Source organism: Vigna umbellata, chromosome 1 (genome assembly GCF_029865625.1).
Source record: "Vigna umbellata cultivar VRB3 chromosome 1, Vumbellata_1.0, whole genome shotgun sequence".
Classification (NCBI taxonomy): Eukaryota; Viridiplantae; Streptophyta; class Magnoliopsida; order Fabales; family Fabaceae; genus Vigna; species Vigna umbellata.
In genome coordinates this window covers 88,589,412-88,712,498 of record NC_142165.1, presented here as the reverse complement: position 1 = coordinate 88,712,498, position 123,087 = coordinate 88,589,412, and the positions used below count along the sequence as shown (strand labels likewise).

At 33.9% G+C, this 123,087-nt stretch overlaps 3 protein-coding genes, 1 long non-coding RNA gene and 1 pseudogene across 4 annotated transcripts; 3 read left to right on the top strand and 2 right to left on the bottom strand.

Moving 5' to 3' along the window:
* Positions 1-997: 997 nt before the first annotated feature.
* Positions 998-4,993, bottom strand: LOC124842824 (uncharacterized). Its single transcript, XM_047319395.2, has one exon. It carries the CDS (start codon positions 4,189-4,191, stop codon positions 1,390-1,392), a length of 2,802 nt encoding a protein of 933 aa, XP_047175351.2. The 5' UTR covers positions 4,192-4,993; the 3' UTR covers positions 998-1,389.
* Positions 4,994-27,061: 22,068 nt separating this feature from the next.
* On the top strand, positions 27,062-29,873 carry LOC124828969 (actin-85C-like). Its single transcript, XM_088104634.1, has 6 exons — positions 27,062-27,250; positions 27,539-27,932; positions 28,420-28,487; positions 28,626-28,723; positions 28,797-28,906; positions 29,024-29,873. Exons 2-4 carry the CDS (start codon positions 27,614-27,616, stop codon positions 28,638-28,640), a joined length of 402 nt encoding a protein of 133 aa, XP_087960760.1. The 5' UTR covers positions 27,062-27,250; positions 27,539-27,613; the 3' UTR covers positions 28,641-28,723; positions 28,797-28,906; positions 29,024-29,873.
* A 407-nt stretch (positions 29,874-30,280) lies between these two features.
* Positions 30,281-32,010, bottom strand: LOC148206717 (uncharacterized). Its single transcript, XR_015786339.1, has 3 exons — positions 31,206-32,010; positions 30,737-31,057; positions 30,281-30,640 (listed from the first exon to the last, which is right to left on the bottom strand). It is a non-coding gene; the product is annotated as an uncharacterized LOC148206717 (long non-coding RNA).
* A 7,352-nt stretch (positions 32,011-39,362) lies between these two features.
* Positions 39,363-113,730, top strand: LOC124821400 (uncharacterized). Its single transcript, XM_088104632.1, is given in 37 exon segments — positions 39,363-39,825; positions 39,930-40,026; positions 41,294-43,494; positions 53,699-53,813; positions 58,911-59,777; positions 59,963-60,236; positions 60,313-60,749; positions 60,910-61,036; positions 61,116-61,240; positions 64,601-65,256; positions 65,360-65,477; positions 65,566-65,682; positions 65,913-66,004; positions 69,458-69,609; positions 72,117-72,172; positions 84,430-84,643; positions 88,373-88,789; positions 88,863-89,137; positions 89,249-89,334; positions 89,424-89,510; positions 89,627-89,888; positions 89,964-90,371; positions 90,453-90,549; positions 97,491-97,810; positions 98,347-98,463; positions 98,593-98,760; positions 98,938-99,060; positions 99,149-99,238; positions 99,329-99,435; positions 99,507-99,655; positions 110,248-110,330; positions 110,423-110,521; positions 110,634-110,756; positions 112,151-112,234; positions 112,697-112,840; positions 113,287-113,485; positions 113,488-113,730. Coding segments are annotated over 37 exon segments (9,408 nt in total). The 5' UTR covers positions 39,363-39,544; the 3' UTR covers positions 113,529-113,730.
* Positions 51,265-51,402, top strand: LOC148206716 (5.8S ribosomal RNA; annotated as a pseudogene).
* Positions 113,731-123,087: the final 9,357 nt, after the last annotated feature.

Genomic DNA, 123,087 nt, shown 5'->3' with positions numbered 1-123,087 from the left:
CAAACCTGTAAGAAAAGGCCCCACTGCCAAAACCAAGGAACACCAAAACTCCACTAAGAAACAAAAAAAACAAACACTTCGCAAGCAAGCAAAACAAACCTAAGCGCAGATAAGAAAATCCCAAGAAGAATATGCTCACACCACTGAAACAAAAATGAAGCAAGAATGTGCAAAGCACAAGAAAAAACCAGAACAAAGGACAAGAAATAGGAGAAAGCAATAGAGACCACCTAATATGCTCTTAGCACAACTCCAACCGTTGAGCAAGAAGAACCAAAACCAAACAAAACTAAGTGTATTTACTAAAATGAATTATAGTAACTTACACTATAATTTGTTCCATTTATTACAATAATTCTTCCTTTCAAATGTTTATTGACATTTGTAGTTAAGTTTTATAACATTATATTCCCCTAATTCTATTGCATAATAACATATAAACCCAAAGAAAATTTTATTTGAATGAAAGTGGTGTACATAAATTTGGTGGTAACCACATTATTAATAGAAAAAAAAATTTAATAAATAGATAAATAAATAACAAATAATGTGATGTGATGGGTAACGTTGTTTAGATATAATAGAATTTTTATTGATATTATGCATTTAATACTAGATTTAATTTACATTTTTTATTTGTTTCAACATGCATTTAATGTTTTTTAACCATGTCCTAGGCAATGGTTAACAGGACCCGGTCTATATAAAGATCAAAAACCATTTTGGAAAAGGCAGAACATATTGTTCACTTTGTCGTTTCTTGTTCAACCTTTTTTCCTTAAAACCAGGTCCAATCGTTATGGACAGACTTCATCACCAGACTGTCAATTATATGCAAAAAAAAAATCGAGAAGTCCAATGTTTAGGATTGAGGTGTCTGTAAAAATCCTGTGGTAATAATAAGAGAGGAAAAAATAGCCACAGAAAAGCACATTTAGATTCCGTTCTCACCTCAAGTAAAATACTCCAAGTTTAACCAACATTTTGGAAATTGAAGTCGACAAAGAGAACACCAATTGGATGGTACGGTAAAGTATAGCATGAACATGAACATGAACACTACATTTTTACAGAAGTTGGAAATCCTTTCGTATGCAACTGAAGCTAAGTATATATCAGTAGAAGTTCTACCCATACAATCTTGCTTCAAAGTACACCATGGCTTTCCCATATGGAACAAATCTCTAAAGCCAACTCTACAAGCAGCTCGACAAACAAAATAGGAAAATTAAAAATGTAAGCAACAAGAAACATGAATTAACAAATCCACCCCGCTTGCCCTATCTTGCTTTGATGCAGAAAATAAGTTTGCGTCATTGTAGGATCTCACAAATAATCTTTCATGTTCAGTCTCCAAAATTGATTAAAGTTGCGACCAACTTTGCCATCTCATGTCTCAGAACCTTCTTCAACAGTAGGAAGACCGCCTTCTCTGATAAATGTTGGGTTGAGAAACTTAGCCACAAAAGCCCACAATTTATATACATCCTCAAAATTCGTCAGAAAGCCCAGTGAAGCCGTCACAACTTCAAGCCTAACAAAGCTACCTTTTCCATCACGCCGACCATTCTCCATTGGTCTACAAAGAGTTGTGTCTTCTAGATTAGGAGCTCCACGATGCTGTCTTGAGCTATCAAGAATCTGTATATGACTCAGAAAACCAAGACCAAGAGAAATTCCTTCTTTTTCAGCAAGCTTTTGAACAATCTCTGGATTAATTAGCCCCCTACTTCTGTCCCTCACATTGAAAGCCACAGCTGCACCTCTTTCATATTTTATTTTCGGACCGTATATGTGGACAAGACTTGCTTTTTCACCGCCATCAGAAGCAGGCAACTTCAGTTGCAGTAACGAGGTAACAAGCCAATTTATCAAAAACCGAAGTCTAAGTGTAGTTTTATTGAGACCAAGCATGTTGACATGGTCAATATGACGACACGTTATCTCTGGTTCCCTCCTGCCCCAGTCCTGTCCATCACCGTATTCTCCATCACTGGTCGCCTCTTCATCATCAAAGCTAGTTGCAGATACGTCTCCCGGTTCTAAGGTCTGGCTAAGGTACTCTTTACGATTATCTTCCATGCTAAATGACACTCTTCTTCCCCTGCTGGTCGCTTCATTCTCTTCCAAACCAAAAAACCTACCCCCGCCATAACGATTCCCTTCTCTCCTACCCAACAGCCTGAATTCACCTTCTGTTTCCCTTCTTATGGCACTCTCTTTGACATCAGCACATATTTCCGAAGTAGACCCATTCTCCAAGCTTTGATGCCGAGCAAGAGAAGTTGAATTATTCAGCCAAGATCCATTATTGACCGCTCCACTGGTTCCAGGTTCTTCCAGGATCTCATCCACATGCAGATGATCAGTACCATTACCATTTCTTGAATAATGATCAACTTCCTCCACCTGCTCTTCTTCAGGCACCTCTTTGACTCGGTCAAGTTCCTGTGACATCAGGACAGCCGCATCAAATGACAGCACACGGCGGTCCTCATGAGCACCTAGGTTTACTTCTCTGTCATCGTACATCGGGCTGCCATACATCTTGGATGCTGTTTTTGGTGAAGGCTGCTTCTGGTTCCTCCTCCCATTGAACCAGAAAGGTGGTAGTGGGGAAGCTATCTTGTGTTTATTCGATTGACCTGCACCATCAGACCCCAATGGACTCTGACCCAAATCAATCCAAAATGAATTGTCCGATGACTCGTCCTCACTGAACACAGGACTCTTTATCACGTCTCCAACAGATATGCTCTCCGTCTCCTCAAATATGGTGCTGGTTCCATCTCTTTCAGAGCTGTCTTGATCCATTTCAGTCTCGAACACATCTCTGACCTGAGCAGATGTGAATGCACCAGAAAAGGCAGGCAGCTGTGTTCCCTGACGAGTTTCAGTAGTCTTGTCCCCCAACCCACTGATTTCATCGTCTTCAATTCCAACAAATTTATCCAAGCCATCTACAGAATCACTCAAATACATTGGAAACTCCGGAGTAATCTTCACCATTCCAGACCCAGTACAACCAGACTGATTTTGAAGGCTTTGCATCACCGATTTCTTGATCAGAAGACAGCCAAAACCTGTGGGATCATATCCAAAAACCCTGTAAAATGAAGTGATTATGAAATCTGGCCGAAAGAGGGACAAGCCAAGCGAATCCATGTCCTTGGGGCCCAATGAACCGGCATCCAGTAAGACATGCCAGTTGTTCTGCTGGGCCAAGGCCATCCACTGGTACGAATACTTAGCCCCAGTCACTCTAGACTGGACTGGGAACACAAAAAGACCGGTAGCCGAGTCCTTCTTCCTCTTCTTCTTGTTGGAAATCTGTTTTCTCAAATCAGTGGAACAGAGTTTGAGGGTTGGCCATTTAAACCAAGCACTGTACACTTTAGCACCTTTCTCCCTAGCACTCTGAGCCATCCAAGCAACGGACTGGCTCTCATGGTCGAACATGGTCAACAACTTTTTGTTTGTATGGAAAGGGTATGATTCAGCAAGCAGTTTAAAAGCTGATCCTCTGCTCACAGTAAAAACAAGGCCATACTCATTCTCAGGTATATTCAAATAGTCCATGATCCTAGTCTTTATATCATGCTCCACAGTTCCTCTCTCGGCACCACCATAAAGTGCATGGTTACTCAAATTTGCAGTAATCTCAGACAAGCTAAACGTAGAAGACTCCCAGTAATGAATTGTCTGAACAAAAGAGAAGAGTCCAAAACCACAGTAATCAAGGCATACCTTGGGAGACAAATGTGAGTACTCGTCAGACCTCAACTGATCAACCTTCTCAGAGGACTGGTACTTGGGGTACATGGTGAGGAACTTGGAAAATGCTTCCTGTAGGCTGGGAATTTCCTCCTCAGACTCGAAGATGCGCTCCGCCGCAAGGGCGGTGGCTCTAAGGAACTCGCGCTGGGCGTGCAGCCTGGCAAGCGATCGGGATCTCCCAAGGCCATCATCTTGGTTGGCAGCAGAGTCCGGCTGGTCTATGTCTTGAGATTTGGAGAGTGAGCCATCTTCAGAAGCTTCCTCAAGGGCCTCCCTGAGCTTGTTCTCCTGCAGCTTCCGAAGCATTGATGGGTTTCTCTTTGTGTCAACATTGGATTCATCTTTCCTCCTGCTCTTCTTGTCCATGATCAGTGCAGCACAGTGAGAAATGGGCTTCCATAGTGACAGATGCATGCTCCTTTCTCCTCTTCTCACACAAACCAATATCAGATTCTTTCCCACACTTCAAACAACACAGAACAACCCTTGGTTTAGCCCATCACATCAATTTACAACAAATTCTGCTTCAACAGCTTCCCCAACAAAAGATAAGGAATCTGGAATCTTTAAAGACCACAGCTCCCCAACAATCTAAGCTGTGAGACATGACATTTTTTTTTTGAAAGATAAACAAACAACTCAGCTCAATATTTCACTAGAAAATCCACAAAGAAAAAGAAAATTTATATTTTGTCCACAACCCAGAATAGAATCAACACCCAGTTTCTCAGAGGAGAGAGAAGGGTAACGAACGAAAAGAAACCGAAAGAGAGAGAAAGTCAAAGCTCAAACCCTAGAACCCAGATCCCAAAATTTGCAAGGCAACTCGCAGCAACAAGAAAATTCAAAACAGAATTTTGGAGTAATAGGTTTCAAGAAGAATCAAACGACAAATGATAGAATCCATGAAGCTCAATCAGTAGCGAGACACACTTTACAAAACACCTGAGTAGCCTTCAAAGGTGAAGAAAGATCCTCCTCCTCTCTCTATTCAATTCTTGGCATAATAATTAAAGCACAGCGCCACAGCGAATTCTCTTTTTACTAAAAGAGAAGGATAACCAAAACAAACCAGTTTGGTTAGATATCTGCCATGAACGATTTTCTTCTTAAATTGAAAACCAAAAAGAAATGAAAAAGAAAAGGTAAAGAAAAGAAAAAGAAGGGAAATTTCAATTCAGTGTAACCCCGTTGTCCTCTTTCTCTCTCTGACCCAAACACCTCTTTCAACTCTTGGAAAACAACCCTTGCTTAGCATCCACTATAGGTCAAATTATCAGAATTTGCCAATTGGTGGAATTTTAGAAATGCTATCTTTTAAATGTCTTTTGCTCATTAGATAATTGTTTAATTAAAAAACTAAAAAAAAAGTGTAAACAACAAATATAGATGGATTTCTTTTAAGAGAAATAAAAAACTTATAAGTCCTGAATGTATAAACTATAAAACACAACTTGTTACTATTTTTTTTTTAATTTCGAGGTATGACTCCTAAATAAAATTCACACATCCTTGTAACTGTTTTTTTAAGATTATTTTAATGAATAATTGATACACATGTGCAAATTATGTATATCTCAATTATTATGGGTGCTTAATGTCAAAGGACATTTGTAGTGCTCTTTAACATGTAAGGGAAATTACTTATTTAAATTTTGTTTTGTCTTTGTATGGAATTGTGATATAATGCGGTGAAATTGAAGTGTTATTTAAATTGACTAATTTTAATGGTTGGATATTAAGTTGTGATGAATATTTTGTGTTACGTGAAATGAAAATGTGAAAATATGAATTATTAACATTTTAGTCTCAAAGATTGATAAATTTAACTTTTTTGATTTTAAGTGGTATATTTGACAAATTAGTTTTTTTGCTAGAACTGATGAAGAGAAAAGGAAAACACCATTTGAAATTTAAAGGAGTAGAATTGTCATTCACTTAAACTATGCTATAACTTTGATGGGTGAAATCTTATTGTTATAGTGGTTTGGTTTCAAAGATTAATAACTTTGTTTCAATTGGTATTAGAGTATATGTTTGTTCTAGTAGAAATGATGTTTGGTTGTTAATAGAAACTTCTTTAAAATATCTTTGATTGATTTGATTTGACACTTCTTGAGCTAAGACATTGATATATCAAAGCATTGTGAAGTTTATTTAGTGAAGAATAACTCAAGAAGAGTCAAATTGCTCAATTAAAACTCACAGGAATTTTTTGCTTCTAGTATATCGTTGGACATTGTTGTAGTGTTGTTAGACACCATAACTTGAATAGTGGCTATTGTCTTGAGGGTGTTGGGTGCCACTTCTAGACTATTGGGAGCTCTCAAATTAGTGAGTCTTAAGAGTTTGTAGTATTGGGCGCCAGTCACCTCGAAAAAATTAACATTATTGCCTTGTTAACCATTAGATTGAACTGAAATTTCGACCATTGGTCCTAAACATGTGATTTTTCACTTCGACCATTGGATTTTTTATTTGAGATTTATAGGTAGAGTAATGCATCTCACAATTTTGATGTATTTAAGGAAAATATGGTATTTAAATGTTACGCTAAAGTAATAGAGAATGAAGGATGAATTATTAACATGTAATTTGAAATAAACAATATGTGAGTGATTTAAGACTATGTGAAAATTTGGTAAATAAGTTATGTGTGATATGTTGCACTTTAGTTATTTTGTTATGATTGTATATGAATAGTGTGATGATTTAAGACTATATGAGAATTTGGTAAATAAGTTATATGTGATATGTTACTTTTTTGTTAGTTTCTTGTGATTGTGACTACTATCTTGGTAATGATTATTTTTGAATTAGATGTGTGTGATAGTGAATGCAATTGGAATAAGTTGAAAGTTAGAAGCATTCTACTAATGTGTTAGGTATATATGAGTAGGGACTGTGAAGGAGATTATCCAAACCCCGTTAAGTATCTCAACTCATATAGAGTAGGATATTTAGTAGTGAGAGTCGATAGAGATTTCCTATGTTAGGAAAGGATAGGAAATGACCCATTTCTGACTGACATAGACAAAATAATCCTATCGTTAGGAAGGCAAATAGAATCATGGATTTTTAGCCAAAATGTTATTAATATTATGATGATAGGGTAATATCTCTGAGTTTGACTCTATATACAAAAGTCCTCCGAAGGTAGTTATTATATTTGATTCATGACATGTCTTTTGAATGAATGGTTTGAATAAGATTTGTTTGTACCATCATTTTTTAAGATTTCACTATACTTCTTTCTTTTAAATACATTAGCTTATCCTCTCATGTATTTGTATGTTTTTCTTTCACTATAATCATTTGTGGATACACAAGAGCATAAGTACGGTAGGAGAGAAAACTAGTGTTAAAGGTGCTTTGGAATAAAGTTAGGTAGACTCCTATTGATGTAGAACTTTTTGTATTACTTTTGTTTCTTTCCTTCCTTTGACTTTAACTTTTTGTTTTGAAAAAGCTTTGATGTAGATATTTATATATACATTTTCAAATCTAGAAGTCAATCATTTTCAAATATAAACTTTTTTACAACACATTTTGCTTTGTTTTCATAGATAAACTTTGTTTTACACTTTGTGCCATCCATTTACTGTTTTATTCACAACCAAACTAGTTAGAACATTGTGTTTCCTGCCAAATTCCTGTGGATAAGACACTTGTTATACTACAAACTACCCAATATACTTGCTTGTATATTTGGTTGTTGTGTGGGCATCCCAACACAAAGCTCCATTTATCTTCATTTTTTTTTCTTCTCTTTTCTCCTATTTCTAGTCTTTAATGTCTTGTATAACCTTTTTACTCCTTGAGTAAATCAGAGCATTGATAGGCAAAACTTAAACCTTCTCTTCATGAATAACCTAATCGGTATTGGACAAGGGTTTCTCTCTACACCACCACAAGCTTCTTCCTCCACCACCACATTCCACAATTATCTCTTAGTAAAAATTAAAGTACTCTGTTAAAAAAAATTACTTCACCTAATTTTTAAATTTTTAACTACTTCAATAAATATGATCTCCGCTATACCCCCACAACCCCACAGAGAAATGCTCTTCTCATTCTCAATTCTCTTATTTTTGTTTCTCAATTGTTTCTCTTCTCTGGTTGTGTGCTTGGTGTATGGTGGTGGTGTGCTTCTATGCTGGTGAAGAAGCCTTGATTTTTAAATGTTTAAACTGTTAGCCTTGATTTTTAAATTATTTATAATATGAATTTTTTTGTTATATATTAAAACAATCACCCGATTGAATGGGATAAGAGTGATTTGTCTCTCATCTCCTTCTCTCCTTTTATGATGAAAAAAATACACAAATTTTATAACTTAAAAAGTGACATGAAAAATCATCACATTAAATATATTATAATTTTGAAGTTAACTAATTTCATAATGATTTTGTTATAATAAGACACCGTACATGGAATCTAATAAAACTTGTAAATTACTTATATAGTTGATAAACTAGTTTCTAACTTATAAACTAATTATTAGTTCTTAGCTCATCGTCTATATATCAAATAGGAAACAACTAACTAAAAGGTTAGATAATAAATGTAGAATAGAATAACAAAATATGATTACGTAAAAAGTTTTGTATTTCTTAACATAATATATGACTTTGAAATAAAAACTTGAATATTTAATATAATGTCGTAAGAACATATTGAACATAAAAGATAAGACGTGAATTAAAAAAAAAAACATTAGGAAGATGAAAATGTGCTAAAAAAAACAATGAAAATGTAGAGATTAAAGAGTGAATAAATAGCAATATAGAACAAAAGAAATGACAAAAACGAAACATATAAAGACGATAAATCAGTAGTAAGATGATATATTCCTCAACGATATCTATTTGTTGAGTAATTTCATTCTTCATGTTATTCTATTTGTTGTATTCATTCATTTTTTTTTTGTTTTAACATGTTATTCCAGAAAGGTTCGTTGTTCGTTTATCTTTTATTTTATCACGTGTCTTTGTAAAAAAACAAAAGTGAGCATTTATTACATTTGTCGTCATTGGTATATCTATTCTCAGCTCAAATTCTTCCCTTTTATTTGTGAGGTGTTAAATTATTATCATTTTCCAACAGTAGTTGTTGGTATGCTGATGAGAGTGTGAAAAAAAATAATGGTAATAACGAGTATAATTGATGCCAGATATTAAAAATAAAAAAGATGTTAAAAGAAATATATAAATGCAAGTCCTTGATCAGATATAAATAGACCTATGAATTTGGCTGGTTACATAGATCTTGTCTCTGACTCATATTTAAGGATGGATCAGAATTGACATATCCATCCTGAGTTAAAGTGAAAGCTCTATATATAAAGTATTGAAATTTATATCTTTTTCTTTTTAGAAATAAAAAAAAAAACGCAAAACGTATCTTCTTGAACTTTTTAAATTTTAATTAAAGGAGTATTTTAAATCTCAGAAATAAAATATGTTTTAAACAAAATTTAATGATTAATTTGACCGAATCTGCATACCTATTCGTTAAAATAAATCACAGTTAATTACCTAAATAGTAGTCAAAATTTAAATTACAGAAACTAAAAAAATTCATAAAGAAACGCTATCATAAAAAATAAACATAAATGTAGGTCATGATTTTTTTATATATTTTTTCTAGTTTCAACATCTGTTTTAATAAACAATTATTTGTTTTTAAATGTTTTAAAGTTAAAAAATCTTAAAAACACAGTTAAAGCAAATTAATAAAAGTTGTTGAAATAAGTAAATACAAGCAGGATTATTTCATAACTATAAATAAGTATTTTAAACTTTTTATACCAATAAACTTTTACAGATAATTTAAAAATATAATAATATTAAAAAAATTAATCCAATTTTATCAATAAATGATATTTTCAGTATGATCGTACCCTAAACTAAAATATTTTGAAAATTTATTTAATTTTGATTAACAATAAATTATTAAGTAATGTGTTTAGCTATGATAGTAGGCTAAACTAAAATATTTTATATTTTATTTAATTTTAATTAACAAAAAATTATTAAGTAATATTTTTCGTTATGAATGTGAGATTAACTAATTATACTTTTATAATTTTTTTATTAATATTTTAAAAACTATCAATTATATTTATATTTTAGTGTTGTTCGATATAAAAATAATATTACATTCATTAGCTCATCATACTTGATATTTAAAGATAGACTTATATTTATATTTCAGTGTTGTTCGATATAAATATAATATTACATTCATAAGCTCATCATACCTGATATTTAAAGACAGACTTAATACTTTTGATGGTCTTTATTTTTGTTAGGTGTGTTTGATTTGGTCTCAATTTTTTTTTCTGTTCAATGTTATCTTAAAAAATGTAATTTTTGTTCAATTTAGTCATTTTTACAAACAACATTTAAATCGTTAAATGCAGACAGTCCAGATGTGCACAAGATTAATGAGATGACATTTAACTACTCTCACGTCACCATCTTCTTCATCCTTCAATCCTTCATCCCAAACAGATATCGAAACCCTATTTTCTCTCTAGTCACCTAACCCTAGCGCCGCCACCGAACCCTAACGCCACCACTGCCACAGAGCTCGTCCAAAGTCATCATGTCGCCGTGAAGTCGCGCCTGCAAAGAACCATGGCAGCCATCACGCGCAACCTCCATGACCTCCATGGCTACAGGATTTTCTCAAGCCGCCACTGCCAGCATCTCGTACCTGCAAATCAAACACAAGCACCCAGAAATAGAGAAAGTTGAATCGCACCATCCAAACCGCTAAGTCTTCACCGTTAATAATGTCGCAAGCCACCCTAATCTCGAACTCCATTCGAATCTTCATTCTCGTGCATCAGCCATGAATCATCCAAATCGAGAGCTTCATCATCAGCGCGACAATCCTTGTTGTCGTCGCGTAGAGCTCCAGGGCCATCATCTTCTCCAACCTGTAGAGAACCACAACGAAATCTAGAAAAATCACAAATCAAAGAAACATAGAATCACGTTGCTGCTTGCCTCCACGACCACCATAAGTGCTTTTTTACACAACTAGGTTTGTCTCCTTCATGCTACCATGAGCCGCATAATTCGCGAAATCATCCTCCATTGAAGCAAAACCGCGAGTAGTGTTTTCCTTCTTCTCGCGCCCAGGCACAGGAAGGTTTTCCACAAATGCAGAACCCTAATTTTGGGGTGGTAAAGGGGCTGCCAGGAAGACTCTACTTTTAACGTGGCATTAGTTAAATGTCATCCCATTAATCTTGTGCACACCTGAACTGTCTACCGATAACGAATTAAACGCCGTTTGTAAAAATGACTAAATTGAATAAGAATTACATTCTTTAAAACAACATTGAACAGAAAAAAAAATTGAGACCAAATCAAACACATCTAATGAAAATAGGGACCATAAAAGGTATTACGAGTTTTTTTTATCAAATATTTTATTTTAAAGAAAAAAAATTATTTCCATTCTCATTTCCAAATATAATTTGACATAAAAATTTTATCTCATTTTTATCTTCATATACCTTATATACTTATATTCGTACACCATATCTTATTATTTGAATATCAATTAATTAACTTTTATAAAATCATAAAAATTACTACAAATAAAAAATAATATTATCAAATATTCAACATCTAAATAAATATTATCTATCTTTATTATCAATTATTTTAAAAATAATAATATAATTATATATTTCAAATTAGTGTATTAAATAAAATTTCATAAAAATAAAAATATTTACTAAATTTGATGAAAAAAATTGTATAAAATTTAAAAATATTTTTAAAAGTTATAAAAAGAAAACAAATATTTTTAAAAGTTATAATTAGAAAACAAATATTTTAAATTTAAAAATATTTTAAAGGTCTTTTTACTTTCATTCTTTAAATTATATTGAAATATTTTGTTATACACTAATAAAAATTATAATACAACATTTGAACTAAATTACATAACAAAAATTAAACTAATAATAATTAAAAATTAATATAAATATTTCATTTTGAACTTCAATATATATTAGCTAACTGATAATAAATAAGATTATAACAATAAAATTAAATTATTATATTAAAGTAATTTATACAGTTACATTGATAAAATGATTCTCATGATAATGAGTTAAATATAAATAATTTCATTTCTTTTTACTGATTCCAACCTACTTTTTTGTTACACCTTGAAAATAAAACATAAAAAACTAGCTAAGTTCTTTAGTTGAAGATTCTATTAATCCTAATTTATATGCATGATGTATAATAAATTTTTAAATGTAAGTTGCATCGCATAAGACTTCTTCGTTTTTAAGTTTTTTTCTATCGTAAAATAAACAAATACTTTATTATGTGAGACACAATTTTATGACTGCTATCTATTTCATTAACAATTTCAATGACAAGCACCAATTTAATATTTTAATATAAACTACCCTAACTCTTTCTAAATGAAACTACATCTATTACCAGTTTCTAGGAGAAGGACGTTGACTATTGCAAACACCAAATTTGTTATCAATATTAAAATAATATTCAATTTTGTTATTTATTTAAGAAATAAGGTTTTTAATGGTGTGACTTTCTCTATGTTGGAAATGTGGGACCCACACACTGAGTAATGGCTAAAAGTCAAATAATCAGCTGGCTTGTGAAAGTTGTTATCTGTCCAACTGAGCAAACCACAAAGTCCACACCAAAACCCCAATCCTTCTTTGCCTTTTATTTTCTAAATCTCAAATGGAATCATACACCAGTTTTTTAATTTTAGAATATCTTTTCACAACATAAAAATATGCTTAAATATAATGAAAATTCATACGATAAATATTTTAATTTATAAATTATATCTTCAACTTGCATATTCTAATTTTATCATACAGGAATAATTATTCTATACGTACCCACATAGCTTGCTTTCAACCACCATATTTTTTAAAAACTAATTATCATTTTAATGTTATATAATAAACTCAGATAAAAAGATTATAAAGTCACAAAAAATATAAAATAAAAATTATGAAAATGATTAATTCTTTGATATCTAACCAAAAAACAGTAATGTTTTTTTTTTTTGAGTAAACCCTTATAATTTGAAAAAGTTTGACAAATATGAATCATGTTGGGTGAATTTTTCGATGTGGACAAGATTTCTCACACTGTAATGTATTATTTGATATAATTGGCTTCATGGATCACTTTTGGAATTTTTATTCTTTCTGGTAAATTACTACTTTGAAAAATTAAATTAAATGAGTATGAAGGGAACCCATTTTTGTGTGCGTGGTTTGGCTTTATCAAAGGTGTTGCTTTTAAGTTTTAAATTCAATTTAGTATTGGACTTCGAAAGAATCTATTCCTTCAGCCCCTTAAGTTTAAAAGAGAGAAAAATAAAAAACGAATCTTTGACCGATGTGGTTAATTAGAAAAATATATACTCAACATTCCTAAAAGTAAATGATATAATATGTAATGAGCTTTTAGATAGTGAACACATTCAAGTAATGAATTGTGACCAATCAATGTAATTCTTCACAATTCAGTAATAATAATAATAACAACAATAATAATAATAATAATTATTATTATTATTAAAACATCCTTCCTCTCTAATATTTTTTAAAATAATCTGTGTCAGTCATTTGAATTATATATTTTATTTAAAAATATAGTTACAAAAATATCTCTTACCTTGGTTTTTTTAAAGTGGAATTTGTTTGGGAGTAGAAAAGGAAAAGAAAAAAAAACATGATTTGAATTAAGAAAATCAAAATAGAAAGTAAAAAAAAAGTGTAAATTTTAAAAGGAATTTGATTGATGTGAAAAAAATGTACTTATAAAAAATTATATTATTCGTATTTAAGAATAAGTTTGAATTTAATTTTAAGAAATATTTATATAGCTATTAATAACAATTTAGTTGAATCATTAATCTTATTATGAGTCGGATATTTACATTTATTAAACGGTTAGTTTTTATACAATCGAAATACTTGTTTGTGAAATAGTTATGAATTATCTGATATTGTCAGTATGTGTAATGTACAAAAATATGCTTTTAATAAATTAAATTCAAATTGAAATAAAATTAGAATTGAAAGATATTCTAAAATGTTATTCCCAACATTTAAATTAGTTAAAAATTAAAAATAATTGACTTATTGGTGTGAGTATCACAGTTAAGTATATAATTAAAATTACACATACAAAAGTAAAAGAAGATAGCAAACAAACAAAAGTTGGATTATAATAATTGAAATAACAAATAAAATAATAGAAATAGCATGTCAACTTATATATAGAATAATAATTTATACTATTAAAACTTTTAATTTGTTTTTATCTCTAATTTATATAACATACAAAAAAAGACTTCACATTATATCATGGTAATTGATTACATACAACAGTATTGACATTGTATCAACGGATAAGCATATGTGCTTTTAGCATCCTACACACATTCATGAACAAAAAAATATTTATGTTCTTACACATAATACATCATAATCAATTACTAACATGACTATCATCGATAATTGACATCAAAAATAGCACATTTAGTTCATCATCATAATCAAGCATTACTTCAATTTAGTTATGAACAAATAACACATTTCTATCATCCAAAAAAAATAATACCAATTAATTAGGTGTGTTTGGATTTGAAAATCAATTTGAGAAAGTGAATTTGAGGGAAAAAAATATAAAGATAGAATTGTTTGAATTAGGGAAAAAATATGAGAAATGAAGAGATTTAAAATGAAAATTTATAAAAGTTATAAATTTGATAGATAAAAAAATGTTTTAATTGATAATTATTATTTATATTATTATTATTATTATTATTATTTATATTATTATTATTATTTTAATAATAATTTATATTTTATTATTTTTATTATATTATTAAAAAATATAACAAAAAATAATTATATATATATATATATATATATATATATATATATATATAAATAAGTAAATATAATAAAATATGTATATATACATATTTTATTTTGTATTAGACTATTTCTACCCAAATCTTCACATCAATGTGAGGAAAGTTTTCAAATATATTTTATCTTGTTTTTCATATAATTTTGATTTTTTTTCACAAATCCGTCCTCACTTAATTGCGTCGTTAGAACCAAACACGACCCTAGAAAAGAAAAAGAATTATTTGGTTGAACGTTCCACAGATTAGTAGAAACAAAACTCATTATACTCTTGTATTTTGTTAACATGTATTTTAGTTTGAAAATGATCAAACTTCAGTGTATCCGCGTTTAGTGCTTGAGGATTTGGTTTATTTGAGCCAAATCAATATCATCTATTTCTTTATTTAAGTTTTTATTTTTTGGAAGAGAAAAGACAAACGAGAAATCAGAAGCATAATCTAAAAAAAGAATAGCATAAAGTTGAGTGAGTATATTGCTCAATTTTAATTTCCATTATGTACTCCAGAAACAAATTTAGTTTATTGTTTTAATATAACTGATATGTGGGTCAACCCTTGCATGCGTGTCTGTGCCTAGTCCCTACTTTATAATCATCCGTGATAAGCCATTGTTTATGACGTTTACGAGATGTTAACTACTTATTATTATAATCAGTACTGCTATATTATTATTACTGTTATTAATTGATCAAGGAATAACTTCTGACTTTTTTTTTCCATCAACTTTCCTTAATGCACGTTGAATTTTGGACTTTTTAAGTACTTTGTCTGATTAATACTAGTTGAAGTGGAGAATAATTTTATTCTATGAATTAATCTTTTTAGGTTGCGTTAGTGTAAAATTTGAATTCTACTATTGAAAGCTATGAAACAAAACTTACTCTGGATTCATAATGAATCATTGCTATATATTATACTCACACGAAGTCTGGTAACACGTACATGGTGTAAACATAAAGTTTATAGGTGGGGAACATTCATCCGATAAACTTGCATATGAAGGAAAATAGCATGTTATGTGTTCGTATTTTAATACTTATTGGTTTTAAGAGGTGTAAAAAAGCTTGAGTAGGAAAAAAATTATGACTTTAATTTTGGGGACGATGCGTGAAAATTGTCATAATAAAATCATCGTGTTGAAAGCTACTAAAGAGAAATGCACATGAAAAATCAATCATACATCATATTTGGTCCTGTCTGAATCTAGCTCCTTAAAAGATGCACGGTGACGTGTGGTGCAAGAACTGTAGTCACGTTGAGAAAAAAAAATGGAATAAGTTAGAGGTACATGGATAGGGTGTTGAAAAGAAAACTGAAATTGATGAAGAATAAAATTAAATATATAACGGAAACCATTTTGTAGATGTCGAACAACATCACAATAAAATCAAAGGAGATTTGATTAAATTGGGAAGCAAAAGTGTGGGAGGCGCACTATTAATCACATGAATAATGCAAAATAAAAAATATAAAAAATATAAAAAAAAATAGATGGTCCTAATGTATGTTGTAAGACCCATGAAAATTATTTATCTTAACAGGAACAATTTTATTACTAGTAGTAAATTTTTGTGTGAAAGGAAAATATAATTAATAAGTTTATGTAAAAATAAAATGTGGAAAGCTAAATAAGAAATTTTGGTAGCTTAAATGGTAGAAAATTTTATTCATGTCTTGAAATTATGTGTAAATACTGTTAATGAAAAACATATGTGCTTACTGTATATCTATCTATATTGAATTTCTGTGTTAATATTATATGTTGTTGTTTTGAATCTGTAAATAAGAAATTTGTTAAAACTAGTGGAGGAACACTTTAGCTAAGGAAAGACTTGTGACATACCTCTCTTTCTTGGAAGTCTACTAGACAAGTTTTTAACTTAAATCTTGTTGAACATATTATGTACTGTTAAATTATTGTGCAATATATCTTCTTGGAATGAAAATTTCTGATGAATTCATGTTATTGTGGTAGATATGGAATTATGAATTATAATTGTGATGGTAGGACAGAGGAATCTTAAAAATCGGAGTTGGTACATCCCTGATCATAAATCCAGTAAGTTGTGACTAGTTATGTGTACTAGCGTTGATGGTGAGTTTAATTCTTCTCCGGTGACCATTTATGGTGATATTTTAGTATTGTTAATTTATTTTGTGATATATTCATTTTGTATGATTTCTGTGATGATTGTAATTTATTATATTGGATTTGAATTTATGCATATGAACAACATGATATGAGTATTATGGGGAGATTTCGTAATGATATAATATGAGTTGAGGAATGTGAGCATGGTATGAGTCTCGTGGAGAGATTCTGTAATGATATGGTATTTGTGTATATGTTGATGTTGATGGTCTTGATGTTGGAGGTTATCCTGATACTCTAATAATTATCCAGTCTCAAGTAGAGAAGGATGAATTATGTGGTGAGAGGGGCAGGAGGTCCTGGTCTATGTGCCGATTTTGAACATAGTGTTGAGGACTAACCTTGTGGATGATATGGAGTATTTTGGAAGTGTATTTGTAAGAAGAAGTAGAAGTCATCACAAGTGCATAACCTCCCGTGACCGCTGATCAACGTATCATCCGAATGAGTGTCTATTGGGTATTGTGGAATGAGTGTCTATTGGGTATTGTGGAATGAGTGTCTATTGGGTATTGTGGAATGAGTGTCTATTGAGTATTGTGGGATGAGTGTTTATTAGGTATTGTGGGATGAGTGTTTATTAGCTATTGTGGGATGAGTGTCTATTAGGAATTGTGATATGATGGGATGAGTATCTATGATGCGATTGTTGTATGATGGTATAAAGGTGTCTGACATAATTATTATATGATATTTGTTGAGTGAACAAAGTAATTATGCATGTTTTATAAATGATTTGTTGCATGTTAGCTCACCCTACTTGTTTGTGTTTGTGTATCTGCGATGATCATATAATTCGTTATACGGGAGCAGATGAAGGAATGTCGTCTCATTCAGTGCCAATGAAGAAAGAGATAGAAGAATAAGTTAGAAGAATTCGAGTTATATTTATGAATTTGTAGTTGAAATATGAGTTTAAAATATATATAAATATATATCAACTATGAATTATCAAGTGTAAGATTATGGGATGTTACCTTAAATGTAATGCTACAATATATCAATCATGAATTATCAAGTATGAGATTTTGGGATGTCACATATAAGGAATTCTTGCCAGGTACTATAAATAAAACTAGATATATTTTTACTTTATTTATTTTTTAATTAGCAAGAATATAATTTTTAGGATTAGTTTATTTCATCTTTAATTAGTAATTTAAATTATTGATTTACTTTCTTTTTATATATATATATAAATATATATATATATATATATATTTAATTTAACTGAGTTTTAATATTTGTGAAATATAATTTGTTTAGTAATGTTAAATTCACATTATTGCAGTTTAAAAATTTGATTAACATTTTTTCTAACATCACATCCTACAATACAATTTTTTTTTACTGGGTGCTTATCCTTGTACTTTTTTATTTTTTTATATTTTTTTTTCACCTCCAAAATTTTAGCTGTATGCCTTTTTCATTAAGAATTAATCCGCTTTCAAAAATCGATTAAATTTTTTATAAATTTGAAAAATCATTAAAATCTTAATCGATTTTTAAATAACAATAAAAAGATCGATTAAAATTCTTTATTGTTTCTTATTTTTTTTAATTTTAGTTTACATTTTTATTTAATAATAATAATAAATTATTAATATTAATTATTAAATAAAAAACAAAAAAGTAAACTAAAACAAAAATTAAAAAATAAAAAAACTTAACGACTTTAGAATCTCTTAATCAGTTTTGAAAAACTGGTTAAACAATTTTCTTAACCAACTTTTGAATGATAAAGTTTCTTATCTTTTTCAATTTTTTATTTTAGTTTATTTTTTTTCACTTAATAATAATAATAATAATAATTATTACTATTTTAGTTTACTTTTTGTTTATTATTATTATTATCTTTTTCGAAATTCAGTTTACTTTCAAAAATTAATTAAAATTTTAAGGTTTTCAAAATTTATAAAACTCTCAATTAATTTTTAAAATTTAATTAATTCTTATTGAAAAAAAGGACAAAATTAAAATTTTGGAGGTGAAGAAAAAAAAATACAGGGAGAAACATCCGTTTTCACTTCTCTCCTTCCATTCCAGGCCCATCACCTTATTCCACATATTTTCTACTATATTTAGTTAATTGAGAAACAAAGTTAAAATTCTAAATTATCACTAACATGTGTTCACTTAGGGTGTGTTTAGTTGGAGGTAATTGGGGGAGAGTGATTGGGGGAGAGTGATTGAGTGGATTTGAGGGGATTTGAGGATGATTTTTTGTGTGTTTATTTGAGTGGATTTGAAGGTAATTGAGAGTGAATTTTGGGTTGAAGTTTGTGAGAATTAGTGTAGAATTTGATTGATGTGACGATTTTAAAAAATTAGTTTAATTGGTAGAAATTGAAGATTACCAAAATGTCCCTAGGTATTAAAGTAATATAAAATTAAATTTGTTAATGTTATATTTAATTGTAAAAATGTTTATTAAAAGTTAAAAATTTGGAATAATTATTAAAAATAATTTAAAAAATATAATTAAATTATACTTGATTGAAATTAATTTTTTATTAATATAATCGTGTTACAATTTTCTGTTTTATTTTATTTTGTTGAATATTTTAGATTATTTAAAGAATAAATGTGTACACTTTTTTATGGAAATTTTGAATCATGCAACAGTGGTTATGGAAAAATTTAAAATGTCAGGGGCACATGAGTAATTGATCTTACTATCCCTCCAAATCTTCTCAGCCGGGCGGGTGACCAAAAAGAACTCCATCCCACAAATCAGTCACGTTCCTTCCGCGCAAATACAGTTAAGTGAACACCCAATACATTGTTTTTCATCGCTTTCCAATATTAGTAAACAGTAAATACCCTCCAAGTGAACACACCCTTAGGCCTTGTTCACTTAAGTGGATTTGAGGGAGAGTAATTGAAGGGATTTGAGAGGATTTGAAAATAATTTTTTTTGTTGATTATTTGAGTGAATTTGGAGGTAAATGAGATTGGATTTGGAAGAAGTAAATTTTTTTAATCTGTCACGTCAATAAAATCCTACACTGATTCTCACAAACTTTACTTCCAACTTCATTCTCAATTACCTCCAAATTGACTCAAATAAACAACAAAAAAATTTATTTTCAAATACTCTCAAATCCCCTCAATTACTCTCCCTCAAATTCACTCAAGTGAACAAGGCCTTAGGGAAATTACTGTTTAAACAGTTTGGTGAACAATTCTTTGAAATGAATTTAATGTTCACATTCAGAGAAATGCACTAACAGATTTAAAGGGAAATGTGGGATAATGTATTTTCACTCACTCGTAATGAAATTTGTAGGGATCAATTAAAAAAGTCTGAACTAGTCCTCTATCCTTATGTTTGGTTCGAACCAATGAGACCTATGCCTAGGGAGATTGCAAAAGGCAAGGACTTTCCACAATTTTTTTTCACATAATTATTTCTACAACTTTTTTGTGTCAAAGTAAACCTAGAGAATATATTACAATATATATTTTTTTGAATAAACTTAGAAGTCAACCATTTTTAAATTACATATTTTCTGTCTCTATATATCCAACTCACTCTTTTTTTAATTGAATATTTTCCCCTCTCATTTTATCAACCTGAAAATGACAAACTATAAATTTAATGAGATTTTGAAAACTATTTTCCTTCGAATTATAACTTCCAAAGGAATTTTAAATTTATAATCAGTTTTAAAATTATAATTTTTTTACATTTTTAAAATTAATTTTAATAATTAACATTAACTTTTACTTTTTATAAACATTTTTACAATTAAATATAACATTAACAATTACCATTTATATTACTTTAATAACTATGTGCGTTTTGACAATCTTTAATTTCTACCAATTGAACAAATTTTTTTATCTGTCACATCAATCAAATTCTAGACTAATTTTTACAAACTTTACTTCAAAATTCACTCTCACTTACCTTCAAATCCACTCAAATAAACAATAAAAGATTTATCCTCAAATTCCCTCAAATTCATTCACTCATTCCCAATTCATCTCCTCCAAGTGAACAAAGCCTAAATATAGTTAAAAAGATATTGATATTTTAAAATTTGTTACTTTGTTTTGTCGTGTTATGAAGATGAAAAAATATAGAAATAGATAATGAGAGATGAAGAAAGATGGTTAGAGATGAAAAAAGAAAGGAAAAGACATTCCAACACGAAAGATAAATAAAATTTTAATATGTGATATAAAAAAGAGTATTAGCATTAATTTAAGGAAATGATCATACAACTTCATACTAAAAATCGATTTTTTTGTTCTTTCTTTTAAAAAATCAATAAAAATAAACTATTACTTGAATTAGTATATACTTGAACTTGTTTTTGGTTTTTTATAAAAAAATAGCTGTTGTTTAAAGATTTTGTTTATTTTATCTCTTAAACAAATTGAATTAATACTTAAATCAATATACACCTTTTATTTTTTTTCTATACAAAAATGAAGTTACTTTTTAAGTTAATATATGACTATTCTTATATTTTCTTACTTTTTTTATACGATTTTTTTATTTAAGGATTTATCTATATCTACATATAAGATATTTTTAATATTTTTGGTGCTATTTTCTTACTTAAAAATATCTTATACTTTATTTATAATGTATCTTGTAATAAGATTTTATACACCATTTAAACATTTCATTTATTATTTATTTTTGGATTAAATATGTTTTTAGTTCCTCAAGTATAAAGTGTTTTTGGATTTCATCCCCTTCTCAAACTTTGGTATAGTTTCATCATTCCCTTTAGAAACTTTAATTTTTAGTCTTTGAAAACCAACCGCGTTAAATTTTTAAATTTAATCTGATGTACCACGTATGATGCCAACTTACTTGCTCACTGTGTGCCACGTTTGTGTCACGTTCGTTAAGTCACTAGTTCCCACCATCATCGTTTTCATCTTCCCACTGTAAGACCTTCGTACTGTTGTGGCGAAGCAAATCTGCAAACCCAAACCACCATTGCGAAGCTAAATCGAAGTCCATAAACCTTCATCGCGCATTAGTTCATCTTCCTTCACCACCATAGAGACCCAAATTAGAACCCAGAAACACCAAAATCACATAACCATAAATCCCCAATTTTCAAAAACCTCCACAATCATCAATTTCAATTTCACAGTTGAACCTAAACAAAAGAGAATTATTGTCTAACCCTTCACCTGCCAGAAAGATTAGCAATATAGACTCTTTAACTCAATTTATTTATTGGCCAACTAAACAAAAGAGAACTAGTGTGTAAGTGTTGTCTGGTATTACTTACTTCAGGATTTCAATGCGAGACAGTCAAAGATTTTTCACTGCATCAAATATTTTCTGTAGCAAGTGTGAAGTGTGCTTTTCAATGAATTTGGATGAAGTTGAGATAGGATTTTCTCTGAATTTGTTTTCCTCTGAACTTGAACCACAATATTTCTTGAATGATGCATTTCTTACTTCCCTAAAGGTCACGATTTTCACTTCAAACAAATATCTTGACCTGTTGGATTATCAATTTCACAATTAACAGAACCACCAGACAAAACTCGTTCATCCTCATCAAGCCTAACACTCTCTTGATTGCTTGGGATGAAATGTTTTCCCCTATCATTAACAGAGGTATTAACTTTTAGTTCATGTTTCCCAACTGAGATTGAAGTGAGACAAGATACTGCCCAGTGGTTGGGCTCAAAACAAATGATGCACATACAAGGACATTCGTCTAATCCTCCATATGAATCTATATTCTTTTGAAGATCTGCCAACTTGTTCTCTACAATTTCCGACAGTTGAAAAAAATTTAGAGTGAGAGTTGAAAAAATTTATAGGTTTAATCTGAGGTTGTGATGATGGATCGTTGCGCCACGACGATGTAGTTGTGGTGGATGGTGCGTTCAAGGTGGCGGTGGCTAGGGTTTCATTATTGGGAGAATATTATGATGTCGTGACAGTTCATATGTCAAGGCTATTGATGTGATACTCTTTTATTGGTTGTGGAAAGTGAGAGTTTTTAGGCAACTTGGTACATCGTTAGCCAAACAAAATTTAGAGCAAATTATAATTTTCTTAAGGAAGATTATCAAAGTGTACTAAATTTTAAAAGAGTGACTAAATCTAAAATAGTGTGATAGTTGAGAGAATAAAAACATATCTAACCTTATATTTTCTAATAGTATTTGATTCACAATTGAAAACAAGCATAAACTATTTGGTATTTGAATCTCGATTAACGTGCCTGGAGATTATGACCGGAGATTTTGCTATTACATCCAACTATTACATTAAGAAACAAAGTATTGTAAGTAGTTTTCGATTTCTCTTTTTCTCGTTTCCATCATAGCTCAAATCTTAAATTTTATTATCTAAAATTAAAAACATAAAAAAAAGAAAATAAATAAACATCGCAACCGGGATTGCGACGGGACGACGAGTCGAAAAACAGACGGGTTTGAGAAAAAGATTTTGGGAGTCGCCACCATAATTTATTGTGGAAAAACTATGGAAAACCATAAAATAAGACATGGTCTACGAAAACTTGATTTTAGATTTGGGAATCGGTTACGCGTAAGGAAGATGTTAGCACCCTACTACGTCTGCCCAAAGACACTACCTTTGATTAAATGTATAAAGTTGACGTGGTTTTTCAAAATATTTAATTTTTCCTAAAAATAATAATATAAAGAAACTAATAAGAAACAAAAAATATTTTTTTTAGGCTTAATTACCTACTTAGTCCCCATGTTAGGAGATAATTTTCTGTTTAGTACCCAGTTTTAAAAATGTAGGCATTTGGTACCTATGTTTTGAAATTTGTATCAATTCAATCCTATCCAGTTAACGGCGTTATAATTGATGCGAGAAATTAAGGACGTTAATGAAGATGCATTCAAACATTTGATAGCTATTCCACCCAGGATAGCTATTCCACCCAGGTTATCATTAACGTCCTTAATTTCTCGCATCAATTATAACGCCGTTAACTGGATAGGATTGAATTGATACAAATTTCAAAACATAGGTACCAAATGCCTACATTTTTAAAACCGGGTACTAAACAGAAAATTACCTCCTAACATGGGGACTAAGTAGGTAATTAAGCCTTTTTTTTTATGAACTGACAAAGATTGACCTTGCTCCTACATATATCCATTTATGATGGATAATCAAGGATCGCATAGTTCTTTATCTAGAAAAAAGGTTTGTAAGTTTGTTTGAAAATTATTAGGGATTGTTTGGGATTTTCGAAAAGCGAACATCGACAAGGATGAACATTGTTTTTTTTAAAGATTTTTGTATTCTTCTATTTGAAAAAATATGGTGGGAAAAAAAGAAAAGGAAAGCGACCGACCATAAACCGACGTGTACCTATACCCTTTGTTTTATGATTTAATATTTTTTATAGAAAAATAGGTGATAAGAAATATTTTTTTTGTTTTGAAATTTTTTATTTATTATTTATTTCTTAAAAAAAAAATATCACGTGATGCAGGATATATGACCAATACCAAAAACCTGAAAAGATATTTCTTTTTTATGAAAAAAAAAACATTATTGTTGTAGAGTAAAAAAAATAAAATCTTTTAACAAAAACCTTCAAAGTACAATATATAAAAAGAGAAGGAGAATAGTGCTGAAATGACATACCTTTTTGGCTTTAAGTATTCCCAGTTCTTCCTTGCTAGTTTTTTTTTGGCAGAGTTCCTCAAGCGTGAGAACTTACTTTCCTCTATACTCTCTCTCACTCTTTCTATCTCTATTATTTGAGAGTGTATCTCTCCCCTCTTTTTTGTCTATCACAAGCTGCGTATTTATACACACACATTATAATATTATGATAATCTTGTCTTAATTGTGAATTAATTGACAATAAACAAAATAGGGAAAAAAAATGTCTTGGTTCCAATAAAAAGAAATCAAATAATATTCAAGATATTGATTATAATTATTGTCAGAAAATTTGTTCATTTAAATCTTTTATTCTTTATTTTTAATTATTTACTTACTCGGACGAAATTGGATGTTGACAATAAAATTCCTAAATATTCTAGAAAATAATAAAAATAATATATTCTACTTTAATACTCTCAAAATAAATTTCTAAATGCTTATACAATAGTATTTTTCTTTATATTAAACTGAGTTAAAATTTGAAAATAATAGCTTAAATCTCTTTAAAATGATAGTAAAAGACATCTTACATATGTCCAAGGTTTCTTGGCCGACCTGTTCCTGATCAAATAATATACATAGACCTGTTAAGTCCATATATATTTGGTTTATATATATTTGATAGGACAATATCACGTTAACAATAACTTATAATTAATTACAATAATTTAAAATTAACAAGTTATTTGGTCACATGCTTCAAGTCACGCTATGGCAATTCATACTTTACACGACTCGTCTTGCAGAGGATTCTTGGATTACATAAATTAACCATGTTCATGGAAGACTAACATTTACATATCAAGAAGTCTTAGCTTCGAAATACTTCCTAATAACTCAATATCCCTTCCAAATCAGTTATGGAACTATAATGAATCCTTTCATGTAAGAAAAAAAAAAGCTAGACAATCATGTGTTAAAATCTAATGCTGTATTAATTATCAACTCACTTTTACTGTATAAACATACTATAGAACTAATAAAAAAAACTAGGATCTCATGCACCGGCAATGTCAATATATTCACACGTTCTAAAAGTTCCAAAAGAATGATATATACTGTAAAACTAAATATTAATGGTTAATTCGATGAACAATAAATATAACAAATAATAAATATAACAAATAATAAATTTTGTTAGGATAAACTTTGATATCATATTAATAAGAAATGAACTTTAAATCTAATTTAACTTCACAAAATTAACTTGTGAAAAAGGTTTGTATCAATTTATATATTATAAATTCATTTTATTTTTAGTTAATGTGAAACTTCTAATAACATATACATGTTTATCAAACTTCTAAGAAATGAACTTTAAATCTAATTCAACTCCACAAAGTTGTTGTTTTCTGGTATGATGCTGAGGAACATGGAGTGACGTTGAGCATCATGAAGTCAGCGAGCCACTGGACTCCAGGGCACTAAGCGACTAGTTTGGACGCTAGGTGCTGAACCTTGCGAAGACAGTGAGCTCTTTGTGTCTTGGGCGCGGAGGGGACATTCTGGACTGTTGAGTGTTGTGTTCTCTGTTTGGTGGACGCTGAGCAGTAGGAAGATGCGCTACTAAAGGTCTGAGCTATTATTTCTCTTACTTCGTTTAAAAGTTTTGTACTTTCAAAAGTTTATTTGTTTAGAATATTTCATACAAATTAATAAAATAGGTGTAGAGATTGTATATGTTGATGATTGATGAATATGGTGGTGTCTATGATGTTATTTCAAATATGATGAGATAATGAATTATGGTTATTGGTATAATATCAATGTTTGGTGTAATTCCATGGATCTCGTGTGGTAAGACTTTATGGTGGCATTCAGTAGTAGTGTGTTGCATTGAGGTAGAGACTCAGTCTTGAAAGTTATCTTGACACTCAAATAATCACACAATCTCAAGTAAAGAAGGGAGTTATGTGGTGGGGAGTAGCAAGAGTATAAGTGGAAAATACACGGCATTTATGGGGCTTTATGACAATCAAGCTCATTAATTCATATTGGATATGACAATAATGTCGTATATTCATATTTGATACGACAATCAAACCATTAATATTTAATAATATACCTGCTAACTGTCCATAAATACCGTATATTTCAACATGTGTATTAATTGGTCATCAACGACATCCATCTTACTTGGCTCACAATCATTGAATTACCGGTCGGGTCCTTTCCTAAAAGGGTCGGCTATCCATTTATAATACATATGTGAACAGAGGATAAAGTTTAAGTATAGGTACTTATCGGAAAGGATACTATGTTTAGGAGATATAAAGATCATAATTATTTTTAATACTTTGTAAATATTTTTGATGGTTTAACTATTTAATTATAGGAACTCTTGTACATAATCTTTCACTGAAATTTTTTTTTCCAGTGGAGGTTATTTTGTAGAGGTTATAAAACCCTACGAGCAAATTATTTTATTTTAAGATGTGTCTAATGAATTATCTAAAAGCAGTGGGGTTTAATTTTCTTTTTTGAAGAGGTTCATGAAATTCCCAAAATAATAGATTAAACTTTTCACTTTCCCACGACTCTCATTTTATTTTCAAACTTTCCTTCTTGCCTCGCTCTCTTAACGTTTTTTTTCCTCTTCTTCGTTCCTTCTCACCTAATGCGTTCATCAAACCTAAACATAAGTAGTTCGACGGATCTCATAGAGGAGGTTGCCTTTGAACTGAAAGAGGGAGTCGCAGACCTGCTATGAGGTGATTCTGCTGTGACACGTGTAATAATAACCCAGATCTTACATTGTAGCTTAGGGAGACACATGAGTCGTTTTTGTTTTTGTTTCATTGTTTTATGAGAGTTTTTATAATGTTTGGTGCATTTTGCAGTGATAATAAAAACATTGTTTCTGTTTCTGTTTCATTGTGCCTATAGTGATAATAAAAACATTGAAATGGCAATTTCAGACCTTTTCTGAAAATCTGATTAATGGGTTTTGGTTGTTAATTTTTTTCTCTTTTGGTGTTGATTTATGTTAAATTTTGCAGGCTGGATTTGCTGGAGATGATGCTCCAAGGGCTGTGTTCCCTAGCATTGTGGGTCGTCCGCGTCACACTGGTGTGATGGTTGGAATGGGACAAAAGGATGCTTATGTCGGTGATGAGGCTCAATCCAAGAGAGGTATTTTGACTCTAAAATACCCAATTGAGCATGGCATAGTTAACAACTGGGACAATATGGAAAAGATCTGGCATCACACTTTCTACAATGAGCTACGTGTGGGCCCAGAAGAGCACCCTGTTCTCCTCACAGAAGCACCACTCGATCCCAAGGCCAACCGAGAGAAAATGACACAGATTATGTTTGAGGCCTTCAACACTCCAGCTATGTATGTTGCCATCCAGACAGTGCTTTCCCTTTATGCTAGTGGTCGTACAACTGGTAAAGATTTTTCTGTATCTGATTCTCCTTTTTTTGGTTTCTGGTAATTAGGGACATGATGCATGGTATTAGAATGTTTGTGGTCGTCAAGCCACTTGTACTTATTAGAATTACATAATTATTTCAAATGAGTATAGTTTAAATGTTCACAATATACGAAGTGTGTGCACTATATACCAACAAGGTAAGATAGTATCTGTTTTATTGGGTTTATACATAAATTGAAACATTGTTTGCTTCATCCTTGATTCTTATTTCTAAGATTATTTTTGTTTACACAATTGGTCTTGTTCTGCTTCTAAATCAGTACATCTTGCTAAAATCGTTATTTATTGCTGATTAGTTATGTTAACATTGAAAAATTGAAGTTTACTGGCTAAGGTTTACTATTCCTTACTGGTCTTATAATTAAAAGTTTGAGCATCCGGTTCTGTTCTTGCGCTTTGAAATGTTTCATGATTGACTGAGGTTTACTTAGTCTACTCAGTACCTCTAACTGGAGATGTGCGAAGGCTTTGGGTGAATACTTGGCTGAAAGGAATATCATGGGAATTTGTGAGTAGTTTATGTAAAAAGATATTCTGCGAATAATGTTGTTCTCTGCAATCTACATAGCTTTAAGTCCTGGTTTCTGATTTTGATGTTGCTTTATGATGCAATAAATGATGGTGATACTCGTGCAATCACACGCAGGTTGGGGCAAGATGACAATCTTATTGGTGTTTTGAGCACGGACAATTCCAAAATAGACGAGCAACTGCTTCAGATGTCTAAGTCACGGGACATTGTTGGTAAGTATATGAGCTTGAGTTTATGTACATGTTTCTAAAATTGGAATTACATGGATGCTATTTCAATTTCCAGGTGTTGATCTAATAAGTGGAGTATCATGAAAAAGTCCACTTGAGTGGGTTGATAAAACAAAGCAACAATGGGAGTTTAGTTTCGGTAAAGTGGCAGTAGAGAATTTTCATGTACGTAATGTTGTATGCTATTAGTACTGAAAATTTTTACTATTGAGTAATTCAATTTACATTGATTGCTAATGAATGAAAACACATGTGGTTGCTTTTGATTTTGGAATCAAGCAGGAAATGAAGTGAACAAGAATGGGATGGTTGTGAATGAAGATTTAGAAAAAGTAAATCCAGAAGAACATGATGATGAAGAATCAAAATTCAAAGGATTGTTTCCTAAACCAATTTCAATTGCTAAACCTATTCTAGAGCCAGTTCCTGTCATTAAACCTATTCTAGAGCCAGTTCCTGTCATTAAACCTATTCCTATTCCATTTTATAAGAAACCTATACCAAAACCAATTCCCAATGAAGAAGCAAAATTCAAAGTCTTTTCCCAAGTCTTTTATAAATTGAACTCCATTGTTTCAAGATCATCTTCTTAATGGAATTTCCTCTGTTAAATGTTAATAAGTGCAGTATTGGTGTTACACGTGCATGCTAGATACTCAAACACCAGGGAATAATCCCTGTAATATACATCCTTCAAAGTCAAGCACTTTTATTGCATCAACAATATTAATACTGACTTTGGAAACACTGATATTTGTTTTAATTATGGTTTTGTTTTTGTGCTTACAGGGATCTCAAATTAGCATGTCTTTCAATCTTAAATATATCTTTTTATTTGAAATTGCTACCAAAATGGATGAAGGCAGAGAGCCACTATGAAGAAAGTTGCCAATTAGTCAAAGCAAGATCAGTCGTGGAATGATTCAAGTTGCCATTTTTCCCTCTTGAAGACAGAGAGAGGCCACATAATATGTTGTTGCATATTACACAATTTTTGAACTCTGAAGATTTTGTCTTAGCTTATGCTCTTATTAAGTCTAGTTGAATTTCTGGAAACATTATTTTTTTTTATATTTGTATTGTAATAGTCAATACTTTATCTTAAATCATCAATAAAAATAATTTTGATTAATTTTTTGTGTATTTTATAATTTTATATATTTTATTTATTTCTTATTATAAAAAATAGATTTTATTAAATTAAGAAATTATAAATGTAAATAGATAATTATAAATAAAAGAAATTTCAAACTTTTACAAAATAATAATAACTAATAGAAGAGGTTAAAACTCTTCCTACAAAAATCTCCACGATATAAATCTAACAACAGGAGTTGGTTAACAAAAGTCATTAAAAATCTTCGCAAGTTAATAATTATGATTCTAATCGTGAAGTTTTTGAAAAGCCTTTGAAAATTAATTTACAGAGGGTAAAAAACTCTGCAAAATGAAAAACAAACCTCTATTAAATAATAGTTTTTTTAGTGTTCTATTAAATTATAGTTTTTTTGTAATGTTTTATTAGGATTATATCGAGATTACTATAATGCTATTTGTTATATGCTTTCCTTTAAGTGAATTGTTTTTGTTTACTGGATATGTCAACTTCTATTGTAATGTTAAAACTATTAAAATGTGGGATATTACACATTCTATTATATTTAACTTTGCCTAATTTTCTGTTCATGTCCACTATTTTTAAGCCGTTTTCGTCAAATTTATGTTACTCTTCCTATATGTCAAAGACAGCAGGAAGAAGTCTTTGGCCTTTAGGAAATTACCCTATGTCCGTGAAGCACTTCTTGAGGGATTTTCCAAATCATCCAAGAGTCACAATTCCCCCACCATCTTTTGCCACGACTCAGCAGCGAGTGGTTAATCCGTGCATTATCGCAGAACCTGCATAATTCCGCGCTGGCAAATATAGTAAGCAAAGCTAGTCTAACTCAACAGTTTATATATTGAAAAAAAAAGTTCCAAGTGGTTATGTCCTACCACGTGTACTTCAAGAGAATTCAGACAAAAAGGGCAGTTACAGAATGATCGCATATGTCAGCAGGTAAGAATAAGCTCCTTTTTGACACGTTCTTTGTCAGGAATACTTCAAACTGTTTTTTTCAAGACAACGTGGTGCCTGAAAAGGGTCATGAGCAAGTGGTTTCATGTTTTAAGGGGTGCAAAAATTTTGTTTAGAATGCGTTTCAAGAAGTCGCCAAAAATTTATAAACGTCATTGCTGACCACTCCCTTCAAAGTTTCCAACCTTTCTTCAGCATAGAGACACTTGTGGATGACAAAATATTTTCCTTGAATTTACCTGACGAAAGCAAAGAGACTTGTCAGCCTAAAGCATTTGATCTTGTCTCGTACCAAACACAAATAATGTTTTACTGAAAGAATACAGGTCAAACCAAAACGCTTCTCTTAAAGCATTATTTGCAAAGAATAGGAGGTAAGATACCTACAGATACAATAAGCTTGGCCTCTGATTTAAGCTGCTGTACACTCCAAAAATAGGAATTCAATTCACCTTGCATGCCGCTATTTTCGTTTCACTGGTAAAACTTACCAAAAATACTTAAATACCATGTGATGTTCGAGAATTTCCAATGACCTATCTCACATCCGTCTTTTGCTATCTCTAGAAGAGTTTATGAAAGGGGACACACACATAAAAGCACTGAATATGGAAACACAGAATTTCTTAATGGGCACAGACTTCCCAGAAAGAATTATGCCAAGCGAATCTTACCCTTACTTGTTCAACAGATCTTTGTACTGAAAATTGTTTCATCCGATCCACCTATACAAGTCAACTAAAGGAAGGACTAACGTCTCGGAGAACTTCCATTCTCAACTTGCTCAACAATCACTTATCCATGAGCAAGTTGAAGATGGAGGTTTTCAGGAACGCAAGAAGCACATTAAATCGGAATTCCAACAAATTCAAGTTTCATCCCAAAATTCTCCGTTGCCAACAGATACACCAATAACGAAGTTGTGTGGTCTATCCCATGGTAACAACCTTTGGCTTTCTTCCTCTACTAAACCAAACAATGTACAGGTTATCATAGGTATAGAAACTGATCAGCAATGATGCATCAAATTGAGAGTTTAGAAAACAAAAAAAGAAGAAGCTATATATAACGTTACGGCAAAGATGAGACTGAAAAAGAAACAGAAAGCAAAAGAAAAATAGATACGAGAAGCTTCACAGAATCAATGATGCAATGGAGATCTTTCTCCTTCAAATTTTGAGCTGCAACGTAGGTGATTGGTTTGCAATGGAAAAGATTAATATCGTGGGAGAGCGAATCATGGTTATATAGGGCATGACTTTGACTCTATCGGTTTCCTGTCAGTTTCTAGGAACTTACTCGGTTCTAATGATTTATATATTTATTGAACGATCAAAAATTACATAGACTTTTTCAACGGGAAGAGAAATTACTACAGAAATGTCAATGTGAATACACATACATTTATACTTGTCGGAATCATATAATCATTTACTATGTAATCATTCTCAACTGAGAAACAAAGTTGTCCAAGTCTGACTTTGAACAATTTAACGTTTATTCCCTGACCCTTTCTTCACTTGAATAGATTTAGGAGATAGTAATTGAGTGAATTTGAGAAGATTTGAAGATAATTTTTTTTATTGCTTATTTGAGTGAATTTGAAAATAAGTGAGAGTGAATTTGGAATTGATTGATATGACGGATTAAAAAAATTTAATTGATATGATAGATTAAAAGAATTTACTTCCAAATTCATTATTATCTACTTCCAAACCCACTCAAATAAACAACAAAAAAATTTATTTTCAAATCCTCTCAAATTCATTTAATCACTCTTCCTCAAATGCGGTGTTTATGAGGTGGAAAGAGGGTTCCGAAAGGCGCACACTTTTTTGTTGTTGGACATGTGTAATAGTATATTTTCAGGTAGTTTGATTGGGGTATTTATTCACGTATTATAATTTTTTCTATTGATTTTGAAAAACATCGCGTTGATAGATGTGTCGAAAGAAAAGTTTCTATAAAAATATATAAGTTATTTATAATGAGTAAGACCTTTAAGATTTAGCATTTGACTCTCAATCTCTTTTGTTAAGGTTGAGAGGTTGTGTAGTCTTAAGAATTTAATGATCCAATATTTAAGTTTATTTGTACTTGCGAAATGTACAGGTATTGCGACATGTATAATATATTTACAATAGATTATTTAAGAAAACATGATTTTAAGGTTCATTTGTCGAAGTTTTTTATTTAACGATTAAAGGCAGATCTTTCTATTTCAAATTTCACATATTTAAACATGTCAACACATTTTAGTTAGTACGTATAATTTTTTTTTTAATGTAATGATGCAGGTCTACACCTCACTAAGAGAGGCCCAAATTTGAAATTGTTTTTATTTTTACATGTAGACTTAGAATCTTATAAAGTAATATTTTCCTTCTTTGTCTTGACATAGAAGATGGGTGAGTTCTCAACCACTCTCGCTGGGCATATGACGGTTGTTATAATGGTAGGAGATGTTTGAAGGAAATTTTGTGATAAAAGTTGAAAAGTTTGTCCAAATGATTTGATAATATAAATATTACGTTATTGACGGAGATATTAGATATTCATGGATTAAGTGCGAAATATTCTAAAATTTTGAAAAATGAGGTCATTAAAATTCACCTATAAAAAAATTATTCATGCAAAATTATTGGATTTGGACATTTTATAGTAAAGAAATGCTTATGTTTGTTTATTCGACTGAACATTACATGACATAAAAATACATCCATAAGTAAATTACATTATTGTCTTATCGATGGATTAATTGTTCGTCAATAATTATTCTAAGTATATGTTTTTCCATCTGATTTGTATGTCTGTAATTCTAACAGACCTTTAATTCGTCGGTAAAATTTACACACTAAATATTGACTAATTTTTACCCATTAGAAATATGTAAAAACATGCGATTATCCACGAATTTTCGTAGTTACCAATAGATAACGACCATCGATAATAAACGATTCTTTTAGTGATTAAACTAAGTGCTAAAAGCACACATCGCCAACCATTGAGGGATATAGAATAAGCATTAGAGCAATAATTTTCAATTTTTTTTAGTTGAGGTCATGAATAAACTAACTTTGAAATACATGGTCCTTAAAATTGACTTAGTCACAATATCTCGATATTTGAGATACCACTTGAAACAAGAAGATCAAATGTTGGTCATTAAGGTGTTCAAATGGAGTTTGATATAAGATGTTTGTAGTAACTCTTATCAACACACCACATTGGATTAATTTAGTAATCTACAAAATAGATCCATCTAATCTTTTGAGGATTTCTCAAATTTGTTTGTTTCCTAAAAGATAAAAGACCCTTTCTACGTCAAACAACATGGGTTGATCCATTGAACAAATACTTGAGACACTTTTGTAGCATTATAATAAAAATCTTCACCCAAATTAAGGGTGTCCGTTAATGTTTTTTTCCGAAAGGATTCACATAAGTCCATTTAGAGATTAATTAATATAACAAAAAAGTGGAGAGGATATGAAGTTAGATTGAGTTTCCTCATATATAAAAGTTAAGGAAGTCATGGTTCAAAAGCGGGCCAAAGAAAAGTAAGAAAATATGCATATGTTTTCCTGTAAAAATTTTCACCTTAAGGACTTATGGAAAATGTCTTGTTTCAAAATAGTGATGTTTCTCACCTTAAATATAGTAACTAACATTGTTAAAAAGTGAACTTTAAGTATAACTCAAACTTACAAAATTGACTTGTAAGGTGATATTTACATCTACTTACTATAAATTGATCTTCTCTATAGTCGAAGTAGAACTTCTAACGTATTCCTTAACGTTGAGGCATATACATCTTAAGTGTGAAATTAGAAGTTAATGGATGGTCTGATAATGACCTGATAACGAGTGAAATAATAAACCTAATAAACGAAAAACTTTGCTAGGATAACTTCTAACTCATGACTTTTATATCATGTTAAAAAGTGGACTTTAAGTTTAACTATACCTTACAAAATCGACTAATAGGGCGAGAAATGCACACATTTTAATACTGTAATTTTTTTATGTATAATTAATGTGGAACTTACAACAAATATTATTAATTATATGATAAATGGCGTGATTGTTTATAGTTTGAGCTAAAACCTTTAAACATGGTAAAACAAAGTTGTAAAGAATATGAATAAAATGAAGTGGTTGTGATTTCCAATCAGATTAGATAAGTAACCAATTGATGACAATGACATATAGTGCAAGTCCCACCATATGTATAAATATGGTACAAAGAAGTGTTCACATGTTGCAGAAACAAACCTATTCTTAAAAAAAAAAAACAGGGGAATACGTCTTGGTTGTGGTCATAACCGAGACAGAAAGCCTTCTATGACATCGGTTAAGGTCACAACCGAGACAGAAAGTCTGGCGAAAAAAAAATAAATAAAAAACACTCTACTGCCTTGGTTCAGGTCCCAACCGAGGTAGTAAAGTCTGAGATACTGTCTCGGTTCGAAGAGAACCAAGGCGAAAACTCCTTTAAAAAAATAATAAAAAAAGGAAAATCTTACTGCTTCAGTTGCCTTTGAACCGAGGCAAAATACTACCCATTTTTGCCTCGGTTAAGAACCAAAGCATAAAGCCTACCCCTTTTTGTCTCGCCTGTATATGCCTCGGTTTAGGAACCGTTGCCTATGAATGAAAATAACCGCTGTCGTTTCTCCTGACTGCACTAGTGACATTAATATAATAGATTACAAAATCTCATTGAGAAAGAATACTTGACAATGTACAAGAAAAAAAAACGAGAATGACAATTAACACTATGACAAACCTCCTCCCACGGACCAATAACAAAAAAATAATAATGTGCACGTGACAAACCTCCTCTCATAAACTAATAATGATGTGCATGTAACATTGATTCTAAGTGACTTATGATTGATGTCATATAAAAAATAGAAGAAATTAATAAATGAAACATCAACTTAAAAAATAGTTGAATCTTTCTAATGTTTAAATGTTGAAATGATTTGATAAGAGACTTGAGTAAAGGATTCTAATATTGCTTGAATGTTGAATTGATTTCATAAGAACTTGAATAAAGGATTCTAATCACAAGAATAAAATATGGTTGGTATAATAAGCACAAGACTAAGAATTAAACATAAGAATAAATAACAACTTAAATACATTAAGAAGGATAAAGATTATGGGTCACGAGATCAAAAGCTATAGTCAACAATTAAGGTATAACTCTTTTTACTTAAGAGTGTATCAATCATAGTATCGCAATTTGATTGTGACTTGATCTACTTAATTTTTGTTATAGAACAATTTATGCATCCTATGACAAAGATAAGATTAATTTGAACCAAACTAATTAAGAAAATAAGACATTTGAACCAAATAATGAAAAGTAAATGATAAAAATAATAGATATAATTGAATGAGAAAAGGATAACTAATATAATGGAGGAAATGAACATAAGAGCATATAATAAGAAAAGGTAAAAATGTAGAAGATTTAGTTTAATGGAGAAGAAAAACATAACATTTGTGAAGATTTAGTTTACAATGGCATCATATAAGCTTGAACCATTTGAAGTTCGATTTCATTACAAAGTAATGATATAGTCCTCCTTTGGACATAAGTAACTGAAAGAAGACTTTGAACGAATGCAAGTTCCATTAATGTATGTTTGGCTAAGACAAAGAAATAACAAACAAGGTAAGATTGAAAAAGAAAAGTGAATTAAAGAAATGAATGGAAAAGAATACCTCACTTAGGTTTCCCAAGGATAAAAGTAAGTTGAAAAGCACTCCAACATAAGAATAAAATGAAAAAGAGTTTCATCTTCTTGAAGATAACTAACATTTTCACATATTCCAATTCATTCAATTTCAAATATGAAAGATAACTAACATTTTCACATATTCCAATTCATTCAATTTCATATATGAAGAATACACAAGGAGAAATCTTTATTTATAGATGAAAAAAAAAGGGTCAAAACCCATCTAAAAAACAAACTAAAAAATAAAATAAAATTTATCAAATATTGTATTCTAGGCCTATAGACTTTCAAATCTATAACTTGAAATTCTAGGCCTAAATATGTCACAATATCAAATATTGTATTCAATTAATCTAACTAAATGATTGAGTTCCTCTTTATCCAATTTATTTATTATTTTATAACTTTGGACCTTAGGGTTTTTGAAGTTTAACATAGAAAAAAAAACTACAAGCACTAGGGTTACATTGAAGGGCTCAAATTTTAAAAAAAAATGCGTTTAAAATATTCACTAGTGCAAAAACAACGTATAACGTCACACGTTCAACGTCTAACCACTCAATAGCCAATGTTAAAAATGACCGGTGACAATTTTGTAAATAAATGCAATTATTAAACAACGTTTAAAATTATAATTCGACGTAAAAGGATATAAAACGTTGAATGCCTCAGTGTTAGACGTCAAAAGGTTAGTGAATTCAATAAAAAATTTGAGCGGGAGATTGAAAATTCATTAACTTTATCTTAGCGCGCGAGACCCTCTTCTCTGCTCAAACTTTTCTCGAACAAAGTTTGACGACTATTACATGTAATCTTTCTTTCATTTGATACAAATGCATGTTAATTAACTACTTTAGGTATGATTTTTGTTTGTTTTCACCAATTTTTTTTGTGTTTTTGTCCTTCATAGGCGCATTCTGCTTTCTCTCTGGCAACACTTTATTCCGATGAACCCACCTTTTGAATGTTAGTTTTTGTTTTCGTTTTGAAGAACTTATTTGTTAAACTTGTTTGTTGTTGTTTTTATTGAACTTGTTTGTTGTTGTTGTTTGGTTGAACTTGTTTATTGTTGTTGTTTGATTGAACTTGTTTATTGTTTGATTAACTTGTTTGTTATTGTTATTTGTTGTTGATCTTATATTACCATTCATAGTTCTGCTTTTCAAGTCTCCTAGAGTTGTAAAAAAGAATTACAATTAATTAAAATAAAATAAAAAAATGAATTAACGTCGCATATTAATAGATGTTAAATTAACATCGTATATTGACAAAATTCGACGTCAATTTAACGTCTCCCGATATGACGTTATTCTTGAATTTAACGTGAAAGAAAAAAATATTCGATGTTGTACGCTATTTTTGTACTATCTTTTTGCATTCTATATATGTGCATTTCTTTGCACCACCCCGTATCATTTCACTCTCTTGTTGTTGGCTTTCCTTGCACCCTTGTCTATGTGTTTTGTCATCAATGAACTCAATGAGATTGCATAATCCAAAGTTAATTTTGTATGAAAAAAAGCTTTCAAAATGGTGTAATCTATAAGAAATTTTTAGATTACACAAATATTAAGTAAAAATTTATTTTCGGATTGTATAATAAGAAAACTCTTTTTTTAGTAAAAAAAATACTTTGAGATTACACAAGCTGAAAGTAAACAAGTTTTTGGATTACATAATTTGAATGTAAAATATAACTTTCAAATTGTGTAATTTAAAAACTTTTTTCATGCGAAAATAAGACTTTTAAATTGTGTAACCAGCAAGTAAAAGAGTTTTTAAATTATACAATTTAAAAGTAAAGAAAGTTTTAGATTGTACAATTTAGAAGTAAAGAAAGTTTTCAGAATTTTGGAGGTAAATAATGACTTTTAGATTACATAATTCAAAATTTATTTTTTAAAGATAAGGTAAATTTTTTTATATTTATAGAGACTCGAAAGGAAAATATAAAAATGCAAAAAATAATTTGTATACAATATATTGAAAAAAAATGAAATCAAATATGTATACTAACTCAATTTTTTGCTGTTATAAAAGAAAATTAAACTTGTAAAATAAAACATATAAAAAGCATTTTTAATGTACACTAAATAAAAGTGTGTACAGAGTATTTTAATAAAATAATATGATATAAAGTTTATAAAGGGCTCACTTCTCTAAATATAATATATATATATAAAGGGAATATAAATTTATTTCATTCAATATCGATATCACAATATTTATTTTTGAATATTTGATACATATATTTATATATAAAACATTTTAGTAAATATAATTGTCGTAAGATATAATGTGCTTGAATATAAGGAAGTCGTTTATCAATATGTCTAATCACATTCCACATATTTCACTTAAATATTATCATGATATTTTATTGGTACTAAATGTAACTTACACTCCTAATGGTTTTGATAACTTTTCATAAAATTTAATATAAAGCACTTATATATTGAAATAATATAAATGATCCATAAAAATAAAAATCTTAACTGAAATTAAAGCTTAACAGAATTCTCAAATAGTAATTTTTTTGGTTAATATGAATTTTCAAATGAACATCACTCTAATTATCATTATACTTTTAAAACATTCACATTCAAGAAAAAGATATAAAAATAAATGAGGTAGTTTCGCATTCCCGAAAAGCCCAAACTAACAAGTGTACCGGGTCGGGTGTCTAATTCCTTTTACATATTGGGAAAATTCAATTCAATGACGGTTAGAAGGAAACAAATCTTTGTGGATAAAGCAGGACGAAGACACCTAGATATCGTGTTTAACACGAAACTCAAGTGAGCGCGAGGGTTGCCAAAGACGCATCAACCATTTCCCTTTCCCGCCTAATCACAAACTACATCACTCCCAAACTGAAATTCTGGTAACCCTTCCTTCAAATTCATCTTCTCCGTCTCAACACAGCACAACGAAACCAAATAATCAATCCATGATATCACTGTCACACTGTCCATGCCCTTGAAAAGCTTTATCCGGCGGAGACTATTGTCTCTGCTTCAGCCATGGCTCCGAGAAGAGCCTCACCTCGATCTCCAATTAGGGTTCCTCCACTCTCTCGCCGTTCTCACCAACCTCAGCTTCGACGTTTCCTCTCTCAACCGCCTCTTCGACGCACCCGCGTTCCTGTTCTTCAAGGACCTCACCGTCGATCGCATCACCTTTAGATTCTCCACCTGGTTCCCTCCGGCGTTCACGATCGAACTTCACGGCGTGCGCGTCGTGCAATCTTTCGAGTAATTAAACAGTCGCAAAAAATAAAAAAACACTATCAGCTCTATTTATTTATTTATTCTTGTTCTTTGTTCCTTAACCATTGATGTAACCGTTTTGTTTGAAGGAAGCCGGAAGCTGAGGAATGCGTGGCGCGGTTGCGAAATTCGAAGTATGATCATTCGGATTATCTGAGAAAAAAACTCTCGGCTCTTGATCCTGAGGTAACGAACGCACTTCTCCGAGTCTGAATTTACTATTCACACTTAGTATGACGAGGAGTGTTGTTCTTGCCGAGGTTCTTTATTTGTCTAGTAACGAATTTACTATAATTTGATTTTTGTTGAAATAATCTGCAATTCCTTCTTGATCATTCATAAAAAAGGTGCTTATATTGGCTTCTTTAAGTTTGGAACTTGACTTTCTATATGTTGTCAACACCACCATAGGCCTTAACCAACATATCCCAAACGTGTTTTGCTGTACTGGCCTTGGATATTCCTCCAAAGATAGTTGCATTGCATCTACTCATTGATGAACAAGAATCGCTCCTCACTATCAAGTCATTTGAATTCTTAGTGATTTGTCTTTTGTTCTTTAGTGACATTTTCTCCTAATTCTTGAAATCCGACCTTCAGCACTTCTTTTGCATCTCGAAAACCAAATATGGCTGTCATCTTCAATCATCGAACATTTCCCCATCAAACACTGGTAAAGAGCAAGAAACAACATTGTATAACTAACCATTTCTCCTTATTTCAAGATTCTGCAGGTTATACAGTCCAAGAACACACTAAATCACGCCTTAACCACAATAGGATTAAAGCACATACATTTGTAGCGTACCTCACATGTTAACAGATGATGCAGGCTTTGGATACCCATTTGTTAGGGAAGAAACCACATGTGCATGGGGAAAGAAGAATAGGATTACAGAAAAATAGTACTTTGTATTAATCATTAAAAATTGTATACACACACAGTTTCATACATTTGCTCGTACTCACTCTATTCTTAGGTTCCTTTTTTATCATACTGACAAACACTGTAACACCCTTTTGAAGAACTGTTTTTTACAAGATCAATCAAAGAGGTCCCATCCCAACTTATTTTTATACTAGTGAACCTTGTCTTTTGTAGGAAGCTATTGTACAAGATATAAGTAAAATAATGGAAAAATGCAGAAATTACTTAGGTTTTTTTTAGTGTTGAAGATTGTGGCTGTCTCTATCACATGTTCGAACTTTTAACCATTTATACCTTTTTATAATGAGAGAATGCTGCTAGAATAGGGAAATTGCTTAGGGATGAGTTGGTAGATTTGTTGAAAACGAGGAAAGGTACTTTGTGATTGATATATGTTCTGATTCTTAAGAGAGACACATGCTTAAGCTGCTGATTTTTGTTTATTGCTTTCCCAGGCAGATTTATTTTGTGTAATATAATGACATTATGGTGATAACTGTTACTGGTTACCTTTTTGTATTGTAGGGCTGTTCATTGCATCACATTTTGGAGAGAATCTTATTTGATGTATCTGAGAAAAAAAATTTAACAATATCTTTTTGGAATATTATTTTGAAAAACTGTCATCTAGTGGCACATCGCATTCATGTGGAGGTTCAATTGCCAGTCTTAAATGATGAGTTTACGTGTTTTGGGGAAATAAGTGAGTTTAGTGCAAGACCTAAATGTGTGGATAGAAAATGCTTACTTAGAGGTTTTGTCCATACAATTTTTACTCCAGTGAAAGAGAACACTGTTATATTAAAAGGTGATGGATTCAGGGTCAGATTAATTGGAAAAAACTCCACAGACCATGCTTTGGTTTCTTCTGATGTACAAATTTATATTAAATTCAGAGATCTTAAGCTGATAAATTGCACTCTCTGTATTCCAGAACTGGCTTTTTCGTTATCTCCAGATGGCATTCCTGCATGTCTACTTTTTCACAAATTGCTATCTAATAAGTATAATCAATCTAGAAGTGCTGGAGAATTATGGAGAATAGCTGCCAGCAGAATTGGCCATGTGACTGTAACTTCTAGGTTGTCATTATATAGATTAGTTGGAGTTATAGGTCAATGGATACATTACGTCAATGCTTATGAGAATATCTTGCTGTTATTTGGATATTCTACTAGCTGCACATGGAAAAACTTCATTTCTAAAATGTCTTATAATAAACCGATTTTAAGTTCTGCTAGATGTCATTGGGAGTTGATCTCTGACATTGAGAAAAAGTTGCCTATTGAAGGCATATCACTGGGAAGGAGAATAGCCCGTCACAGAGCAGCATTGAAGTTTTCAATTAATCGTCATGAGGAATTTGCTACCACAAATAAAATTTTTCGTCCTATTCTTTTTATTCTGGGATTTATGTGGAAAATGATCTATGTGGCTGTCCATTGTCTAGCAAATATATTTTCTGGGAAAAGAACGGTGCAGGATTCAGATATTGATGGATGTTGTTTAGATTCGTTGGAAAGTCTTATTGAAAACTCTTGTCAAATTTATTGTCTTACTGTCAACTTTGGGAAAATCATAATGACAGTTTCCACAATCAACAATATTCATCCATCTGTATATGAAAAGTTACAGTCATCTGCTGGGATTGTTTGCTTAGATGGCCTTTCAATTTGGCTTCGTATTGATGCTTTGTTATTAGTATCTATAGAAGATCTTTTTGAACAGAAAGTCTTTCTATCATGTGGGCAAATGAAGGTTGAATCTACACCTTTGACAATGGCAGGAGATGCATGTGCAGTGAATCAACTTAGTTCAGCTAAAGGAAATGAAATGGAAGGTGAGAATCATATGGAATCTATTATGTGGGTTGCACCTGCCAAAGTATTTCTTTCAGAAATTGATGCTGGCCAAACTGAAGATGCTTGTGATGCTTATATTGAAAGCTTCATGGAAAGGTTGTCCATGAGTTGGAAAGGAGTTTGCAGAAAATTGAATGATACTGAGATTGAGTATTCTGAAAACCCATGCCTTCTCTCTAAGGTTAAGATATCTTCCACGTGCCCAGACCATAAGAATCCAAATTTTGGATTTTGTGAGTGTGGTTTAATGCTAGGGAAATTAAATTTAGTTTTGCGTCATTCTTCAGTATCGTTACTCTCTCTAGTTCTTGGTAAGATCCAACATGCTATTTACTGGGAGGACAGAAGGGAAGTGTCCATTGCTTCAGAGTTTAGGGACAAAGCTGAAATTGCTTGGATTGACAAATATGACTATTCCAAAGAATTGATTATGATCTTGCTTCAAAAGCTTCCCGAGAAACTCATTCATTTTGGAGTATTTTTTGAGGGTCTTTCTGTTAAATTTTCACACAGAAGGGAGGCCAATCAAGAAATTGACGACATTATCAGTCAGGACAATTTTGATCTCACTTTTGATTTCCGTGAGATTAAAGTGGTTTTCAGTTCATCTTCTTCATTTGATATGACACCAATGACAGGTCAATTGGGGAATGGCAATGCTAAAGCAGAGTGTGTTAAATTGGAGCCTCGGGTGATTGAAATTCCAAAACCAAGTAATGACAAATATTCAACCTCAGGAAAAGTTTCCATACGTTTCTTCCTTCTTCTAAATGGCACAAATGCTTGTTTGGAGAAACCAGAAGAAAACCTTCCGATTCAACTTTTTCTATTGAAGCCAATCACTATCAATATATTGTCCTTTAGGTAGGAGCTTTGGATACGGGCTGGTACTTTGTTTTTACTATCAACTTCCTCTATCTTGAATTATTTCTTTACTCCTTGGTTTTGCACTTCTTGACATTTTAATTTATGGTTTGAATTAAATTTTAGAAAGTGTCTAACCCTTTTTTATCATTTTCATGTGCTGTGATAAGTTGATATACGTAATTGATAGTATATTGGTCATGATGGTGACTTAATTTGTTCAGGTCTGGTTTCACACCCATAGATGGAAGCTCTATCTGATATCAACCTATCTTGAGTTTATCCTTTTCGTGTTTGGGTGCATTTTTTTAGAATTAAACCCTTACTAAGGGAAATAGTCAGTTTTTCTCAAATTTTAGGTAGCTTGGCAGATGACAGTTGTGGAATAAGTTTGGTGATGGATTACTAACTGAAATTGATGTTAAGCTTAATATGATTAAACACATAATTTTACAGAAATTACATTGGAAATGTTTTAGAAACTCCTTCAGAGAAGGAAATCTACCTAAATTGCCAAATACAGACATAATAGCGGCCTCCAAACCCCTACTTATTTAGTAAAAATCTACAACTGCTGCATAATTGTCTTGAGGATTTAAGTACATAACTACTGCATGACCATGCTTCCTTATTAAATACATTTCCATCCTTAGTGACTGCCATGCAGCAGAGTCCATATAGGTGGTTGATTAGACTCTTGAGAAACGAGTCCCACCATTTGGTTTATTGATAAACCAAAGTCTTGACAAACCCAAAGAAAAGAATATTGGATTGTGAAAGGATATTTATAGTAAAATATAGGGATGATGGGTGTTACGGTATAAGGTAGGGGACCAATTGTTACGTACCCGAGTATGGGACGTCACTAGAACGCTCACTCACACACCCTCGCAGAAAAGGAACAATGGAAAATAGCTGAAGAAACCTCTTTTATTGATAAGAATAACTGAATCAAATAGAAAACAAACAATAATTGGGAGCATAATCTCCGTCAACTATTCTGGAGCATAACCTCCTTTATAAAACTCAATAATCAAAAAGCATACTTTTAACCCTAGATTCTCCCTTTATTTATACTAATTATTTCCTAAATAAAATATTTCCCTAGAATAAAATATGAATATTGTTTTAAATAAAATATTTCCCTAGAATAAAATATTTTCCTAGAATAAAATATTTTCCTAGAATAAAATATGAATATTGTTTTAAATAAAATACTTTCCTAAGATATATTCTTATTTATTATAATTATTTCTAAATATTTTTTGCCTATCCCAACTATTGTCCCAGTTAGGATAGTCACTCTTCAACCGATCGGCTCAGGTCCTTTACTGCTTCACACCGTTCGGCCTGGTCGCTCCCTCTTGTCTACCGTTCGGCTTGCTCGCTCCCTGCCTTCCACCAATTGGTCTGCTCGCTCCTCGCCTTCCTCCGTTCGGCTTGCTTCCCCCTACCTCCTACCGTTCGGCTACCGCTCTTCACCACCTTCCACCGTTCAGCTAGACCTCTCCACGCATTCCATCATTCGGCTACTGATCGGCCTTTACGGTCAATAGCCTCACTTCCCTCCTACCTTTCTTCTCCTTCTCATATACTTTCCAAACCTTATTATTACCCCCTACCTTATACCGTAACATTACCAATTGTTACGTATCCGAGTATGGAACGCAACTAGAATATTCCCTCGCACACTCTCACAGACAAGGAACAATGGAAAGTAGCTGAATAAACCTCTTTTATTGAATTGAAATAACTGAATCCAAGAAACAAACAATAAGTGGGAGCAGGATCTCCGTCAGTTACCTGAGAGCATAGCCTTTCTTACAAAACTCACAAATCAAAAGCATACCTTTAACCCTAGGTTTCCCCTTTATTTGTACTAATTAATTCCCTCCCAAAAAGGTAATGAATAATATAAAATAATCCTATTTATTATAATTATGTTATACGAATATCTTTAGCCTTATTTACTATATTTAACTTCTGCATAATAATATACTGAGATATGGCTTTATTACTCTAATTATCCTTTGCTGAATATCTTCTCTGAATATCTCTCTTGTTACTCTAATTAGCAATAGTTAGAAACAATGGGTCTATTGAAAGGTACAAAGTGAGGTTATTTGCGAAGTGATACACTCATGCTTATGGAATAGACTATCAAGAGACTTTCACACTAGTTGCTAAAATGAATACAGGAAGGATTCTTGTCTTTAGTTGCCTACTTTGATTGGAAACTTTACCATATGATATTAAAAGGCCTTTCTCCATGCTGACCTATAAGAAGAAATCTACATGAATATTCCACACGAGTTTAAAAAAGAACAGAAAAGTTAATGTGTGTAGACTGTGACATGCTCTTTATGAATTGAAACAGTTCCGTAGAGCTTGCTTTGGGAGATTTGGCTACAAACAAAGTCAACGAGATCACACTTTGTTTACTAACCATTCAAGGAAAGAGGGGTAACATTACTTCTAGTTTATGTTGATGATATTGTAGTGACTGGAAATAATGAAAAAGAGAAGGAAGAATTGAAACAAAGACTAGTCCAAGAATTTGAACTAAAAGACCTAGGAAGATTAAAGTATTCTTTAGGGATTGAAGTAGCCTACTATAACTAGGGAATTTTCATATCTCAGCAAAATATATAATTGATTTGCTGTTAGAAACTGGGAAAATTGGGTGTAGATAGGTATCAACTCCAGTGGATCCTAATCACAAGTTATGTAAGGCTGAGGAGGAATCGCAAGTAGACAAAAGATGTATCAAAGGAATCATTAGTAGACAAAAGGTGTATCAAAGACTGATCAGAAAATTAAAATATTTGGTTCACACATGACCAAAGATTTCTCATTCAGTGAGTGCCATTAGTCAGTTTATTCATAAATTGGAGGACTATCATATTCAAACTGCGTATAGAAAATTCTTCATTACTTGAAGGGAAACCCTTGAAAGGAAATACTATTCAAAATAAATGGAAGACTAACTCTTGAAGCCTACACTAGTGCAAGTTAATTGGGTTCTTTTGTTGATATAGGATCAACAACTGAATATTGTACTTTACTAGGTGGGAGCTTATAGACACAAAGAAGCAAAAATTAGAATGTGGTGGCAAGAACATCCGCTGAATCTAAATTCAGGTCCGTTGCATGATGGTTGAATTATTATGGCTAAAATTTATCTTAGATGGCTTGTGGATTAATTTGGAGGGATCCATGAAGCTCTATTGTGATAATAAGTCAGCAATAAATATTGCACATAATCCCATTCAGGATGATAGAGCAAAACATATAGAAACAAATACACACTTCATTGAGGAAAAATTAGAAGAAGGATATTTATTCACACTTCATACACTCTGTCCAAGCAACATGTGATTGATGTGATGAGATTGGGACTCAATTCCTTAGACTTTCATAATCTCAACTCAACCGAGGTTGGAATGGAGGATATTTGTTCCTAGCTTGAGAGGGGGTGTTGAAATATGGATGTAAATATTGCACATTTAATATAGAAGAAATATAGCTTGATTGAATAATAAATATATATAGATTGAATAATGAGTTAATATAGATTTGTTTGTAAGAAATCCATAAAATTAAAGGATTGAGATTAGGAGTTTATTGTAGATTTTCTCTTGATTTGTTGGAAATCTCACATCAACTAGGAATAAGGACAAATTATTATACATAAGTGGGGTGCAATCCTCAATTTATAAGTTAGTTTTATGAGGTTGAATTTGACATAAACTCACTTACTAAGATGGTATCAACGCCTATCCTAGTCAAGTTTATTAGGGTTGTGCCACCCAATATTGGGCTCCTGCTAGATCACCCACAAATATTTAATCCCATGCTTTGAGATGTTCATTTCTCGACATAAGGGGATGTGTTGGAGATCCCATGTTCATTAGGAATAAGACCAAATTATATTATATAAACGGGATGCAATCCTCACTTTACAATCTGATTTTGTTAAGTAATGCATAAACCCAATTACTAAGATGATTTAGAGTCTTTATGTTTGTATATTTATGTCTTTACTTTAGGAGATTTGTTTCCTTTGATTAGGATTTGGTTTTTCCTCAAATCAAAGAAAGAACTAGTTTAGATTTTAACATGAGTCAATATGAAAATTTGAACTCCCAGTTTGGATAATGGTGATTATTAAGATTAATGGCAATGGTATGTTGCTGTATAGAAAAGCTTTAGCTTCTAACTGAAGTTATAGTTTGGTAATGTTTCTTTTAGTTACCGGATCATGTAATTTTGGTAGCTATAAATAGTTAGTTTTCAGTTGAAGATTTAGTTACACTCTCTTAGTTAGGAAACATGTGGCTATTTTGTTGTTGATAATCTATATGTAGTTATTAGTGAATATTCCTGTCCTTATGTCTTGGAGTAATTTATAATTGTTATAACTCTTTAAGGGAGTGTTGAATTTTGTTTTTAAGACTTTTTTAATATTTTGTAAGTATTGCCTGAAGATTGTGGGAAGTTCCACATCGACTAGAGATAAAGCCAAAATATAATATATAAGTGAGGTGCAAACCTCACCTTACAAGCCGGTCTTGTGGAGTTGAGTTAGGTTTAAAGTCCACTTCTAACATGGTATCAGAGCCATGGTTAGAGCCTATCTTCTATGTGCGCATTCTATTCTTCTATTCGACCCGCTATCGGGCCATTATCGGACCACCCAATTTTTACTATCACGCACAAGATGTCTATACCTCAGCGTGGAGGGAGTGTGTTGGAAGTTCCACATTGACTTGAGATAAAGTCAAAATATAATATATAAGTGAGGTGCAAACCTCACCTTACAGCCCTCTCATAATCTTCTATTTATAAAAATATATTGATACAAGAGTACATGATAATTAGGATAACTTTAGACACAATATAATCATGATAGGGTAACCTAGACACAATATAATCATGATAAATAGGGTAACCTAGACACAATATAATCATGATAAATAGGATAGTCCTAGACACAATATAATCATGATAAATAGGATAAATATTTTAATACTCCCCCTCAAGCTGAAGCATACAAATTGTATGTGCCAAGCTAGTTTTGTAGGGTTGAGTTAGGCTTTATTGGGAATCAAACTGATTCCTTACTGTCTAGAAGACAGTAATTCAATGTATTCTGTTTTGTCTTAAGGTTATTAGATTTTTATTAGGTTTTTCTAGTTAGTTGTACAGAGCTCTATAAATAGAGCTCTCTCTTTTTGTTTACTGTAAGAGAAGATAATATCTACAGTTTCTCAGTTTCAATACTATGCAACATAATATAACAAGGAAAGAGAACGTTTTTCTTACCTCTCGTGTTATCCTCTGCATCTTTGCCTTCTTCACCGTCGTCAACCGCCGTCTCCTCCGCCGCAGATCTGCGCTGACGCCGCTGCTGCCTCATCGCCTGGAGAAGCCCTCTATCGCTCTGTTCTCTTTCTTCTCACACTCGTTTTTACACTGCTTGCGTGGCTTTCTTGTCTGCCTTACGCTTATCCGCTATAAGCCATCATGGGCTGGGCCGCAGACTTGCGTGTACAGTGCTGGGCCAGTTTTATTAGGCTTAAAATCCACTTTCTAATATGGTATCAGAGTCATGGTTAGAGCCTATCCTAGCGAGTTCTGTGTGGGCATTCTGTTCTTCTATTCCATCCGTTATCGGGCCATTATCGGACCACCTAATTTCTACTATCACACACAAGATGTCTATACCTCGGCGTGGAGGGGTGTGTTGGAAGTTCCACATGACTAGAGATAAAGCCAAAATATAATATATAAGTGAGGTGCAAACCTCACCTTACAAGCCGGTTTTGTGGGGTTGAGTTAGGCTTAAAGTCCACTTCTAACAAAGATGATTGGTTAGACAATGCTTTATGTAAGTCGAATGATTTAACAAGTGTTTTTCACAAGCTAAGTTTTGGAGACTCCTTCTTTAAGTTATTATACTCAATATAACATGCAATATAGTAGATTAATGGAACAAGAGAGTACTTTGTGATTTTATATTGGTTTATCTGATAGCATGGACTATGTCTAGTTCTTGACTAACCCATTAAGTTCTACTAAGTAGACTATCATTCTGACGTAAAAATTAGTATTCTTTTGACTTTCAGTTACTTTTTACTATCCCATTCAAGTATTCTTTTAACTAGTCACCTTTGACTCAACCCAAGTATTTTTTCAAGAAACCGCTTTTGGCTCAACCCATTCTTTCAACAAGCCACTCTTGGCTCAAACCAAGCATCTTTAAAGAAGAAGCTATGCCTGACTTAAGACAAATACAATGTTATTGTGATTAACAAATCACTATTTTCACTCACTAGAGAGGGTAGTCTCTTTCGACATATACAAGGTTTAGGTTCTTTCTACTAGTATGCTAGAATGTACAAAAACAATTTTCTTACAAAGTTTTTAGCTTTCAAAGAAAATTTGATAGAGTTTCAACACTTGCAAACGATAGCTATTCTTCTGGTCTTCTTCAAGGAGTGTATTTAAATAGTCTCATTTTCCTTTTTTGAATGTTTGGTAGCTTTGAAGTAATTTTGAATGTCTTCTTCTTCTTTTTATAGCCATACTTATCTTCTCTTGTTTCATACTTTTTTAGTTCAAAGAGTGTTAAAAGTGCACACTGTACCGTTTATTGCGGAGGGACCCGTTGTTACCTTGGTTTTCAACCAACCATGATGAGTGTCTTGCGGGAGGCTAGCTTTTGTCCCAATGCGCGTTTTCATGCACCAAGATTTTGACAATAGTCATTTTGGGGATACAAAGAGTGCATTCTAGCCCCTAAGTCTTAAAAAGCATGACTTTGAAAATTTCTCAAATCTTGACACCAAACATCGGGTAAACAGTGGGAGTAGCTATGGCTCTCTTAAGGTAGCGAAATGCCTCGTCTTCTAATTAGTAATGCACATGAATGGATTAATGAGATTCCCACTATCCTTGTCTACTATCTAGCGAAGCCACAAACAAGGGAACATGCTTGGCGGAATCAGCGGGGAAAGAATTCCTTGGTGTCAAGATTTGAGAAATTTTCAAAGTCATGGTTTTTGAGACTTAGGGACTGGAATGCACTCTTTTTATCCCCAAATTACTACTGTCAAAATCTTGGTGCAAGAAATTTGTCTTGTTGGTTGGTTTTCAAGCTAGCGAAGTTTGGTGTTGGGAGTTGTCTAGGTTGATGTTTGGTGGCAAGATTTGGGAAATTTTCAAAGTCATGATTTTTGAGACTTAGGGGTTGAAATGCACTCTTTATATCCCCAAATGATTACTGTCAATAATTTGTCGGATTGTACGACCCTTGTACTGGTGACGCTTCATTCAAATTTATGCCCTACCAGCTTTTGAAGGTAGGATAATGGCCTACCATGGTGGTGACGGGTGACGGAAAATTAGGGTTCGATTCCGGCAAAGGTAATCTAATCGGTGGACCCTACATTGTTTTTGGCGGAAAGCAAAGACGCTCTTACTGAGACCTTAGGTCAGGTGGGGCTACCCACTGAATTTAAGCATATCAATTAGCGGAGGAAAAGAAACGTGGTTGGTTGAAAACCAAGGTAACGACGGGGCCCCTGCGATAAACGTGGAAGAGCAACGCTCGAGACCAATCGCGACAGTGGGTACTCCAGCGAAGGTAATCTAATTGGTGGACCTTACAACGTTTTTGGCGGAAAGCAAAGACGCTCTTACTAAGTACCATTTTTATTCCATTTGAAGTGTTTTCCAATCCATAAGTCTCAAAAACCATGACTTCAAAATTTTTACTTGCATTGATGAAGAACATAGCGAAATGCGATACTTGGTGTGAATTGCAGAATCCCGTGAACCATTGAGTCTTTGAACGCAAGTTCCACCCGAAGCTATTAGGCTGAGGGCATGCATGCCTGGGTGTCACACATCGTCATCCCCATGCAAATGCACATTGGGGCGAAAGCTAGCCTCCCGTAGACACTCATTGTAGTTGGTCGAAGAGTGTTAAAAATGACGGGGGAGCCATACTTATCTCCTCTTGTTTCATACTTTTTTAGTTCAAAGAGTGTTAAAAATGCACACTGTACTGGGCAAATGGCTGAGCCCGAGTTGGCATATGTTTATGTTAGGATAGTAACTTTAGCTCGAATTCCAAGAGATGTTTGAATGAAGCTTGTAATTGGTTTGATTCTCTTTGGCAACAAATGATGAAGACATTCCTTGCATTGTAGAATTAAGCTTCAGGAATATATTTTAAGTTTGTTTGATCATCATCAATCTTTTACTATGACAAAGTGATAAAATTTACATGGTGCTATATCTCAGACGCGCGCTCATGATTTGTACAATGTCTATCAGACGCAGTTATTCCATGTTTTAAGTTTTGTTGTATTAAGCTCTTAATCAAAATTATAGGTTGTCAGCCACCTATGTCATATTAACATTCTCCTGTGTCTATTTCACATTTGAAAGGGATGTACAAATCCTGTTGTATCTCCAAATAGAAAGTTTAAAACACCCGATGTCTAATATTATTTTTTGTAATATAGTTGTTAGAAGTATGATTTAATTACATTAAATAGGGAGATATTATATGATTTTATAGCGAATTATTTTAAGGAATATTCCTAATATTTAATTTTATTTTGTTCCGTATTATTTTATCTCTTTTTTATTATAAATACGAGTACTCATGTGTTTAAGCAACACATTGAATTGATTATATTGGTTTCTCTATTCTCGACATGGTGTTGTACTGTATTTCCTAACTTGTTTTGTCGCTAATTCTTTTAACATGGTATCAAGATGCCAAAGAGAAAGGAACCTGAATCCATGCTTTCCCTGTGAGAATTCTGTACAAACCGTTCACATTGGATATTCTATTTAATGTACATTTTTTTCGGCCAATATTGTTTACCACTGATGTTTTTCAGCTAGGACTGTTTACTGCTAATGTTTTTCCAACAACTACTATTTATTACTGCTGATGTTTTCCTACAAGTGCAGTTTACTCTTGGGCCCTCTAACCCTTTTTAATGAGCTTGACTCATGATACATATGTTCTAGCTTGAGGGGCATGGTTAAAATTATGATTTGAAAGGACGAAACACATTAAAGATTGATTGTCACTTTGATATGAAGAAAGTCAGGTCCAAGGAACTTGTATGTACACAACACATGGAATTCATTATCTTTCTTTTTGGTTTCTCTTTTGTCATCGTCTGTGACTTGTTTTTTCAATACTCCTTTCAATAATGACAATTATAAGACATGGCTATAGATTTTGAAGATTTATAAGCCTCTCATTGCAATTTGGTCTTCTATCCATGATACTGAACATGACCAGAATTATAGTAAAAGTGTTAAAGGTGAAAAATAAATATTTTCTAAATATGTTTGAGTGATTATTGCACCCTGCAGAATGATATTATTTATATACAAGAGAATTAGAAAGAGGATGATTAATGCAATAAAAAAAGAAAGAAAAATTAAGATACCACCACTTTCTATGATGCATTGAACCTAGCTCTACCAATTACCAAGGCAACTTGGAAAAATAAACATTAAAGGAGTTCTTAGTCTTATTTCCGACACTCTACCTCTAGCTGAAGAGCAAATGATTTCATTCCGAGTATGAATACAATTCTTTCAAAAGCTGACTGCTTAATCCTATGGCAGAATATTTATGAGTTGATTTTGTGACCTATAGAAGTTGGTTTTCTAACCATTGTTTTTTTGTGGAGCTTGATTTTTTTTTAAATAGCAGGAAGTAACTTATTTTCTTGTAACAAGCTAAAGCTTAATAAGTTTCATCTTGATGTGGAGTGATTGAAATATATGGAATATCTGAAGATATTATCTAATAATATTAGAGTATGTTGGATGATATCGTAAGGAATATCCAAAGATATTACCTTGTAATATTTTAGAGTATCTTAAATGATGTCTTAAGATTTATTCTTCTTTTATATTTTGATTTACGTCCTTATTTAATAGGGTCTTTATGAATAGGAATGTCTTATAGGAACTCAATTTTCGAGAACATGAGTTATAGGCATATCATATCATGTATATAGGAATAAAATGTCCTATAATAATTTTGTATATTTTGTAATTAACTTACATTAAACGGACTCTGTTTTGCAGTTCACACAGTTTTTATTATCTTTTACATTTTATTTTTCTCCTTGTAACATTTACTATTGATTTGATATTGCAGGAATTGCATTTATTCCTTGAGCACAACAATGTCTGCCTTATCAGCTGCTTCTGACGTAACAGCTGAAGGATTCACTCTGTTAACATTTTTGGATGAGGTCTATATGATCTATAAGGTTATATCTTTTCTCTCTATTTAAGTCTAATGATATTTATTTTGTCGTATAGGTACGTGGATAAATTTGTTTTCAGAGTGGTATTAAATATTTCTTATGTATTGCTTAGTATTTTTCAAGTGATAAGGGAGCACTATTCTTTATTAAAGCAGTTAATGTTGGTGTTAATATTTTATTTTGATTTCTATTAAGATAAATTTAGGACAATGGAGATGTTGAGATATATAGGATAAATGTAAAATACCTGTAAAACATTTATTTATTTACTTCTTATTTAGTTGTGGGAAAGAGATTTTTTATGTCTGTAATGATATTCATTGAAAGTTATTGTATATTTCACTGTTTATGTTTTTGTATTGTAAGATTTTAAGACTTTGTTAGGACACAACCTCCTATATTGAAAGTCCATAAAGGAAGAAACAAGGGAAAAAAAAATCAGCTTTTTGTTTTAATTCAAACAGCAGTGAAATCTCTTAGTTAAGTTTTTGTTGTGTTGGGAAACTTTTATAAATATAGGTGTGTTTTCAGGTTTGGGGGGGAGGGAGAAAATTAGTTGATTAGTGGGAGGTTCCTGGATCCTTTAAGTGCCAAGGGTGTGTCTTTAAAGGAATTTTTGAAACTTCTTTACGCAATTCTCAGTTCCTTTGTTTGAGTTTCCTTTCCTTTTTTTGAGTTTCTAATCCAGTTTTTATAAACTGGTATCAGAGCTCGATTGGGGCTCTGTCAGTTAATACATATGGTGACTACTAGAATGATGGAATCAAGTGTGGAGACTTTGGAGAAAACCTTAGCCACAGGGATTCAGCTACAGGAAGGTTTTGAAGAAAGATTGCTTTCAAGATTATCCCTAAGGGATGTAGATTTGAAAGCCAGATTCTTACAACAAGATTCTCGCATAGGTTGGTTACAGAGGCTTGTGGAAAGATTTGTGCAAGAGGGAGGAGGGAAGAATGCAAGTGCGGAAAATACTGTGAACCAGAGGGTCTCAACTGTGTTTGCACAAGAGGAGTCAGTGGGTGAAGAGTTTTGTGGAATTTACAGATGTGATAAGTGGACGACATTGGATATTCCAGTTTTCGAGGGAGAATATGCTACTAGGTGGATAGGTAAAGTGGAAAGATATTTTCGACCGAGAGGTGTGCAAGAAGAGGGGAAAATGGAAGCTGTTATGGTGGCAATAGAAGGAATTGCCTTATCTTGGTTGCAGTGGTGGGAAATGTGCAATCCAAACCAATCTTGGGTTGTTTTCATGAATGCAATCAGTTTTGGTGGCAGAGCCTTTGGAATCGTTGTTGGCTCTGAAGCAGGAGAACTCTGTGAGTGAATTCATCATTCAATTTGAAAGGTTTGCTGGAGTTATTAAGGGATTGGAACAGCAGTATTTGATGAAGAATTTTTCTAATGGGCTGTGGGAAGAGATCAGAGCAGAATTGAAATTGTATAAAATAACAAATCTTTCGGAAATAATGAATGAAGCCCATGCTATTGAAAGGAAAAATTATAGACACAGGAGGGGACATGAATTTCCCTATTCAAAGAGGAACAAAGGAATTGATAACAGCATCTCCAAGATTAATGATAGCAGCTAATAAAGCACCACCCACAGATCATCGGCAGAAGCAAATTCTTTTTCTCAATCTGTTACCAGCAAGAGAAATAATGAGGAAAAGGCTAAAAATGATGGCCACAGCAAGGACAACTTTAAAAGGTTGACACAAGCAGAGCTCCAAGAAAAAATCAGAAAAGGAGAATGTTTTTGCTGTGATGAAAAATATAATGTGAATCAGGTTTGCAAGAACAAACAACTCAATGTGATGATGTTAATTGATGGGCAAGCGGAAGGAGAGCACGAAAATGGAGGAAGTTTCTATAATGGTTGAAATTTTCCAAGTTCAATCTTGAAGACAAGGTGAATCTTTATGGGCCGGGTATTGTTAGGACACAACCTCCTATTATGAAAGTCCTTAAAAGAAAAAACAAGGGAAATGGAAAATGCAGCTATTTGTTTTAATTCAAACGGCTGTGAAATCTTTAGTTGTTATCATTGTAGTTAGAATCGTACTATTCGAATCGAAATTCATTGAAAAAATTCTCCCCCAGCAATACATATCGTTTAATGAATCATATTGTAACCTGAATCATAGTATGAATCTCTGAATCAGATGTGAATAGTGTGATTTGTGATTTGGTTTTCGTTACATATGATTCATGATGAAGGAACAAAAACTGAAAAAATAAGACAGAAAGACAGGAAAAGAAACTCAACGAAGATGAAAGTTCAGTGGAAAAGATAAACAGCAAGAAAATAAATAGTGGAAAATCAAATAATAGAACAGCAGAAGACACAGTAAAAAGTAATTTGGAGAAGATGAATAGTGAGAAGGGAGAAGATGAAATCAGGAGAAGATGGGAAAGGATGAACAGAAAAGGGAGAGGAAATCAACCTATTAGAAGTTTAACCCATGAACAGTGAGAAGATGAGCGTCTGAGAAAGTGTTAATATATTTTTTTAGTTATTGTTTACTATTTTCTTTTATAAAATTTTTTCAATTTAAATTAGTATATATTTATTCTTATATTTTTTATACTACATTAGTCTATATTTAAGGATTTTTTTATTAAATTTATTTGAAAAGGAAATAAATTTGAATTTATATGCAACTTTTGTTATATTCTTTATTTTTCTATAAATAATAGTGATTGTTTAAGGGTTTTGTTTATTTTATCTTTTAAGTTATACAAGTTATGTACCTTAAGATTCAAAATAAGATTTGATTTGTGATTCAAATTCATGTAAAACAATTCACCGTTTGAATCTCGATTCAATAACCATGGTTGTTATGTTGGGAAACTTGTATAAATATAGGTGTGTTTTCAAGTTTGGGGAGGAGGGAGAAAATTAGTTGATTAGCGGGAGGTTCCTGGACCCTTGAAGTGCCAAGGGGTGTCTGTAAAGGAATTTCTGAAACTTCTTTACGCAATTCTCAATTCCTTTGTTTGAGTTTCCTTTCCTTTTTTTTTTTAGTTTCTGATCCAGTTTATATAAGACTTTTGTCTCAAAGCCAGTCTCGTTTTGCTCCCCAACATTCTACACTATTTTAACTGGTTGGATGCAGTATCTGCCTGATGGTAGGCCAACAATTAAGAGAGTCTGTTAAATCCTGGCTAGTTGAATGTCGCCAAAGGTTAGTTAGTGGTTTTGGAAACATGTTTAGATTAGTGTGATGGTTTATAGGTTCATTAGTTGCTATGTAGTTTCGTGATACATTTCTGTTTTATATTTGTCATTGTTTATTTCAGTACATTCTGTATAAATATGATATCAGTTCAGTGTTTTGAAGCTTTGATACTGAAAAGTTCTCCCAAAGGATTACTTTTCTTTTGCTAGTCTAAGTTATAATATGGTATCAAGAGCCTACTTGTTTGTTCTCTTTGCTCTGCGCTTTCCTTTCTGTCTGTGGCTGTCCATATGAGACTTATCATGCACATGCTCTTTAATGAAGGTTGGGTGTGAATTAGAAGAATGTGAAATTGGAAGTGATACCTTTTTTTAATAGACATGAGAGTACTGAGGCATCACTGTGTTGTTTGCCATCCCAAATGTGTTGGTACCACTAAGAACATCAATTATATGCAACACCTCAACATATCATTAACGAAAGAAGCAATTACACAAAATAGTGGGGGGGAACCTGGCCCACTAATCCCTAACCCTATGAAAGGGTAAATCAATCTATTCCTGAAAAACTTTGGACAAATAAAGCTAGGAGCATTATGCCACCAAGTGTAATCTTGTGATCAAGTACCAAACTTAGCATATTTAACGGCACATTGATTACCCTCTCTAAAAGTGTGCAAAATACGAGTGCATATAGTATTACTTTTACAAAACAATTCAACCATCTATTACAAAGATCCCAAGGAATGATTGAAGTGTAGGATCGATCTTGAAAAACAAGTTGGGAGTCACACTCAATCCAAAGATTAGTCCATCCTTTGGAGATTGCAAGGAGAACCTTTAGCCTCCCCATCAATATTACCTTTAAATCCAATGAAAAGGAGGAGGAAGCCAAAAAACAGGAACATAGGACATAATCTTCCTAGGATGTATGTCTACACCAAAACTTTTAAGAATAATGAGTTCTTGCCTTTGGACATTTTACAATGAGTATAACAATTCCCAGCCCAATTGACCTCAACACAAAGCATGTTTTGAATTCTCTCATTGGATAAATAATGATTATCAAAACAAATCTCATTCCTAGTTGTTCATATAGCTTTCATTACACCAAATAAAGAAGTATGTGTAACAGTCTCAGCTTAAATGCTCCAAGATATTTGCAAGAAACAAATAATGGAAGAGGCAGAATCAGCAGCAATGTGGCATTGGAAAGATTTGCTAAACTAGACCAGAGACGTTTCGCAAAGTTTCATCCAAAAAACAAGTGTTGCGTAGGTTGAGGAAAACGAAAATTATATGCAGTTGTAAGACTGAGTGCCTTGACAGAACCATTCCATCTATAAGCCCATCCTCTATCGTAAACTGAAATCAGACTAAACCAGAAATTGCAGCAGTGAGAACAAGATGTTTAGAACTATTAACATAGTGTTCAGACCTCAATCCATTTGATATAAAAGTATGCTACCTTAGCCTTCAATTTGCTGTGTTAGTGATCTGTTTGGAAGTTGCCTACGATGATGGCTAGGCATAAGGGGCACATACTTTGGAGGCTGGGTACTCAATTCCTCAGCAGTGAGGGGCCAAGAACAGTTGAAAATAGGCTCCTAGGTTGGGAATAACGATGTAAACTTGAATGAATATTAAAATCATGCAAGAAATTATATTTATAGGCTAAGCAATATGCTCACTTTCCTTAAGCAAGACAGTTTTTTAATTGCTAACTAAGAATCAGCTGTTCTTTTCAATAATTATGGTACAGTTAGTGCAGGACTGTGACAAAAGTGGTGTTTTTTCTTCAAAAATACATGGTTATTTTGCTTTCCTTTTACTTTCTTCAATAGAAAAGTTAATAATTGCAATCCTACATTATGTACATTAGCAAATCATGACTCAAGGATATTTTTCTCTATTGACAGGCTGTGACAGGTTTGTCTGCTGTGGTATGTTATCTGTTTAGTAGTAGCTCTGGTGATACTGGTTTCGTGTATCCTGAAATTATGAAACAAGAATCATTGTTTGCAGCACCTGATAGAAGTGAGACAACTACCACAAGGGCTTTATTGACAAATAATGTCTGCCCTTTTTTTATTGATGTGACTTGCAGATTCAAGTCTATGGAGATTGTTCTTCATAATTCTAGGACAAGTGATGGTTTAGAGAGTTTTGCCACTATTTTTCACTCTTTAACTGGCAACAAAATGGCTGTGCATAAGTTGCCTGAGCATGGAATTTGGATGTTGGTTCAAAACACAACTGTTGTAATATCTTGCGAAGAAGGGAAAATGGATCTCCTGACTGATTTATCAGGAATCCTTTCTTTCGTTTTTGAATATCAGAGTTCAATTGGAACCAACATAGATCATATTGTTCCTGAAAGTTTACTGCTGCAGTCTATTAATTGCTTACATGAAGTATCTCTTTCTGGTTTCTCGTTTACTTTGAGCTTGGGTCTTGTTCAAAATGCTCTATCTTCAGGTAATGCAGGAAAAACATTTGGTAGTTCTAATGGAAATTCTTCTTACTTTGTACGTGAAACTAATTTGACAGCCTTTGAAAGGTCAAGTAATCTATCTCCCCAATCAATTCTCAAAATGGGGTCTCCATCAAATACCTGTGTGCCAGCTTCAACAAATCACTGGTTACTAATAGATGTTGCAGTAACTAGTATATTCATAGGGAGATGCTCACTGAAAAGTGAACTGATTCAAGCACATAAACTGAACAAGCTTTTGTCTTTGCTTTCAATTGGAGGAGAATTTCATATTATATCCTGGGAGATTCAGGTAATTATTTAAGGAGCTAGAAAGGGAAATGTAATCTTGAAGGCATGTTCCTGCATCTTTTATTTGCGCTTTCTGTTATAAATTGAATGGCAGGGACTTTATCTTTTTTACAGATGAAGCTATTTTCTTTGTCAGGATTTAAGGCATACAACTTGTCATACTAAAATTTTAATGTTATTCAACAGGGTGGATTCTTTTTGCTTGAAACAACATCTTTACCAATGGCCATTGATAGCTATTCTTCATATCTTTGTTATATTGGGAATCTCACTTCTGATGCAAAGCTACCTAAAACTGGCACCAAGTGGGAACAGAATGTCAGAGAGAACTATACTTCACATGATGTTATTGATCGAGGAGCTATTAGCACTTCTCAACAAGCTGCAAGTAGATTGCCAGAAGCATGTGACTTTTCTTTGTCTCACTTTACTTTTGTTTTAGCACATGAAAATGAATCTGGTACATAACCTCTTCTCTAGTTTTGTTGTGTAACTGTATTTTTCTTTCCCAAATATAATACAATTCAGTGCTGCAGGTTGTATCCAAGAAATTGTAGTAGAGGTTGACATCCATATGAATTTTGCTTTGGCAATTACTGGGATGAAATTAACAATTGACCTTTCTCGTTTATCAATTCTATCTCAAACTATTCAGAGGAGAGTGGAAGATGAAGCAGCAATTCCACATTTTTCTTCTGTCACATCAAAAGATTTGTCACCTCTGCATGCTTCCGGAAATCCTCTTTCAGGATTTCAGAATTTTGGTCAATTGAACTCAATTAGTGATGCAAGTTGTTCAAAAAACACTCTTCCTATTCAGGTTATTAGTCATCAGAACCAAATTTTGAAAAACTTAAGAGCTTTCCTGTCGCTGGAGAGGCCAGATAATGGTGTTATGCTTTTTTCCCGGTGTTGGTTTGGCATTGGTTCTCTTTTAGGTTTTGATATCACACTTTCTATAGCTGAAATTCAGGTGAACTTTCTAATTATTCTTTATTTTTATTAAATATTCAGTTCATTGTCCCTGCTGCTTTGTTTTTCAATCAAATTTAGCGGCCTTTTGTCATTGCTGCGTGTACTGATACTAATGTTACATTTGTTCTAACTTATATTTTGTCATGACAATATGGCAGACAATTATGTCAATGTCCTCCTCACTCTCTGAGATATCTAGTCAGAATACAATAAAAAAATTGGAGAAAAATGATTGGTCTTCTAGCCATGAAGTTGACAATTGTTTGGAAGCAATGATTCCTGATGGTACTCAGGCTCAGCTATATGTTATCTGTTTATAGTCTTTCGTGAAATTTCAATTGTAATTAGCAATGATTGTGTGTAGGGGCAATTGTTGCTATCCAGGATGTCAACCAACACATGTATTTTACAGTTGAAGGTGAAGAAAAGACTTTCAGAGTAGGTGGTGTCATTCATTATTCTCTGGTAGGAGAAAGGGCTCTTTTCAGGGTAAGAATTATGTTTAAAATATCTTTCTATTTTCTTTTAATTCATTTTTCAATCTTCTGTTCTATCTCTTAGTTGCTATAAATTTTGCAGATCTTCCTATTTCAATTATAATAATATATTATAATTTTGCCATCTCAAAATTTAAAAAGAATAATATATTTCTTTCTATATTTCAATAATGAGGTCATTGGACCTATATATACGTGAGCCTGGTGTTTATTTTCGTAAATATAGAGTTAATTTTAAGGAAGCAAATCTCTGTAATTATGGGATTGTTTTTAAATACATAATCCTAGTTTTAATAGCAAGATACACTTGTAATAAAGATTTAAAATATGGCAAGGATAAAATAGCAAGTTAAATACTAAGATTTTGTCAATGTTTCTGTTGTTGCTAGTTGACTTACGTACTCCCCTATTTTGTTGGGGTCCTTGGATTCTAACATATACAAACTCTGCTCTTTAGCAATTAAAATGATCTTCCTTGTGATAAAGTCCTGAAAGACATGGTAAGGGAAGAAAAACACTAGTAAAAGTTCAAGTCTTTTGTAAGGATTTGTATAGAGATAAGACTATTGGTCAGTGTTGGGACATATAAAACACCCTTTAATTTAATAAATGATTCTAACATTATATTCCTGATTCACCATATGTATGCTATCACCATTTACAAATGTAATGAGTTGTTTTCTATTTGTTTTAATGTATGAATTGAAAAAATAGGAAACAATCATTTGATGAATGGTTCTTGAATCAACTATCCAAACACCCTAAGATACTTGCCCAACTGTATTGAATGAATTCTTATCTTTGATGGACTTAATTGTTCATTTATTGTTTTCAAACGATCAAGCTCCTACTTATAGGGTCTCGTTTCAAGTTTTCGTGGAGGTAGAATAGTGGGTTGATTTGTTTTTCATGCTCTAAGGTAGTATTGCTTGTCCGTTTTTGTTATGTTCCTTTGTTTCCTTCTATTCACTCCAATAACACCAGACATGGTTTTGGAAGGTTAAGTTTATTACAATCTTAAAAAAAGTAAAGGAGATCATATATTGTTCATTTAATAGTCAACATCAACAGGAGTGAAAATGCTGTGTATGTAGAATTGTTCTAAATTTTATGATGCCTTTTTTCAAATTGAAAATAGAATTGACCATATTTTTACCTTATTTTGGTTGGAATCTATTAACTTCGTCAAGCTTTTCTTGTGATAAAACATTCCTCAAATCAAATTGTTCTAATTCCAAGCAATAAACGTTGAGGATTACAAAACAAATTAGGCTTGGTTGGCTGGCTGGCATGCTATGAATTTGACAGGACAAGGTAGCATTTTCAGCTCGCCCTGCCTAACCCGTTTACATATTTAAAATTTTTTTATATTATATGTAGAATATTAAAATTGACTTTCAAAAATCAAATAAAAAAAAGACTAATTTACGATTACAATTTTGTGTGTTGCCTGAAGGATGCAAACAAGCAATGACATTTAATTTAAATCATGAACACTTTTAAATTAAGTTTCAGTATTGATTATAATCGAGTTATTTGACTAGTAAAAGCAACCATCCTTTCAATTCATCCAATTAGAGATAGTAATTAACTAGTTAAAGATTCAAAAAATATTCACCATGTTAAAATGATTAGTAAGAAACAAGTCAAAAGGGGCACTACCGTGGTACCATGTTGACAAGAGAGAAAACGAGAAGAAATATAATGAATTTCATGGGTGGTACACATGAAAATTCTTAATTTGATGAAAAAGAAATGACAAGGAACAAAATCACTATGTTATGATGGAAAATATATTTTAAAATATTTCCCAATCAAATTGAGTCAATACACAAATAGGTCCCTGAAAGATGAGTGTGTCGGTTGATAGATCCCTAATTAAAATTTTCATGTAAATGAGTTATTGAAAAATTCATTTGCCTGCATTGAACTAGAACATTAATGTGGTTCAATTTCAAGTAGGTGTTTTTTGAAATAATCTATTTTCATCGAGAGGATGGAGTTGGAAAACAAACTCTAAATAATGAATGCTTCCACTCTTGCTTGTGAACTACAATGTAGGTTGTTATAAGAAAGTGAGTTTAAGTTTAACTCATCCTTGTAAAGGATGACTTGTAAGGCGAGGTTTGCCTCACATGTACACTATTAATTGGTTTATTTGTAATTGATATGAGATCTCCAACACATCCTCTGTCACGTCGAGGCATGGACATCTTGTATGTGGGACTAGATATTTGTGGGTAGTTCGATAGTAGGTAGTACGATATGCCTAAGAAATTTTGCTAGGATAGATTCCAATATAGTGTAGTAAGTATCGTATGACTCAAGATACAAATTAAACAATACGAATAGTAAGGTGTATCATTTTTGCTTCCGAATCATACTCGAATTGTACTATACAAGTGTGAATCGAATGAATCGTGATTTGAGATACGGATCTACCCTCAATGTGAAACCCTAATTTTTTTTGCTTTTTTTTTGTGCCTTGAAACTTTTTAATGTTGGTCTCTGTTTGCGGTGCCTCTTGCTACCTCGCGGTGTAGTCCTTCCCAGGGACGAAGGAGAAGAAGCTAACAGACCTTGTGGCGGCGACTCAAAGCAATGGCGATTCTTTGGGTCTCAAGGCATCAACGTGGCTGCCATGACCTGACCTTTTGCGTTTGTGGTTAAAGAGAGACAAGCTAGGGTGTCTGAGTGGGTTGAAAATAGAGATGTTTTTAACCTAAAAGTTTAGCCCATTTAAAGCTATCAAAAGCCAATTACTAAAGTAACTCTCTAAAGTTGTAGCACACCCAAAAGGAAAAAAGGTGATTATCAAAACCGTCATTGCACACAAAAAAGTTATTCTTTTGGAGTCAAATATATATGAACCCATTTATTTATTTATTTTTCATTATACAAAGGAGGTGGGTTATAAAACCTATCTCAATCCAATAATTATAATATTAACTTAATTTATTACTATATAATCACTCTTTTTTAATGTAATTATTATTATTAATTACATTTTTACATGTTTGTATGTCTTGTATGTTATATTTTTTAAATGTTTATGAATCATAGGATTCACTATACTAAACATAAGCTCTGTGATACATGATATGATTCACGATTTAGCTACCATCCTCTAATACTATATTAGAAAGTCAATTTAAACTTAACTTATTCTTCCAAAACCAGCTTATAAGAGGAGATTTGTCCTACTTATACTATATATTGACCTTATTTCATGGATGTGGAATCTCCAATAGTTTTATTTTTTTCTGCTGTGTCTTTTAGCTAAATTTCATGTATTTTTTTTCTAGTATCATGATGTGTACATAGCAAATGTGTTAACTAAGCTTTTCCACAGGTCAAACATATTCCTCAAAGGGGGTGGAATTCTACAGTTTTGTGGTTTTCCTTTATATCATTGTTTGCTAAGAATGATATGGGTGTTCCGTTGAGATTAAATTTTCGACCAGGATCGTGTTTTGTTGACATCTGTTGTGCTAATGATGGAGGATGTGCACTATGGAGAGCCAATCCTGCTCAGGGCGAAAATGATGTAGGATTCATTGACTCAGAGGTTAACAATCAATCCTTCAAGAGGACTTTCTACCTTGTGAACAAAAAGAACGACTCTGCTATTGCTTTTGTAGATGGTGCTTTAGAGTTTGTCAAGAAGCCTGGAAATCCAATCAAGTTCAAAATTTTTAATGATATTACTGCTGCTCATAGTGCTTCGGAGATAGCTAGTTATCCTAGAATGGCTACGGAAACTACTCTATACACAGATGAAGAAAGTACTTCCTGGCAGGGTGGAAAACTTCCTTGTATTGATATTAAAGTTGAAAAAGTTTCTCTGAATATTGTTCATGAACTTTCAGATACGGAGTATCTCTTCCCTCTCATTTGCTTGCTCCTGAACAGTACACAACTCAATATACAAACATTAGCAAAGAAATCCAGGGTCATTGGCACATCATGTGCAGAAGCGCATTATTTTGATGTTGAAAGAAACTTATGGTTAGTTTAAATTCTCATTTGAAATGTTCACTCCTGTACACAGTTTTTACACATTTAAATTGAACTACATTCGTGATATTACTTAATTTTTTTAAAAATTTAGGGGAGAACTTCTCCGTCCTGTGGAAATTTGCCTTTTTTACCGATCTAACATGGAAGCTCAGCTTTCAGAAAATAGATCTCATGCTGTGCCTGTTAATTACTTCTGCAGAATGAAAGAGGTTGTTAGAGTTATATCTGTCTTTTGTTTCTTCATTTTCATTTTGACATTATATCTTCATTTCTAAAATTTATTGATCATCTGGACAGCTGGATGTTTTCTTGAATGAGAATTCATTGGACGTGCTTCTCTTTTTGATTGGGAAATTGAATCTATCTGGTCCTTACTCACTCCGAAACTCCATCATTCAAGCTAACTGCTGCAAGGTTCTAGCTATGGTGCTTCAACTTGTTTTTACCATTATTTAGAAACAAGTGAACCTAATAAATGATCTTTCATTTTCAATTTTTTCTTAAGCTCGTAATTCTTGGCGTGAGATTCTCTTTTTTTATATCTGGTTTACCTTATGCCAAATAAAATAATGTTTTAGGCTCTTCCAAATTAGTGGTGCAATTGATATAATTATGATCTACTAATAATAATTGCTAGATGGCAGGTGGAAAATGAAACAGGCTTAAATCTTCATGTTCACTTTGACCAGCAAAGTATTATAATACCCAGAAAGCAATCTGCGTCTATTCTATTAAGGTATGCAATTATCTGTTTCCTTGTAGATTGTCATATTCGTTTGATTTTTGCTTTAGATAATATTTCATTGTATTATTTTAAGTACATATCCAGGAGATTTAATTACATTCCATTATTAGGAGGATTAATAGGCTGACAATATATTTTATATTTGTTGTACAACATTGTTTCCTCCTTCAACGAACAAGGAATAATTCATGAATCTTCGTGGGTGAAACTGTCATGGCAAAATGGGGTGGAAAATGAAAAATTGGGTGTCTTATAAATGTAGGTTGAGCATCTATTCTCCATAAAAATGTACCAAAACAATATTGGGAGGAAAGTATCCTTACCGCTACCTATTTGGTTAGACATCTACCCTTCAAAACTCTAAACAATAACAGCTTCATCCAACTACTCTCCAAATTCCTCTTAGAATTTAGGATAACAAATTATCTTATACATCGAGTCTTTGACTATGTATCCTTTGTCCATGTTCATTTTATTCACTAGGGGAAACATGATCCTTAGGCCGATTGAGTGGCATGTTTATTGGTTACTCTTCTACCCAAGAGGGATACAAATGTTACCACCCTCCAACAAAATGATTCCTTGTGTCTTGTGATGTGACCTATGATGAAAATACACGATATTTTCAACCTTATCATTAGGGGAAAGCCCATGCATTGAAGATAAGGATAATTCATTCTTACTAAAAAACTGTCTCCCAAAATTAAGTTTGGTTGGAGATCTCATATGTACTAGAGATAAGGTCAATTTATAGTATATAAGTGGATGCAAATCTCACCATACAAGCTGATTTTGTGGGGTTGAGTTAGACTTAAAGTCTGTTTCTTAATATGGTATTAGAGTCATGGATTAAAGCCTATCGTCGTGAGATCTGTTGTTTGTTGGGCCTATTTTGCCATTTGTTATCAGGAGATTTGTTGTTTCTTGGGTCTATTGTGCCACCTATTATCGAGTCACTATCAAAATACCCATTAATATTTAGTCTCACTATCAAGATGTATCTATCTCAATGTGAGGGGAGTGTGTTGGAGATTCCACATCGACTAGAGATAAGGTGAGAGTATAGTACATAAGTAGGTTCCAACCTCACTTTACAAGCTGATTTTGTGGGATTGAATTAGGCTTAAAGTCCACTTCTTAACAAGTCCCATCAATACTCCACCAATTATTATGTCTATTACTTAACTTATATGGAAGAATCCTATGAAGGTTGAAATGGTTACTCTAGAAAAGGATAAAAGTAGGGAGTTGGCGGATCTACCTACATGAAAAAATCTTGTTGGTTATTCACTACTAAAAACAAGGTAGATGAGACATTAGAAAGGTATTAGGCAAGGTTAGTAACTTAGGGATATTCTCAAACATATGGGATTGACTATCTTGAACTTTTTTACTTGTTGCAAAAATGAAAACTATTAGAACTTTGTTGTCTCTAGCAGCTAACCGTGGATGAAGTTTCAAGCAATTTGATGTCACAAATGGCTTTTTGCATGGCATTCTTGAGGAACAAATTTACATGGAGGTCACACGTCGAGTTAAAATCGAGGGAAAGGTGTGTAGACTATGAAAGGAACTCTATGTATTGAAACAATCTCCTAGAGCATGATTTGACAGGTTTACTATTGTAATGAAGAAGATCGGGTACAAGCAAAGTCATGGTGACCATACACTATATATTAAGAATTTAGCTTCAGGAGAATTTATTATTACACTAATTTTCAATATAAATGATTTAATTGTTACAAAAAAATGTTTGATAACAAAATTTGAAATTAAGGAGTTATGCATGTTGAAATATTTATTGGGTATGGAAATGGCTCATTCCCATCATGGTCTTTTCATCTCTTGACAAAACTATGTGTTGGATTTATTGAGTGAAACTGGTAAATTTGGATGTAAACCTGTAGAATCACAAACTTGGTAAATCAATTGAAGATACTGTTGTGGATAGACAATCTTATCAAAGATTGGTTGGGAAATTCATCTACATCTCTCACACTAGGCTTGACATTGCCAATGTTGTAGGGGTTGTAATTTAGTCCATGCATAATCCGAAGGAGACTCATTTGAGAGTTATTTATCACATTCTACAGTAATTGAAAGGAACTTCTAGAAATGGAATTCCATTTACAATGGGGAATGAGATGATGCTAGAAGAGCACACAAATGTTGACCATGCAGGTTCTATGGATGAGAAAAGATCGACCTCCGGATATTGCACTTTTCTTAAAGGAAATTTAGTCACTTTAGGAGCAAGAAACAAAATATTGTGGTGAGATGAATTGTAGAGGCAGAGTTTAGAGCAATGGCCTTGAGAATTTGTGAAATTTTATGGTTAAAGTTAATTTTAAAAGACCTAAAGATTGATTGGAAGAAGCCTATGAGATTATATTGTGATAACAAGTCAGCAATAAATATTATGCATAATACAAAACATGATAGAACTAAGCATGTTGAAGTAGACAAACACTTCATAAAGGAAAAACTGAAAAATGGGACAATATGTATACCATTTGTATCCTCTAGAAAACTTGCAGATGTATTGACATCCACTCACCATCGAGGGAGTATTAGAATTCCTTAGTTTATGCTGCAGATAATATTTCCTTGTATAGTTTTAATTATATAATTAGGAGATTTAATTTCATTCTGTAATCGGGAGGATTAATAGGCTAACAACATGTTTTATATTTATTATACAGGAACGTTGATCCTAAATTATAGGGATAAGTTACATCCATCATAAATTAAGATTTTTTGTTATTAAGTCTTTGTATTTTATTTAAGAGCAATTGCTCCTCTATGAATAATATCAATCGATGTTCTTATGCTACACTCATTCCCACATTTGTTTAATTACTTTTTTATGCATAACATGTTCTTGATTGATTTCCGTGAGAGAGTATTAGCTCTATATCATTTGACTGGAAGTTTGGCCCTTCGATCCAAGATCTTAAGTTTTTCTTCGGTGTGGTTGCTCTTGATAAAATTGTGTTCATATTTTGTGTTTCTTTGATTTTATGATAATATTCAGGAAGGATCTCATATTTCTTTTCTCATTTGTACACCTCTTGCTATTCCCACAGTTATTTAATTAATTTTTTTATGCATAGCATGTTCTTGATTGATTTTCATGAGTGAGTATTAGCTCTATCATTTGACTGGAAATTTGGCCATTCGGTTCAAGATCTTGAGTTTTGCTTCAGTGAGGTTGCTCTTGATAAAATTGTGTTCATATTTTGTTTCTTTGATTTTATGATAATGTTTTGGAAGGATCTCATATGTCTTTTCTCATTTGTACACCTCTTTCTATTTTAAGTGTATGATTGTTCCATGTAATAGTTAATGCTTATTAATATTTGTTATTCAAGAGAATGTTCTTAATGTTGATTGTTGGATACTGGTATTTTTTATGATTGTGAATTTGTTATTTTTACGTAACAGGGAGGTTTCTAATTTCAAAAATCAAGATTCAGAAGCAACTTCTATTTCTATCCAACTTACTGATCTTGGTTCATTTGCAACTTCTTCTAATAATGTCTTACTTTCACGAACACAAACTCTTGCTTGGAGAACTCGGATAATGTCTACAAAAGGTTTTTCTTTACTACATTCTTTATCATGCTATATTGTTAAAGTGACATTACCTATATCGGTCTCCAGTAAAATTAAATACAGACATTTTTTCATTACTATTACAATGTTGTTTCTAGCCATCTTAGTATTTGAACTACATTTCTAAAGCAGTGTGTTGGCTTCTGTAACATTCCAATTTAGTAATATAAAACTACTAAAATGAACATTACATGGATAATGATATAACAAGCACTACAGATTTACTATGAATAAAATTCTTCACCTGAAAAATGAAAGTACAACCTAAACTGCAAGCCTCACTTCCAACCTCCTGCTGAGTCAACTAAAAGATCATATCCCTAAGATCACACCATTAAGGTGATCATCGCAAAAGAGAAACAACACACAACATACAACACAAAACAAGGGTCAGCTAGATTTAAAAAGAATTCATACATTGATATATCATACCACATATACATAAGTATTCATGCAAAATAAACTAGTTCAAAACATCCTAACATGTTATGACTTAGACTTGACTGTTCGGACTTAGAATGATTGTCGAGCTATGACGGGTTGTGCAGTCGTGGTGACTTCTACTGCTTTGCAAAGCCATTGCCAATGGGTTTCACCCTACCACACTCAAGAGGTTAGTCTGTTCCGGGCCTTGGAGCATACTGGAAGCCTCCAAGACTAAGACCTCCTACTACTCCTCACGACATGGATCAATCCTCTCTATGTGAGAATGAAAGACCATTGGAGTTTCAGGATAAACCCCAAGATTGAGCTCCTGCATTCATTCTAAAGAGCATTCACTTTGGAACTTACTTTGAAACCACATACTTTCACTTTAAATCACAACTCTGGGCACCACCATGTAACCTCTCTGTGAGGATCATGGAATTACGTCCATCAACCATAATTTCAATACATACATAACCTTAAGAATCAAACATTATGTATTTCAATTCATACTCCACAACAAGTAGTAGAAACCAATATTCAAACATTCACATACAATGTACACACTTTAAGAAAACATAAAATCTTTGTTAAAAATATGATATTTTCGCTCAGCGCATACCATTTGTTATCCGAATAAAACTGACAGTGCTCCCAGACCTCAACAATTCGCTCAGCACATACCATTCGCTATCCGAATAAAACTGACAGTGCTCCCAGACCTCAACAATTCTCGCAACGCATATCATTCGCTAAGCTAAAGTCCTTTGACAGAAAATCCACCTCTACCACCACTCATTGATCGAATTCACTCTCTCAGCGAGTCTGCATAATTCTGCAGCACCAAATCTGCAGAATTACGTAACCTATACCAAATTTACCAATTCTAACTATTTTTCCCAACTTCTAACTCTCCTAGAACGTGTTATACACTCAATTAAACATGAACAAGTGTTTCTAAACCTCACTACCAACATTCTAAAGTGATTACTAACTTATTCCCCCTTCAAAACACCAAATTTCTCAACCTAGGGACCCAAATATCATTCTACTACTTTTGTTACATTTGTAAGCAATTTAGTGACTCAAACAAGTCACATTTGACTTACTTATGCTGTCCCAACAGACCAATTGAGCATCTAACCTCAAATTCTCATTTTCACTATCTCACTTAAAATGACTTATTTCAAAGCAAAATTATTCCAATTCAAGACTAACCAACCTCATCACAGACTTGTAACCCCTCCTTATCATCAAGATAGATCCAATCATCAATCAAAACAGTTTAGAACTTCAATTCATTAATTCACACCCAAAAACCATCACATTTCATCATACTCGTACACCACAAAATCATGATTTCAGCTCATAATAATTCAAAAATCATCTTCTCTACAAACCTACTCCAGTAATTACAGAATTCAGAGAATTTACTAGCTTCCCTTACCTCTAGACCAACTGCCAAACTCTAAAAAACGTTCTGCCGATTACTTAAACCACAAGGAATACCTAGACGAACTTGCTCTATTGAAGAAACTAATCGGATAGAATGGTAGACCTTGACACCGTGATCGTCTCGGCATCTCCTGATTGTGAAACAGATGACTTGAGATCAAGAACTCTTAGAGAGAAGGTAGAAAACTCTAGAAAAGTGATTTCTAGAGAGATGATACGTTTTAAAATAATGAAACTCGTTTATAACAAAACTGTTTATAATAAAACCGTTTAATATTAAAATAATCGAGTCTTACTATTTTTAGACTACCATCACTTCTAAAAAACAATTTTTTGGGGTTTTAAAAGCTTCGGCGAAATATTAATTTTGTTACTATATCTTAATCATTTACGACATGTAATATAAATGCGATTATCTTACCATGATGGAGAATTATAAATTTTATTAATTCATCAATAATAACATGGAGTTTCTTAAGCATGGATGGAGGTAGTGAGTAGTTAAGGATGTTTTATGTTCTACATGTGGTTTATTTATTGCTGTGCATATTTGAGAGTGTAAAATCAGCATAGACTGTCCTTATTGTTTTCATTATTCAATGCACAGGTTCAACAACTTTCCCCGGGCCAATATTTGTGGTTAGCATTACCAGAAATTCAGAGGTATCTACAATGTCACTGTTGCATATAATTTCTTCCACATTTAAGTTGGATTGATATAACTTTTAAAGGGAATACATAGAATTAAATAGTTAAGGTTTAATATCTATTTTGGTCCCTCGGTCTGTAGGGTGTGTTCAAAGTTGTCTTTCTTTTTTTCAAAAGTTCACTAACGTCCTATATTTTGCAAAAATGGTTCACGTAAGTCCTTTTTGCTTACAGCGTTAAAAAGGCTAACGACAGACTTGCTTCGCTGGCAAAAACTTGATGACGTGTACAATTATTATTGACGTGACACTGTGAGGTCATTTGATGCACGAAACCCATTCTCCTCACAAGTGCCGCCATCAACCTACATCCAAAATAGAACCAGAAACTCATTTACATCGCGAGGACCGAATCATAGTGCAATGGTGTTCTCCTTTGCGCAACAATCGCGCCGCCGTTGTGAATACCTGAATCGTGCTTCCACGGCAATTCGTGGTAGAACCTCCAGTTGCAGAGAAAGCCCTTGTCCATTCTGCAATTATGAAACTCTAATTTTGGGTGGAAAGGGATTTGCCGCGTAGCATCTTCTCATTGGCCTCAAATGACCTCACAGTGCCACGTCAACAATAATTGTACATGTCATCAAGTTTTTGCCAGTAGAGCAAGTCTGCCATTAGTCTTTTTAACGTCGTAAGCAAAAAAGACTAACGTGAACCGTTTTCGTAAAATATAGGACGTTAGTGAACTTTTGAAAAAAAGGAGGACAACTTTGAACACACCCTACAAACCGAGGGACCAAAATAAGTATTAAACCAATAATTAAATAGCATGAAAAATAATAGATCATTGTAACCAGAATTAATTACAAATTGAATATATAATATTCGATAATTAAATTTTATTTTATTTATAAATTTATTAATTCATTAAAAAATTTTAATAGTATATATATTAAGGCGGATGCTCGGGCGTATTAGATGAAGCAAATAGAGAGAATGAACTGAAGGTATTTTATTAACATCACACACCGAATCATGAGGTTGAAATCCAATAACTTGGCTCAATGATTTGCAAATCCCAGCTTGTCTATAGCTTGCATCTGACAATATGTGGAGAATAAAACTTAGGTAATTGACTCAGGTGCTTCTTGCTACATATTTGGTAATACTTATTTCTCATGCTTTTCTTTTCCAGAAATTCCTCATTTGATAACCTTAGCCAATGGTCCTAAATATGTAGTTGGTTGAGACTACTCATACCTTAATGCTTAGTGTCAATATATTGATCCATCATTAGGGCCATGTTGTCTTAACTATTGTTTCCTTATTAACAAAATGACATCCTCTTCTCCTAAGAATAAAGATCCTTGTTCCATTCTTTTTTCAAATGATACTCTCTTTCATGTTTCTTCCCACATGTTTGGTTTTTTGTTTTGTTCAAGATTTATCTTCAGGAATATAAACTCTTTGCCTGCATTGTTAAATGTGTCTTCTTGTGTTATTCTTGGCTTCAAAAAGGGTATCGTTGTTACTCTTTAAAACAAGCAGTGTTACATGTTTGCTAATGTGATATTCTTTCAACATGCTCCTTTCTTCTCTTTGTTTATCCAAGATGTTTCTTATGTGCAAGTCTATACCATTAGTTGAGTCTGTTATTCCTCGTGCTCCTGACAATTCCAACCTTGATCAAAAACCTCCTAAACCATCACTACCTTCTCATAAGACCTACCAACATAGGATGCAAATGACTAGTCTAATTCTCTACGGTAAATCCTCTTCATCAAGTTCTTCTCAATTGTCACATAATGTTAGGGGCTGGAAAGTAATATGAGAGAAAGAGGTATAGGAGAGAGAGAGAAGGGGACTGAACAGTACAGGGCGGGGAGTTAGTTGGCCGAGTAGTAGACAAGAAGGGACGACCAGGCCGGACGGTAGAAGGCGGGGAGCTAGTTGGCCGAGCGGTAGACAAGGAGGGACGACCAGGCCGAACGGTAGAAGGCCGGGAGCTAGTTGGCCGAGCGATAGACAAGGAGGGATGACTAGGCCGAATGGTAGAAGGCGGGGAGTTAGTTGGCCGAGCGGTAGACAAGGAGGGACAACCAGGCCGCACGGTAGAAGGCGGGGAGCTAGTTGGCCGAGCGGTAGACAAGGAGGGACGACCAGGCCGAACGGTAGAAGGCCGGGAGCTAGTTGGTCGAGCGATAGACAAGGAGGGACGACCAGGCCGAACGGTAGAAGGCGGGGAGTTAGTTGGCCGAGCGGTAGACAAGGAGGGACGACCAGGTCAAACGGTAGAAGGCGGAGAGCTAGTTGGCCGAGCGGTACACTAGGGAGGACGACCAGGCCGAACGGTTGGGAACAGCGAGGAAGCATCCTAACTGCCACAACAGTTAGGATGGACGGGAAATTAAGTAAAGTAATAAGAGATATTTTGAGAAGATATTCAGCAGAGGATAATTAGAGTAACAAAGCCATATTTTAGTATATTATTCAGTATAAGTTAATTATAGTAAATAAGGCTAAATATATTCGTATCAGATAATTATAGGATTATTTTATACTATTCAGTATCTTTTGGGCAGGAATTAATTAGTATAAATAAGGGGGAAGATTAGGGTTAAGGGTATGCTTTTCAATATTGAGTTTTGTAAGAGAGGTTATGCTCTCAGGTAACTGACGGAAATCCTGCTCCCAGTTATTGTTTATTTCTTTCAGTTGTTTTTCCATTTAATAAAAGAGATTTATTCAACTATTTGTCATCGTTCATTGTTCGTGAGTGTGTGAGAGGTTGTACTAGGCTAGTTTACGTACTCAGGTACGTAACATAATACCACAAATCCTATTAATGATGATTTAGCTCGACCTATTTCCCTTTGAAAAGGTACTTGTTCACTTGTAATCCATATCCAATTTATGATTTTCTTAGCTATCACAGGTTGTCTACTTGTTATTGTTCTATTATATCATTTGTGTCTTCTATATCTATTTCCAAAACTTTGAATGAAGCATTTGATCAGCATGGATGGCGACAAGCCTTGATTACAGAGATGCAAACACTCAATCAAAATAACAAATGGGTTGTCGATGGGTCTATGCCATTAAAGTAACCCATAACATCAATTTTTTAATTGCTAAATATATTGCCATAACCATATATATGTCCTTGATTATATAGTCTGATCCATTATGCAGTCATTGGTGGAATCGACCTTAGCTATGTGGGAAGTAGATGATGCTTAGCATAGTTGATCCTCAAATAATGATCAATAATTTGAACAGTTGAAAATAGGGCTGATTTTATTATTCTCAATAATTAAAAAATACATTATCATATCTTCTATTTGTAATAATCTAATTCTCCTAAAAAGGGAAACTAGGTAAACAAAATAAAATAGAAGATTATATATCTATTTTCTCTAATTAGGAAGATTCTAAAGATATCTTCTTTAATTACAACACTCCCCCTCAAGTTGGTATATGAATATCAATCATTCCCAATTTTCCTACAACATCTTGAAATCTACCCGGAGGAAGCCCTCTTGTAAAAATATTTGCTATTTGAAGATCTGTAGGAACATGAGTTGTAATCACAAAGCCTCTGTCATGATTATCTTTGATGAAATGTCTGTCAATCTCAATGTGTTTGGTTCTGTCATGTTGTTCTGGATTATAGGCTACGCTTATGGCAGACTTATTGTCACAGTGTAGTTGCACCGGGTTCTCCACTTTGACTTTAAGATCACCCTAAATAATTTTCATCCAGAGTCCTTCACACATTCCTTGAGCAAGAGATCGAAATTCAACTTTTGCACTACAACAGGATACTCTATCTTGCTTTTTGCTTCTCCATGTTACCATCTCTCCAACAAACACACAATACCCAGAAGTAGATTTTCTGTCAGTAATAGAACCTGCATAGTCAACATCAATATATATCTTCATAGTCAATGTGTCTTCCCTTTTGAATAATAGCCCCTTTCCTGGACTTGACTTCAAGTATTGGAGAATTTTGTCAATTGCTTGCATGTGTCTCTCTCTTGGATCATGCATAAATTGGCTCACTACACTAACTGCATAAGCAATGTCTGGTCTTGTGTGTGATAGATAAATCAATTTTCCTACCAATTTTTGATATTGGGCCTTCTCTACGGCAACACTTTCTTCACTTCCATTTCTATGATTCTGTTCTATAGGAACTGTTGAGGGTTTACATCCCAGTTATCCTCGTTTCTTTGAGGAGATCAAGTACATATTTCTTTTGGGAGATGAAAATCCCGTTCTTGGAGTAGGCAACCTCTATTCCAAGAAAATATTTGTGTTTTCCTAGGTCTTTCATTTCAAATTGAGCTGCCAATTTATCTTTTAATGCTAATTTTTCAATTTCATCATCTCCTGCAATAATCATATCATCCACATAGACAAACAATAGAGTGAGTTTACTTGTAGAAGAGTGCTTTATGAATAAAGTGTGATCTCCTTGGCTTTGTCTGTATCCCAAGGAGGAAACCATTGCTTTTGTAAATCTTGCAAACCATGCTCTAGGGGATTGCTTAAGCCCATAGAATGCTTTCTTCAGGAGGCATACCTTGTTTCTTTCATTTTTCACTTCAAAGCCTGGGGGAATCTCCATATACACTTCCTCTTCTAGATTTCCATGAAGAAAGACATTCTTCACATCCAGCTGGTGTAAGTCCCATCCAAAATGAGCAGCCAAAGCGAGAATAACTCGAACTGTATTCATCTTTGCCACTGGGGCAAATGTCTCCTCAATCAATCGCATATGTTTGGGTGTATGTCTTTATGTCTTTCTATTGTCCCATCTGTCTTATGTTTACTCTGAATATCCATCTACACCCTACTGCCTCCTTGTCTCTTGGCTTATCAACAATCTCCCAACTTGAATTTCTTTTTAATGCATTCATCTTTTGTTAGGGATTCTGAAAGGAATTCCTAACCAGCTCTATCTCTACTCAAACACCACAGTCGAGAATTGGAAAAGAAAGAAGAGTATGATTGGTATTCACAACAAAAGAATCAAGATTACACTGTATCTTAGGAGCTTAACCTCCTTCACCTGGTGCCAAGACCGGTCTACACATACAAACTACTCAACTGGCTAACTGAAACAATAAAGGGTCCTAATATATAGGCCTTTTCCCGCCCCCTCACTTAACTGATTAACCGTTAAGTGTTCTGTTTCCCTTTTCTCCTTTCCTATACTCTCTAAGTCCTAACATTACTCCCCCCTTGAAGATCAACCTTGTCCTCAAGGTTGGAAACGTGAGATTTGATCTCCTTGATCCGCTTCATCATCGTGTATTCATATGAATGGAATCCTTTGGCAACTGCCCTCCAATTCAGGTTTGGAGGTTTGGGTGGTGGCTATTCTTCCTCCAATAACTTCCATCCTTCTTGGATTTTATTAGTTTCATGCATTCTGGTCACCTCATTTCCAGAATTATAAGCCGTGAGGAAATGGTCTTCGATGTCTTTCAAAGCTTCAAAAAGTTCTCTCCCCTCTGCAGGTGCCTCACGAACGGCAAGACCCTTCTTTTGTTCGCTGGTCCACCTCTTCACCAAGTCTGTCCTTCTCTCCCGGGCATTGATTCTTCCATCCACCTTTTCCTCCTCATCCTTCATTCTAATGGTAAGGCCGTTCGGCCAATTACTGAGAGGTTGTTTGGACAGTAAGACCGTTCGGCCTTTGAATCTAATTGTAAGACCGTTCGGCCAATGACTAGGAGACCGTTTTGAGTGTAAAACTGTTCGGCCTTTTACTGTAGCTATAAGACTGTTCGGTTCCTCCCGTCTTCTTCCATTCTGATCCGGCAGTCCTCTCCCGTGCGGATCCGGCAATCCTCTCCCGTTCGGTTCTGGCAGTCCTCGACTGTTCGGTTCCAGCAATTCCCTCACGTTCGGTTCCGGTCTTCTCACGTTTGGATCCAACAGTCCTCTACCGTGCGGTTCTCTTCTCCATATCTTTATGCCGTTCGGCTCCTCCCCCTGCATGCAACCGTTCGTTCTTTATTGACCAATATCGTTCGGTTCCCTGGCAGACCGTTCGGTTCCAGCAGTTCCCTCACGTTCGGATCCAATAGTCCTCTACCGTGTGGTTCTCTTCTCCATATATTTACGCCGTTCGGCTCCTCCCCCCTGCATGCAACCGTTCGTTCTTTAATGACCAATACCGTTCGGTTCCCTGGTAGACCGTGCCTATTCCAAATTGACCCCACACTCTTGGCGGCTCTCGATCGGCCTGGGTGATTGGCCTCGGCCTCCGACCGTGTCACCTCACCGCTTGTTCGTCCCCAAGACGACTGGTCTTCTATGGCCTCGGATTGCTCAGCCAATGACTGGTAGACCGTTTTGACTGTACGATCGTTCACGTTCGATGCTACGAAGTATTCTTCCGCGGTTCCCGACTGCTTACTGGTCGCCACCCTTTCAAAGATGGTACCCCCGTTCCGTTCTCCAAATCGCACCACCACTGCCTCCTTCAGACCTTCCATGAACGATTCTTGGCTTTCTCCTTCCAGGCTTTGAACCAGTAGCCAACGCTCCCCTCCATACTGATGTCAGCTAGGCGCACCTTTTCCTCCTCTGCCACCCCTTGCAACTCGAAGAACGTCTCTGCCTTAGAGACCCACCCCAAAGGATCAAACCCTTCGAAAGTGGGTAGTTCTACCCTTTTTCCCCGGTTAGGTTGGACATCTCTTCGGTCTTCATCCAGTTCCTCCTCCGAGCATTCCCTTCTCCTCTGATTCTTGTTAACAGAATGTTGATCTTCATCTACAGACCCTGGACTGCCTTCTAATCCCTTTTCCTGGGTCCACACCCTTCCTCCAAGAACTTGCAAGAGTTCTCTAGTTTCCTGCCGCATTTCTTGCATTTTTTTTTTCCATTCTGCTAGCTCCCTTTTCTGTTCGCTGATCCTCCTTTCCCAAGAATTGTCTCTTCCTTCCATCACGCTCCTTTCCCCAAGAATCTGACACCCCTCTCCAAATGGGAATCTGGCAGTTTCTCGATTACTTCTTGATCCTTCACCCCCACTCCGATCCGGCAGGTCGGACCACTTTGTTAGGGATTCTGAAAGGAATTCCTAACCAGCTCTATCTCTACTCAAACACCACAGTCGAGAATTGGAAAAGAAAGAAGAGTATGATTGGTATTCACAACAAAAGAATCAAGATTACACTGTATCTTAGGAGCTTAACCTCCTTCACCTGGTGCCAAGACCGGTCTACACATACAAACTACTCAACTGGCTAACTGAAACAATAAAGGGTCCTAATATATAGGCCTTTTCCCGCCCCCTCACTTAATTAATTAACAGTTAAGTGTTCTGTTTCCCTTTTCTCCTTTCCTATACTCTCTAAGTCCTAACATCTTTTGTTTCATGGCTTGATTCCAATGTTCAAGTTTCATGGCCTCCTGGATTGAGGTAGGAAATTTTGTGGCATCTATGGCAGCAATAAAACTTTTGTGCTTATCAGTGAGATTGTTAGTGCAAACATACTGAGAAATAGGATATTTAGCACATGATCTTCTTTCCTTTCTCAATGCAATGGATAAATCCTCAGTAATACTTACCTCTTCCTCATTGATATCTTCAGGGATCCTCACCTCCGGATTATACAATTTTTCTTGCTTGAGTGTTGAAGTGGGTTGTTTTCTTCTTTCATATTTTTTGCCAAAAAATCTGTCTTTTTCCTCTTCTTCCTCACTATAGACTATGGATATAGACATTTGAAAAAGAAGAGCTCTAGTTACTTCAAGAAGATGACGATTCTTTTTTTCTGCAACCCCATTTTGTTGAGGGGTGTTAACACAAATTAGTTCATGAAGAATACCATTATGAGACAATTGAGAAATTCATGATTCACATATTTAGTACCATTATCAGACCTAATTCTTTTGATATTTTTTCCAAATTAATTTTGGAAAAGACAGAAAAAATTAACAAAAATTTGAAAAACTTCGAATTTATTTTTCATAAGGTATGTCCACGTGACACGGGTACAATCGTCAATGAAGGTAACGAACCATTTGGCTCCGAAAATAGAATCTATGACAGGACTCCAAATATCAGAGTGAATTAAATCAATTGGAGAAATACTCTTTTTATTACTAATAGGATAAGATGCATGATGATGTTTTGACAATTGACAAATATCACAATTAAAAGATTTAACAGACTCCTTGATGGGAAACAAGGACTTGTTAAGACTAAATGAAGGATGCCTAAGCCTTTGATGATGTAACCATATTTGGGAATTTGCCTACGTCTCAGATGTAACTTGTTGACTCATGATTTTTGTGTTGCTTTGGTCATTAAACTCTAAAAAATACAACCCACTCTGCTCCTTAGCTGTTAAAATCGTCTTTCCTGTGGCAAGGTCCTGAAAAACACAATAAGTTGGAAAAAATGTTACTGAAGAATTTAAATCCTTTGTGAGTTTTTGCACAGAGATAAGACTATTAGCTAATTGAGGAACATGTAAAACATCCTTCAATACAATAGATGAGTCCAAAATTATATTCCCAGAGTCGCATATAGGTATACCCTGACCATTCGCAACTGTAATAAATTGTTCTGTATTTCTTTTACCATATGAATCGAAAGACACACTAAAAGCTGTCATATGATCAGTTGCACCTAAATCAAGGATCCAAATACCCTGAGACACATCACCAACAATATTGAGACAATTCTTACCTTTTATGGACTTTGATTCAACCATTGCTTCCAAGTGCTTGAGTTTCTCCTTATAAGCTTTCATATCAAGATCGAGTGGTGGTGGAGGATTATATTGTGAAGGACTAGATTGATTGGTTGCTTCCTGTTCGGAGGTAGTATGATTTACCCATGTTTGAGTAGACCCTTTGTTGTTTCCTATGCGCTCGAGAACATTTTTTCTTCCATCGAGTTTGGAGCATGTTTCCTTGGTATGTCTAGATCTTTTACAATATGAACAATAGTCCCCATGAGTACCTTTTTCAAATGATTTTTCCCCAGTATTTGCTTCCTTATGGACTCCCTTTCCAGTTGTCATGGTAGAGCTTGTGTTGAAGATCCCCCCATTGAGCATGACAATTCTCCGAGTTTCTTCTCCTCTTACTATAAAAAAAACTTCTGATAGGGATGGTAATTTTTCTCTTCCAAAAATCTGCACCCGGATTGGGTCGTACTCCTGATTCAGGCCATGGAGAAATTTAAAAATTCTTCCCTTTTCAATGAATTCAGAAAGTGTGACAACATTTTGTTTTACACATCTTTATTGTTTGGTTCTGATCAAATTCCATCCAAAGACCATTTAGGATTCCGTGATATTCTGATACGGATTGAGAGCCCTATTTTGTATTAAATATCATGTTTTCAATGTCATAGTTAGCAACAAGATCCTTTTTTAATGGAAAAGTACTCTATAAATCATCCCATATTTCTTTTGTAGAAGAATCAAACATATAATTTCTACTTATCTCAGAAATCATGGATTGCCACATCTAAGTCATAATTAATGAATCTTCATTGTCTCAAATTGAAAAATGAGTGTCGTTTGGTCCTGGTCCTCCTCCATCTATGTGATCAAGTCTTGAACGACCCTTGAGAACCCTTCGAATAAATTTGTTCTATTGTAAGAAATTCTAACCATCCAACCGACTGGTACCCCCTATATTTAGTAGGTCATTAGGACCCAAAGGAATAATTTTTACTTTAGACATCCCGTAGAATGCAACCAGGAGTCTCCGGTGACCTTTTCTGAGGAGATGACGGCGTATGGGTCACACTGAGAAAAGGATCAGAACTTAAAACTCATATCTACCCAAATATAGGCCAAATGGGTCGTCACCGACCCTAGGAACAGACTCAGGAGGCTCTGGCGACTCTTTCTGTGGCGGCAGCGAGTGGGTCTCGCCAGAGGTAGGCGCGTGGGGTACACGCGCCGACGACGGTGGCAGCATGTGGGCTACTCGCGCTGTTGACGGTGGCGGCGTGTGACGACTTTTCTCACTAAGCGACTTCCGCCGTTGTGGTTGCCGGTGTCGGGCACACCTTTCTGCCCTATCAATGACCCTAACCGGCAACGGCGGCAGCGACGCGACTGTGCAGCGGAACAGAGCCCCAAGATCGGGAGCTCTGATACCAAGTTGAAAATAGGATTTTGATTTTATTATTCTCAATTATGAAAAAATACATTCTCATATCTCTATTTGTAATAATCTAATTTTCCTAAAAAGAGAAACTAGGTAAACAAAATAAAATATAAGATTATATATCTATTTTCTGTAATTAGGAAGATTCTAAAGATATCTTCTCTAATTACAATATGAACTCTTTTACAACTTTTGAACAAATGTAGTATCATTTGAAGCACATTTACAAACAGATAATTTGTCTCTGGAAGAGTATTATTTTGGATTTTTGAGTTTGTGAATAGAACACTTTGCCACTTCTCATGCTGTCATTCCTAAAACATCACCTCGATTGTCCAGGAAGTTTAGGAAACTAGTAAGCTCTATCAATTTCTCATGAGACTTTGCTTAGAGTTTGAGATTGTCAAAAGTGCCTTGCTAAATAGGAATCTTGTTCCTTCTTTTGATATATGTGATGCTGAACTTAGGGAAGAACAATGTTTACTTACCCAAGGATCCATGTCTCATGACATTGTCTTTCTTGAACTTGTGAGGGCTCCTTACGCTGCCCGAAGAAGTAAAGATTTTGATATGCTACATGTCCAATGATTTTCTTGCAAACAATTTGGACATATTGCTTATAGTTGTCTTAAGTAGTTTTGCATTTAGTGCAAGCAGTAAGGTTATATTATTGGTGACTGTTGTACCCTGTCTATAAGGATAGAAAACCCTAGAGTAGATGGCAACAGGGATGACAAATCAGAGTTGTGAGTGTGATAACCACTGCCAACAAAATGGAAAACAATTTTGAAAATAGACAATAGTTTGAGTTGGTTATAATCATTGTGGCAGATATCTCAATATAAGTTTAAAATATTGAAGGTTGTGCTGGTAGTAATAGAGCACATACCACATCTTGTTCCTCCCTGCCATCAACCTCATCTGTTTGAAGTCTTTAAATATCTTGTTCTGCATGTTAGGATCAATGAGGCCAAAATATGTTGCTCTATAATCTGAATCAGAAGCATGAGAATAACTCTCCCACAGATCTTTGGTGTTGGAGATTCTCAACCCTCTAGTGTTCTTGCAAATTGTATAGTTCCTTTTCCAATTTGGCCGTGAAGCGGTTGAAATTGAAAGAGATGTCACAGCTTCTTTTTTTAACTTCATATTGTTATAATAATTTTGTTACTTTAGTTATTTATGTTTTTGCATGGAGATTTTTTGTGGGTTTCTGTTTTATTTTTTCTTTTAGTTTCTGGGCATATTTTTTGGTTGTGATAATGGGATGGAGGTTGTAGGTTGCTGGAAGGAATGAGATAGAGATTATGGTGCCTTTTTCCCATTCTTGAATTTGTAGGAAAAATGTGTAAAACAATATATATTATATAAGTAATTAGAAAACACTATAACTGATTTAACTGGTTGCGTACATTTTTATCTCTACCTTCCAATTATTTACGAATAAATGTCATTTTGAATGTAAAGTTTTCATGGTGAAACAAATGAAAAGATAGCCCACCCTGGCTTCTGCCTATAATTAAAAATGACCTTAAAATGTTGTATATAATGACTTGAAAAAGAGAGTGACTTTATTTTTTTCATTCATATCAATTATATTCTCCTTACCTCTATTTGTAGCAATCTAATCATCTAAAAAAGGGAAATAAGGAAACAATATATTGAAAAATAATCTAGAAGATCCTACAAATATTTTATCTAATTAGGAAGATTCTATATATATTTTCTCTAATTAAGAAGATTTTATAGATATTTTTTCTAATTACAACATAATGCTATATATTTTATTAAGAGTTATGTTGTAAGTAGGATATTAAATGCATTATCGGATGTTGTTAGAATATTAAATGTATTACTAGAAGCTAATAGAAGTTGTTAGAAGATTCTAGAGATCTCTTTGTAGTTATTACTTAGAGTTCTCTATATATACAGACTAATGTACTGTTTCAAATGAATCAATTGAATAAATTTTATTTTTCTTCTATATTAATTCTTTCAATATAAGTAAAAAAGAAACATAATTGAGTATGTATATGTTTATGTCATGTATATAATCTACATCATAGATAGACCACCTCATCTACATCTATATGGTCTAATGATTTTATCTTTTATCAGGTCGGCCTGTTGGTTGTTGTTTCACCTTTGATTAGAATACATAATGGAACTGGATTTTCAATGGAACTTCAATTCCAGCGGCTTGAGCCAAAGGAAGATGAGTTTGCATCTCTGTTGTTAAGACCAGGCGATTCTATTGATGATTCTATGGCTATGTTTGATGCCATAAACTTCTCTGGGGGAGTAAAGAGGGCTTTAATTTCTTTGAGTGTTGGTATACATTTTCACTATATGTACTTTTATTGACTTTTCCTTTTCATTTCACAACTTTTCTTCTATTCGCAATTGTCAGCTATTCACACCTAGAAGTTATAATCAAGGTTGTCAAACTCGAAAATTAACTTAAACTCATGAAAGCTTGGTAAACTCAAATAGTAAACCCGTTGTCCATTCACTATAATGCATTGTTTTACTACATAAAAGTAAAACATGAATATGAAAGTGTATGTTGCTGCTCTTGGTATTGGTAGCCCTTCTATGCTGGTTAATAATATTGCATTCTCATTCTCAATTTCGTTAGTTCCACTTCTTAACCGTTCAGATATACATCAACACCAGAAAAAGGAAGAAATTTTTAGCTCAAGGGACTTCACAAGGGTCCTCTAGTCATTGGATTTAGTATCAATTTCAAATTATAAATTTAGTATTAGGTTAGGAGGAAAAAGGAAAGACATATAAAACTGATTTTGTTATTGGTATGTGTTAGAATCTTTTTATCTGTATTATTTCTATTAAAGTCTTTACTTTTATTAATTATATTTTTTCTTTATTTAGGAGATTATAATTATCAGGTATGATTAGGATATCCCTGAAATATAGGGATTCTTTCTGTAGGAGTTATTATTATACTTCCTAAAATAGCTTTCTAGCATTGTATATATGGATTTGTAATCTCAGCATAATAAGATATACGTGTTACCCTAAATTATGAGATGGCATCAGAGCTCTCAACATCTGGGAGCCGCCTCTGATTGCGCACTAAAACCCTAGCCGGAAGCCTTCATTGCTGCCACTCTCTCTTTCAAAACAACCTTAATTGTTGTTGCCAACACAACTCTACACAGTAGCCTTCATTGCTGCAGTGTTTTTTCTTTTGTAGTGCTTTTCCTTTCAAATCTCTTCTCACTACATTACCATCGTTCTGTTGCTTGGACATGGCAAACCACACGGTTGAAGTGCTCCTACTGCATCACAAACCAATCAGGAACAACTCCAGAACCTCAACATTGCCTATCGCTTAAATGGGACGAATTATTTGAAATGGGCCTAGCTTGTTCGCAAAACTTTAAAAGGTAAAGGGAAAGCTAGATAAACAACCTAACCCATATTGGATACTAGATTTTGGGGCTACCGACCATATGACACCCTTATCTAACATTTTTTCTCCTCTTACATTCCTTGCCCTAGCAACAAGAAAATATCCTTAGCTGATGGCTCTCTAATGACTGCAGCGGGTCAAGGAGATGTTCAAATAAGCCCATTTATCACCCTTAAAAATGTCATTCATATTCCTAAATTATCTGTTAGTTTAGTCTCCATTAAAAAACTCATACACGATCTCTCATGCAATGTTATTTTTTCTAACAATGATTGTATCATTCAGAACCAACAATCGGGGAGGATGATTGGACATGCTGGAGGCTGTAATGGCTTGTATTACTTGGACAATCCAAATCTGCCATCAACCCTGGGAAATAGCAACTCTTTTTTCTTTGATTCAGTAAAGACCAGTAGGGAGAAGGTCTTCCTTCATCATTGTCATCTTGGACATCCTTCCTTTAGGGTCATAAAATTATTATTCCCTTCCCTTTTTAGCAAATTGGATGTGGCAAGTCTCAATTGTGAAGTGTGTGAACTTGCTAAACACAAACGTGTTTCTTTCCCTGTTAGTAATAATAAAAGCACTTTTCCCTTCTATTTAATTCATACTGATGTATGGGTCCCTCAAATGTCACAAATGTTTCTGGTGCTCGTTGGTTTATTACCTTCATAGATGATTACACTCCTGTCACATGGGTTTTCTTCCTAAAACAAAAATCTGAAGTAAGCTTTGTGGTTCAAAGTTTTTTCTCAGTGGTAAAAGATCAATTTGGTGTTAGCATTAAGAGGATTAGATCTGATAAGGCCAAAGATTACTTCAATCATGGGCTTATTTCTTTTGTCAAAAGGAAGGTATCATTCATGAGTCCTCTTGTGTTAAAACTCCTCAACAAAATGGGATTGCAGAGAGGAAAAATGGACACCTTCTTGACCAAACTAGAGCTCTCCTTTTTCAACATAAGGTTCCTAAAAGTTTTTGGAGGGAGGTTGTTCTCACTGTCTGTTATCTAATTAATAGACTACCTTCTAGTATTCTAGCTTCCAAAAGCCCTATGGACGTTTTGTCATCCTTTTATCCTAATATGTCCACATCCAACCACCTTGTTCCATGCATCTTTGGTTGTGTCTCTTTTGTCCATGTCCACAGTAGTGATAGAGGTAAACTTGATCCTAGAGACTTAAAATGTGTTTTCATAGGGTACTCATCCACACAAAAGGGATATAAATGCTATCACCCACCATCCAAAAAGTTCTGTCTCGTGATGTCACCTTTTTTTAGCACAAAAGTTACTTCTATAAAGATCATCTTCAGAGGGAGACTACACCAAATGAAGATGATATCCTTATGCTTCCTGACTTAAGCTTAGGACCAGAAATAAGGACTAAAAGTATAACAGTTGAGACTCAAGATGGGGCTAATGTAAGATTTGATAAAAATCTGGTTTATACAAGGAAGACAGAGACCATTCCAGAGTCTGTCCATGTTCAACCATCCAACCCAACATTACATGAGGTAACTATCCCTAATCCTTTAATCTCCAATGCATCAAACTCTGTTTTTCCAGATATACATGAATTTGAATCCAGTCCAGCATCCCTTTACGAGGACCTAGATATTCCAATTGCCCTTAGGAAAGAGACTAGGAAATGCCCTACCAAGCCATTGTACCCTCTAGCTAATTACCCATCCTTTAAAAACTTTTCACCTACCTGTAAAGCCTTCCTCACAAACTTAAACACCACAACCACACCTACCTCTTTATCTAAGGCATTGAGTGATAAAAAGTGGAAACAAGCTATGGACATGGAAATGGAAGCATTAGAAAAGAATAGTACTTGGGATTTGGTGGCTCTCCCGAATGGAAAAAGACCAGTTGGGTGAAGGTGGATATATATTATAAAATACAAGGCTAATTTGTACTCCATATGTCTCTTCACAAGACAACCTTGCAGATATTCTAACAAAGGGGCTGAACAGTAACAACTTCGAAAGTATTGTTTCCAAGCTGGGAATGGAAAATACCTATTCACCAGCTTGAGGGGGAGTGTTAGAATCTTTTTATTTGTATTATTTCTATTAAAGTCTTTGCTTTTATTGATTATATTTCTTCCTTATTTAGGAGATTATAATTATCAGGTATGATTAGGATATCCCTGAAATATAGGGATTCTTTCTTTAGGAGTTATTATTATAGTTCCTAAAATAGTTTTCTAGCATTGTATATATGGATTTGTAATCTCAGCATAATAAGATATACATTTTACCCTAAATTATGAGAGTATGAGTGTTTGATACATGAACACTAAATTTAGTCTAATTAAGGAATTGCAACAGAATATGAATTGTACAAATCTAGTGTAATCAAAATTTTCCTAAATATGGGTTTAATCTCTTATAATTATTGTAATTACACTACATGACTGTCTCTTTTGCAGTTGCTTCGCTAGATGCATCAACAAATGGGTTTAGTTCAGTAGCATATTATGTCTTTGATCAACAGATCTTTTTATTTTATTCTGGATAAATACGTTTTCTCCAACAGATCTGTCATTATTTGTTTTCCCAAGATAGTAGTACCATTTAAAATTTATCCTGATATGGAGTTTGGTGATTATTTTTCAGGTAACTTCTTATTTTCATTTAGACCCAAAATAGCAGAGGAGCTGATTAATTCTGAAAGTTCTCTTTCTTTGGAATGGTCGGATTATATTAAAGGTGGAAAAGCTGTTCATCTATCAGGAATATTTAATAAATTGAACTACAGAATTCGCAAGGCATTATTTGAAAAATCAGTCAAGTGTTCCTTTAGCACATCATGTTGCACCCTCAAGTCTGAGGGGAAGAATATTGCAAATATGCATTTTCTCATTCAAACAATTGCTACGGAAATCCCTATTGTACCCGAAAAGTCTGCTGCTGTGTTGAAAAATGATAATCCAACAGTTTCATTGCTAGAAAAGAAAGAAATATATCTTCTTCCTACTGTGCGGGTGACTAATTTATTGCATTCTGAGATAGATGTCATTCTAAGTGAAACAGGTATAAAATGAAAGCATTCACAAATATATTAGTTTTAATTCTGTATTAATTTTTAATGTTAATTATGGTGAAGATCAGTCAAATCTGGTTGGATATGACAAAATTGGGAAGCAGGCGATTATACCATGTGGTTCCACAGTTGACTTTTATGCCAATCCAGAAGTTATATACTTCACTGTGTCTCTACCTTCTTCCAATTCAAGTTCCAAGCCAGTAAATAGTGGAGACTGTATGAAGAAGTTTCTGAAGCAGAACAATGATGTCCATCATCTGGATATAAATTTGGACTTTGGAGGAAATTTTTTTGCAACCTTGAGATTGTACCGTGGAAACAGGGGCGTACTGGAGGTTATTCTGCTAGCCTTTGCTTTCATTCTGTGAATATATATAAGTGAAGTCTACATATATATATTGATTCAGTTACTCTAGTTTCTTACGAGTCCATCAATTTGCTTGCAGGTTGTCATTTTTACATCCTATTCCATTAAGAATGATACAGACTTTCAAATTTTTGTTCTTGAAACGAAAAGGTCTCCTTTATCCAGGTAATCCCACACCCTTTTTTATCAAATTAGCAGAAACATTAGAATCATCTATATAAATTCTTGCGTATGGTTTTTCTCTCCATGTACAGAATTGAATTAGAGAACTTAAATCTGGGTGTTCCTTCAGAGCTAGGTTTATGTTTGCCACCAAAGTCGACTAGTTCATGGTTCTTGAAGTAAGATGAGTTATTATTGTTCGCTTAATGATTTAATATGTTAAACAATGCTACCTAGATTTGCCTGTTTTATGATCTTTATTTTTCCAGTGTCTTATTGGTCTCTTTGTTTCCAGATCTGAAAGAGTGCTTCTGAAGTTGCTGGAGGACCATACATCTGAGGCATTGCTTGACTTTGGTTCTCTATCAGGCCTTGCAGAGATAAGCTTTGAAAAAGAAGAGGGATCTGGAATTAAATCAGTAACAAAGCTTGGAATTTCTATAGGTCCTTCTTTAGGAGAAATTGCTGTGCCATCACAAATGGTGACCTTGGTTCCACGATATGTAATTTGCAATGAATCTGAAGAATGTATCACCATTCGCCAATGCTATTTACAGGTATGCATTATGTATGTATAATGTACCTGTTCATTTATCTCTCTCTTTTCAGTAAGTGATTTAGCTGTCTTCAAGGATGAGGTGGCAGGTGTTATCTCCATTAGCAGCAAACAGCGAAGGCCACTACAGCTGAAGGAAGGATTTAAAAAGATGAGAGAGTTCAGTGTATTTGAGCATTTTATCAGAAAGCACAGAAGTTCTAGTGACAATACCTTGTTATATGTTCAGATTCAATTAAATGAGGCTGGATTGGGATGGTCTGGGCCAGTTTGCATAGCCTCTCTAGGACATTTTTTCCTGAAATTCAAAAAACAGACTAATGAAGTTACAATATCAGACAACAAAATGACACAATTCGCAGCTGTGCATGTGGTGGAAGAAGGTTCTACACTTGTTTCAAGGTTCTACAGGCCCCCAACTATGAGCCTGCCTTATCGAATTGAGAATTGTTTGCAAAGTCTATCAATAACTTACTATCAAAAGGTGCATAAGAGTTTTCTCTGTTTTATATTTTCCCTTTATCATTTACCTTTTTTCCCATCACATCATTTGAGAAATTTCCAGGGTTTGTTGGAACCAGAAGTTCTTGGACCTGCATGCAGTGCTGATTATGTATGGGATGATTTAACCCTTCCTCGAAGATTGGTTATCTGCATCAATGGTTGTCATTTGAACCTTGTTATAGACTATTTAAGTTAACAATTCTCCGTATAACTAATTTGGAGTGGTCCTTATGATTGGCAAAGTTAAAATTTAGTAAAGCTTTGTAAAATTTGCCTGAGATTAGTATATCATAAAATTTGGGTTTGGACCTAAACCAATCCTATAAACCTGACTCGTCAGATTAGAATAGCCCAAGCTTTACTAACTCTATTTAAGTCATAAGTTTGGGACTAAATTACCACCCTTGTGGTTGCAGTTAAGGCAACCTCCAAAGAGACCACAAGCGATGTGGGCTAGGGTTGACCACTACTAAGACAACTTTCTAGCATAGTACCTTAGCCACTAAAGTATTTGATGTTCCTAAATTGGAATATTTGATACCTTTAGCTATGATTACCTCTTAAAATTTGAACTTTGGGTCTAACTCAAACCAACAAAAGTGGTTTGCAAAACTACATATGATTTGTAAGTTATATTTATGTCATATCTATAGTCAATGTAAGACTAAATCACCACGATTAAGGTTGTAATTAAGGCAACCTCTAAAAGAGACTACAATTAAGACAACTTTTCAACACTCTCCTTAGACCGACAAAACTATTTCTCAAGGAGTTGAAGGTGATGTTGTGGTTTCTTATGTATTTGCACATGACTTACAAGTTCCAAATCTCCCACCCTTTTGAAAAGACCCAACATGTGGTATCAGAGCGAGCGGTTGGTTCAGGTGATCAACTCATGAGTATTGTTGTAGATTGGGTGAAGAATGCTTCCACTTGAGGAAGAGTGTAGCAATGTAGAAGATACTCACACTCACACTAGAGGGAGAGATTGTTGGAGTCAAGTGTGAGTTTGAGTTCTACATTTGGTAAGAATAGGCAAGAAGAGCAACATATAGAGCGAAAGCCACAAACTTATTTCCTTAAGGTAGTGTCATGGTTTCTTATATGGGTTTTCCCATGACTTGTATATCCTAAATCTACCTAGTGTCAACCCTTGAAAAAGCCCAACGGTTTTGTCATTGAAAACTATTCATGTGTGTTTTCAACATATATTTGTAATAATTTGGATTATTTGAAATTGCATCTAAACTACACACCAAATTCCTTTTTATTTGAGGTTGATTGTAAAAAGTATACAAGTGGTTATAGGAAATTTTATTCATATATACATGATATGATTTGCAACTCTAGTTTTTTAGATTTCATCTCTCCTTGGACAACTTTTTTGCATTTAGGAGTTTTGAAGACATCTTTTACAATTTTTGGGATCTCTACGTAACAATTGTAAATTGAAATTTGGCAAGTTTTCCATGACACAATTAAATAAGGGGTGGTGGTTGCATGATCTATCCTATTTCCAAATAGCAATAGGAAGGTAAAGATAAACTAATCCAATGGGTTTTGGAATGTGAAATAGATTCAAATTCACTTTCATTTAATTGTAAAATTTCAGGATAAGAATTATGTTGTGGGTCTTCTAAGTCTTAATGTTAGAGAATCACAATTCTTCTTTAGTGAACACATCTACCCATTGGTAATTAAAGTGTCAAAGGTTAGTTGTGATTTCTCTTTAGACATCTTTCTTAGAGGGACATTCTATTTGTGTTTTTCATGGACATATTAGATGCCATGTGTTGAGAGTCCCACATCACTTACCTCACTTGCTGTGCAAAAATAAGACTTATTTTATTATTCTGAATCATAAAAAATATATTCTCATACCCTCTATTTGTAATAATCTAATTCACCTAAAAAGAGAAATAGGGAAACTAGGAAGACTAAGAAAATAAAATAAAATAAAAGATTATGTATCTATTTCCTCTAATTAGGAAGATTCTAATGATATTATCTCAAATTACAACACTCCCCCTCAAGTTGGTAAATGAATATCAATCATTCCCAACTTTCCTACAAGATCTTGAAATCTACCCGGAGGAAGCCCTTTTGTAAAAATATTTGCTATTTGAAGTTTTGTGGGAACATGAGTTGTAATCACAAAGCCCCTGTCAAGATTATCTTTGATTAAATGTCTATCAATTTCAATGTGTTTGGTTCTGTCATGCTGTACTGAATTATGGGCTATGCTCATAGCAGACTTATTGTCACAGTGTAGTTGCAACGAGTTCTCCACTTTGACTTTAAGATCTCCAAAATGATTTTCATCCAGAGTCCTTCACACATTCCTTGAGCAAGGGCTCGAAATTCAGCTTCTACACTAGAACGGGATACTCTATCTTGCTTTTTGCTTCTCCATGTTACCAGACTATCTCCAAGAAATACACAATACCCAGAAGTAGATTTTCTGTCAGTAATAAAACCTGCATAGTCAGCATCAATATATATCTTCATAGTCAATGTGTCTTCCCTTTTGAATAATAGCCCCTTTCCTGGACTTGACTTCAGGTATTGGAGAATTTTGTCAACTGCTTGCATGTGTCTCTCTCTTGGACCATGCATAAATTGGCTCACTACACTCACAGCATAAGCAATGTCTGGTCTTGTGTGTGATAGATAAATCAATTTTCCCACCAATCTGATATTAGGCCTTTTCTATAGGAGCACTTTCTTCACTTCCAATTCTGTGATTCTGTTCTATAGGAACTGTTGAGGTTCTACATCCCAACTTTCCTGTTTCTTTGAGGAGATCAAGTACATATTTCCTTTGGGAGATGAAAATTCCGTTCTTGGAGTAGGCAACCTCTATTCTAAAAAAATATTTGAGTTTTCATAGGTCTTTCATTTCAAATTGAGCTTCCAAATTATCTTTTAATGCCAACTTTTCTTTTTCATCATCTCCTGCAATAATCATATCATCCACATATACAAGAAATAGAGTGAGTTTACCTGTAGAAGAGTGCTTTATGAATAGAGTATGATCTCCTTGGCTTTGTTTGTATCCCAAGGAAACCATTGCTTTTGTAAATCTTCCAAACCATGCTTTAGGGGATTTCTTAAGACCATACAATGCTTTCTTCAGGAGGCATACCTTGTTTCTTTCATTTTTCACTTCAAAACCTGGGGGAATCTCCATGTACACTTCCGCATCTAGATTTCCATGAAGAAAGGCATTCTTCACATCTAGCTGGTGTAAGTCCCATACAAAATGGGCAGTCAAAGCGAGAATAACTCGAACCGTATTCATCTTTGCCACTGGGGCAAATGTCTCCTCATAGTCAATCCCATATGTTTGGGTATATCCTTTTGCCACCAATCTAGCTTTATATCTTTCTATTTCCCATCTGTCTTATGTTTCACTGTGAATATCCATCTACACCCTACTGCCCTCTTGTCTATTTGGCTTATCAACAATCTCCTAAGTTGAATTTCTTTCTAATGCATTCATCTCTTCTTTCATGGCCTTCTGGATTGAGGTAGGAATTTCTGTGGCATCAATGGCAGTATTAAAACTTCTATGCTTATCAGAGAGGTTGTTAGTGCAAACATACTGAGAATTAGGATATTTAGCACATGATCTTATTTCCTTTCTGAATGCAATGGGTAAATCCTCAGTAATACTTACCTCCTCCTCATTGATATCTTCAGGCATCCTCACCTCCAGATTAAACAATTTTTCTTGCTCGAGATTCGAACTGGGTTGTTTTTCTCTTTCATATTTTTTGCCAAAAAATCTGTCTTCTTCCTCATTGTGGACAATGGTAGCTTCATTGCTCAGGTCTTGGGCATCCTGCAAAGACAAACATGGTAATGACAAGAAGGAGACTTCATCCACTTAAAGTGCTTTCTCCCCCTGAAGTAGTGGACTGACATAATAGGATTGTGTTTCATGAAAGGTTACATCCATGGTGATAAAGATGCGACGACTCTGAGGATGATAACATTTGTACCCTTTTTTATTAGAAGGATACCCAATAAAGACACATTTAAGAGCTCTGGGATCTAATTTACCACGGTGAGGATGATGAGAGTGAACAAAAACAACACATTCAAACACTCGACTAGGTAGACTCGTTGTTAGGGAAGAAAAAGGAACAAAAGACAATAGAGACTCTATAGGACTAATGTCATTTAAGATATAAGTGGGTAACTTGTTGATGAGATATGTGGCAGTTAACACAGCTTCTCCCTAGTAATTTTTTTGGAACAGACATTTGAAAAAGAAGAGTTCTAGTTACTTCAAGAAGATGACGATTCTTTCTTTCAGCAACCCCATTTTGTTGAGGGGTGTTAACAGGTTAGTTCATGAACAATACCATTATGACACAAAAAATTCAGAAATTCATGATTCACATATTCAGTACCATTATCAAACCTAATTCTTTTGATATTTTTTCCAAATTGATTTTGGACAAGACGGAAAAAATTAACAAAAATTTGAAAAACTTCGGATTTATTTTTCATAAGGTATGTCCACGTGACACGGGTACAATCGTCAATAAAAGTAACGAACCATTTGACTCCGGAAATAGAATCTATGATAGGACCCCAAACATCAGAGTGAATTAAATCAAATGGAGAAATACTCTTTTTATTACTAATAGTATAAGATGCATGATGGTGTTTTGACAATTGACAAATATCACAATTAAAAGACTCAACAGACTCCTTGGTAAACAAATGGAGAAACATTGACTTGATAAGACTAAATGAAGGATGTCCAAGCCTTTGATGATGTAACCATATTTGGGATTTTGCCCATGTCTCAGATGTAGCGTGTTGACTCATGATTTGTGTGTTGCTTTGGTCATCAAACTCTAAAAAATACAACCCACTTTGCTCCTTACAAGTTAAAATCGTCTTCCCCGTGGCAAGGTCCTGAAAAACACAATAAGTTGGAAAAGATGTTACTGAACAATTTAAATCCTTTGTGAGTTTTTGCACAGAGATAAGACTATTAGCTAATTGAGGAACATGTAAAACATCCTTTAATATAATAGATGAGTCCAAAATTATATTCCCAGAGCCGCATATAGGTATACCTTGACCATTCGCAACTTTAATAAGTTGTTTGTTGTTGCTTTTTCCATGAGTCGAAAGACCCACTAAAAGGTGTCATATGATCAGTTGCACCCGAATCAAGGATCCAAATATCTTGAGACACATGACCAACAATATTGAGACAAATCTTACCTTTTATGGATAGAGTACATGATCCAGAGGACTTACTCATTGATTCTACCATTGCTTCCAAGCGTTCGAGTTTCTCCTTATAAGCTTTCATATCAAGATCTGGTGGTGTGTGTGAAGGACTAGATGGATTGGTGGCTTCCCATTCTGAGGTAGTATGATTTACCCATCTTTGAGTAGACCCTTTGTTGTTTCCCATGCACTCGAGAACATTCTTTCTTCCATGGAGTTTGAAGCATATTTCCTTTGTATGTCCAGATCTTTTATAATATGAACAATAGTCCCCATGAGTACCTTTTTCAAACGTCTTTCCCCCAGCATTTGTGCCCTTGTGGACTCCCTTTCCAGTTGTAATGGCAGAGCCTGTGTTGGAGATCCCTCCATTAAGCATGACAGTTCTCCGATTTTCTTCTCCTCTTACCATAAAAAAAACTTCTGAGAGGGATGTTAATTTTTCTCTTCGAAAAATTTGAACCCGGATTGGGTCGTACTCATGATTCAGGACTGGAGAAATTTTAAGATTCTTTCCCTTTCAATGAATTCAGCAAGAGCGGCAACATCTGTTTTCACATCTTTATTGTTTGGATCTGATCGAGTTACATCCAAAGACCATTCAGGATTCCGTGATATTCTGATAGAGACAGGGAGCCCTATTTTGTATTAAATATCATGTTCTTGATGTCATAGTAAGCAGCAAGATCCTTTTTTAAAGAAAAGGTACTCTGTAAATCATCCCATATTTCTTTTGCAGAAGAATGAAACATATAATTTCTCCTTATCTCAGGAATCATGTATTGCCACATCCAAGTCATGATTAATGAATCTTCATTGTCCCAAATTGAAAAATGAGTGTCGTCTGGTCCTAGACCTCCTCTATCTATGTGATCAAGTTTTGAACGACCCTTGAGAACCCTTCGAATAAATTGGCTCCAATGTAAGTAATTCTGACCATCCAACCAACAGGTACTTCCTATATTTGTTAGGTCATTAGGTACCCCAAAGGAATACTTTTTACTTCAGACATCCCGTACCCATGAAAAGGAACAAAACTTCAAACTCAGATCTACTCAAATATAGGCCAAACAGGTCGTCACCAACCCTAGGAACAGACTCAGGAGGCTCCGACGACTCCTCTGTGGCAGCGGCGGCGAGTGGGTCACACCAAGAAAAAAGGGGAAGAACTTAAAACTCATATCTACTCAAATATAGCCCAAACGAGTCGTTACCGACCTTAGGAATAGACTCAGGAGGCTCCGGCGACCTTATCTGTGGGATACACGCACCGGCGACGGTGGCGGCGTGTGGCGATGCGTGGCGGCTCCTCTCACGGAGTGACTTCCGGCGTTGTGATCGCCGGTGTTGGCCGCACCTTTCTGCCCTATCAACGACTCAATCGGCGAGAGCGGCAGCGGCAGTGGTCGGACAGCGGCGGCGCTGCGACTATTGTAGCGGAATGGAGCCCCAAGATTAGGAGCTCTGACACCAAGTTGAAAATAAGACTTATTTTATTATTCTCAATCATAAAAAATACATTCTCATACCCTCTATTTGTAATAATCTAATTCTCCTAAAAAGAAAAATAGGAAAACTAGGAAAATAAAAGATTATGTATCTATTTCCTCTAATTAGAAAGATTCTAATAATATTATCTCAAATTACAACAGTATATTTGTTGGGCACTAGAATATTTAATGATATGGTGGCGTTGTTTTGTTGTTAAGTTGTAAGATACTATCTTGAACAATATGATTGTAATGTTTTGTTGTATTATTAAGCCCTCTCTTTCAGTCTAAAGCAGTAGTGGTACCGGAGGGATCAAGTAATAATCTAATAGTATTTTTAATTTTTGTTGTAGATAGCCTTCAATTACGAGAGATTAAATTGGATAAGGTGCGAGCATGGAAACCATTTTTTAAACTTGGGCAGCAAAGGGTATTAGCTCCCCGTTTGCTTTTGGACAGAAGATCAAGAGATCAGATGATGAGTTTCAGTCGTCATAATGGCCTGGAAATGGAAAAAGTGGGGTATGAAATATATGCAGAGGGTCCAACAAGAGTTCTGCGAATTTGTGAGATCCATAATAGTTTCAAGATGGATACAGTTATTAATTTGTGTGCAAAAGTTCAATTGAGAGTTTCTCAGTTTGCAATTCACCTACTTGAACATGTAAAACAGGTATTCTTGCTTCTATTAGGTGTTTTAATCTATCAACATCTACTATCTGTTGAATGTAGTTGAAGTTGTACTTTCCATGTTTAATATTTTTGTGTATTGTGCATAAAATATAATTTAGTTTTGGAGCAAAAGGTATATAGTGTCTCTTGAATGCTGTCATATTGTACTCAACGTTTCAAAGTATGTAGATTGTAGGGTCTCGAGTCCATCCATCCAAAGAAAAATGAAAATGGAAAGTAGTATCTTAGATACATCTATAATTACTGATTTTATATGGATAGCGTTGTAGTGGGTCAATCACAAACATTGACAATAGTAGTGATTGTGAAGTTTTAGTGGCGCGAAATATTTCCTTGAAAAAGGGATTTGATTTTTTCTAGTTTACAATATGTTGTCATATTCAATTCACAGTGAAAGCACAACAGGTAGGATTATGCCTCTTTCCCCCCCTATGTTTTAAACTTCACCCTTTTGTTCTGAAACATTTGCACTCTTGCTAATTTCTACTGATTTTGCTGAGCTTTTTTTTTCTTAAGGAGGAAGACAACAATGAGTGCAAAGATTTTACTCCAATTGTAATTGCAAAGCTTGGGAATCTGCACGTGATTACTGTTTCTAATAATAATCAAACATATAACCAATTCAGTTTACAGGTAATGTCTATAAAATACTTTACCCAAGTTCTTAACTAACTTGATTCACCTTTTTTGTTCATACCAAGTCTCAAGACAGTATTTCTGTCAAAGAAATTATTGATACTATCCTATTCATTATTAATCCAGTACATGAATTTGGAGCTTAAGTGGAATGGAGCTCCTTTTGCATCAATGCTTCGCAGACATCAACTAGATTACAGTGACTCCAATGATAGTGTACTAAAGATTGTTTTTGTTGTACTTACGTCATACTCCAACGTTAAGCAATTTAGATACTCATCAATTTTTCTTCAGGTAAAGTAGAATACTAGTTTTTTCTCCAACCCTCCCCCATCTTTCTAGAATTTTGTTTACTTTTAAGCTTTTTAAATTGTTAGAAGTCAAGAATTTTCCATTTTAAAGAATGAATTCACTAATTCCATGTGTGCGCTGGTATTGTTCTTATATGATTTGACTTATTGTTTTGTTTAGCCGATTGATTTGAATCTTGATGAGGAGACATTGATGAAAGTTGCATCATTTTGGAGAACTTCTCTTAGTGACTCTGAGAGTCAGCGATTTTACTTTGACCATTTTGAAATCCATCCAATAAAGGTTTACTTCTTCATTGGAGTTTATCTTTCATTTAATTTGAATGTTTTGGCTTAAGTTATATTTTTGAATATATTTTTGTATTTTGTAGATCATTGCAAGCTTTATCCCTGGGGAATCACGTTCAAGTTACAACTCAACGCAGGAGGCTTTGAGATCCTTAATTCATAGTGTGATAAAGGTTGTCTAACATTTCTTCATTAGCCTATTTTCTTAAACATGATGTATACTTGTGTAGTTAGTCATGATAAATCCTTATTTTTCTCAACAGGTACCTCCCATAAAAAACATGGTAGTAGAATTGAATGGCGTCCTGATTACCCATGCTCTGATAACAATACGTGAATTATTTATTAAATGTGCACAACATTATTCATGGTAAGCCTGTGACAGGCTTTCTTTTCAATTTTGTATCAAATTCATGACTAAAAATGGAAGAGTTTCTCCAGGTATGCAATGAGGGCCATATATATTGCTAAAGGAAGCACTTTGCTTCCCCCAGATTTTGTTTCTATTTTCGATGACTTGGCTTCATCATCCCTTGATGTATTCTTTGATCCATCTCGTGGATTGGCAAATCTTCCAGGACTCACCTTAGGTATACTATATGCTCTATTAGCTTCTTGTATGCTCCACTTTTAAGAACCTAGAAATAGATTAAGTTTTCAGTAAAAGATATTAAAGAGAAGTGAAAAAATGAGTTGCAATTTTTTTATTAAATTTTTAAATAGACACCAAGGGTATTCTATGCTATGTTCTTATTAAGCTTGTTGCTTCCTCTTCTTCCCTTACTCTCAAAGCATACTATGATGTCGGTTGAGTTGATGATTGTAGATCTACATACGGGGAAGTTATATACCTAGGTCACAATTTGGTCTCTTGGTGGTCTAAGAATCAAGAAGTGATTATTAAATAAAGTGTAAAGGCTGAATATTGTAGCTCAGCTCAAGCAACTGCAGAAATCTTTGGACTGATACTCTCATTTTTGGTTCCCATCATCTAGTGTGACAATTAGATTATTGTCTCCATTTCCCTCAATCACATTCATCATCCCTCTTCATCCCTATGCTAAACAAATGAAAATTGACCTCTATTTTTTCAAGAAAAGTGATGAAGAATCAGCTTACTGTTTTTGGCACATTCCTACTCAAGAACAATGGACTGTTAACTAAACCTATCTCTTTAACACAATTTTAGTTTCTTAGACACAAACTCCATGGGGCTAGGTTTTATCAATGTCGCCCTCTGTAAGTGTTTGGGGAAGGGGAGTGAATACTGCATTCCACATGTTAATTGTATTTTATATCTGGGCTTGAGCCCATCTCAATGTATGCTAGACTATGTATTATATATATGTGTTTCTGTAACATCCCAAAAATACAGTAATAAACCATATAATAGAGTTAATTACATTTAATATTATATCAGTTCAGTCTTACACTAAACAACGTACGCTTACGGCCGAACAGCCTTACATAAGCTTTCCAACTAAACGGTACAAGATAAGAGAAAACATGACCGAACGGTTTACAAAAGTCAAATACCAAACGGTCAGATAACAACAAAGAGAGGAGGTGACCGAACGATCACCTCATAATAAACTACTATCTACTAACCGAACATCCTACGCTTCGACCTTTACTTCCACTTCGACCAAGTTTTCTTCTTCCAGCGCCTCTTCCAGCAGCGCATCTCCTTCTGCTCACATCCACACGGATGATCATTGCAACGACAAGACGAACGCACAAGACAAGACAACACAAGGAAAACACAGGGTAAGCTTATGTAATTTAATTCATGCATCAACATATATGTTAAACAATCCAACACACAAGAGCATTTAAACACATGTATCACTACGAAGCCTATTACTAGACTGACCGTCCGGACTGTATGAAATCTGTGTAGCTACAGGCGTTCGTGCACCCGGGTGATGTAGTAACTGGGATACACTCAACAGCTGCCACCCGAGGTTAGCCCTATCTGTCCAAAGTACCCCTAAGGACTAGGACCTCCTGCCGTTCCCACACATGACCTACCCTCCTCTACGTGAAGACGAGTACTCACGGAACATCAGGATGAACGGCCAGCTTAGCATGCCCACAGTCATACTTTACCAAATCCAGTATTCATACATGAGTCGTTCCTCCCCGGAACGCTCGTTCATATTCCACAACATTTCCAAATCACATTTTCTTCATCTTTCATTAATAAAGATCTCAGTTAACTATCTCGTACAAAGATTCCAATAAACTTTAAAATAACGAACGTTCAACCTGAACTGAGAACAAGATCGAACACGTGGAGCGAACACGAGATATCTCAAATTTTGAACTAGATTAATATCAAGGGTTGATACCGAATTGAGAGATAACGAGTACAGTAATATATTCCAAGAACGAATGGGACGAACGTCAATTTCAACGTTGAGTCAATTAGATGAACGGACTCTTGAGAACTCACTCAGAACATTAAAAGACTAAACCAAGAATGTGGACTCTAGGGTGAAACCAATGAATAAAGATATTTCAAGGCATTCAAAAACCGGTACTTAGAGTGATTCTTCGGAAGAAACCGAACACTTGTGTTTAATTGAGTTTAGTATCAAGAAATCAAAATGTCAGTCAAAGACTGAACAATATAGAGAGCGAACCCTAGAGGGCTTAAAGGAACGCTCGTATTAAAAAAAAATTAGCTTAAGGAAATGGAACGAGTGCCTGGTATAAGACTGAGCACTACTCAGTACGAGCGCTTGGTGTAAGACCGAACACCAATAAACTTAACATAAAAAGGCTTGATAACATAGCACGATAATATTGAAGTAGTGTTTACGAACAATAAAATATACAATTTCATATATACTTAGATTTATAACCGAACGTTAATACCCAACTGTGCTTGACCGAACGCTCATGCACAGTATTATGAAGTGAAGACGCTCGTCCTCAACTAGGATTCTTCCCAAATGAAAGAATCCACTACAAATCCAAATTCACTAGAAAACCGAACGGTTAAGGACCGTTCAGTAACGTACGTACTCTTTCTTAGGAGAATTTCATATTCAAAATTCATCTATATTCAAACTCATTTCTTAACATACAACTTCATAACTTTCCACATTCATATCATAATCACTTTCATATTTCATAACATCCAAACATAGAGATTTCATATATTTCATGCATCAGAACATAGCATAGCCATATTTCATTTCCAGTCATCAAATCAACGAACGTTCATACAGCACAGTAAACATACAGATTAAATTAAATAAGCTTCCCTTACCTCGATACGTGAATGAACGTCCTAAAGGTAGGTTTTGGTTCGTCCGACTACAAATCTTTCTACTCTCAACAATCAACAACTCTTCAAACTAAACCAAACAACATGAAACCAAAAATAACTTAGACTACATGCCCGCATGCAACCAGAACTTGATTTGCATGTAGCGGAAGACGAACGACTAAAGACAGATACACTTACCCATTCAAACTTGAAACTTGTTCGGTTCAAAATGAAGCTTGGGACGCTGGAAGTGCTTCCACGGTGCCTAAACGGTGATCGGAAAAGAGAAAGGGTTTTGGTAGAGAGAAGGGGAAGTTTCTAGAGAGAAGGAGGAGAATTTGAAAGATCAGGATTTTTGGAGAAGATGAGTGCATACAGAGAGCGTGACGCGGTTTTCAGAAAAATCAGTTTTGTTTAAAACGAACGTCCGCTCGTCTGCTGACACCTGCATTCCACTATCTGATTTTTGAATCCTCGTTGATTGACACCTGGCGTCCGAGCAGAGGGGTTTTGGGTGCGTTTTAATAAGGTCTGACAGTTTCTGGGTTTTATAATAAGCTCAAGGAATTCCATTGCACATGACTCTCTCTACATGGTATCTAGGGCCTAATCCAAATTTGTGCCTTGCCGATGGACCCACAGTCCATTAGTGCTGAATTTTTTCTGATTTTTTTCTAGAAGTTGTCTTTTTCTAATTTTCTTCCCTCTTCATCATACATCTTTTTCTGTCAGTTTTTTCCCATTTTATAAGGTTTCTGCTGTTGAAATTGCTGCCATTAGCTACTACAACCTAAACCTCACTGATGGAGTTGCATTGTCCGAACAACTCTAGTGTTGTTGATCTCACATCTGTCAAAGCAGCAACCTGCTATTGTGTACACATATTACTTGCAGCTTTCACTGCCTCAATGTCTTTTCTCCTGATCTAGTCTTGGTTTGGTCATTGCGAACCACTCTCTTCTCCTTTTTGTGGATGTTCATCTGTCTCCTCCAAGTGACCCATGGCTTTCCCACTACTAATTGGGATGAATCTCTCTCCATTGACAAGTTAGATGGTAGTAATAATGATGTTTAAGCCTCTGATATTAAGCTCTTGCTTAAGAAACAGGATTGAGTTGGCCATCTTATTGAGACCATTAATGAAACTGGTCACCCTTTCTAGACCAAAGATAATGCTTAAATTTGTAATGTTCTTAAGTTGACTATTCATCTTTTCTTGAAGCAGATATTTCAAGCCATGAGACATGTTGGGGTTTGGAAGGACACTCGGTTGTTGTACACCAATGATAATGCCTCTATGTTTTTTACCAATCTCTTGAGTATCATAGCCCCTCACAACATATATGTCTCCATGGTTGTGTACTTGGGAAAAGTTCATGGTTTTTTACTTGATGTTGTACTATACTTTTTCTCCCTTCTATTTCCAATAACAATGTCCTAGGGTCTCTATTGATTTTATTATCTCTGTCATATCACTTGTTTTCTTGATTGTGTCATTTCATTCACTAAGTACTTAAGTTGTTGATGAACATTCTATTTGCATAAGCAGATCAAACAAGATTTCACAACTAATGTAGATCGTATTCATAGGGGCATTGGCATTTAATTTCATTTTCAATTTTCATTTCAGAATTAGGTCTTTGGATTTTGAGGGATCATTCTAATGTCTAGGATTGGTTAATTTTTAATTTTTCTTCCTAGTTCATTATTTACTATTGAATTCATGATTGTTTGTAACAACAAAACAATACGAATTCCTAAACGTATAGGCACTATATTTTGTCCTAAACAACCAAATACCTATACTATTTTGTTACCTCATCAACTCTTGAAGTATTTTTATCTGCATGTTTTGTTTGCTATATTAGTCATAGTCTTGGTAAATTGTTAGCTCAATCACATAAGTATGACCTTTTAGGCTTTCCTCGGTTTCAAAATGGGTTTAAGTTTTTCTCATCCTCCCTTTGTTGTTATTTGATTTCAGCGTATGTCACATTCTTTGAATCTTGTCTCTGTATTGGATCTAATTCCCTTTCTTTAGAGACTATCTCCATACCCACCATTATCTCTTTGGTCTTTGATACATATAGTGTCCTGGATGCAATGGAGGTTGTTCACATGGTGGTCATTTTGGTTGACGAAGAGTTTTGTCCTTTTAACTTGTCCTTGTATCCATCGCCAAATCTAGTCACATAGTAAATCTTGGTTTAACCCTTCATCACCAAGCATCCTCACCCCTAAAATGTTGCTAGCATGCCTTTGTTGTTGCAGTATAACTGATCAACAACATCTTCATAGAAGAACTGGATTATTACTTCTTACAAGTTTCCTGTTTTTCTTCCTATCCCTAATTACAACCATACAACAACCGTAACTAACTTTTGCTCGCAAGAGTGCTTATTTCTTGGCTACTTTACTAACACAAAGGTTATAAATGTGTTACGCCCAGTACAAAATTGATCATTTCCAAGGAGTTTAGTCTTAAACGAGTTCCGCTACCCATACTCAACCTAACTTCCTCCTTTCGCTGTCCATCAATGCAAACTTTCCTCATTCTCTATCTCATTAATCCCACAGCAGTCCTGACAAATCATTGACCCTCTGTCTAATGTTCCTAACCCCAATGTCTCTCCTTGTTCGTGTCCAATAGATCAGTCCTATCCTTCACCCTCTAATGTCAATACTCCACCAGAACAACCCACATCTCCCTGTCCCTAAAACATTCATCCCATTCTTCTCCTCATCCACTTGGAACCAAACACTTCCAAACCAGCCTTAGAAGACACCAACTAGCTTGATGCCATGAAAGCTGAATTTACTATCCTTCAAGTTAATAACAGTTAGACTCTTGTCATTCTTTCTTCTAACAGGAAACCCATTGATTGCAAATGGGTTTTATGTAAAAGAAACTGTTCATGGTTCTTTGAATAAATATACGACATGATTCATTCTAAAGGGTTTTAATTAACTTTATGGCTTTGTTATCAGTGAGACATTCTCTCCTATTATAAAACCTGTCACTATTCGGATTATGTTCACACTGCTCTTACTTATGGTTGGTCTTTGGAGCAATCAATGTTAATAATGTCTTTCTTAGAACAAATGTACATGATAGGGCCCCTTGGTTATGAAGTTTGTAATAAATCTCTTATTTTGTCCACTGCAAGTTGCGAACTTCAACATCAACCCACTGCAATCCAGAAAATTTGTGATCCGGAGTAGACACAAGCTCTGAAACAGAGAAGATCATGAACACATATGATATTGCATGTAATTTTGTCTACCATTAGTGTAGTTCTTACGAGTGCTCTTGAGAAATTATGTGAGCTGTCCTTAGCTTAGGCGGTTAGTTTAGATGTAACCTCTTGCAGTGGCTATATCTACACTCTTGCTACTTAGTCCCGGTTAATGCGATGAATTTCGTTTTTTTTATGAAATTACATCTCTAAATATTTTCTCTGAACCATTAATATTCATGGTCAAGGAATTGTTGCAAAAGGCTTTACTGGATGTCTCAAGGAATGGAAGGGTTACCTTTGCCTTCTGCCATGATAAAAAATGGCCCATTCTAAACTCGTGCTTATTCTCAAAACTCATTTATTTCTCAGTTAAATTGTCTATAATTCATGCAGACTGATGTTGTGTCTACTGTTTTGAATTACATTAGAACAAGAATTCCCACTTTTCTCCTTATAATTTGTTAGATGTTAAGTTGTGTGTTTCTGTTAATTGGGCTTAGCCCATTCTGTATTTAGGGTTTAACCCTTATCTTACATTATAAATAAACTACCCTATGTGTATGCTAAACACATAAGGGAGATTTCTCCTAATCTTCTTCACTATATTTAACATGGTATCTAGAGCACAGGAATAGTTCCAGTCAACTCCACGGTCTCCGGCACCATCACTGCCGCTGTTGTCGCAATCGCCGCCGCTGCCGTCGCCGCCGCCGTCGCCGCCGCCGCCGCCGGAGTTCCAGAATCGACCGGCGACCACACCATCGGAAGCGTCTCGGCCGGGCGACCACCGTCGTACGAAGATCGCGGCGAACGGACCTCTCACGCGCCTCCACGCGCCGCCGCAAAAGTCGCCGCTGCCGCCGCTGCCGCCGCGCGTGCCGGCGCGTCGCCGGAGCTTTCTGCCGCCGATCAGCACCGCCGTGATCGCCTCCTCGCCCTCTTTCTGGATCTGTGGTCGTTGCGTCAATCGGAGCATTTTGAATTTTTAGGGTTTCTCCCTCTCCATGGCTGTCCACCTTGATGATCGGAGTCGGTCTCGCCAACCAGGTAAAGGACGTCCAAAATGTGACCACTGTGGCAAGCTAGGCCACAAAATTGATAGATGTTATGCACTTCATGGACGTCCTCTTCGACCTATAGCAATGGCTAATTCTGATCCACCTCCCCGATCACCGTCTGCAGACCATCCTACTTCATCAAATACCATGAATAACCCTTTACTCTTTCAGGAATTTCTCAGATGGTATGAGGACCGTCAGCACTCTAGTTCCACTACATCTGCTTCTGTTACACGCACAGGTACTCCTTTTGTCGGTCTGACTCACTCTCTCGGATCTTGGGTCCTTGACTCAGGTGCCACCGATCATATCACTGGTAACAAGTCCTTGTTTTCTTCCTTGTCATGTCCGGCTAATTTACCTTCGGTAACGATGGCTGATGGGTCTCGAGTCTCATCTCATGGTATTGGTACTGTTCATATTTTTCCGTCCATATCCATTGATAATGTACTTTATGTCCCTGGGTCTCCTTTTAACTTATTGTCCGTAAGTCGTCTAACTCGTTCCCTTAATTGTGTTATTTCATTTACCAAAGATTCTGTTTGGTTGCAGGACCGGAGTTCGAAACACATGATTGGCACAGGATGTGAGTCTCATGGCCTATATCATCTCAGCCCTTCTCCACATGCTGGCGTAATCATGGAGTCACCATCCCTTCTTCATGCTCAGTTAGGTCATCCCAGTCTTGCCAAACTGCAGCAACTTGTTCCGAGTCTGTCCAAATTATCAAGTTTGTCGTGTGAGTCTTGTCAGTTAGGTAAACATACTCGTAGTTCCTTTCCTCGTAGTGTTTCACAACGAGCGTCATCCCCCTTTTCATTGGTTCATTCTGATATTTGGGGACCTAGTCGTGTTAAGTCAACTTTAGGATTTCAGTATTTTGTTACCTTCATTGATGACTATTCCAGATGTACTTGGTTGTTTCTCATGAAGAATCGTTCTGAGTTGTTTTCTATTTTTCAAACTTTTTTCAATGAAATAAAAACTCAGTTTGGGGTTTCTATTCGCACTTTACGTAGTGATAATGGTCGTGAATACCTTTCTCAACAGTTTAAACATTTTATGGCTTCTCATGGCATTCTTCACCAAACCTCATGTGCTTATACCCCTCAACAAAATGGGGTGGCTGAGCGCAAGAATAGACACCTTATTGAAACAACTCGTACCCTTCTCATTCATGGTCAAGTACCCTCACGTTTTTGGGGTGATGCTGTTCTCACGGCATGTTATCTTATCAACCGCATGCCATCTTCCGTCCTAGCAAACAAAATCCCTCATTCTATATTATTTCCTCAAGACCCTCTACATCCATTACCTCTTAGAGTTTTTGGGTCTACATGTTTTGTTCATGATTTTAGTCCTGGTCTTGATAAGTTATCTCCTAGGTCTCACAAATGTGTCTTCTTAGGATTTCCACGGTCACAAAAGGGCTATAAGTGTTTTTCCCCTTCCCTCAATCGTCATTTTATCTCTGCTGATGTCACTTTTGATGAATCTTCTTTTTACTTTACACATTTATCTTCTAGTTCTGTACCTCTCCCTGTTACTGTTGATATTCCTCTTATCTGTGATCCTCCTGGTGATGCTCCACCCATTTTGTCTCCTTCTTTAGACTCTCATTCACCACAGGATCGTCCTTCACCACCACCCCTTCAGGTTTATCGTCGCCGCAATTGTCTCCCTCATGACTCACTTCCAGTGCCGCCTCCTGTGTCTCCTCCGGCTCCAGCAACTGAGTCTGACTTGCCTATTGCCCTCCGTAAAGGTATACGCTCTACCCGTAACCCTTCCCCCCATTATACTGTTCTTAATTACAACAGATTATCTCCATCTTTTTATACTTGTCTCTCATCCATTTCTTCTGTGTCAATTCCCAAATCTGTGAGTGATGCCTTAACTCATCCTGGTTGGCGTCAAGCTATGATGGATGAATTAAGTGCTTTACAGGACAGTGGAACTTGGGAGCTGGTCCAATTACCATCTGGAAAGTCTGTTGTTGGTTGCAGGTGGGTGTATGCTATCAAGGTTGGTCCTGATGGCACGATTGATCGTCTGAAAGCTCGACTGGTTGCCAAAGGCTACACACAGATTTTTGGTTTGGATTATGGTGATACTTTTTCTCCAGTGGCAAAAATGACCTCTGTTCGCCTCTTCATTGCCATGGCCGCTCTTCGCCAATGGCCTCTTTACCAACTTGATGTCAAAAATGCTTTCCTCAATGGTGATTTGCATGAAGAAATTTATATGGAGCAACCGCCTGGCTTTGTTGCTCAGGGGGAGTCATCTGGATTGGTATGTCGGCTTCGCAAATCCTTATATGGCCTAAAACAGTCTCCTCGGGCCTGGTTTGGTAAATTCAATTGTGTTGTTCAACAATTTGGTATGTCTCGCAGTGAAGCGGATCATTCAGTGTTCTATCGCCACTCGAGTGCTGGATGTATCTACTTAATAGTGTATGTCGATGATATTGTTCTCACAGGAAGCGACTATCTTGGCATCTCTCAGATGAAACAACACCTTTGTCATCATTTTCAAACCAAAGATCTTGGCAAACTCCGGTACTTTTTGGGTATTGAAGTAGCACAATCCAATGATGGTATTGTCATATCTCAGAGGAAGTATGCGTTAGACATCTTGGAGGAAACAGGGTTAATGAACTGTAAATCTGTTGAGACACCTATGGACCCTAACATCAAACTCCTACCAAATCAGGGGGAGCCTTTCTCAGATCCTGAACGGTACAGAAGACTAGTTGGTAAATTAAACTATCTTACTGTTACGCGTCCTGACATTTCTTTCGCAGTTAGTATGGTGAGTCAATTTCTAAACTCCCCATGTGAAGACCATTGGGATGCAGTTGTTCGCATACTGAAGTATATTAAAAGATCACCTGGAAAAGGTTTGCTATATGGCCCTAACAACGATACAAAAATTGTTTGTTATTCAGATGCTGATTGGGCTGGTTCCCCTTCTGATAGGAGGTCTACTTCTGGATATTGTGTCTCTATTGGTGGCAACCTGATATCTTGGAAAAGTAAGAAGCAAAGTGTTGTGGCAAGGTCCAGCGCAGAAGCAGAATATAGAGCTATGGCATCTGCTACTTGCGAGCTTGTGTGGCTTAAACAATTACTTAATGAATTGAAATTTGGAGATGCCACTCACATGACACTTATATGTGATAATCAAGCTGCTCTTCATATTAGCTCTAACCCTGTCTTCCATGAGAGAACCAAGCACATTGAAGTTGATTGTCATTTTATTAGAGAAAAAATCATATCCGGAGATATCAAGACTGAGTTCGTTAACTCAAGCAACCAGTTGGCAGACATATTCACCAAGTCCTTACGAGGACCTAGAATTGACTATCTTTGTAACAAGCTTGGAACATATGATTTATATGCTCCAGCTTGAGGGGGAGTGTTAGATGTTAAGTTGTGTGTTTCTGTTAATTGGGCTTAGCCCATTCTGTATTTAGGGTTTAACCCTTATCTTACATTATAAATAAACTACCCTATGTGTATGCTAAACACATAAGGGAGATTTCTCCTAATCTTCTTCACTATATTTAACATAATTTGTATTTTCTGTTTGGTGTTTCTGTTTACCAGGTACTTTTAAAATTATAAGTAAATGTATCAAAGGTAAAGGTTTTTCAGGGACAAAACGGTACTTTGGTGATTTAGGGAAAACTGTGAGTTCTTAAATCTTTGTTGGCAATTTTTTCATTAAATTACAAATGTGATTATGGAGTATCAGCATATTAATCAATTCAAAACTACTCAGCAGTTGAGATCAGCAGGCTCCAATATTGCTTTTGCAGCTGTAGCTGAAATATCAGACTCTGTTCTGAAAGGTGCAGAGGCAAATGGTTTCAATGGATTGGTAAAGAATTAACACCTGCTTGTTAATTTGGTTACTATCATTTTATTAGGGACTTATTCTCTATTGAATTGTGATGAGTTTAATACTTCATTTTTGTCATTTAATTTTCAAGATGAGTGGCTTCCACCAAGGAATTCTAAAATTGGCTATGGAACCATCAGTTCTGGGAACTGCTTTGATGGAAGGTGGCCCCGATAGAAAAATACTGCTTGATCGAAGTCCAGGAGTTGACGAGGTGTTAAATATTTTGAATATTATTCTCTTGGGTTGTATGTTCATTTCCAGAAATGTGTCTTTCTTAATTCCTTTGTTTTGAAACAAAATTGTTTCGAACTTTAGAAAGAATGTATGCATATTGTTGGAAAGTCACCCGAGTTACGCTGACTCCAAACTTACTTTAATACGGGAGTGATTTCATCCTGTCTTGACTGAAGTTATGACTTACATAGAACTTAAAGCATGACAATGCTCAACTTAGATCTTAAGTTTAAATTTTAAGATGGTATTAAAACCCATCTTAAATCAATTGTTGAGCCACTTGCACTGCATTTTCCTTGCTCCAAGCCAGTCACCATAGGCATGAGGAGCAGAGTTGGAAAGTCATTTTTATTGCCGTCACCCCTAGTTTGCCTTAATCCCCGTCTCTAGGGTGATGGTTTGGTCCCAGATAGAGATATTATTTGATTGACTAAACCCTAAGTTCAAATTCTGAGACATATCAAATATCTGGCGAGTAAACAGAGAAATTTGTTTGGATTTTTTCTATAATAGGTACCAACTTATTTATAGGAGTGTATAGCTTCTTTTTGAAGTTTGTCTTGTATATTTTTATCATAGGTTTGGTCTATTCTCTTCATGATTCATTATTCTTTATTTTTTTTTTTTTATGTAATGGTAGATGAGAGATGTACTTTAGGATGTGAGCATAATTGAGATGTCAAAATGTATGTGATGCATAACATGAGTTTTTTATTAAAAATAAAAATAATTGAATGAAAAAAGGACGGAATATCATTTTTTAATAAATGAAACTGCACACACCATTAGATTATTAGACTAACCAAATAATTACTCTCCTAAATTATATTTTTGTGGTCACTGATGTTCTGTTTTAATAGGAAAAGTAGTTACAATAATTTCAAATCCGACCGTTGTGGGACTGTAATAACACAGTATATAGCTGAAAATCCTATGTGGACAAAGTTAGTTGTGGGGGATATTAACCCTGTTGTTGAATATAAAAAATATTCAATAGATATTTTTATATATGTTAGAATAAATTATCCTTTGAGGAACTTTATGTCATTCTTAGACATCTTATCTTTAGGAAGTTATTTGTTCTTTAGCATTAAGAATCTAGAACTAGTATAAATAAGGGTTAATGCTTTATATTTTACATTTCATTGTAATACATCACATCATTTCATGTCATCCTAACTACGTTGCCACCACAAACAAGATCAATCTTTATAACATATATCTGTTGTATCCTTCGTTCTTAATAGCATACATTTGTCAAATTCTTCCGTCTTTAAAAAAAGAAATATTTATATTTCAGCTCTTCCATCTTTATTATGGAAAATCTTGATTTGGCCATTAGTCTTTAATTAGATATGTGGTTTGGTACAGTTATACATTGAAGGATATATTCAAGCCATGCTGGATGCAGTTTATAGACAAGAATACCTTAGAGTCAGAGTTATTGACAATCAGGTAATAAATTGCACATACTTAAATTATCTTTCGAGCTTGACTATATATCTAGAAAATTTGTATTGCACACCTTAGCTGGTACTTTCGAATGAAATTTCAAGTAAGAACCTTGCTTTGAAATTGTTGTTCACAACTATTCATGCATGTTATGCAATGAAGTGATTGATTTGATTTTAATACTTGAGAGGATGCAAACTTGAAAATCATTAAACAAATATCTTAAATACGCATGGATGACATCTTATTAAGTAGTGTTGATTCTGATCTGCACAGTGATTGAGCTGCCTTTGTCCATTGTTGCTATAGAGTTTTGTTTTGATTCGTCTCTGTAATTTTCTGTTGGTAGTGGTGGATGACCTTTATCTGTATAATTATTTGCTTTCATAATAATCTTTTCTCTATACATAAAATATTAACCTCTGCCCTTTATTGTGGTTATGATGGATTCATATACCTGTTTAGGTTATCCTGAAAAACCTACCTCCAAATCATTCCCTTATCAATGAGATAACAAATCGTGTTGAGGAGTTCCTTGTGAGCAAGGCATTACTTAAAGGAGATCCGTCAACCACATCCCGCCCTTTAAGCCGTCTTCGCGGAGAAAGTGTATGTTCTATTCTAGGGAGTATTTCTTATTTATCCTACTATTTCATCTTTTTCTTCTCTATGGTATTTCCATCTTCCTAGTCATTATGTTTTGTCACAGCAGTAACTTTAAATGATTATAATGATGACCCACTTATGTTTTTTACTTTCATTTAAAGTATCCCCGTCTTTTCTACACGAGAATTATGGGTTTACATACAAATGATTTCGTGCTGAATAGCTTCCCAAACTAATATTTCTCTGCATGCCTTGAATGCACTAATTTAGTTTGTAAGCGCCTCAATTGTCATGTATGATGTTGCCATTGTAAGTTTATTTAACGTTAAGTGCTTCACTTGTTTCTGAAAGGGAAACCGGCATACTTAGTATACATTCACTAATGGCATAACTGGCATATAGTTTGCTAGTTACATGTAAAGTTGTTGATTCGGGATTATTTGTGTCAGGAATGGAGAATAGGACCGACAGTCTTGACATTGTTCGAACATCTTTTTGTAAGCTTTGCAATACGCATACTGCGAAAGCGAACTAACAAGTTTATATTCAGCATCAACTGGGGAAAGAAGTCCGAGGTTGGCAGTCACGCAGATGTGCCATCGAATTCTAGTCGAAAGGTGCAGAAAGTGAGTTTCATTCGAAAATGGGGCATCGGCAAATTTGTCTTGTCTGGCTTATTGGCATATATTGATGGACGTCTATGTCGTGGCATTCCCAATCCTGTAGCACGGAGAGTAGTTAGTGGTTTTCTATTGAGTTATATTGATCAAAATGATGATGAGTAAATTCTACTATTGTCAATAATGATATAAACTAATCTAAGACATGCTTGCTTTGATAAATTTATTATTTTTAAAACAATTTATTTTACATTGAACTTTTTTTTCTGAAAATGGAATACCTAAAATCTTAAAATTTCAAAAGTGTTCTCTAAGAGTATGTCAGAGGTTGGTTTGAGTTGTTTGTAGTAACTTTCTGTTGAAGTAGTTTGACATTATACTGCTTAAAAATATTTTAGCTGCTTTTCTAAACAACTTTAAGTAATCCATTTTTAAAAGTTAAAATATTATTTTATCCATTTGAATAAAAAATTTTATTACGTATAATAATAAAATCTAAATTAAAATATGTATAAAATGGTGAGTTGTTTAAAAATATTTATAATGATGTAGTATGATAAAAGAGTATAAATTACATTTGAAGAAGTTCATATGAATTGCTTTTATTAGAGAGATGTCTAAATCTCGTCAATGTTTTAAAATTTTGATTGAAACTTGAAAACAGTTAAATTGAGTTATATTTTAAAGTGAATGTGCATCTAACCTTTATATGTTATTAGATCGACTTCAAATTTGAATTAATTGTTAAAGTTTAGTGTTGAGACAATATGTTTAGACTAATCCTTTTTAGCATACACTCTTCAAGACCTTAATCGGATGTCTATTGTTTTTATTTTATAAGCAAATTTCAAAAGTAAGTCCATGCAAGAATTAAGTCTTTGTCTTCAAAGCGACTCCTATTATTAATGTTAATAAGTTGTAACAAAATGAATCTAATAGAATTGCGAACAAATAATATATAATACATATCCATATTCTAATATTCTTGTAGTTCAATTAGTAATATTTCGATTTGACCTCTAACTTAATGTTTTGACTGATTCACCGTCAAATGAAACATGAGTACACTAAGATTGACACACTGTCAATTCAAAATATTAAGACATTATCTTCCTGAGTTTTTCCTAAACTCACTTGTATTTTCAGCTATTCTTGATAACATGATCTATCAATCCAAGATTTCATGTCACCTCAATCACTTTGTGGTTTTTGAATATTTGATCAATTCTTTCCTTAAAGCTTTAACTATTGTAAAGTAGAAAGTGATAGAAATTGAACCTTACCTCATAAGTCTCAAATCACGTCTCAATTACAAGATTTGAAGATGAATGTGTCCCTGAAATCTGATTCGAGATTATTCCATATGGTTGTGATAGAAGGGAAATAGATCACACTAGATTGAAATTTAAAAAATATTATTGTTTTCTTTGACTTAGACATCGTTCCTTCTATGAAGCTATGTTTTCTAGTTAATGTAACATCTAAAAATTATAATTTTAATACTACGAAGAAATCATCACATCCAATAAACAACAACAATTAATTAAAGAAAATATATAAAATATAATTTACAATTATTCAAATGATATAATCATAATTCAAATTTTATATACAAGATGTCTTATACTACTAATAATATCTACAAAAGAACTAAAAGTTTTTCAAAACATTGAAAATAAATCCAACTACTCCATCTAAGTGTCAGCTCCCTCATCACCCAACACCTGATCCGCTGTGATATTTTTCTTTGCTTACACCAAATAGTTGATCATTCTCAAAAAGAAATATTCATAAACAAATTACAGGATAAGCTAATTTATATAAGGATCAAAATATGTAATTCAATCAATTTAGAACATACCAACTTTATTATCCAATTCAGATACATATATCTAGACTCTGGACTTTGACCATTCGGATACATTTATTGGTGTCGAACTATTGGAGGACCTGCTCATGTGTAGTAAAACAACATACCATCCAAATTACTAGACAAGGTTAATCCATCAAACTCCTATGATCAAACTGACCATAGGCTATGGATCTCCTATTACTCCTCACGACGTAACCACCCATTTCAACTTGAGGTTGGATGCATATTAGAGTGTCAGAAACATTTCCTCATTTCAAATCTCCTACATCAATATTACACACAAGCACAACACAATGATCTTTTCCATGAAATTTTCACTACATACTTAAACCAAATACATTTTCATCATTACCATTCAAAGGAATTCATAAACTTTAAAAGATACACATAACATCATAATAATCAGCTCAAAACAATCAAGAAAAGAAAGCAAGGAAAACAACATGAATGACCAAAAATAGGGTGCCCAACGAAGAGACAAGGCGTCCAGCGAGCCACACACATCGCCCAACGAGAGGAGCTCTCGCCTAGCGAATTAAGGGAAACAAAGGTCCAGACTTATAGTTGAAAAGTGGCGCTTAGTGCCCAATTCTACTACTTGGCGCCCAAAAGTTAGAGATCTCACTAACTTCGTGACGCTCAGCGCCCAGGATGGTGTGTAGTCCTAGAGCCCAGTGGCTCTCGGGTTTTTGACAACGCTTAGTGCCACATAAGGTCATTCAACGCTATACCAGATGGCAACAACTTATTTTTCTTATTTTGGTGCACCTCTAACCTATCCAAAAGACCAAATTGGTATCCTTGACACTAGAATTGATGCAAAAACAAGTTTATGACTGAAATTGAGTACATATTTGCTCATTTAGTTAGAAACAAAATGCACTAGATCAACCCAACCACTAAAAAACTCATCTATTCAATTCTACATGTTATAAACTAGAAATCAGCAAACTAAGTGTCTAAACAAGTCATAATTGACTCAAAAACAGACCTCAAACCTTTAGTTTCATCACAGAATAACTCCTTTAGATTTTCACATGTTAAAACCCTTAAGATGGACCAAAAACCAGCATAAAACTCAATTTATTAACTACCTCAAGATGCAACAGCAAACTTCACCAAGGTTGGGTCTATGGAGGAGGAGGTTCACCGGGGAGACACAATACCAATGAGACATCTGAGCCCACCATATAAGGGATTGACACCACTCTCTACCCAAAACCTTAAGGCAATGGGTTAATGGGTCTTTCATATTTATATAGTGCTCTACTTTCTCATTTATATCCAATGTGGGACTTAGACTCACACTTGGATTCCCAACAATCTCCCCCTCAACGGTGAGTCCCTTCCACATTAGTACACTCCCCTTCCAACGGAAACATTTCAAAACAATCACAACCACGAGTAGCCATTTCCAATCGTCGTTCATCTTAACGAAACTCGCTTACCTGAATAACCTTTGCTAGAAAGACTTTCGGTATATGGATCATTATACTCATTTGAGCCAATCACCAAGACAAATCAGGCTTTGATACCACTGTTGGGTCTATCGAGGAGGAGGTTCACCGGGGAGACACAATACCAATGAGACATCTGAGCTCATTGGGAATCTAAGTGTGGATTTAAGTCCCACATTGGATAAAAATGAGAAAGTAAAGTACTATATAAAGATGAAAAACTCACTAACCCATTGCCTTAAGGTTTTGAGTAGAGAGTGGTGTCAATTCCTTATATGGTTGGGCTTAGATGTCTCATTGGTATTGTGTCTCCCCAGTGAACCTCGTTCTTAATAGACCCAACATATTAATGGTTTCAAATTTCATTTCTTCCTTGTTTTCTAATAGTGAGTCAAATCCACTCATTTTTTTTTATTATATTAACTTTCATGTTCTTCAATTTCCCTAGTACTATTGCAGCTGATTGTTTATCTCTAATCAATAATTAATTGGTCAAACTTTCTACCAACAAACTATGCTCCCTTGTTTATTTTCTCACGCGTACACTTTCATATTTTTTTTCCTTGATTGATAAATTCTAAAGTCACTAAAAAAAAAACCAAAAAGGAATTTAATTTTTTTCATAAGTTTAATTGATAAATTCACGCGTACACTTTCATATTTTAATTAAATTTTAATTTTTTCATAAATTTTAATTAAATTTATACTACTTCAGTTAGTTTATAATTTACAACCTATTTAAATTGTTTCTATTACTATTCTTTATCTTTAAATACACTTTTTTATCATTTTTAATTTTGTTTTAATTATCATTGTTTATTAGATTAAATTAAGAATATTAAATAGAAATATTAGAAAAAACAATACGAATATCATTATTTAAAAAACCTAAAATAATAATTATGTAACAAGATATTGTTATTTAGAAATAAAAAAATGATTTGTATAATAAAAGTGAACATAATAAAGAAAAAAATTAACGTATTTAACTATATTATAAATATTTTAATGCAAAATTTGCATTTATATTATAAATTTAGTTGTCATAATTATTTTAATAATATTTATTATTTTTATCATTATTTTTTAATTATCTGTTATTATTATAATACTAATAATAGTAATAAAAAAGTAATGATAGTATAAATATACCTAATGGTAATTGTTTTATTTGAGGTACATCATAATAAATCATTTAATAAAGGCATTGTTAAATTTGGTTGTTCATTTTTATAAAGAAAAAAAAAGGTATTATTATATAATAAAAAAATGAGTGGATTTGACTCACTGTTAGAGAAAAAGAAAGAAATGAAATTGGAAACATTAATATGGAAGAGAGTAAAAGCTGGACACACTAAAGGAGAGAGGAGAAAAAGTATTGATTTCTTAATCATGCACTTTTACAAATATTACTTCATTGATACAATTTTTACAACTTTGAGATACAATCTATGCACTTTTAAAAACAGATATAAACTGGAAAAAAAAACACACCAAGTAAGCTTCAGTAATTATAACATCAACACATCATCTCAAGTGATCAAAACAAGTACAGTTAACCAATATTTTCATAAAGACTATACCAATAATAGATAACACTAAATTTTATCAATTTCAAACAATCGTATTAAAACTCATCAAACAGATTTATTAAAGACTTAGAAATCAAACATATAGTTACCTGGTACGAAGCTTCAACAACTCTAAGATGCCGACAACCACTCTCTTAGCTTAGAGGACTTTATCTACACCTACAAATAATAGAATTATGATCAGGACACGCGGTTAGAACCATTTATCAGCAGAGAATCAACTAGAAAACCAAGAAGATGCATGCGGCATGTTATTCCTTACATGCATGAAAGAAAATGTAACTCAAGAAAAGAGTAGAAACTAACTTACTCTTTTTAGAAAATTGATCAGATGGAAGTGAAAACCTCGTTGTCGTGATTACCTAGGCACTTTTTGATCGCCAAGAAGATGATTATGTTGTTAGAACTTGAAGAGAGAAGATAAATGAGGTTTATAGAATGAGCTCTAAAGACATGGTGTGTGTTTTAAGTAATGAGACCTTTTAATGAAATTTCTATTTATACCTTTAGCTTTTTAATATTAAAATAAAGTAGTCTCATTATTTAGAACACATTATCTACTCTTAAGACTCAATTTCTTGGATTATTACAATTAAAATCTCTCTGCTATGCTCTACGGACTATAGTTGTCCTTGCTTAATGGTTGTGAAACTATAAAAGCACCAAGATTAAGAAGAACAGTAGAAGAGCTTGAGAGAAAACTTAATTTATTTCTTTTATGTCAAGATTGATGCTAGTTATAATTACAAAGAAGGAAAGAAGGAAAGAAGAAAAGGGAAAACAAAGGAATTAGAAGGGTATCATGTTATTAGTGTTAATGGGTGATCTTTTTTCCTTTTCACGTTATATTATGTCCCTTTCTTTAAAGTTCTCATCCTAGACCCAAAGATTGATTTCCATGATTACTTGATTTTGGATTTTGATTTTTGCATAGTTTTACACTCAAGGATGGCACCATAATTTCATTCACCGAAAAACATTGATGTTCAAATATATTGGTTTAGAGAAGAAAAAATATATGATAACACTCATACGTGCAATTTCTTATTAAATGCTAGTTGATTTAAATACATTAAAAATAATTAACTAAGATATCACATCTCGTGATTCTAGTAACTACTACTAATGACTTAGTTAAAAAATAGAAAATAACTAATCCACTAACAGTTATAGATAAATTCTACGTAAATCAAATTGACTAACTCAAATTGAAACAAATATAAAATCTTCCTAAAAATATGTTATTAACAAGGCAGTTCTCAAAACTCATTGTTGCCTTTGAAGCTGCAAACTCCTAGCTTCTTCCTTAGGAATTCTAACCTGTTGAGTGGAAAAGATTTGGTAAATATATCAATAGTTTAGTCTTATGTGCAATAGTAAACTAAACATGCATTACCACTTTGTTGAACTTCTCTTAAGTGAAACAACTTCACATTAAAATGTTTAGTCTTCTCATGAAATACAAGATTTTGTGAGATTGAAATTGTTGCTTGGTTATAAACAAAAACTTACGTGAATTTATTTTGTTTCAGACTAAAATATGTTAAAATATTCCCCAACCAAGTAACTTGATTCACAGCTGCTACAATTGAAATGAACCTAGCTTTTGTTGTTGACTAAGCTACAACCTCTTGCTTTTTGGAACCCCTACAGAAAACACCTAACCCCATACTAAAATAGTATCTCGAAATAATCTTCATTCATTTAAGCTACCTACCCAATCACTGTCAGAGAAATCAAATAATTTAAAGTTTTGTACCTTGTAGTACTTAACTCCATAATTGACAGTTTCTTTTATGTATCTTACAACTCTCTTTGTTGCCTTCAAGTGTAGTTCACTAACACAATTCATAAATTTTAACAGCAAACTAACTACGAATAAATGTCAAGCATTGTGGATGTAAGATACATTAGATACCCAATCAAACTTCTAAAATGAGCTTCATCAACTTTATCAGCTTCATCCTCCACGATAAGCTTCTATTTTTTATTCATTGGGGTGTTCATTGTTTTGCATTCATCAAGGTGAAATTTCTTTAGGATCTCCTCTACATAATTTTTTCTAGTAGAAAAAAATGTCATTCTTCTTTTGAGTGATCTTTATGCCCAGAAAATAAGTCATAAGACTTAGATCAATCATCTCAAAGACCTTATTCATTTCTTGCTTGAATTCTTTAATTAGTGCTATGTTGCTTCCTGTCATCAAGAGATCATCAATATACAATGAAACAATTAAAAGATCAACATCAACATGTTTGACATAAAATTGTAGTTTTAGATACGCTCTTTCGAAAGCCCAAGTATAGTAAATGATCACTAATTCTACTATACCACACTCTTAGGGCTTATTTTAAGCCATATAAAGCCTTTTTCAGCAAGTAGACTTTATCTTCTTGTCCTTTTATCATGAAACCATTTGGTTGTTCAACAAAAATCTCCTCTTCTAGAAAACCATTAAGAAAATTTGACTTGACGTCCATATGAAACACTTGTCACCGCTTTTGTGCTATAATGGCAAGTAGTGGCCAGATTGTATCATGTCTTGCTACTGCCTTTTACAACAAGCCTTGCTTTGAGCTTGCTTATGGACCATCAAGGTTGAATTTTGTTCTAAACACTCATTTCACCCCAATGACATTTTTGTCATAAGGTCTTAGAACTAGCTCCCAAGTTTGATTTCTTTCAATCATGGACAACTCCTCCTACATTGTAGTTAACCATTTCTCCTCTATAGAAACTTCTTCAAAATTGGTTGGTTCAAAAATAGCTATATTGCACACTGATACATTGCTTTTTTTTTTTATAAATATTATAGAGTAACCTTGTTCCACGAACAAGTGGATCATCTATAGTGTCTTCAACTTCCAGTTCAGTGTTATAACGTTTCTTTGAATCACTCCAACACCAGTTTTCATCTTCCATAAAGTGCACATCTTTGCTTATCAGAAATGTTCTAGTTTAAGGTTGAAAAGTCCTGTAAGCTTTAGAAATTGTATTGTAGCTAATAAATATTCATGCTTTAGCCCTTTTGTCAAGCTTATCACGCTTAAACTAAGGTATGTATGAGTAGCTCAAGCAATCAAATACTTTAAAAAATCCAAAGAAGGTTTAAAACCAAACCAAGCTTTAAAAGGAGTTTGACTTTGCAAGCCTTGTGTTGGAAGCCTATTCTGTATAAACACAGTTGTATTTGTAGCTTCGACCCAAAACTACTTTGGTAATTCCTTTATATGAAGCATACACCTGGTCATCTCCATGATTGATCTATTTTTTTTTCACTCACTTCATTTTGTTGAGGAGTGTAAGGAGCCTTTAATTTATGCTTAATCCCTACTTTATCACAAAAATTGTTGAAACTGATTTGCTATATACTATTTTCCATTTTTTGTCCTTAGGATCTGAATACAACAATTGCTTTGATTTTCAACATGTGCTTTTTGAATTTCTATAGAATTTCAGCTACTTCTAATTTGTATTTAAGAAAGAAAATGTATCACATTCTTGTTAGGTCATAAATAAAAATAATATAATAAAGACATTCTTTTATTGATGGAGTTCTTTGTGGTCCAACAACATCATTGAGAACTAGTTGTAATTTTTTACTAGCCCTTCAACTACTTTTAGGAAATGGTTTCCTTGTTTGCTTTTATAATCTACAAGCTTCACATTCAGCTAGCTTCTTTGTCAACGAAGGAATTACACAAACTAATTGATTTTTCAGCATGTAGTTCATTCCCAAATGATGAAAATGACCCATTCTTTTGTGCCAAAGATTGATTGAACTTGTTGTCAATGGAAATTCAACTTGCTCCTCCTTCATTGGATTAAATGAGAAACTCTTGCTCCTCATCTTGTCTTTAAACATTTAAAGGCCCGTTGGATCTTTAATTTTGCAGCCTTTATCTTCAAAGATAACTTTGAACCCTTTCTTTGGCAATTGTCTGACACTAAGCAAGTTTTGGTTAATTTTAGGTACATATAAGACATCAAAGAGGTTTTTTGTACCTATGTAAGTTGTTATAGCTATTGATCCCTTGCCTCTTACTGGAACTTGTTCACAATTTCCAATTTTGACCCATTTAACTTCGATCTTGTCTAAACACTTGAACAATTATTTTTCATAGGTCATGTGGTTGGTGCAACCCCTATCAAGATTCATTTAAACTATTACTGGAGAAATATGTAGCAATAAAAAGTTGGTCTTCAATTTCTTGCGCATTTTGTGCATCAGCTTCAGCTTGTTGGATATTTGCTTTGTAAATTACAGCTTCATGACTGATTTGATTGCACTTACTGCACTTTGCATCAAGTCTCTTCCAGCAGCTAAATGATGGATGACCCATTTTTCTGCAATGTTGACAAAGTGGATAGTTTTTCTTTTTACCCTTACCTTGTTTATATTGTATACACCATTTTCATTGCTTGATGGTTAGATCCTTTTGAAAATTTTCATTTTACGAGTTCCGGCCTCATGATGATTGACAGGTAGTACACCTTCAACCATACGATCTTCTACTGTTTTTGGGCTTGCAAAGCATGTAACACCTTTGCCAAAGTAATCTTGGATAGGTTCTTTGTATTCTCTAATGAGGTAATAAACGCTTTGTACCTCTCTGGCACTGTTACAAGGATTTTCTCAACAATTTTGGAGTTTGCAAAGTCACTACCCAACAACTTTATTTAGTTGTTAATGCCTAATGTGTTTAAG

Bases quoted from the DNA above. Each gene is read 5' to 3' on its own strand.
- LOC124842824 (XM_047319395.2), bottom strand. From the start codon at position 4,191: ATGCATCTGTCACTATGGAAGCCCATTTCTCACTGTGCTGCACTGATC.
- LOC124828969 (XM_088104634.1), top strand. From the start codon at position 27,614: ATGGTTGGAATGGGACAAAAGGATGCTTATGTCGGTGATGAGGCTCAA. The intron at 27,933-28,419 runs GTAAAGATTTTT...TAGTCTACTCAG, and splicing joins TGCTAGTGGTCGTACAACTG to TACCTCTAACTGGAGATGTG.